General features: G+C 43.6%; 5 protein-coding genes and 2 long non-coding RNA genes across 14 annotated transcripts in view; 4 read left to right on the forward strand and 3 right to left on the reverse strand.

Annotated features, from left to right (window-relative positions):
• SDC1 (syndecan 1) overlaps nucleotides 1-10,013 on the reverse strand; it is a 22,348-nt gene extending 12,335 nt beyond the window's left edge. Inside the window, exon 1 of the mRNA XM_031610803.2 lies at nucleotides 9,689-10,013. Within this exon, the coding sequence (XP_031466663.2) occupies nucleotides 9,689-9,745 (57 nt within the window). The 5' untranslated portion in view covers nucleotides 9,746-10,013. The remainder of the gene's footprint in view (nucleotides 1-9,688) is intronic.
• An 8,463-nt stretch (nucleotides 10,014-18,476) lies between these two features.
• On the forward strand, nucleotides 18,477-22,341 carry LOC116240556 (uncharacterized). Its single transcript, XR_004169328.2, has 3 exons — nucleotides 18,477-18,547; nucleotides 18,636-18,787; nucleotides 22,254-22,341. It is a non-coding gene; the product is annotated as an uncharacterized LOC116240556 (long non-coding RNA).
• PUM2 (pumilio RNA binding family member 2) lies at nucleotides 18,838-83,828 on the reverse strand. 7 transcript variants are annotated; one of them, XM_090136421.1, is made up of 22 exons: nucleotides 83,654-83,828; nucleotides 79,733-79,871; nucleotides 65,561-65,629; nucleotides 60,071-60,176; nucleotides 59,590-59,777; nucleotides 58,808-58,980; nucleotides 55,124-55,394; nucleotides 54,739-54,832; nucleotides 53,027-53,152; nucleotides 51,795-51,934; nucleotides 50,393-50,531; nucleotides 45,384-45,527; nucleotides 44,187-44,468; nucleotides 39,358-39,594; nucleotides 32,791-33,058; nucleotides 32,102-32,231; nucleotides 30,092-30,226; nucleotides 29,728-29,865; nucleotides 27,993-28,118; nucleotides 26,895-27,016; nucleotides 24,140-24,332; nucleotides 18,839-22,379 (listed from the first exon to the last, which is right to left on the reverse strand). In XM_090136421.1, the coding sequence occupies exons 3-22, from the start codon at nucleotides 65,609-65,611 to the stop codon at nucleotides 22,248-22,250; spliced, it is 3,195 nt and encodes a 1,064-aa protein (XP_089992547.1). In that variant the 5' UTR covers nucleotides 65,612-65,629; nucleotides 79,733-79,871; nucleotides 83,654-83,828; the 3' UTR covers nucleotides 18,839-22,247. The 7 variants fall into 7 exon arrangements, with proteins under 7 accessions (XP_031466834.2, XP_089992547.1, XP_031466837.2 ...); XM_031610974.2 differs by lacking the exon at nucleotides 79,733-79,871 and having other exon boundaries at nucleotides 18,838-22,379; nucleotides 53,027-53,149; XM_031610977.2 differs by lacking the exon at nucleotides 79,733-79,871 and having other exon boundaries at nucleotides 30,098-30,226; nucleotides 53,027-53,149.
• Nucleotides 83,829-96,955: 13,127 nt separating this feature from the next.
• Nucleotides 96,956-107,731, forward strand: LOC116240659 (b(0,+)-type amino acid transporter 1-like). Its single transcript, XM_031611102.2, has 6 exons — nucleotides 96,956-97,983; nucleotides 99,392-99,525; nucleotides 102,206-102,335; nucleotides 103,944-104,068; nucleotides 104,478-104,565; nucleotides 105,453-107,731. Exons 1-6 carry the CDS (start codon nucleotides 97,090-97,092, stop codon nucleotides 105,684-105,686), a joined length of 1,605 nt encoding a protein of 534 aa, XP_031466962.2. The 5' UTR covers nucleotides 96,956-97,089; the 3' UTR covers nucleotides 105,687-107,731.
• Nucleotides 107,732-114,820: 7,089 nt separating this feature from the next.
• On the reverse strand, nucleotides 114,821-120,102 carry LOC116240533 (ras-like GTP-binding protein rhoA). 2 transcript variants are annotated; one of them, XR_016464546.1, is made up of 3 exons: nucleotides 119,987-120,102; nucleotides 118,495-119,408; nucleotides 114,821-117,984 (listed from the first exon to the last, which is right to left on the reverse strand). XR_016464546.1 is itself a non-coding variant. In XM_031610946.2 (2 exons), exon 2 carries the CDS (start codon nucleotides 119,404-119,406, stop codon nucleotides 118,813-118,815), a length of 594 nt encoding a protein of 197 aa, XP_031466806.1. In that variant the 5' UTR covers nucleotides 119,407-119,408; nucleotides 119,987-120,102; the 3' UTR covers nucleotides 114,821-118,812. The 2 variants fall into 2 exon arrangements, 1 of the variants encoding a protein (XP_031466806.1); XM_031610946.2 differs by having other exon boundaries at nucleotides 114,821-119,408.
• Nucleotides 120,103-125,116: 5,014 nt separating this feature from the next.
• On the forward strand, nucleotides 125,117-127,468 carry RHOB (ras homolog family member B). Its single transcript, XM_031611000.2, has one exon. It carries the CDS (start codon nucleotides 125,408-125,410, stop codon nucleotides 125,996-125,998), a length of 591 nt encoding a protein of 196 aa, XP_031466860.1. The 5' UTR covers nucleotides 125,117-125,407; the 3' UTR covers nucleotides 125,999-127,468.
• A 1,746-nt stretch (nucleotides 127,469-129,214) lies between these two features.
• On the forward strand, nucleotides 129,215-133,657 carry LOC149919222 (uncharacterized). Its single transcript, XR_016464547.1, has 3 exons — nucleotides 129,215-129,441; nucleotides 129,782-129,940; nucleotides 132,178-133,657. It is a non-coding gene; the product is annotated as an uncharacterized LOC149919222 (long non-coding RNA).
• The last annotated feature ends 10,174 nt before the right edge of the window (nucleotides 133,658-143,831 follow it).

Here is a 143,831-nt window from a genome sequence, read left to right on the forward strand (position 1 = left end):
ACCCTCTCACACATACATAATGTTGACCTTAGGTCTCCAACAGCAGACCCAGCAAAACCAGTCCCTGTGCCCATCCATGTGCTCTCCTATATTGTCATAAACAGTCTGGCTTGCAGCTGGGCACAAATTCCTCTCCTTGCACCATCTCCAGCTGTCCCACTTCCTGTGGGACAGACCATCACTGAAGTTAAAGTCCCAGCAAAGCAAAGCAAATCAATTTGTTACAGCTCTTACCTCAAACCCAGTTTTAAACTACATCTTGGTGCACTAGGCAAACTATTGCCAGTGGGTCAAGAGAGGTGATTCTTCCTCTCTACTCACTCAGCATTAGTAAGGGTGCATCTGCAGTGTTAGTCCAATTTTGGGCTCCCCTGTACAAGATAGACATGGGCATACTGGAGAGAATCCAATATAAGGACAAGATAATCAAAGGACAGGAGCACTTCTCCTGCAATCAGTCTTTTGCCCCAGGAAGTTCCAGCTCAGAAACTGCAGACATATCTGTAGGAAAGCATGACGTACTCTACAGCTTCTCAAAGTAGGCTGGTGGCACACTGCCTCTCAGCAGCACCAGGAAAATATGCGTGTGCCCCTGGTCTCTGGGAAGCCTCTTTCCTGGGGACAGATGCCACACAGCTTGGCTGGTGGAACTGCTACCCATCTCAAATGAGCTCCATATTGTTTTGCATCACCATAAGCAAGGCTAAAACTGCACCAGTGCCCTGACCTGAACAGATGCATTCCCGTAAGTCAGAGGTGACACCAAAACCATGCTGCATGGTATTCTGAGAGGGAATAATGACCTGTTCTCCTTATGAACAGAAGTCAACATACAGTTAGGGATAACAAATCCTGCAGGCAGAAGGTATGAGGCAAGAATGAATGCAACAGCCTTCAGTATCTAGGCATATGGCCAGGAGAGGACCTGGGTTCTTATCTTAATCCTAGGAGTTTCTCTCTTCTCCTCTAGCTATTATCTAGAGTGAAATATACCAAGGAGCCAGGAGACAAAGCTGTATGATCTTGAAGGATCACAAAAGCATTTTCACTGTATTAGTAATACACATAGAGGTTTGTAATTTGAACAGAACACTTGCAGTACTAAGCTTGTTCAGTGAAATCCAAGATTCAGATAAAAATTCCTGGACATCACACTGAGAATTTACTGACATTATATCTTGGATCCCCCACTTCTCTCCAACTACACACCCCCTCTGCAGAGCTCACTGATCAGAGAACTCAGGAGTCCTTCAAAAAGAGCCACCCAGCCCAGACATCCCAATCTCTGCCTCACATGTGCACACCAGATGGCAAGGTGGGTCACTCACAACCCTCACGCTGTTGTTCACCAGTCCATTGCAGAAGGCGCTGACCATTTGCAAGGGAGGTGCAAAAGCAAACCAGGCTTGGGCAGCAAAGTGAGTCAGCATTCAGCAAACTGCCTTCTGATTTGGTCACACTCACTACAGTTAAGCTCTAGCTAGTTCTATAGAACTCTGTTCTGCACAGCAAGGCTCATGCCAGCCAACTGCAAGCTTGCATTTGCTTCTACGCCCCACCATTTCCAGCTTCAAGAAAACCAGCATGGATGCGAAGAAATTGCATCTTCCATTACATTCGAGAGTCATGCCACGAGGTCTGTTTTATCCACAGCATCTCACAGCATTGACTAAGCATAGCCTGTTGATAATGTAGATGCATTATCAACCAAACAGCTGCAGTTGCATTAGCATGACTAAGCCACGCACAAAAGGACTGAACATCACCAGTACAGCAGTCACACCTCAGGTTGAGAAAACCTCCCTTCTCCCATCCCAAAAGTCCTCTTAAAGAGGCACTTTCAGCTCCACCCCTTCCCTCCACATAGCCTCAGTAGTTCCCGAGTGCTTCTGTGGCAAAGGAAAACAGAGCTGCCATATTTCAGGTATTACCAACCTCCTTGGAATCAACAAGCTAGACCACAAGCTTGGGCACAAGCTGGACCACATTTCAGCAAATCATTCTGATGTAGAACACTAGTCAAACTGGACAAATTTTCTATGAGAAACACGCATTCTCACAACCACTGGAGCATACAGAAAGATGTGCCCACATAAACAGTGCTGAGATTGTGCTCCCAGCACCAGGGCTCTTGCATTCAGGTTTACAGATGCGTTGGCAATCCTGCTTGTTAAGACCAAGGTCTGACAGCAGTCACTACTGCCCCATTTACAGTTAAATTATGCAACACCTAAATGAGATTATGGAAGCTGGCTGGTGTATTTCCAAACTGAATCATGAGGGTGTTCGAGTATCATTTCAAAGTTGAAGCTTTGAGTGAAATCCTCCCTTCAGAAATAGTTACAGAAAACCTGCTGCTGCAGTTGTGCACCAATCGCCTACACTTTCACTCACTACAGAAAGGCACATTAGGCATTTCTTGAGTAAACACCATGTAGATTAACATTAAACAAACTGATCCAGAGTAGCTCATTCAAACTGCTCAGCATTGTACATATGGAATGGACTACTACAAAGGAGAGTGGGCAATGCAAGAAAAGTGCTTCAGTATCAAGTTAGTCTGAGCACAACAGCCCCTAGGTCAGACAAGCTTCTGACAAGCAATAACTTCAGAACAGTTAGATGCTCAGAAACAGGCCTGATCTACTATTAGATACAGAGGTTGGTGGCCCTGCCTCTGGAGTTTGGTGATCCTTGAGGTCCCTTCCAACCCAAGCCATTCTATGATTCTATCAAGACACCATTCAAACAGCAGTAACTTAAAGATGCTTCATAGAGGAACACAGTTCTGGGTCTACTCAATGACTACGAACTCTAGTCAGCACAACAGACCTCTGAAGAAAGCAGAGCATAGAAGACTCCAGTACAGTCTTACAGGCTGAGTACTACCAGCACTTCACTACCACACTGAATGCTTTACCATTCCAGGTTCATATTATTCACCTTATGGGTATCAGGACCAATTGCATGGAATTTCTCCAGCACCTTTTGCTGCTTATCCTGATACACCCTAGAAGGGTCAGTATTCAATGAGAGAGTCATCATATCCTACTAAGGGCTTTTACTTTCTTTTACTGTATACTGCAGTTTTCACAATTTCCTAATATTCCAGGCCTGTTGCCAGAGACCCACTGGCTACATGCATACTCCTAAATTAAACAACATAAGTGAACATCCCCAGGCACTGGAATGCAATCAAATTATTAGGTGGATCTCAGGCACAGTTTCAAGCCTTGCCAACTGGTGTGCCCCCAAATGATGCATGGGAACACTCCCCAGCAGGCAACCTGGATGCAGAAGGGAACATGGGGGGTTGCTATGGGAGGTGAAAAAATAAATAAGGTTTGCTCTGTGATCTGGAACTTAAGTTGGCTACAGGATGGAGTAGTTTCTGGCCCATTTAACTTACAGAACCAGTGTAATATGGAATCACTTCCCCCTGCCCTTCTCCCCTCCACCTCCCTTCAGCTGCATGCTGGGGCAGGAGGGGGTAGTACTGAGCATTCAGTACTTTCTGGCTATGATAGTTCTGACTTCATATTACTCATAATCACATCTCCCAGCTTCTGTACTAAGAAGCTCCCCACCGCTTCCCAGCTACAGAAGCAGGCTGAGGAACTTTTTACAAGTTATTTAAAGATGCTTCAGAGCAGAACTGATGCCACTGGAGGATTAAGCTTGCAGCTTTCCTGTTTGGGGCCATGAGTCAGTTGATTTAAGTGCCCGATAGCAGAGCACTCCTTTGCCACTGCCCAGACATGCCAGAGTCAGCCTCCTTTGTTAGTGAGGTGCTTTGTTCACTGATGGGAAAGTAGTCACAATCTAGATGATTCCTCCATTAGGACTGAAAGAGATTTAGAAGTCAACGCTGTCTAGCTGCAGGCTGTTAGGCAAGTTTCGATGCAAGCTTCACTACCACTCTTCCACTGCATGCAGGTGCTACTTGCAACCTGGCAGAGCCAGCAGGGTGGGTAAATCTCATTCGGACATCAAATCTGCCAGGCGAGAGGCTCTACTACAGTTTCATTAGCACAGAGTACAGCTGAGCACTGGAAAAATACCACGTTACAGTGTGGTATTAATTCAAGCAAACTCTGTGGTTCCTTTGGTTTGAACTTTTACTCCTCTTACCCCTCAACCACATGACCAAAGACAGCCCAGGCTCTGTCACTAAAGAAAGTACCTATTAGCTCAGTACCTATTAGGTCAGTGGGATAATAGGGCTTCTCTTCTGCTTGTTTTGTTAGACACAGGATGCCCTGAGCTCCTATAGGAGTGCAGAGCACAAGCACACAAGCCTCCCACATCACCTATCCTGGGGTCAGGGCTACAGCCTCCACATCCTGCTGTCAGCTGGTCAACAAAATGACCAAGACAGAGTAACCTGTATGTGTATGTACACTTCTTCCCTGTTAGTCTCAGAAGTGTACCAAAAGGCATCATTTCCTGTTTTGGGACAGGAAAGAGCCAGGTAATGTCTTCCTACAACACTGGAGCTTCTAGCTCTGACCCCAGGAGAGCACACAAAGGCTCTCACCAACACAGCCACAGCAGTACTGCCAGGACACAGAGCTTCACAACAGCTCTCATCTGGAACCAGTTACACTAATCACTGTTTGCTCTCCAGATGGCAGCCTGACTCCACTTTCCTCTGCCCACCTCTGGCTTCAATATGCAGTTTGCTCCTCTAGTAACCCCTACATGCAAATGGCTGGAGCTGCTGACCATGTACCACCACCACCATTAGAAACTAATTAGTAAAGCTTTTCTGTGTTCCACGTGGGACAGTCAATGTCTGCAGTGCTGCCCAGGAAGCGTTTGTTGATGGCTCCTTACAACTGGAGCAGAGTTCAAGTTTCCTTACAATTAAGAGGCAATCAGCTCCAGATCACGTGGCATAGGCAGACAAAGGAGCAACCCACTGTAGCACGGCATGCGTGAGCTCAGCTGATGGAGCCAGGGCACCCAGAGAAGCTGTTGCATGAACCAGCTGTACCCTGCAGAAGGCTGCTTTGGTGACACTGTGCCTGGCATTGCCTGCAGCCAAGCATCAAGATATCAGCCCTTGCTCCACCAGAGGTGGAGGGTACTGCCATTGCAGCAAAGTTATAGGGAGCATGAGAGGAGTACAGAGTCTCCATGAAAAGCGAGACAGCCTGAGTATTTTCAGCTGGTTGGCAGGTAAGTCCCCATCCTTTATCACTGCCTTCAATTTAGTTGTGATTCATTCTGCAAAAGTGGTCCTTAAAGGCTTTCAGGTATCAGAAGAACCCCAAACACTAAGAGACAAAATGAATGGAGATAAAAGTGAATCACACGGCAAAAATAAAGTCAATGGAGAACAGAGTTCTGCCAGAGAACATGGCAGCAAGATGCATGAGTCAAAACCCAAGAAGGTTTCAAACTAGAAGCTTGCAGGAACGCCATAGCTTACAACATCTCTGTGACTCAGTTGTAACTGCAGCTCCAGTGACTCAAGAGGAAATTCTATTACCAGCTCCATCCAAAGCCCACTAACCCTCTTGGTTCCCATCCAGTAAAGCAGGCCTCACTGGTGAGACTGGTCTCAGCAGTGACACACAAACATTACAGCTGAGCATGGCAAGGAGCCTGAGCTAACAGACTCTGTTGGACCCAGGCCGGTTCCACGAAACCTAGAACATCAGCTGCAGCCAGGCACTGCTTGAGAAACTGTGGAGTTGGGAAACCACCGCATTAGCAGATGTTGCTCCACAAGAGTTGCTTGTAGGAGGTCCAAATGTTATTTTGCCTTGAGGTAAGGCTTCACAGCACAGTAACTTTTCCACCAGCATCTCCAAAGCAGAAAGTGCACTATCTCAGCTTTCAGCCAGGCCAGATAAAGCTCATTGCTGCAGTACAACAGGAGCCCAGTAGAGCAGTAGTTCAAATGGAGCGTGCTGGTTGGCTCTAACTTAGGGACCCGTTAAGAATACTGACCTTCAGTGCTCCAAAAGGACAAGATCATGTGGTTGTCCATTTCAGAGCATCTTCTCAGCACAGAGAAGTGAATCTGTAAGACTCAGCAGAAGTCCTCGTGCCTCTGGTCACAATTCCCTCTTTGCACCTTCATGCTTATGCTCATGTTTCTCCCATCAGAACAGAGATCCAGGGCCCCAACTCCAGCCTCGCAGAGCAAGGCCAGGGCATTGTTTGGGGGCACTGACCCAGTTGCACCAGAACAGAAGTGAGCTGAAAGCTGATGTTTCCCACCGCTTTGTTGGTTCTCTTGGCACAGTCACAGCACCTGTCTGGCCTGTTTGTTTACACAGAGGGCCACCAGGAAAGTTTCACCAAGCAGAGCAGCACTTTCAGCTTATCACTCTCAGATACAAACATAAAGGCGTCTATGCTCCCTTATGGTCAAAATGAGATCTAGTCAACAGAACCCAGACAAGCCACTCACCCTGAAGCAGACACATAGGCTGGTCAAATAAGCACTCTCTGGCTCACCAATTACAACACTGCGATTATAATAAGAGCTTTGGCACCTTGCACACACAGACTCACATTTAGCTGCCTGAGCACCAAGTGAACACTGTCCTAAGGGCTTGTGCCACCTGAGGTACCCCAGCTGTCAGCAGGCACGACAGGGTCTGGTTGTGCTGGAGTCTTGTATTAATAGCTGAAGAGATATCTAAGATGACATCTCAGAGGAAATTTAATTAGAAGTCAGAAGGACATCTTTCACTGAAAGGGTGGCTGACACAGGCTGCTCAGAGAGGGTGTGGATGCCCCACCTCTGGAGACATTCAGGGCTGGGTTGGATGAGGCCTGGGCGGCCTGATCTGGTGCCCAATTTAAGTGGTTGGCAACAATGTGCCCACAGCAGGGGGTTGGAACCCAATGGTCTGTGAGGTCCCTTTTGACCCAAACTGTTCTGTGATTCCATGAAAATATGGAAGCTGCAGTGTCTTCACTGGCATCACCTCCTCAGGACAGGGGTCATCGCTCTCCCAAGAGGATTCCTCCTCTATCCACTCCTACAGCCAGCCCTGCTGAAGTCCCAGCTCCCTAGCTGTGAGATGGCACACACAGTTGTGGAACATCTATCTCAGAGGCATTACTATGGTCCTTAGACACACAAGAGCCACATCAAACAAGATTCTATTATATAGGCCACCTGGAGACATCTGCACACTAGCAATGCAAAATACATACTTAAAATGGACCAATTTTGCTGCTAAAACAGCAGCCTACACTTCAGGTTAGTGCACTCAATTTTAGAAGGCTTACAAGTTTCCTGCACTTGCTGCAACACGTCTCAGGTTGTTAAAGAGGATTGTTTGGTTTCCAGAAGTTTCAGAGTGCTGCCATTACAAATGTTAGCTTTTCCAGCCACTTAAAGCTGAGAGCAGCGTAGAACAAAAGGCAACCAACTTGCACTGGAGCCCCCTACTCCATACCAACCATAGCTTACAGCTCTCTGCTTTGTCAGTGTTGAATTGCTGTTTACTGGGAGGGAGCTACCAGCAAGCAAGCATTCACATGGAGAAGCACTGTTTACAGCACTCGATAAATTATGTGACGCTGCTCTGTGTGTATTCCTGCAGAAGAAAGTGTTTCCTTCTCATCTGCTGCCTACATGTTTAATAAGCAAGCTGGGCTACCTCATTTCTTCTAATTAGCTTATGTTCAGATAGGAATGACATCACCCTTGGAAAAAAAGTTCTGCCTGCTCTGCTAAGCTTGCGTTAACCAACAGCGAACATCTACACCTGCTGGAACAATCCAAATTCTGCCTTCCTCAAGGCACAGGCTGGGTTATCCACTGTCCTGCAGCAGGTCATGCATCCCAGCTTGGCTGGATTCCCAACAAGACGATATCCTAGAGGAGTTTCCCACTGAGAGAATAAACAGGCAAATCCATTAGGATGTGTCAACCTTCTTATTTCAAGAAAAGCAGTGCTCCTATCATTCCAAAGAGGGAACTGAATGTCATGTAGGATGTTAGAACAAGGCAGTATCATGTCGAGGACACACTAGGAACCCCCTTACTATTCCTGCATATAAGAGCAGCCAGAAAGAAAACTGCTGTTGTGTGGCTCCTTTCTTGTCCAGGCTGCTTAGCAAAGCCCCACAGCAATAGCCAAGGCCAAGTAATGTGCAAGAGCCAGGCACACCCATAGCAATGCCACCCGGCAGAGGACCATCCCAGGTCACTCTGCTTCCCATGCCCAAAGTTGAGTCCTTCTGCCACTATGACTCCAGACTGGTGGGAAAGGCAGCTTCCTCACTGACATTTCAATGTGGGAAATCAGCCACGTGATCCCCAGGAGGGAAGCTGTGGTGCTGAGTCACTGCTGAGCACCCAAGGACTTTTACTCCGTGTTCATGCCGGACGCCCCTCAACCTGAAGCATCATCCAGCATCTCCCACGCATTGGAAAACTCTGTATGAGTGTTCATCTCATGCCTTTCCTATGTCTAATAAGAAACATTTATCATAGGGTAATTTTACCCAAATCCACTCCAGAGGCCACAAGTAAACTGCAGGTTTTCCACTTTATTTCTTAAGAAGCTCACTCAGAAGCGGTGAGTGAGCCCCTCTCCCATGACACAGGGCTGCTTACACTCACATGCCTGTCATTTTTAGCCACCTCACAGCCTAACCACTCACCACCACGAGGGCCAGATGTCCCGGCCTACAGGCAGCATTCAGGCGGGGCGGCACAGCAGAGCTGCAGGTATTGGGCTCAGCTCAGGTCCTGCTGTTCCGCCACGCCTCACCCAACCACTGCTGGAGAGCATCTGCAGACCACTTCCAAATTACACTACTGAGTTGGAAGAGACAATTAAAGGTCAGCTAGCCCAACTCCCTGCAGTGAGCAGGGACACCCACAGCTCCAGCAGTACTCAGAGCCCTGTCCAGCCTGACTTTGAGTGTCCCCAGGGACGGGACATCTGCCACTTCTGTGCAACCTATGCCAGCGCTCCCCTGCCCTTCCTCGTAAAAGGTTTTTCCTTGCATTCAGCCTCTTTCCGTTTGAAACCATCTCCCCTCGTCCTTTCTCTCGTCCTTTCCCTTCCTAACCCCCCCGAGGGGCAGAAAATTCCACAAGCGATGCCCCCACACGGAGCCCGGGAGCCGCAACAAGTGCCACGCTGCCGGGGAAAGGCAGAGCCCGGCAGAGCCATCCCCTGTTCGTGGATGACATCTGGCGGCCGCAGCCGCACGGAAGCCCGGCTGCCGGGGCTGACACGCTGCCCTCAGCCCTATGGAGGCTCCGGGCCGCTCCCCAGGAGAACTCCCGGAGCTGGGAGGAGCTCTCCGACAGAGAAAGAGGGGCCGACGAGGCGGCCGGGACGGCGCACACCTCGGGGAAGCGCCGAGCCGAGCTCCGGTTGCTCCATTCGAGGAACAGAAGCCCCGGGCGCACCCTGCCCCGCTCACAAAGGACCGCACGCGGGGGCCGCGCTCCGGCTCTCCCCGCTTCCAGAGACGCGGCGCGCTCGCCGCCTCGCACCGGGGCGGGGCCGCCAGCAGGTCGCGAGCGGCAGCAGCGGGTCTGGTTTGAATTAAGACTCCCGGAGCACAAAAGGCCACGGGAGCCGCTCCCCCCGCGCTCACCCCGTCGACGCGAGGAGCCGAAGCCGCGGGGATCCGAACCCGCGCCTCCCGGATCCCCGCCGCCCACGTGCGCCGCTCCTCCCGCCCGCCCGCCGCTCACCGGGACGGCAGCGTGGAAGCAGAGCGCTGCCAGCAGCACGGTCACCGCGCGCAGCATCGTCCTCCTCCTCGGCGGGCCTCGGGAGCGCGCAGCCTGCCCTCGTCTCGCCGCTCCTGTCCCGCTCCTCGGAGCGCGCTTTTAAGCGACCGCCGCCTTTCCCCGCGGAGTTCTCAACACATGAACTTCTTTTTTCGATCGCTCTTCTCCTCCTCTTCGCGCGCTGCCAAACCGGCCTCCCAGCAGCGCTCTGCGGCCGCTACGAGTTGAACTCTGTCTTTTAATGAACCCACGGCAACAACCTTCACCTTACGGCCACCCCCTCCGGCCCCGCCCCGCCCCGCCCCGCTCCCCTCGGCCCGGCCCCGCCGCCCGCCCCCGCTTCCTGCCGCCCCGTACCTGCGCGCCGCCCCGCTCCCCCCGCCCGGAGCCCCGCTCCGCTCTGCCTGCATTCCCGCGTTTCCTCTGCGGCGGCGTTGCTCCCGCCGAGCTTCCTTCCTCCTCGCTAAAAATAATGGGAACTTTATAGCACTCCCTTCCCTTTCCACGGTGGGAACAGCCCGCTCCGACCGGCGGGGGTTGCTCCCCAAAAGAAAGGGTGCCAGGGACGGGCCTTCTAATGGGGTGAAACGGGGTTAAGCCACGCTGCCTTGGATCTCTGTTTCCAGAGCTGCCCCTTCCTGCATCACTTTCCCCCTTTGAGCTAAAAGCAACCCCGGTGCGATGGATGGGCACCGCGTGCCCTCATGATGGGTGAGGGACGGCGGGCGCAGGGCCGTGGTGCCCTGTGTTGGGGGGCACCCAAAGAAGAGCTGTAGTCGGCATCTGCCATGGAGAGGCTTCAGGAGCGTGATGGCGCCCTCCGCCACGCTGAGGATCCCTTCCCACAAGGCTCAGGAGACCTAATGAGATATTCAGTGTGGCTAAAACTCATGACTTTATCACGTGTCTTTAATTAGCTTGCTTTCTCTCTTCAATTACTTATGCAGCCTTCCTCCAAACAGCTCCCGCCACTGCGGGGCCACCCTCCCACCCTGCTGCCTCACACCCAGCGCCATCTTGGCCGTGCGGCTGCCTGGGCGCCGTGTTCTTGGCACTGCGGCCGCTGTGAGGAAAATGGCGCCCATGCGGCCCCGTGGCCAAGACGGCTCCGAGTGGGAGGAGTGGGGGGGCGAGGCAGAATGGAGGAAGGAGGTGAAATAAAAGCTGTGGGGGCATGCAGGTATCACAGGGTAACCCATGCTCCAGGCAGGGCACTGAGGTGTCTGAGAAGATGTGAGGTGCGCTTCATGTGCAAGCAGGGAATTCCAAGCAAGGAGACATCCCAGCTGCCATGGTGATTGACAGTCAGCACACAGGGCCTCATCAGCCTTCCTGGCTAATTGCAGCTTGGCAAAGGCTGGTTTGGCTGTGCTGGAAGCGCATGGCCATGAGGGCTGCCTCCAGGAGATGCATGGATGTGCTGGTGGGGCCCAGCAACATATGGATTTCATGCGACTGTGTGTGTTCAGAAAGACGGCAGATCAAATGTTCCTGTGGTATTGCTTGCTGGATTTGCTAGAAAACATTTAAAGCTTGCTCGGGATGTTCTGGTCAGGATCTGTGAATGGGGAAGGGGGAAGAACAATGCCGTGTTTGGGAGCCAAGTGTTTGCTGTGACATTCCCGTGCCCTCTGCTTGATCATTGAAGCATGCTAAGTATTGTGGTTTCAGTCAAAAGAGCTCCATGCTGAAAAGCCAGATGAGACTTGTATGGAAAGGCGCTTCTTGGCAGCTCCGCGCTCGGGGGATGATGCGAGCTGGTTGCCTCTGCCCAGTACAGTGGGGCGGTGGGGATTTCCCAGCATTGGATCAAGGGCTTCCAGCAGTGCAGCCCAATTGAACTCACCCTCCCTGGGGACGAGGGGTTGGTTTGAACTGTGTCCTGCCATGGAAAGAGGGAGACGTGTCCAGCCCGCTGCTTCCGCCACCACCTCAGGCATGGGGCGAGCAGGAGTGGCGTCTGTTGCTGTTGGGCAGCCGCCACCATTCTTTGCAGCGCTCTGCATCGTCCCTTTTGCCCCATGGATGTGTCACACAGCAAGCAGAGCTGCCTGCCTGGCTTTCCAGGTGCCAGACCCTCCCACAATGGCATGTGAGGCTGTGGCTGCTGTCACCCTATGTCCTCTGCTCCCTCACATGTGCCCACCAGCAGCTGTGGGGCCTGTGGAGCAGATGACTGCCTTCTCCTCGGCTGAAGTCTGCTGCTGTGTCTGTTTAGATGGGTTATGAATGGAGTGTGACTGTATGGATTGGGGTTAGGGGAAGCTGAGTTCCACACCAAGGGCTGTGTCGTACCTATGGCTTCAAGCTGGTAAACTCACACATCATGTCTCAGTGACTTCTGCCATAGACAAACTTGTGTGAGGATGTCACAGCCTGACAACTTGGGATGAAGAGGGAGAATACATTCCCTCACACACAGTGGGAGGTTAGAATGTATGCAAAGAGTGGGGTTGTCTTCAGTGCACAGGCAGCTGCCTCTCCCCTGGGGTTGTGGAGCTGACAGCTCACCACTAATGGGTGCTGTCTGGTTGGCCTCCCTGCTGCTGATTGACAGTTTCTCTGTTGCTGCTTTTGTACCAGAGAAAAAACTTTTCATTTTTTTCCAGCACTGGGTAGTTCAGTTAACCTCTTTATGCGTTCCACTTCTCTCAGCTATAATGTATAGATGAAACCTTGAATGAAAGCCGTGAATCCATTGGTCACTGGTCAGAAGGTAGACACACGGCACTTAGGGTATGCTAAATGCATCCAGACGGAGTCTTTGTTGGAATGGGGTGGAAGATGGGTCTGAAACAAGTGGTGATGGCTGGTAAGGGCTTGGTGCACTCTCACTGCAGTTCCCTTCTGTGTCTGTCCATTCCTGTGGATGATGCCTTAGAACAGTGAGCTGGCAATGAGACATCAGGAGCCTGAAGTCTGGGGATGGAAGAAGAAGGATTTATGTCCTGAAAGCACCAGGGGGAGATTAGGGCAATGTGGCTGGTAGTCCTGCAGGGACCAGGAGGATCTGAGTTTTACTCCTTCTACCCTGCTGCTTCTCTGCTCCTTCCTATTTAAGTCCATCTGGCCAGCGCTGCTGTTACCCATGGCTCACATCATCTTTCTAGCTCCCTGCAATAACAAAAGAGCAATCCACCCATTCCTTAAATCAATTTGGAATGCAAGAACAAGTCTGCAGAGGAAGCAGCCTGGACTTTCAACCTTGTGTTACCAAAACTTGTCCCTGATGTGCAGCATTTTCATCCAGCTGCCATGCTAACTGCTTTCTGGGAGCCTAGGCACTGTGGTTCCACTTCCCAAGCCTGTTGCTTGTTCTTCAGGATGGTGGTACCAGCTGTGCTTACCTCTGTTCTGCCTCCTCTGATGTCTTGGTGAGTTTTGCGTGGCTGTCAACATAGAAATAACTGATTCTGACCCTTTTAAATGCCAGTGGTAGTTTGCAGCCAGATCATGTGAAGCCACCCAGCGCGCTTGCACGGTGGTATCTGATTGTGCTTGTTCTGTCCGGCCTTCTTTGCAGTGAGTCAGACAGCTGTGAGCAGCTCCATTCGCCTCCCACCTTTCACTGCCAGGAAGTGAGAGCAAAGCCGTGTACCCCGAGGCAGGCAGCACGGAGCTGCCCTGGGCTTCTTTCTCCCCCATATAACGCTCTAACGGAAGAAAAGGGATGGTATTGCTTATTTGGACAAGAAGCCTTCTTGCAAAAACTCTTTTATTATTACTTTTTTTTTTTTTTTTTCCAGCTTCAACAATGCAATGTTGAGTTGTCCAAGTGTCAGTGTAGCTGCCTTATAGAAATCAGCTGAGTCCACTTGGCTGCCTCTCCCAAAAATGCGGAAGCTTCTTTACTTCTCCTCCATCCCCTTTCCTTGTGTCCTGCTAACTACAACTTGTAGGTGGACACTGAAAACGATGTATCAGCGTGTCTGTGCCACCAGCCAAACACTTCTCTTCCAAACTGAGCTTCCTTTGGCAAAATCCCAGCTGGCGACTGCATGCTACTATTGTGATAGTTTTCATAAACAGCTGTAACAAAACCAGCTGTCCTTCTTTGATGCTGTGTGTGAGGGTCTGAATCCTGCATGTTCGTTAGAGTCTCAGGATGGCATTTTGGGGGCAGGTGCATGACAGTCTCCAGAGGGGTTCCCCATTGGCTCCATGGGGTTTGGCTGAAGTTAGGTGGCTGCTGCCCACAGACAAGCTCTCCCTTGATGAGGCCCTTTAGGGACACGGTTCAGTGGGCATGGTGGGGATGGGCTGACGGCTGGACAATATGATCTTAGATGTCTTTTCCAACCTAAATGATTCTATGATGTGCTGTTCTATTGGCTGGTGCTTTCACTGTTAGCTATCGTGGCATACCAGTATCAGGGCTCGTGGCCTACACAGGCATTTCTCAGAGCACCCACCTGAATAACCACTTTTTAAAACTTACTATTCATTGCCCAGGGAGCCTCCTTAGTCTCTCCTGCATTTCTGTGACTCACTCACCTCTGTGGTTAACTCAGGGCAACTCATTTGCAATGACTAACACTGGCCTGCCATGTGTGATCCCCTCAGCCTCTGTGACCCCAAATAATTTGAACCCATAATGGGGTTTGCCCTGGCAAGAGAGCATAAGAAAAATGTGGTGGAGCTGTTGGAGTGGGTCCAGAGGAGGGCCATGAAGATGATCAGAGGGCTGGAGCACCTCCTCTGTGAAGAAAGGCTGGGGGAGATGGGCTTGTTCAGCTTGGAGAAGGCTCTGGGGAGACCTCATTGCTGCCTTCCAGGTCTTAAAGGGAGCTAATAAACAGGAGGAAGAGTGACTTTGTACACAGTCTTATAGCGAAAGGAAAAGGGGGAATGGCTTTAAACTAAAAGAGAGGAAATCTAGATTAGATTAGATGTTTAGGGGAAACTTTTAACTCAGAGGGTGGTGAGGAACCGGCACAGCTGCCCAGTGGAGCTGTGGTTGTTCCATTCCTGGAGGGGTTCAAGGCCTGGTTGGATGGGGCCCTGGGCAGCCTGAGCTGGCAGCCCGTGGCAGGGGTTGGAACGGGATGGGCTTTGAGGTCCATTCCAAGCCAACCATTCTGTGATTCTATGAAAATGAGCACAGAGAGGAGGCCGTCACCTTTCACAGCCCCTGCCATCCTGCAGAGGAGAGGCTGTGATTCTTAATACCTTTTTAGAGCCTTGATGACTGCTGTGAGAATACAAAAAATAGTAATGGCTGTAATCCTACAGCTGCTTCTGGCAGCATCACAGAGTGCCATTATCTGCCTGAGAGAGGTGCGGGTTTCAGGTATAATGAGGTACTTAATCTCTTATCAAAGGACTCCTGTATTTCGTCTGTGTATTCCTTTTTACTGTCTTGGTTTGTCACAGAGGCTCCTGGGTGCATAAGACTCGCATAAAATTTTAGTGCAGGTTCTCCCCATGAGATGTTTCTGACCATACCAATTGTACCACGTGCTGTGGAAGGAAGCTATCAGCATTCGCATAAACCAGTGCTGTTCTGCTTCTTAAAAAGTTCCAGATTAAGGACAAAGACTTTTAATCAAAATGCAGAAGTACTCAGTCCTTAGAAACACGTTTATGATGGACTCTCACGCTGTCACTAGCAGACAGGCTTGGGTCAGGTGTTTCTGCTGTACAGGGAATGTGAGTAAGCACACAGAGCTGCGGGAGTTCTGCCAAAGCAGGTTTAGCACTCCTCTGGATGCAAAAGAGATGTGGTCCTGGAAGGAGCAGATGCTGTTGCAGAGCAGTTACCAAGAGAAGGATTAGGCTGCAGTGTGGTAACTGCCTGCTAGACAACATGTGCAGCACTGGGAAAAATACTGATCTTTGTTTTTTTCTTTTTCAGTAAGCTGGTGTGATCTGGACCCCAGCCTTGCTGAGGATTTCTGAGGAATGCTGCTCCTGGGCCAGCATTAGTGTTTTTAATTTACGCCAGCTATCGGTCGTGACTGTGCCGTGAATTTTGTGTGATGTAACGTACAGGTTTTCTTCCTGATTAGCTAAAAGGATGCATCTTGCTTTAATTATCATCCTTCATTTAGCATTTTGAGGCCACTCGCACATTTCCGCAGATACCGGCTGTCCCGGGGCTGTGTGCAGTCACTCCTCTGCCACATCCCTGCAGGCAGTACCAGTGCCTCAGCCCTCACTGTCATAGCGTTGATTCACCCATCAGTTCCCCACCCATCCTGTCTCTTCCTCCATCCTGGACCTTCTCACGCATTCAAGAGGCAACGCCTTTGCCCAGCTTCTGTTGTAACCTCACCTGGGAGTGGGCTTGGGATTGTGGTACCCCAGCCCTGGCTGGCATCGTGCTCCTGTGCCACAAGAATGAGCTGTTGGCAAAGCCCATGCAGGGACAGAGCTCTGCTCAGGTTGTCCATCAGCATGTGCTCCTGGTGATTGACCACCACTGTGAGAACAGCTGCCCAGGTGGCAGGCAGGGCATACAGCCAGCTGGAGGAGAGTGGGGAGAAGGGGAGTACAAAGGGCGTGGGAAGGACTGGATGAAAGGCGAGAGAGGTTCAGGCTGGATATCAGGAAAAGGTTCTGCACCAGAGGCTGGTGGGCATGGAACAGGCTGCCCAGGGCAGTGCACACAGCCTTGAGGTGTGTGGAGCTAGGAGCTGGACTTGATGATCTTTATGAGTCCATTCCAGCCCAGGATGTTCTATGATTCTCTGAAAGGAGGGGAACAAAGGCTGTAATTCTGCCTGGGCAGTGGGGTGGGGTTCTGCAACAGTGTCCTACTTATTTATCTGTGGATTTTTGTCTTTGCTTTAAGCTTTGCATGGCACGTCTGTGTGCTGCCTGCCCAATTCTGAGCAGTGCTGACTTTGTCATGAACACAGATATTTTAATTGCATTTCTTCCTCTTTCTGTATGTTTGAATTATTTTTAGGTGCTTGTGATGTTAGCTATACTGCCCAGGGAGGCCTGGAGTGAAGGTTTTACTGTGCCTTTTTATTACTTTTTAAAGATACCAATGGGTTCCCACAGTGCTCCTTCTCTCCTTCTCCCCTCTGCTCAGTATTTATAATCAAGAGCCATTATGATTGTTTATTAGATGGTGGTTACAGCAGTTTTGAGTATGCATATGGGGATGCTTATGTTTTGTCTCTCCACTTCTCATCCCATCCTGTTTTGCAGAATAAAGCTGTTTTGATGCCCTCCCCTACCTTTCTGTTCTCTCCCTCCTCTTTTTAACCACTGATCTATGAAAAATTGCTTATTGATTTCAGGTGCCTTCCAGCTGACGAGAACCTGTATGAAGGTTCCCAGTGCCATCTCAGTCTCTCTGGAGCAGATGTTGGAGGATTGGCTGAGTGCTGCTCGCTGGGGATGCCTGCATGCCCCCAGATGCCTCAGGGTGCCTCAGATGGCACCAGACAGACGAGCAGGCAACAGGGCCTGTTCCCAGTGCATCAGTCTGCATGGAAGTGTCCCCACGTAAACAGAAATGACTTAACTGGGATGGTATCTCCCCGAGAGCTTTGCTGATAGTGCTGCTGTGTGATCCTTGTTCCTGTCTAAGGGGACAGCAAGAGCTGCGCAGCACCCAAGAAACATGCAGTGAGTGACCTTTAATGCCTCCACCAGATCTCCGGGCTTTCGGTTGCCCGAGTGTCCAAGGATGTTGGGTAGGGCTGGATAAGAGTCCCTTTCCCAGCAGGATCCAAGCTTGTGGTGCTCCCAAAGTGGGATGAATAATCAAACCCCACATTATCATGAGACACATGACATTTCACGGAAATAGGAGATGTCATGTGAAACCTGGAGTACTTAAGATAGTCGCTTTTCAAACAAAAAAGGCTTTTTAAGAGTTGAATGAGATCAGTGTGTAGCCTGGATCTGACAAGGGGAAACTCTGCTCCTTTCATCCTGACTCTCCACGTGGAAGTGGGAAATTGGTTCTGTGGTTGGCACCGAGTTTGTCCTCAGCTCTTCAGCTCAGTTCAGCCCTCTGTAACCCTTGCTTAACAAGTGACTGCTCTGAATGCTCTATCAGCCTCTGGAAGCCAGCTTGTATGCAAAGGGCTACAACAGCCACATCAAAACTGAGCTCTACAGAGAAAACAGTGAATCCTTGCCCAGAACTTCTCCTGGCACCAGCAAACGCTCTCCTGGATGCTCTCTTGGACTGATCCTGTGCAAGGAAACACTGAGTACACTTTCTGATTGTGTACTGCAGCTCTGACAGAAGAAATAAGGGATAAGGATTATTTGTGTGAACCTGCTCTGTAATCAGCAGCCAAGCAGCAAGTCCTCAACAGCCTCCACACCTGAGCACTGCTGTGCCAGGGAAGGAGAATGGTCTCTTCTTGTCCCCCTTGGGCTTGGCTGGGACAAGCATGGCAACCAAGCTGAGAAAGGGCTGTGGTGCTGCCAGGAAATCTGAACACTCTGGGCAGGTCTGGAGCTGAAATGAAGCTGGTTAGGGCCTCCAGAACTACTAACACTGGTGAAAGTGTGTACATTTTATATTTACATTGGTTATTCCTCACAAACTGAAGATCTTTAGGGACCGGTCTCCTTCCAACATTTCAGCTGCAACATAAAAAGCCTCAAGGAGCATTTCCAGTATGGCAATGATGGGAGCATGCCGCTCCCAAGATCTGTTTTACATGATCTGAGTCTGGGAGAATCAAGGTGTAGACAAGGATCTCAGGAGCAGAACCTGCCCACTCCCACCTGCGTGCTCGGGAATCATGCTCTGTCTTGTGCTGCTTGTGATGCAACAAATGGCTCAAGCTGTGCTACAAGCTCAGCCCAAATTCAGGAGCAGAAAGTGAACCTGCCCAACTCCTTGCGGTTAGGACATACTCCTGTGAAGTGAGAAAGGTGGGTTTGAAACCCTGAGGCTGATAAAAGGAAACTAATTCAGTCATCGTATTTGCAGGGTGAATTCCCTAACTGCAGAACTAGCATGCAAAGGAGCAAGCTGCATCCAAAGGGCTGGAGGAAGAAACGCTCCTGCACCATAGATCAGCCCGATCAGCACACTGCCATGCAACAAGTCACAAGGAAAACTGCCTGTTCTTTAGAGTGGAGGTAAGAGAGACTATGTGCCTCTTAACTGCCATCAGCATTTCAAGGACATCTAGGCATTCCGGCCTCAGAAGCTTCAAGGATTCGTGTACTCCACTGAAATAGTAGATCTAGCAGTCTACGATGGAAGTAGTATTATGGATGCTCTGTCCTTACGGGACCACTTCAGAGGACTGGTTTAATAGCAACAAGCAAATCTACTCTGCTGCAGATAAACCCCTTCAGTCCCTACCTTAAGCCACGATTGGTCCTTTGAAAAAAATCCTGGGCAGTAACTAAAGATTGTGGATCCAATAATGACAGAGCAGCCAACAATTGTAGCCTTCCCAAATGCTCAAGAACTCACCATGCTTTCACTGGCGTATGAAATACCATGAAGCTCTAGCCTTATCCATCCCTCGGTAAACACTTTTTGTAGGATGATATGAAGGCTTTGCAGCTCAAAACTGACCTCTGGAAATGTAATGATCTCATACCGGATTCTCAAATAATTGGCTGACTCTCATCGATCGCAGAAACAGAATGGAGTGCCTCTGCAAAGTTTCCAAGCAGAGAAGCCACATAACTGAGAACAAAAAGATTGGCTGGTTTCCTAGAGGAAAAACACAAGACCAGATGTATTTCACACAGTGTTATTAACACATTTTCATTTTGATTTTTACAGTATATACACGTGAACATTACATTATTTAATATGAGCCGCCTGGAGTCAAACCTAATCAAACTGGTCCATAAACAGTCTATATCAAATAGCGGTATTTTAGCAAAAAAAGAAGTCTAGTGGTTCTACCCAAAGCCTAAAATAACTGAAAGGAAACCCAGTGATTTTCACGTTCCTGGATATAGTTTGTGCAAAATGGTAATTTAGGAGAGCAAGTGGAAGATTATTTTCAAGGTACTAAAGCTCTAAGGATGATAGTTACAGGACTGATTAAATTCAACTATGGCATGAGTGCTACAGGGACAAAGTACTCAGACATCACCAGTTTCTGCCTGGACATTCCCAAAAGCCTGATTTAATGTCTCACATGTCAGAGACAATGTCAGATAATAACAGACAGTTTGTACACAGGATAAAAATACTCACTGAGGAGAATTAATGCGTTCAAGTAAGTTGCTCAAGTGCCTTTGTGTGACTATGGATAAGCTCTGGCTCCAACGGCAGGGCCTGTAGCTCTTGAAAGGAATGCTGTGAACTGCCATTCAAAAACTACTTAGCAATTAAAGATGAGGTTATGAACAATAAGTCGGCCCCCTACATCACTTGATGCAGGCATTAAGTGACAGATGCGGAAACTAACGGTAGGCCAGAGCACACTTTCCCGTTTGCCTATTCATGATTTAAACACTACCACTAAAAAAAAAAAAAAGTAGCAACTCAGATGTATGCTTTAAAAAGACTCACGTAAACCTGATACCAAGAGTAATACAACAGAATTCCCTACACGAGTTTATACCACCTCCACTTTCTTTCCTCAAGATCAGAGCCCTACAGCTGCAGCCTTTTATTTATCAATGTTCAGAACTGCTTTCCATCCATCCTGGTGATCACAACTTCTGCTCATGCCCTCCGAATGAATATTTTACACAAAATACTTACTTCAACAACATACAAAGCACTTTCTTTATCTTTCAGAAACTGAATATACAAAGCAAGCTTTTTTTTTTTTTTTTCCAAAATATTTCCATAGGCAAAGGATTAAAAAGGATTTTAATTATACACATATGGTCACAACTCTGCCTTAAAAAGATCATTGGGAAATGTACATAAGGCCGCTTGTAAATGTACATCATCTCATGTTACTGTTACAATGTCGTATGTCCAGAGAAAAAAATTGACAGTATCATACATATTTGCTTTACGCTGGGAGAAGGCTATTCAAAAATACAGTACTCTTCTGTACAAAAAAATCATGCCACATTTATTAAGATGGAAGAAGCATTGGTTTCTGCAATAACCAAAGTTTTCAGTCCACTTCTTTCTCACTACGCTTATTATCCCAACTTAAAATTTGAACAGATTGATTTCCCAAAGTGTCCATATGAACAGAACCAACAGCTATGTTGTAAACAAAACATAATGTTTCTCACAATAGTTAAAAAAAAAAGCCGGTTCATATTTCTGAAACCATATAAAGATAGAATTTAAAAAAATCACTCTTAATTTGCTGAAATAAATTTACATTATACAACACTATATGCCAGGGGAAGAAAGGGGGACGGGGATATGAATATACACTAAAATGCAAATTTTTGTCCCAAAAAAGGGTAAAACAAATTACATTTACAGCATGAAGGTTTACAAATGTACATCTGTACAACCAAGGTAAGCGTCACTACTAAATTAGCAAGGCTTGTAATAAACATCAAAACGAGATTTGTTTTCAAACTGTAAACTTACACCTATTAACTACACGTATACAATGCATATATTTATAGGAAGCAAAAAAGCTATCTGGATATTTAATCAATCATGCTTAAATGTTGAGCTATCGAGTTTACTTTTCAGTGGCCCCTCTTCTCTTCATCAATACCTATTTTTTTTTTTTTTTGCATCTACAGTGAGAAAGCAAAACAAATGCTCAACGCTTTCAAATCCTTACAATTCTATATGCGAAATAAAAAAATACAAATCTCTACTCTTCCTGCGTTGTAAAACTGACTGTGAAGTTAATACAGGGTTCACTCCTCTTCCAACAGCGTACTCTGCTGAGTGGATGTACCACCACCATTCGATTCCTCTACCTTGTACAACAATTAAATATATAAGTATATACAGCACTGTTGTTTTTAATACATCGCTAGAGAAAACCTAAGGGCACTAATTAAAAAAAAAATAACTGTCCACAGCAAGAGGTGAAAATTGTCCTTTCAGGTTCCCGTTGTTTTGTTATTCTCTGCTTTCATTTGCTGTGTCCTGTTTGTTATTTGATAGTACTTTGTGAACCACCAAAATACAACTTAACTTTTCGACATGTTAAATAATGTTTATGCAGCTGATCAATTTTAATCTGGTATAAAAGACTTCACACGAAAGGGAAAAATAAGGATCAATTCTATATACAACTCTATAAATCTGTTGTGCTATGATGTTGGGTAGACCTACCAGATTGCAAGCCAGTGTATTAAAAGAATACTGTACTTTTTCCCTTTAAAAACTATTTCAGTGACTTTACAAGGTAAAAATTTACAAAATATGTGACAGCTATTTTGATACAATTACATCATATACAGGCATTCTGTGCTTTGCCAGCCATCCAATCTGATAGGTCTCCTGATTAGGGCTGGAGATTTTTTTTTTTATTTTTTTATAATTCACTCCCCAAAAATATACAAAAGAATAAAAATTTTACAAATGGATGAACAAAGTCAATAAATAGATTTAAAAAAATCAGAACATTTATAGTTAAGTTGTATGTTTTGATCATTCACAATAAAATTCTTCCATTTCCTTTTTTGCCTTTTACAGCATCCCATTTGGTGGTCCACCAATTGGCCCCAGATCAGCACTGTTCTTCAGGTAATACTTTTCCAGCTTGGCCAGAATGTGTTTGCCGTAGGTATATTTGCGCAGAGTTGTGATGTGGGGTCGAATCTGTAGGAAGAAACTCGTTATTTTTTTCCTCACAAACTGTAAGTGGAGTCACTACACTTGTGAACTATTAATTAATAAAAGCAAACAAGAAGAAGCCTATAGTTTCACATTTATGGAAACTTCCGGAAAGATGTAAAATGGGTGATGTTGAATCACCAAGCAACCGATGTACCTCTCATATTATAAGTATTCAGTTGATGACTCCACTTTTGTTTTCAGATTTCAGATCACCGATTTCTTCAACATCAACAGATGACTGAAGAAGCCAACAAAACATTATACTATGTGATATAAACATAACAGGCAATACTAACAGTGCTATTCTCACACGCCACCCAATCTAGTGGCAGGTGAGGCTGGGCTGTCCAACAATCACAGAATGGCCTGGGTTGAAAAGGACCACAATGATCATCTAGTTTCAAACCCCTGCTATGTGCAGGGTCACCAACCACCAGACCAGGCTGCCCAGAGCCACATCCAGCCTGGCCCTGAATGCCTCCAGGGATGGGGCATCCACAGCCTCCTTGGGCAACCTGTTCCAGTGTGTCACCACTCTCTGTGTGAAAAACTTCCTCCTAAGATCTAACCTAAACCTCCCCTCTCAGTTTAAAACCATTCTCCCTTGTCCTGTCACAATTCACCCTCATAAACAGCCGTTCCCCTCCTGTTTATACACTCCGTTCAAGTACTGGAAGGCCACAATGAGGTCTCCCCAGAGCCTTCTCTTCTCCAAGCTGAACAATCCCAGTTCCCTCAACCTTTCCTCAGAGGAGAGGTCTCCAGCCCTCTGATCATCTTAGTGTCCTCCTCTGGACCCGCTCCAAGAGCTCCACATCCTTCCTGTACTGGGGGCCCCAGGCCTGGACACAGTACAGCAGATGGGGCCTCACAAGAGCTGAGTAGAGGTGGACAATCACCTCCCTCTCCCTGCTGGCCACCTCTCTTTTAATGCAGCCCAGAACACAGTTGGCCTTCCGGGCTGCAAGTGCACACTGCTGGTGTGTCCAGCTTCTCGTCTACCAGGATTCCCAAGTCCTTTTCCACAGGGCTGCCCTCCAGGAGTTCTTCTAAGCAGCTGGGGACAGAGCAGTGCAGGAAACCAGCACAGTGGAGAACCACCCCCAAAAATGAGCTTTCCCATGGGAGCAGCCTGCTGAGCTTGCAGGTGGAAAAGGGTGGAAGCTTGTTTCGTGGGAGTGCCCTGTCAGCAATGGGGAAGCAGATCTCCTGCAGGAATATATCCTGTGTTAAACAGCCTAAGGCTAATGAGACATTTTTGTTCGTCTCTGGACATTCCTAACTAGAAAAGGTGCCCAAATGTTAGGAATTACGAGGATTGTCTTTGGATTTTTTTTTGCCAGGGACGAAGAGAGGTGGGATAGGATGACAACTGCAAAGCTCTTTGTTACCAGCAACAAGAGAGACCTGTATTTCTTCTGTTATGCCAATACAAGTGACAAATACTATTGATTTTTTTCAGTTTGAAATTATTTTCACAGAAAAGCTAACATAAAGAGAGGATACGAAATTCATCTTTGAAGACTATTCTACAGGTTTACATTTTAAGCTTGCAGAAAAGTTCTCAGAAACCTAAGTATGTTATGCTCCATCAAGTACCCCTGAATTTAATGTCTATGCATTAAATTCTAGGTTACAGATTTCAGTTTTAACTCTAAAAGGAAAAGAATTTTAACAGATAAAGTAGTATAATTGTGAAAAAAATTTCTGAACTTTCTGAACAGAACTATACTACAATGTACCTTGTGCATTATTATCTTCCGCTGGGCAGGTTCAGCCATATCGATCATCTTCTGAACAACATAGTTGGCATACTGGTCCTTCATCATGTTGTATAAGGCACTGTGAGGACCATCATTCTGGCAGCAGACCTCATCGATAAGTAAAGCTCTTTCAGCACGAGAAGCATGAGTTACACATTTTTCTACCACGTTGCTGAAAAACAAGACAAGTGGATTCTGTTACTTGATATGTAACATCCTTCTAAGTAGCAATTTTAAGTTTATCTGAACACTTAAGTGCCTTAATACCACTGAAGAGTTCATTTTAAATACATGACATGACGTTCCAACTTCTAAATCTTTACTTTCTCATAGCTGAGGATGGTAAAGGATTATATCCAAAAGTCATCTTCTGATACTTAGAGAAATGATTGTATGAGGACTGCTCTGAAAGTAATGCCTCTTATTTTGTTACGTTGGCCATGACTTCAGAGGCAGATGTTAGGGGAGCAAAAGATGCTGAACCTTCCCACCAACATCCCGTTACGTTTTGTTGCCGTGTGACAAATGGCAGCAGAGGGGCAGTGTGACAAAATGGCACACAAAATGTGACACGGAAGTATGGATGAAGCAAAGGTGTGTTGCTGAATTCCTCCATGTGGAAAAAATGGTGGCCACTGATATTCACCCATACTTGCTGAACATTTCTGGAGACCAAAGAATGGATTTGAGCACACTGAGACGATGGCTGGTGTGTTTCAACAGTGGTGACAGCAACACACAAGACAAGCCATGTTCCAAACAGCCATGCACAGGTTTAAGAAAATAAGAGCATCTCAATCAGCTTATCCATGAGAATCAGTGGATTACAAACAGGGAACTGTATATGGAGCCGATTATCAGCTTCAATGTGTTGGAAATCATGGTGGCAATGTTGGGACATGACAAAGCCTGAACCAGGTAGGCCTCATGACTGCACACAAAGGAACAGAAAGAATACTGCATGCAAGTCTGTCAAAACTTCAAACTGAACTAAAATGAGGCTATAGGTGACAGTTTCCTGGATCACAACATTACCGGTGATGAGATGTGGTGTGACAAGAGCAGTCTGTGGAGTGGCGACACATGAATTCCCCACTGAAGAAAAACTTCAAGATGCACCCTCAGTGAGCAGTGACGGGTACTGTCTTTTGGGACAGGAAAGGGGTGATCCTTCTGCATATTGTGGAACCTAGACAGACCATTGACTCTAACCACTACATCACAACACTGACTAAGCTGAAAGCTTGAGCTTCCAGAGCGAGGCCAGAGAAGACAACCTTTCTATGGCTACATGATAACACCAGGTTCCACGCCAGTCTGGAGATCATGGAGCACACTGCCAATCTTGGGTGGACTGCCCTATCTCACCATATAGTCTGGATTTGGCTCCTTCTCACTTCCATATGTTTGGGCCAGTGAAAGACAACACTGCTCGGGCAACGTTTTCCTAGCAATAATGCCATCGTAGCAGCTGTCAAACAGTGGGTCATCACCACTTGTGCAGATTTTTATGAGCACAGCATACAGGCTCTTGTTCATCACTGGTGAAAATGCATAGCTAATGGTGGTGGATATATTGAAAAATGCACCTTGTAGCTGAGAATATTCTCTTTTAAACAGTGTTATTATGCTCTTTGTATTGGTTGCAGCTTACACGGAAATAAATAGGAAGCATTACTTTCAGAGTGACCTACGCAGATACACTGGACTTTAAGTTGTACTCTAGTATATCTGCTTTTATCTATGGATCCTTTTAGGATGTAACAGAGAAAAGCAGATATGAAGCATTCTATTTTTTGAATAAAGAATCTCTTCATGATCATGCCTAGATCAGAGAAGCTTTCAAATATTTACTTATGTAGATGAAGTCCATGACTTCCAGATATCTCAAAAGCTGAAAACACCATCAATGACTGTAAGTCAGCAACAGTGATTCTTGTCCTAGGTTTGTACTTTAGAAGTTAAGCAAGTTCACAGAGAAGAACATGAATAGTTCAATGCAAGCAAAAAAAAAAAAAAAAAAAAAAAATCCAGATAAAGCTGCTACTTTGCATACAAGTGATTCTTAAAACAAATGCCCCCCCAAAAAAACACTGCATTTCTACTTAATGTTGATGACAAAGTTCATCTCACTGTGTTATCCAGGATCCAGTGTATTTTCCTTAGCAAAAGCATTGATGTTCTGATAAAAAACATTTAAGGATTATTCTTAGGCTCGAATTTTAGAGTAGCTCATAGTCTTTTGAGTCTTCCTAGCACATTAAATTCTTGTCAGGCTTAAGCAGCACTTTTACAGCTAGCCTTTTTATGCTTGGAAATTGCCTGACTGGATTGATAAAACAGTGAGGAATTCCCAACTCATCAGCAACAGATTATCACGCAGTTTCCAGGACAACTTTTTCAGCTGGCTCTGGTCATCCTCATATGCCTCTCCTTGGAGTCTGGGAGTCTCTTTCCTGTGCTTACACAGGGTGGACGAAAGACACTCCAAAAACCCACAAAATCTCATTTATTTTAGTTCAGAACAGCATTTCCTCTTTCCTTTCCCCAAAATCTGGTATTTTGCAGAGGATAAAGCACCACTACTATCCACCTCCATATAAACACAAAATATGAGAAAACACATTACACATGGGGTAAAATATCATATCCTTCTTGAAATACAATAAAAAAAATCCAACACTACAACTTTAAAAGTTTAGTGAACCTTTAATATAAGAAAGCTGTGCAATACCTGGCAAATTTGTGCTGACTCAGAGCTAGAACTTTTCCTCTTATTTCTGAAACTATTTTACTCTTGTCTTCAGGACGACCATGCTCCAGTACGTGTTGAATAACATAATTTCCATATTGATCCTGAAAATAAGATGACTTCAATTTTCTTTTGTGTTCACACCAAGACATGCACATAGATTTTTGTTTATTTGTGTAAACTTGCTATTTGCACAGATATATGGAAAAATGCAACATCGTGGAAACAACGGGATGCAAAATATACTGCATCAAGAATTACTCTATGGATTACTAAATGTACATAGAAAACAGAAATAATCTGTAGAAATGGCATTTTGCTAGAGTATCTTATATCCTCCTAAAGAAACAAGACTTCAAAATTAATACCATCATTCTCTATCAGCTCTCAGATCTCCCTGAACTTTCGTTCCGCAAGAGAATTACAGTTTAACAGAGATTTCATATACAAAAAACTACTGAGAAGTAAACTAGGCTGTGAATACAAAGCAAATGCCAGTTGCTGTCTTTTCTCATGTAAGAATTCCTACTGAACAACATAAGTCCCGTCCAGTATTTGCAAATGATTCAATTTTAAATCCATTTATTTTGTTTGCTCGAGACCAAGACAGGAACTCATGTTGTATGAGGTCTTTGGCCTGGCCTTCTTTCAGAAAAGATGCCCTATTTGAGTTCGAATATGCAGAATATGTATTTTTTACAACATATTTCTGTTTAGATGTTATCAGAAGTTATCTGAAGGATAGCAGAGTGAATCAAGATAAACTACAAATAGGTGAACTTTGCAATTAAAAAAAAAAAAACAACCACAAACACAATAAACTAAATCTGTGCATTTACAACGTATACTTGAAGCTACAGCCAAAAGTGTAAGAAAAAGGCTTTTTATATCTTCTTTGCCTCCCAACTTCCAAATTCATTTTCATTAAAACTATGGAAGGAAAAAAAGACAAAAATCATTATCTACAACACTAAAAAGAGGCAAATTCATTTAAGCTATTTCATATACTATGACACAAGAATTAATTATGATAATACAAATAAGCTCTACAAGGCACTAGAGGAAGGAATACACACTAACCTGCACTAGTTGTTCTGTGTGCTGATGTAGTTCTTCTAAGATTGGCAAAGTCTGCTCAGCAGTGCAGTGTTCCAGAATACGCTGAATAACCCGACAGCCATATGGATGAGTTGAAAGCACAAATACCTTAAAATAGAATTGCAAACTGAAGTCAAACCCAGCTGAAGTTTACAGATGCACTAACAATACCATGTTCAAAATGGAACTGAATTTGCCAACTACTCTTATTAAAAATAGGAAAGCTTTCACTGCTAATATCACAATTCCACCTCCTTTTTTTTGTGTCAAGTGCAAATCATACAACTACCAAAGAACACAAGTTTTCAATACAATGTTCCTGGCCTACTTAGGTGCAAAGAAAATCTTGAAGCTGATTAAGCACTGTTCGCCTCTCTAGTGTTCCTTTTATCTTTTCCATTTTAAAGTTGTCCTTTCTACAGAGAGAAGTGCAATCACTGCAGCTAATTTTCATGATTTTCATATTCCCCGTTACGTATATAACATTCACAAATTAAGCATTATAAACATGTACTCACAATCCTACTTACTGTTTTTTCCTTACTTCTCTCAAAGTCAGGTTTGTGTTTCCAAGATTAATTCAAAATATTTAAGGTTCTTTATTGGTCAGAACTGAACAAGAAGAACCTTGTCTGATTAGACAAAGATTCAGATAATATGGGTGAGTGATAAAGGTATGTACTGTTATGTGATATGACCAAAGTGCAGTATTTTTCATTTGTCACTTGAGATTAGCTACTTTATATATGTATATATATGTATTTTAATATACTTGGTTTTTATGGACAGATGCCCAAAAAAGGAAGCAGGCACATTTTAGTCACTGGGACTCTATTTATATTTTAGAAACTGCATCTCATCTACTCCGTATGTATTTTTTGATACAGAAAGACCCAACCCTACACACCTTAATATGCTACCTACCACTATGCACAACAGTGTTTCTGGTAGTGTAGTGGGAGAGAATTTTATCGTAGACTTTGTTAAGAAACACATATGGCCAGCCATTAAAGTAGAATTTACTAACAGCCACATCAGTACTATTTTTACAATTCCTTGAGACTACAGAAGTACACGTTTGTCACAGAGTATTAAAATCTTCTTTAGCTGCAACAAGCTCTTTAGCCTGTGGCACAATACCAATCTTTTATGAATATAATTTTGTTGGAAACAACAAACAAAACAACCTTGGTTAACAAATACCTTCTTCCTCCCCTTCACTTAACACTATCCAAATACATAGGGAAAAGATTAATATTTTTTCAAAGGATTTTCCTTAATGTTAGATATTGATTGGCAAACTCTGGAAGACAGAGTTACAAGGTAAGTAAAAGAAGAAAAAAATTGAAAGGAAATTTTAATGAAAAGTGTATGCTAGAGATCAGATACACCAAAAATAGACACTAAAAGTCAGAAAGGAAATTTAAAGTGGCACATCACAAAACCCCAACAGCCTGGCCATAAGCCAAATACTTCTACTGGCTTTTACAGAACATCCAACGCGGTTTTCTAGAGCTTCTCATCCAACATTCATCTTTTTAAAGCACCTTAACTATCTGTTAACAGCTTTTCCATTTTACCATCTCTTCTTTTACTCCAGCTTAATATTAGCTGACTGTAAGTGAGCCAAACGCTATCTTGTATATGCGAACAGCGCCAAAAGCAAATTGCAAATCAAAGCAACCCTCCAGAAAAGGAAATGAACTGTTAACACTACCTGTCCTTTGAATGCATCGATGATGAACTGGAGCGACTGGGGCTGAACACACTCAATACACTTTTGCACAACGTGATTCCCATTTTGATCTTTCACACATTTCAGAACATGACCATCCAGCTCTTTCACCATTTCATTCTGGAAAAAAAGATTAGCTTTGTCTTCACAGTGTTTTTTTTTTTTTTCTCAAAGGAATATCTACTTTTCCTATTTACCAGTGATCTACTTACGTATCTCATCACTTTAACTATTTTTGGTCTCTAGATCTTTTTATAACAAAGGGAATGATCAACAACTTAAGCAAGTAAAAAGGAAGATGAAACTAAACTGAAACAAAATTAAAAAAAATATTGTTCTAACTTACAATTACCTGCTGGTCAGGTGAAATAGACTCAAGTGCTTTCTGAATAACACGACAACCATACATCTGTAGGGCTAATGGCAGAACATGACCACGTATGCGTGTTGCCAGGGCTAACTTCTGATCCAGGCTTCCAAACTAGAAAAAAACAAATATGCTGTTAAAAAAAAGAAAGCACGAAGCATGCTGGAATTCACATGACAGAGTAAGAATGTTCATGATGCGTTAAGCATCATGCCTTGGATGGTTTTTCCCTTTATTTTTGATTGGTATATTTACCAGAAGCTTTTTCATTATTATTATTTTCCCTTAAATTCAACATTTTGTAGTATTCTATATTCCAATACAATGCGTGCTTTCAAATGCATGACTTTAATGGCAGCAAAAAAAATTAATTAGTTTGTACTTGACTAACTGTAGGAATACAGATTAACATTTAGAATGAAATACCCCATTTGAGACAAATGTTATCAGCCAAATTAATAACATCAGATTACTGTAACATAGTAATTCGAATCACGTTTTCTCTAGGATCTCAGATTTGTACGGTCAATTTACATTACAGTAAGCTTTAACAGGAGAAGAGAACAACAAAAAAAAGCAGCAGTTGTCCCTACAGCAGCTTCACGCTAACTTCAGGTGCCTTGAGGGACCTAACATGAGAATTTTGGAAAACTAAGAAATAAGATGGGTTTTGCTTTGGGTTTTACGCACTGGCTGTATCAGAGAATAATTCAACCAACATTTTTCAGCAGTACCTAGCTCCTGCCCATCTTATTCCCTCCACAGTGCCTCTACAACCTTCTAAGCTGCTCCATGTTTAAGAGAGAAGCCACCAATCCGGCTTCAGAATAATGTAAATGTTGGAAATGTTGTTTCCAGCCTGGCCAGTTCCCACATCCCTCTGGCCAAGTCACACAAACCGCTGTGCTGCCACAGGGCAAAAGGCCACACAGCAGTAATGGGCTGGGCTGCATCTCTGACTTTCATGCAGCACTGCTGAGATTTGTTAAACCCCACACTTGTAGTCACCTGAAGCCGTGAAAAAAGCTCAAACAACATCTACTTCCTACTTAAATGATCATAACCTGACATCAGGGAGAAAAAAACAGTAACTGGTAACACATGAGCAATATCAAGGACCTGCACATTGGATGTCAGCCACACTTTTGAGAAGTTATTCTGATTTAGTAAAAAGAACATCAAGACAAAAGAATAAGCACACTGTTTTGTAGATTAGTCATTACAAATTAATTCCTATCTACAGCAAGCACCTTATTTCTTATTTTTTTTTTATTAGACATCTCCCAGCTTCACCAAGTATTTGATATGGTCCTTGATGTAACGCATACTATGCTGTGTACCATTCCTACATGTATTTCTTGTTTTATGAGCAGGCACTACCTTTTCTCCAAAGCCTGAATTTTGCAGCCCTTTGATAGCTTTTTTCTCCCCCGTAGTTTTCAGTTAAAAAAAAACCAAACAAACAAACAACCAAACCTGTTTTAAATTCTAGTTGAACTAATATCAGATGTATTTTGTGATGTCTTCCTCAAAATCTTTCTCAATGTGAGTTCCTTCATATATAGCACTGGACAAAGTTCAACACATCTTTTTCTTTGGGTACAAGCGCATTTTCCAGACCTGCTCTATGCCAAGATCAAGTATCCTTTAATACCAGTACAAATATCCTTCAAATCTTTGTGTTCCCCACCATCTGCTTAAAGCCTCTGTAAATTAAGCTGAAAGACTTGCAAAGTTCAAGTGTGCAGCCTACACTGTTTGTTAACATACGCATCACCAGGGTGAAGAATAAAACATGTCTATAATTTTCAGCTCCGTTATGAATAAAGCAGGGGGAACAGAATAGAAAACACATGTGACTCTCGGGTTCTATATCGAGGGTTCGGTAGAAATCTGCTATAAAGTTAAGAAAAAAAAAAAATTAAATTTAATCAGACTTTACAGTTTTTCATTCATGTTTTTGTTCATATACTCAAGTGTTATTCTTACCTCAAAGAACTTCTGTATTACATAGTTTCCAAACACATCAGTCATCAATTGATATGCTGCTTGCAAGATCTCGTTAAACACCATCTGGCGCTCAGCTGGAGTAGCTCGCTCCAGCTTTTGCTGTATAAATCTAAGTGCAAAAAAATGTGCATTATGCTTTACATGAACAACAGGAAAACCTCTCAAAACACTGCTTCAATGAGACACCTCAATGCTATGAAGCAAGTATAAAACATTATAAAACTTATTAAAACGAAAGCTGTGCCTCTGCATATGAAAGAATGCATTTTAGTATAATGATCCTTAAAAACTTTCATTTGCAAAGTATTAAAAGATGAAAAGAATAACTAAGTACCTGACGATGTATTGCTGAAAAAATATTTTTTACATTCCAGACGCAGATATTTTGTTTTCTTAATCAACACCTTTTTGATACTTATATACTAGAGTTTACAAGTTGAGTTATAAGGCTACTTCTAACCTGAATACTTCTATGAGCAGCTACATTTACACTACCTTTATAATGAAATTCCCTAGAAAAGAAAAAGGTCAGCGTAAGAGCATGCATTCCAATTAATGGTACACTTTGTATTAAGATGACTCCCAGCTCACTCAAACCTTTCATGTTAATATGACAATATCAAAGCAGTAAAACATTCTTAATTGATTAACTTTACTTCGGTAATTACCTAGAACCATGCTGATCTTGAGAAAATTCAACAATATGTCCAATAAGGTCTCTTAGTTGGAGATTTGGGAAACGATTATTTCGGAAATCTTCCAGCAATCGACTCCGTCCAGAAGGCATAATGTCAGACCTACTGTAACGAAGGCGTGAAGGAGGGAAGAGCTGACTGGTGGAGCTAAAAAGACTGGAGGTACTTGCTGCACTGCGATACTTTGCTTCTGCTCCAGGTGCTGCAGAAATATAGCGACCACTACCATTTGTGAGTCCTCCTACAAGGAAGCGGTTTTGTCAGTAAAAGCCACAAGGAAAATAAACAACAGCAAAACATCAAATGTACTAGAACTACAGATACCCTGGAGCCAAAGGAAACAACAGTGCTGTCTTGTTACTTATATTTACCTCATTTTGAATTGAGGAGTTGGATAGCTTTATCTTCCAAGAAATAAAGCCATTCTCCTCCTCATTTTTATGTGAGGGGCACCAGGAAAAGACATCTCATTAGAAAAGACATCTCATTAGAACATAATGAAGCAGGTCATGTGACCACCCACTCAGGCCTACAGACATATTAGAACTGGGTGGGCCTTAGCTTAGTGGGCAAATTTCCACTTCACGAGCAACAGTGATTCATACTCTTGTTAGTAGCAGTAGCCAATTGTGTCAAAACAGACCATGAAATCTGAACTACCCTTCAGTCCCTACTGAGGTACCTTTCTGTCAGTTTATAGAGTGAAAGGGCATTTTGGGAAGGCACATGTGATGCCTCTTGTCATGCTGTACCTGTTCTGCAGGAAATTTGATGACTTCAGCATCCCAGGCTTTCAATCTGGTACCTCTCTGTAAGCACTAAATACATCAAATTTCAAAGCAGGTAAATAAGAATGCTCTACTTAGTTCTATAATAACCAAAGATACATTACACTCAAGTTCTTTTTAAAACATCAACTCCTTGCCTTGTTGTGAAAACATGCACCCCTCATTACGCCTTCACTTTCCTTACTAAGCTTTGCTTAGGTCCCATTCCTTCACTTGCTGTCCCACCATCAGCTGCCATCTCACAGCCTTGTGAATTTCTTCTCACATTCTGCTCTCCCATCAGTAAATTAGCCAGAATGCCAATCTCCATTCTAAAGCAAGCAGCAATCATCATCATAACCACAAAACAACTCATCTTTTGCAACTACACTATGATTTTTCAAAGAAATACTGCTACTATAACACATGCAGAGTATAATACCCCAACTCTACTACTGCAAAAAAACCACCAAACTAGAATTATAGAGTATGAATTGGAAAAAAAAAAAACTGTTCCACAACAAATTTTCTAGAAAGTGCAGTATCTGAAAATCCTTTCAAACTCAACAGAAGTATGTGAACTTGAATTTCAAACAAACTTTGTATGTGCCTTCTGAATGGTGCTCTCATACAAAATGGATTAAAAAAACCCTATCAGCTGACAGTGTCCTAGCCAAAGCCTTCTGTTGGCTCCAAGTATGCATAAGGCCTGGCTACAGCAAGGTTATAGTGCACTGCTAACAGATTAATGATTAAAGTATCTTTTCTGAAAGGTCAGATCAGAATACCAGAATGCAGTACGTTACAGTGCTGCAGGTAATACCAAGCATCACTTTATTGCCTTGTATGGGATTATGCCCCAGAATGTAAGTATTACTTACATTTTCATACTTCAGTGGTAAGAATCAATAAATAACCAGTAAATGATTCATGTCCCACACCAGCTGTTGTTTTTGTTTTGTTTTGTTTTTTTTAATAAAACAATTAAAGCCTCTTATTTCCTTATAGCCAGAAAAATCAGTTGTAATTATCATATTTAGTTTCTGATAATCGCTATTTCCAGAAGAGATGACAATGACATCCTAACAGACAAAAAAGAAAAAGAAACCCAACATTCTGCAGGTGAAGCAGGATGCAGACTGATGCTCTACAGTGGTTTTTCTAGGAATGGCCTTCTAAACAACAGGGAAATTATGCTGCTGATCTAGACTATAACGTATGTAAGAAATCTATCTTCTCTGGACATGCTGTGCAGTAACAGTACTTAATGCCAGGAGAGGGCAGCAAAGCCCATTTCACAGGAAGTCATAATAGGATGTTGTGATTTACCTATCGCTTCACTCATCACATGAACTACTCTGTGCCAGAAACTAGGAGGGCAGTTTCAACTGTAAGATCACAAACTGCGTAGGTTCTAATTAGCAGAAGCAATCAAACTGCACATGTACATCAGGAATTGTTTGATCATTTTATATATATATATTAAAATTAAAACAGAAGTTATCAAACTCACTACACTTTTAACAAATGCTGTGTGCGCAGTAAAACCGCACGCATGCAGTACATTCCACATTCAAGACTATCAAGTCTTTTCTTGATCTAATTTGGGTAACTGCCCCTTTTTAAGGGTTAAGAAGACTATGCTGCAATTGAGAGACTCCTGTCTACTTTGAGACACTATCTGAAATAATCATAAGGCAGATCATAATACGGTATGGATAAAAACACATTCACCATTCCTAGATGTATGTCACACTCCATAAACAAACAAGCTTAAGCTTGTAGAACTCCGGATGCTAATGTAAAAACTGTGATCTAATAGCTAATTAGTTTTTCTCGTGTCATCTTTTATTACTGCAGAAGCGTTAAAGCTCAGTGACAACTTTGCAGCTTTGAAAAATAGAAAAACCCACAAATCACAACCCCACTGTCCCAGGTACTTATTATATGCAAATACGCTCTCGTATACAACAGACTAGTTTCTTTAATGTTAATCCTGGTTACAATGTCAGTCCAAAACCAGCAAAGCCATAGTGTGAACACTGAGGACAACCGGCCTCCTCCTTCCTGAAACATTTACTGGGAAAGGCTTGGAAATGAGAAACTGAAATCTGAGTTCCCGTTACCCAACCCCTCCTGGTTAACCTACCACATTCTTGTGCTCTTCAAGAACTCCTAATGCTGTTTTACGGGCTCTAATTCCATACCAGAAAGGTAACACAGGTTAATTCTTACCAGCTACTTGGGAAAAAAAAAGTCATACCCTACTGGGTAAAGACCTGAGCTTCCCTGCAAATGCTGACATTTTAATGGACTGCTATCAGGAATCAGCATATCCACATGATCACAAAACACTGGGGAACAAAGCATGTAGTTTGTTCTTCACATACTCACTTAGCTATCACTTCTGATCTTGTAATAGGAAGACCCTGATACAATGATATTAAGTTGTTCTACAGTTTAATTGAACCTAAATCCCAGTGGCTGGTCCATTGGGAAGAAGAGGCACAGAGGCATAAAAGACACATAAGCTGTCTAAAAAAGAGCCTTACTAAGGTTTTAAGGAGACAAATCATGTCCAATTACTAACTGCTCAGCTTAGGTAACATATTTAATATAAAAGACAACATGAAAAATATGAAAAACTGTATCTACGCAGGCTTCTTTTATAGCATTAGTCTGTTAGTACTTACTACCAAAGCATTCTTCAACCATTTCTAACCAAGATGTACAACAGATTTATTGCACAGAAACTGCGGTTTAAACCCAGTCAGTGTTATTTGCTAGTAAAATATACTGAAGTGCATAAATATTTTCAACCAGACTTCTACAAAACATTTTTATAGCCATAAAATGAATCAGCTTCATCTCATCCTCAGCTAAAACACGTGAACATTTCCTTCTCATACTGGAAATAAACAGAACCACATACACATACGCAAGTGTACCTACAGTCGCATAGGTGCTTCATGAAGCAATGCCAGTGCTTGCTGTGCCTGGTTTGCCCTAGTCCTACAGAGTAGGTACAAAGCAGAGGCAATGAGAGGCTCCCATTCTGCTATGCCAAGGGCCTCAGCTCTCTCTCAGAGCGACCAGCTCTCAAAAACACTGACCTGAACAACAGCATGAACTGAAAATAACTGTCTCCCAAAGTCCTGATTTTAAAAATCCTGCCCTTAAGATGTGGCAATGTACCATCCAACAAAGCAAGCACTACCAATCTAAGGGAATTTTTAGACCACTTCCATTCATATCTTTGCCCCTGGGAGTGAAAGGGTAGTTCAAATTCATGACCTTGCTGCTCCAACCGATTACAGTAAGGCAGCAGTTACAAACAACTGATATATCCCTTCAGTTAAAGGGAAACTGACACTAGACCAAGGTAATTAGTGCATTTCTAATTTAGGATGTTGGATAAGAGTTGAGGAAAAGAGATAAAAACAGCAAAATATCACAAGTTTCTTGTAAAAGGGAAGCCTTTTTATTAAGCTACAAATTGCAGCAGTGTCTGACAAAGGGGTTATAAAACCATGCACCCTTCCCCAGTATTGTGCTCTAGTGTTTTGGTGGCTGAAACAGGAGCAACTGAGTTTGATGCCCATCTTAAAACAGGAGTTAAACTTAGCTGAACCTGTTCATATAAGCAGGCAGGACAAGTTTTGAAGGTGGAGGGAGAGCTGCGTTTGACAGGCATTATCAGGATACCAATGGAAACTGCATGCAGACGTGAACTTACAACGTTGTTCTCTGAAAAGTGACTGCGTGATAATCGCACCCTTCTCAAAATACACTCCCTGTTTGATTGCAGGTTTTGCTTCTTATTGGGTGAAATAGCTTTGCCTTTTTTTTTTTTTTTCCCCTCCCATGTGAGAACAAAACAAAAAATCTTCCCAGAGTGGCTGATGAACACAGCAGAATGAGCTGAGCAGGACAGGCAGCAGCAGAAGTGCTGACCTTTTTGCAGTGGTTCCCCTTGGGTGCAAGTGCACAACTAAGTAACACAAAGGGGAGAGTCCAGAAAATGCTAAAGAAAAAAAAAATCACTGCATTTTCGGTGAAAGTAAAAATCCAAGAGAGTCTCAATTTCAACATTTCAGATGGATTCATTAAGGCAGCAAAAGGTGCACCCATTAATGAAGTCCACTTAGTGTGGAAAAGGCAGCAAGCACAGCAGCCAAAAATGCTGCGTCAATTTTCAGAGTACAACTGTACGTTGTGGCCTTTAAACACCGATCTTGTAGACGATTTTATCAAACTGTTATACTTAGCTCACACTGCCAAACAGTCTGATATGGATTCAAATCAGTATTTATCAACAATTTCTGCTGACAGAGGCAATCTTCTGTACCGACTGCAGCTCACTTAGCATTTATCAAATGTAAAGCAACACAACATTAAACATTTTGAATTTTAGATAATGCCTTCCAAATTTTGTTCTGAGTATAGTTTTCAGTAATATGAAAACTATTATGAGAGTACTTTGAAAAGAAAGAAAGAGAAAGATTTCCATGATAACCCCATTGTCAGATGTTCAGAACTTTCTCAAAAGCCTCCATTTGGGCTGAAACTTTCCATGCTTGGTCTCAGCCCAAAGGTGCACTTTGTAGACCTGGAAAAGGAAAAAAGGTAAGTAAAAAAAAATAAAACGTGCTGAAACATCCCCTTGCCCAGTTTTACTTCGGGTATTCAGCACATAACCATGAAGGGAATACTGAACTGCAAAAGTAATATATTTAAATTACTTTCAACATCGTTACAGAAATCACACATTTCTCACTTGAAGTGTATTTTTGGAGGTGGGCACTTTAATTATTTTTCCTGTTTTATTTGCAGTAAACTGAAGTACAGGGGTTCAGTTGCCTGCTACATGAACACAAGTGCACACTGGAGTGCACTTCAACGGAGCAACAGGCAACTCAGCTCATCATTACATCCACTACAATTTTAGCATCCCAATTAAATGACCACATCTGCAGTGAAAAAAGGTAAAGTTTCATTAAGTTACCTCAGGGTAGAGGCATTCTCTTCTAAAAATACTGTAGGCTGTGGTGGAGTTACTTTAGATTTTAATTTTCTTATTTATTTTTAAGAGGTTGAGCTCCCACGTCATCTGACCGGCTGACAAATTTCTAAGATTACTGTGACCATACCTTGAAAATATCTCTGATAACCAAAGAGCCACCTCTGACAAAGCCTTTGCTATTTCTCTCATGAAAGCATTTTCTTTTCTTCCACCAGCTGGTGGGAAGCACTCATCTTCCTGGCACAGCGCGTGGGCCATAAAGCTCACCCATTCCAAATTACCTTTTAACACATAGCACATTGAGAACTTTTCCACACTGCCATGGTAAGGGGCAGCAGTGAAAGTCACTTCACCATTCAACAAAAAAAACTCATCTTAAAATGTTCTCGAAGCGGTAATACACTGAAGTACAAATAAAAATACTGCACCTTTGCGCATCATATTGCAGGAAGCAACAATACAAAAAGGAGCTGTAAGTCTTACTGGGCTCTATCAGGCTTATGGAAGGGAATAAAAATCAGCTGTTGGCCCAACAGTGCACAAAAGCTGAGTGCCCTCCACTGTCAGACCAATGACCATTTGACTGCACTCTTCAACCCTCAGGAATGGGCCCTCTTCGATACAAAACTGTTTTAACAGCAAAGGTAACGTGACATCTCTTATGCAACACATATTTTACACATAGAAATACATACACACATACAAACAAAACGTGTTTTGTTTTTTCGTTTTTGTTTTTGTTTTTTTTACCTAAATGCAAACTGGATGAGGATCCATGTGATGAAAGTGATGGCGGTGGCGTAAGTGAATGTCCTGGAGTTTGGCTTGGCAGAGGCATGCCTATTGGACTTGGAGAGGAGGAAAATCCCAGACTATTGTAAAATGGCTGCCCTATGGGTGCTAGGCTGCTACTAGATCTTTTGTACAAGTCAGAGCTAGTAGATAGAGAATCTCTCCTTGTGGCACTACTACTTGCAGAACTGCCAACTGAAGAAGAAATAAAAAGACCCTAATTACACAGTGTCAACTGAATAAAACCTAATCCCCAACTACAGCTGGGCAATAACAGATGCGATCACAATAATTACAGCAATCATTATGACAAAGACAATTACTGTGATAACCACACATGCTTTTAAGAAAATCTAAGTGGGTATAAACACACCACATTTCATTCTAGACTTCTCACGGTAATGTTGTAGTACTCCATTTTAATACCTTGGGCTTCAGGCATTATGGGATTACAGAGCAATTGCATACAGTGAGCCGTTCTAAAGATATTTCCACTGAACTCTTCAAGCATTTTTTTCCATCAGAAATTAACAGACAGCAATTCTTGAGTACAGGCAAAAGGCTAAAAGCAACTAACTTCCTTACTTATAAGGGTTCAGAAAATAATTTATGTTGCTGTTTGGTTGTTTCTGAACCTCCTCGTTTGTGATCCCCTCACCTGTAGGAAAAAATGGCTACTAAAAATTCCCTGAGAGAATAATGATTCTTAAAAGAAGGGTTTTATAAAGATCCTATAAAGACAGAGCAGGCTAAGAAGAAGAGAAGCAGAGCAGAGATAGGAAAACTAAGGTGAGAAACTCAAAACATAACTACTGCTAACACTACTTCTGAAAAACAAATGAGACTAGAAGCTGTGGCTAACAGAGCATTAATGAAGGACTGGTTATCCTGCACAGCATCATTCAGCAAGGCAATGAACAGTCTAGGACAAATTAGGAGAACAACAGAAAGTTTTTAGAAATGTTAAAGTCAATCTGTTGCATATCTGTGTAATAGTTAACTACAATGCCTATTTTAAACACTGGAACATTATTACATCAATGAACTGAGATTATGGCTATCTGGGTAACATAAGCTGAATCAGAAAGATTGTTTTATGCTTCAACTTAAAGAAATGCCAAAATTTATACTTCCATAATCTTTACCCATATCAGGGTACCCTCATACTAAGCCAACAGCGTGGTCCAACATAAAGGCCTCCTGACACCTTCCACTTGGAGGCACTGCGATTTCTTTTAACATCAGCAACTTTGCTAATGTTTTCCTTGGCAGCTTCAGCTTGGATCAAATTATTCAAAGAAGTTCTGCCCAAACAACACAGCCATTTTAGGAAACTGGGAAAGATGCTTCACCTTTATGAAAATAAACCAGTCTCGTATTATTTGAGAAATTAATGCTTTCATGTACTCAGATAACATGCTAGCAATAGGAGACCTTTACTTGCGTGCTCTCTTTGAACTAAAAATCTTACTGAAATCACATTTCACAGAAAACCAGCAGAGATCTGGTACAGATTCACAGCTGAAAACTCTCCTGCCCATTCATGGCATGTCTGAAATGGTCAATAATGGTTTTGCTGCAATTGTACTTCTAGGCTTTTGTACCATGCCAAAAATGGACTCCAACTGTTGTCCATGATTCCACCTTGTTCTCAGAAGACTCATCAGGCAGTGTGGAAAGCAAGTTATCTACTTCAAATGCAGAGACAAGAAACCAAACAGCAGAAATAGACCAGGCAAAAAAAAAAAGAAACCAGGAGGAGAAAAAGGTCAGACAAAGGAGCCAACAGGGAGACTGCAAGAAAACTAGCAAGCAATTTCAAAAGTAGTAGAATCGAGGATGAAAAAGAAAGCAGATCTGATGAAAAGTTAGGCTACAGAAGGTGTATGTGACTGTAGGTCAAAGAGACTGGAACAGTAAGCTGGTAATGGGAACATCACACAGTACAAGCAGAAACACACATACTGAGGAGGGGAGGGGAGATAAATATTGCCTGAAAACTAGTAAGGCAGACATATTGGAGGAGAAGCAAGGAAGAAAAGATACTGGACTAACTAGGCAAGGAGATTAAGACATCAGAAGAGCAAATTAAGGTAACAGCTGAAAGAAATCTTAAGATTTGCGACTAGGCCTCCAGGTTCTGCCTCAGTTGATGAACCATGTGAGCATTAATCCAGTACTACAGAATGGATTGTTGTTTTTCCAACTGGCTATGGGGAAAAAAGCTAAACTTTAGTGTTTCTTATTCAGCTAGAATACTGCAGCTTAACAAGTTACCATGAACCAGTTGAACTGCATCTTGACACACACACAAAGCTCAAAGAAACAAGACAAATTGAATTAACTCCACGCCCTCCTTACCACTAAGCTAATGCAGTCCCATCTGCTACGAGCCAAAGGTAGACAGACATCTGGAAGCTGCCCTAGTTGATCCGATTCTCAGTTGCCTGTTAAGCTGCAGTACCTTATGTACCTGAATCTTTAAAGTGGAGCATGAATAACTTTATAAAAAACAGAGGATGGCAACATGCGTACAGCCATTTACATACGCTTGCCTCTTTCCATTTTCTACTTTGTTCATCAGTCAGCCAGCTAGGACATCTCCCCTTTACCTTTTTTTTTTTTCCCCTTGCAAGGCTATTTTTTTTCCCCCCTGCAGCAACTGCAAACACATAAGGTGCAGAAGGACAAGATCCGTACTGCCACCTGTCAGTCTACATGGACATCCTCTAACTGACATTCAACTCCTACAACAACACTTAACAGAGTTACAGGTAAGCCAAGGCTTTGGCAAATCAAAACTGAAGTTTGTTCTTCATTTGCCTCAACATGCATTAAGATTTTTACTCAATCTGTGCAGTTCAATTCATACATACATTACAGCTCAGAAGCCTTTGTTGTTGTTATAAGAAAAACTTATTGGCTGTTAAGGCAAATACAGCTTATACTTAGTAGGAAGGCACTTTCAATATACTTTTACTGCATTAATACTACTAAAAGTAGATAGGGTTTGGATAGCACCTTTCATCAGCAATTCTCAACTACAAAAGCACGAGCTTCCTGCTTCTCTGTGGAAACTACCATGTGGAAATCACCTCAAACACTGCTGCAAGATTCCAATATGTGTCATCTATGCTGAAGGCTTTGGACAAAGCTCTAGAACTGAACTTTGCCACCAGATAACGGCATAATCTCTTGTGCCAGCAATAAATAACTCTTATATTTCTTCTTAGATAGATATGCAACTAAAATCAGTATTGTATGGAGGTCTTAGTGATAATGCTGGATAAAGACTTCCATGGCTTAAAAGTATACTACCCAGAGACCTGAAATGGGTGCACTGCATTACCGATGCAGATATTTTTATGACCACACCTATCAATGAAATAAAAGTTTATCTAGAGCAAAATACAGCTGCTGAGAACTCACTGAAACCTACCAGTAGCTCAGGAAATAATTTGTAGTACAAAACACAGCACTTGGTGCCATTATTCTGGCAATAAAATTTACCTGCTGTGATACTATGGAAAATTATTAACCCTACACAGCTGAGTAGCTGAGTGGCTTTTGTTTTTAATTGAAGATGGCACTATTTGAATTCAAGATCAGAGAGGACCATAAGAACTTCATTCTAGATTTTGTATCATTAGCTTTGTTAAAACAAGTAAATGTTTGGATAATTTTGTGAGAAACAATACTGAGAAAATCTCAGTGCTGGAATGCAGCCATGTGATGTCACCATGCACCTCCACTTTGGTACCAAATGAAAGGTATCACATTTTAGCACTGAAGGGTGTGGTTTTCTTTCTGTTTTTCCATACACTAAGCTATCTTTGTAATAGCAGTCACTACTTCTACACTTCAACATATTTTAATTTCCTGTGGGACATTTTGCCTTGAAAAATACTGTTCAAGTACTATTGTTTTTTCCTCCCAATTTCTACCTATCTGCAAGATGTGCAGGATTAAAAGTAGGGTTCACTTATTTCGAAGTAATAAGAGCAGTAAGCAATTCAGTTCTGTAACTTAGAATGTAACATGAATAGCCACAGGAAATGCTTAGAAAAGACTATTTCATTCCTCTTACTAAAACTGACTCTAAAATATAGGAAAACCTACCTTGCATATTTAAAAACTGGGAGAATAAATTGCTGCCATAGAGTATACAAAATTATGACTTTTTAAAAATTATTTCTTTTGATAACACAAATGGGTTGATAATATTGAGGGAGATATGCTGCAAGAATGTAAGGCTCCAAACTCTGCTTAAATGTATCTAAGATTAAATCTACTGAAATTAACAAGATAACAAGGCTCTCCATGATCACAGCCTAAACCTACAAGTACTGCAATACTACATCAAATTTAGAATATCACAAGCAGTTTATTAAATAAATAAAAGGGAAATTTTCCTAACATGAGAAGTATAACAAAAGAATGCAATTCTTAAAAGCAACCAGTACTTTAAACACAAAATGAATGCTTCATTTGCAAATAAAGAACAAAAATAACCTACTGGATGAACAAGGTTCTGGGGCAAAGCTCAATGCTCAGCAGAAAAAAATTGTTTTAGAGATATCTACAACTAGAAGGTATTTTTCAAAAATTATTCTTGTATAGCAAATTTAAGCCCCTTTTTCTTCCCCTAAAATTTGCTTTAAATTTCCATACCCTTTTTTCAGCATTGTTTTTGGAAATGTACGTGTATATCACGTATCTGGATACAAATACACTTTTTGCCCTTAACACACACGTCTCACAATTTCCTCACTATATTACCAACCTACCTGATGAGCCAAATCCACCAAGTGCAGAGCCGATAGCTGCTCCTAAGGAGCTGCTACTTCCAAAGCCAAGAGATGTACTTCCTGGTTGGCCAGGACCATGTGAAAAAAGGGAACTGTTTGGGGAGTTATTGGTCAAAGAGTTACTGCCATAAAATGAATTGGATTGTAGGCTACTATTTGTTTGCTGTTGCTGTTGTTGTGGCTGGGCACCAAGTGGCCGAAATAGACCGTTCGTGGCTCCCGTGAGATTGTTTGCTGTTCCTCCAGCTGAAGCAGCTGCAGCTGTAAAACACACGTTTTCAATCATAATTACTCTCTCAAACATTTCTGACTGCAAATGGACTATTCAGGTCTAAGTCTTATTTTTAAGAATCCCTCTTAAACAAACAAATTCACATATTAAAAAAGAAAATCTATGATATCATACAGTCTTAATTACCCAAGGAAATAGAAAAAGTAAGACAGCATATGTCAGAAGCTAATCAAGGCTGCAGGATAGGTAATGTAATGGAGGGAATTTTCAGTGTAAACCTATAAACATCACTGTTTACTGAACTGCACTTTGATATTCAAATTCACAGTAGCAGAGTTACAGCTAGCATTCAAAGACATCTAATGTCAGAGCAAGAAGCTTACAGATCAACTTAAAATCTAATCTTCTGAATAACTTAATTCATCTTGTGTTAATATTTTGGATTTTAATTTAATAAATACAATAAATACAGTTGTTTTAATAAAGTGAGGCCAGGCTCTGCCCCAATAAAAAGAAAGCTGGAGACTTTCCATGTAACTAATTCTCCTCTTCTGCTTATCCATTCTGTACATTTTTCCTTGCTATACTTCTCATTAAAAAAACAAAACAGAAAACTAGCAACTTTCATAAGAAAAGCATAGCAAGACCCTAGAGTATTTCATCATCTTCTGCCAGGCCGAAGCAATGAAATGATGCTTCCTAGAGGACACCATTCTGAGGAGTGATGAGAAGTGCATGTTGTATGCATGGGCAGAGGAAAGGAGAAAATGATAAAACAGCAGACGTGACAATAAGAAACAGCACATGGTATATCCTTCACAACTGGAAATCCTCACAGGGTGTGTATGAACCACATCAACAATATGAAATACTAGTCAACTAACACTGCTGCTAAGGTTCCATACAAACAAGAAAGAAATCTGCATGGAAGGTCAAATACTTACCTGCTTGTGCTGCTGCAGAACTGATTATAACAGGAGTTGAGGCCACCAATCTGACTGGTGCTCCAAGGCCAGTTCTTGCTCCAGGGCCTACTACTAAGGCACCAGTCTGATCATAATAGGCAGTGGGAGCTAGTACTTGATAGCCTACACAATGCAGAATACAAGAATTAGCAGTATGCACAGTCTTGAATAGTCAACTTTGAAATATCTTGTCAACAAACCGTAAGGGGAAAAACAGCATTTTTGCCATAGTCTCTCAGAACATCAATCAAACATCAAAAGAACAAAAACTATTAATATTGGAAAAGAGTGACAAAAATCTTTTAAAATCTTAGAAACATTCTGTATCATTTAAAAAAAATCTAGAACAGTCACTCGATTTAGCAATTTCAAGTTGAATGTTTGTCTTCAAGGTTAATAAGTCAAGTTTCCAAATCCTACAATTGAAAAGGTACAGGAGCACTGCAAGTTGCCATGATCAGAACACTACTGAATCAGCTTCTTCGAGCAATTTAAAACATTCCAATATTGTACTCCTGTAAAGGTGTTGAAATCTATACAATTGAAGTGCTGAGCTAAATGCAAATTTGGCCATTCCTTACATTATCTGTCCCCATTTAAAAGTTTATCTACAAAAACACATTAGTGAAGGTGTGTTCTATGTGCAGGAATACTTCTAAACAGAACCAAAATGATCTAGTCTAGGTCAGTGTAATAGAACACAAACTGTAATCCAAGTATAACTGCACTCCGTTGAGTCGCAACCCGTAAAGAAAAAGGAAGAATTTGAAAAGAGAAAAACAAAAGCAATGGGAACAACAGTATACAAGACATGAATGAAGGAAAAGATAATAAAAAGTGAAAAAAAGCCAAAATTTTGCACACTGGTTGAAATCAGTATGCATGTTCAGAACTAGGCCTAGCAGAGGGCATCTTTCCTCACATTCTATCTGAAGCAACCTTCATCACCGGGCTCCTAAGTCATATTCTGTTCTCCTGAGTTTGTATTCAAAACAAGGTATTAAAAACAAGATGTAAAATCTTTGCTGATTAGGTGGCCTGCTTCAAAAACAGAGCTCAAAACAACAGCTGCCAGCAGCACAGTGGCTGTGCAGGAAACAAAATCTTCAAATCTGAAGACACAAAGAAATCTCAGGTATTAACCAAAGAGAGGAGCTATGAAAATCCAGAACTTCAGGTTTGATCTCACGTTCAAGATGAATGCACAGTACTGGTTATGAAAGGTTGTCATTACTAGCATTCTGAACATGTCTGTTCTCACTGTTCACCACCTACTTTGAATTTCAGGAGCATCTGCAATCTCTTCCCTCACCAGCAATACAGGAAAACAGACTTTCTGCACAGTATGTCCAGAAGTTCAGTTAGTTAAAAATGACCAAAGCAAGGTCTTACAATGAAATGGGGTAGGAAATCTTAACTCTAGGTGCCACTGACTGCTTTTGCCTAGAAAACTGAGTTGCACAGCTCTACTGTCTTCACCACTGAAGCTATTAATTTTCCAAGCTAGGGAAAATATGAGACAGACAGCTACCTGGTTTAGTATATTTCAGCAGAGAACTCAAAAAAGAGTGTTGGAATATCATGTGATATCAGGAAAAATATCACACATACCACAGCATACATCAGTAATATTTAATTACCTACTCCGCTTACACTTTTACTCATAGCATGTTCAATCTGTATGATCATGTTGGTCCTGCTTTCGGTTATCACTGTAGCACAGAAAATCACATTTTCAGAACTCAGAATTTGCTCAGCCCACCTACCCTCTCCAGGTATTCAAACCCCCGGATAATGCTATATAAAAAAGGACTGAGCACGTATTTACACCCTTCTGCTCATCTAAAACTGATACATAGCATTTCATACGACTTCAGGCCTAGATAACGTAAACGAGCCTATCTTCCAATGTGAAATGCTTGGGGTGAGAGGAAGATAAAAAAAAACAATTCAGAAAATTTACACTGTATTACAGTAATTATGTGTACTGGGATTGATGCTAACAAAATACATTAGTTTTAGTTTTTCTGAATAGGATGACTGCTGAATTAAATAACAAAAGCACCTTACATTATGCCCTCTGCATTACAAAATGCTTGACGCTTGCCATTATCTTATACCAGTCACAGACGTTTCAAATCAATATGCTGGGTCACCAGTATCTAGACAGTCCAACACAGAAGACCCAAGCTATGTGTGAGAACTGATGGGTGCTTCCCTACTCCTCATCTCTGAAGTGAACACAGTCCAGCACAGAATAGTAGACCTTTCATACTCAAGCTCCTAGAACAAATGTAGACACCGTTGGTTAAATAGCGGAGACTCTGCTAATGGCATCTGGAACCTCAAAGACAGGCTATAAATCATTCACTTTGTCATCACAAATATGATTTCAGAGATGTAATCTCATTTAAATAACTGAAGAACAGAAGCTCTCAAAACAAAACTTTAGACTTCTGCTTTCCCCTCTCTCTTCACACAATATTCCACAAACTCTGCACCTTACTCCAAACAGGTAAGCAAGCACAGATACAGGCATTATTTCCCAGCTTTCTTGCTTATCACAGGCATGATGGTGATTTGCTAGGTCTTGTGCCCCCTAATCCCCTTTCTCCTCATGTTTCATTTTGTATTACCTCTCTGTCAAATCATCTCCTCACATCTTTTATCTCAGAACTCAACTGCTCTATCTACATTTATTGTGTCAAGATCAGTGCGGAATACTAAAACGAACTGGATTACCAGTGTTCTGTTTTACTGAAATGATTTCCAAAGGTCTCCAAAATCACACTTCAAAAACTTTCTGCATTCGTTTCACACAAACTCTAAATGCTTTTAAAGAATGAGAGAACAAGAGGAAATCTGCTCTCCTGGCTCTTGCAACCAGTTCTGTGTAGCTCCTATCCATCCAGTAATTTCTTCAGTGTCTGCCACTGGAAAGCTCCTGCTCCCTTCCCTCACTGATGACTCAGGTTTAAGCCAAATGTATGTCAGAGTTTTGTCACTTCTCTCTACTCAAGTTAACAGATATGACACTTCCTATTGCCAACTCTGCCCCTTTTAACACTACCATCCTGATACTTCTCTCCCTACTCTGGAGCATAACTTGCAAGTCATCGTTGAGTCCTCCCTTTTTGTATAGAAAATTTACAGCTTCTTCCTTCTGAATGTACCCAACATCCAGCTGTTCTCCTCTGCACACACAGTTGAAAATTCATTCAGCTCTTTATCTTCTTTCCTTAAATCTTGCAGCCTTCACTCTCCCAAGTTCACCTGCTGTGCTGCTAAAGGTTACTTCGTGCTGTCCCGACACAGATTTCTCTTTGCGCTCTTCCTCTCACAAATCAAATTCAGAACCTATTTTCCTATCAGTAAAGGATTTAGATATGCTATAACCTTTATCATTTTTTGCCAACCTCCTAGCTCTCCGTATACCTGCCACAATTAAATTTGACTTCTATTTAATACCACCTGGAGCTACAAGAAAGTACTACCCACTGCAATGGCACACTTCAAATGCTGGGTAATAGAATATGCAATGCCAATAAACAGAAACTGATGGCTTCAACGTTCTATGCATATAGTTCAGACAACTTAATATACATGTTCACCTGCATGCTACATCCATCCATGTCAACAGCTACAGCTGTGTGGACGCAATATAACTGAAGTTACACTTGACCTAGCCTATTCAGGCAATAACACCTTCAGAGTGATTCACCTGGCCAGCTGCTAGGCATCTATTTTAAGGGTAAACTGCAACCTCTGTACAGCAAATGCTTGAGCTACATCCTCACAGAGCACAACAGCTCTTTATACAGCCGAGGTTCCAGGGAGATTCCCAAGCCTGGATGTCTTAAGCTCAGTGCAACCCTCCCCCGTTTTTATTTGTAGAGACAAATGGGTACTAATCATATGATGAAATTTGGGTGTACCCTCTGACTCTGACTTGTGTATTCATTTAATGAAAACTGTCCAGTTTTTAAGAATTCCTTGCAATGAGTAATGTGTTGTAATAGAATTGAAGAATTTGAAATGGAATTGCATGGGCCACTCCACAATCCTCAAGCTCCACGTGCAAAGCAGGAACTACTAAATAGCTATAAATAAACAAACAAACAAAAATCAAACGACAAAATGCACACACAAAAACTGCAGTTAAGCCTCTGAGGCTTTTGTAAAGATACCTACAGCATCTCTGGTAAGCTGAACTGTTTGCAGGCCTTCCCAGAGGCTTTTGTGAGGTGCAAAGATGCTACCAAGGGACAGAACCTGTACAAGTCAAATGCATTTGCAGCTATCATCAACTTCACTTGATTTAACTATGTAAAATCTTAATTTTGGCATTCAAGAAGGGCCAAATTATTTTTGCTCAGGTTAACAATATATTATAATTATATATAATTATCCAGCATTTAAAATGATGAACTTCAACCTGGCACATTTATTATATGGTACTGAGACACGTAATACTACTCTGATGTCAGAAGCCATGCCCACTAAAAAAAAAAAAAAAAATCAGAGCCCCTCAGCTTTGGTGTTATTTCACCTTATGATCTTCACATTATGATCTTCAGACATAATTAATCAGTAATTTCCTTCTAAATTTCCTAATTTTGGATTCTGACTTTTAAATTTTAAATATTATCACATTCATAGGTTAAAAAAAAAAAAAATCAATTATTACTTCATGGTGCATCAGACTATTTAGACAATTCATGACCTTGTAACACAGTGAGCACTGCTTCATTCCATGTGAAATTATCCTGTAAACTACCTGTGATACCCGTCGTGCATACACTTACGAGCAAAGAAAACGGCAGAGGAATTCCTTGTGTTTGAAGAATCTGTGCAAATACATAAACAATGCATAGCCACATACAACTCAATTCTAAGCATCTTACCAAAAGCATGGCAGGATTTTGATAGTTAATCTGGTATCTAACACCACCAGTATTTTAACTTTCAGGTATATTCTCTCAACATACCTGGCATGCCTGTAGCAAGACCCTGACCAAAAGCCAAAGCTGGATTTGCTGCTGCAGCTGCTGCAAGTGACTCTGCCTGCTGCCCTTGCTGACCCTGACTGGGAGTAAGCGGGCGCTGAGTTGCTCCAGTACGCAGAACCTGAAAAAGACCAGTGTGATATCCTTACTTCAGAGGTAAGAAAGCAAGTCCATTATATGCTGCAAAAGGCTCAGAACAGTTTCTTTGCATATCTGATGCTATTTTCTATTTGAATACTCCACCTTATCAGTTTCAAGAACATTTAAATATAAATAATAAAAAGCATAAACTAATCTGCTGATGGTCATGACAACGCACGTGCCCTGCTCTGATCTCACTTATGTTGTGTCAATGGTATCAATGGATAAAGGAAAGAAGAAAATCTGGAAGGCTGATAACGTTTATGATTCAGATTATCTAGTAACTGAACGCTTGTCCTTCCCTTACAAATAACTTATTATTTGTTTACACTACTGATAATCAGTCAAACTGAGAAGCAATCTAAGTTCTTGCAACTACTTTGTTCCCCTTGGCTTAAGTAGCTCTTTCCAGGTCCAAAATAAGAGAAAACTATTTACAATATATCCCACACAATATGTTATGTGTAACTTATTCCAAGTGGATATTAATTTTACAGAGAAGGCAGAAGCCCACTGGAGAGACAATACACATTAAACTATAACCACAATCAGCAGAAAGACAGCTCCACCTGGGTAGTACAACAGTGATAACTTCTTCATGGTAACTCAAAGTCACTTACATATCAAATTCCTAATAACAGTACTGAAGTTAACTCCACTGCTAATAATAATGTTCATTCCAGTATCTATCAAGCATAACATCATAATAACATCCAGGGTTTTCATTTGTGGGGAGAAACGCCATGTGTTTGTACAAGTGCCTCACAAAGGCTTCAAAACTGCATCTAGACTAACAGTAGAAAAGTAATAAATATATTTAAAACTCATTTAAAGAAAATTGCAATAAATTCTTGCAGCAACTGCTTAGCCATGATTACCAAGGCAAAAATAACATGACATAGTGATGCTGTAACAAAAATAACCACTCCATCTCTTTTCCTGCAGTCATGTCAGTTTGCTACATTAGTTTTAAATTTTGTTTTAAAATGTGAGCAACTACACACACAATTACCTAGACAGGTAAAATCATAACAGTGCAGCAAACAGGACTACAATAATCAGCAATGTAAGGAAATTGAGAAATTCTGAGGAACCAAGCACTAAGTTAATCAGTGATATATTAATACTGATACAGCAGAACAACACTTGAGTTAAGTAACGTCTTCTGGAATCTGATCTCTATAGACTGAAAATGCTTCAAGAAAGGATTTAAAGGCATGTCTCCTCTACACGAAGAACGTACCGGCTGCTGTCCCTGCTGTGCCTGGGAAGCTGCTTGTTGATTTGCTGTGGTATTTGCTGCTGCAGCTTGCTGCTGAAACAAATTGGCTGGATACACCCCCCATGGAACACCATAATACTGAGGTGGAACCACAGCAGGACCTAAAACCAGAACACTTGATTATTCCATCTAATGTAGCCAGTTAAAATAATTGTTTACACTGTTTGCAGCATCCCTCATTGATCTGTCTTCTAAATGCCAAAACAGAAATCGGTATTTGAAAATTCAGATGATAGTCAAAATGATACATTAACATACGGGTTAAAGGATTCATATGAAGCCATACCTTCTTTATGAAAAAATAACACTGTGAGATTCAAGTGATAAAATGAAAAACGTATGGTGATCAAAGCTCAATCAAAGCATGCTCAAAATTAATTTCCATGGTTGGAAGGAGGACATCACAGAAAGAGCCAAATTCATCCTCCAGCAGCAACTTACTAAGACTTGCTGCCTCTGCCTCCCTGCCAACTGAACACAACACTCTTCAGAGTGCTTGATCCTGTACTTACCTTTTAACCTACTGATAAGTAGAACTCACAGAAGGATAATTTTATATCACTGTGTTGCACACAATCAAAATAAATACAATACACTCTTTGTACTGCCTTCCCTGTGAAAACATTAACTGGAGATCTAGTATTTTTCAAACAGCTTGGTGCTCAAACGCGAACCAAGCTAGGACTTGAATACTCTGCTGTGTTTCTCAGCAGCATCAACTTTAAAAGAGATTTTCCTGGTCTTAGGGCTCATGTGTAGTCTGGGACTTGTTAGCACACTGGAGCCCCGTCTCATGCTCACTGGGAAGGAGAAAATGTGGAATTAGAAAGCTAATGCACCGAGTAAAAACATGCAAGGAAACGCTAGCTGTCTCATCTTCTGAAAATAAGACTCTACTAATGTCACTAATAATCTTATTAACAGTAAGCTTTTTCAGAACAGAGAAACCTAATTGCTGCATGCAGAAGTCCAGGGGAAATAAATGTTCCGAATGCACATATAACAAGAACTGAATTCCTTTTACAGAGTGAAAAGCATCAAATCTATAAATGTCAATTTCTCTACAATTTTCCTAGAAATACATCTACAAAGAATATATAGGATGGATCTCAGGTTTTTTTTTGTTTGTTTTTGTTTCTTCCAATTTCATTCAGTGAAATTATCAAGATAAACACAAGAAAGTGTTCAGTTACCTGCTAGGGTGGCTGCTGCAGCTAATCCAGCTGCAGTGTACGGGTCAGTACCTGGAGGAGCAGCACTGATAATGTATGGGTTTGGCACAAAAGCAGCTGGAGCCAAGCCTGCTGAGAATACACCTGCTACAGTAATAAACAGAGTTTAATTATAGCTAACAGACTTAGAAAGCATTATTGTACTCACATCAGACAAACCACAAAGCATACCCATTAAAATCAGTACTACTTATAGTTTGGAACTTTCTAAGAGCAGATACAGTATTATAAAAATCAATGCTTCTGTTTCTTGTCAGTCCTTTCTCACTGTACAAAGCTGAGCAGCTTTGTGCTGCTGACCTACAGACTCTGAAGAAATTGATCTCATTTATACCTACCCACCCTTACATAGAAGCGTTCCAAACAGGAAGCTTGCTGCTAAATTTCTGCTAAATGTGTACCAGAAGATGCTGCATTTCAAAGAAGAAGAATACAGCAGACTGCTCAGTCAGCACTTTTATACAAAGGAGCTTCTTTGCAGTTTAGAAGTGAAAATAAGGCACGAGACAGGACTTGTGGCCTCACACAAACATCTCCAGCTGACATGTTCACCTCCAAGACTGCATTAAGTTAGCTGGATAATGCTGAAAAGCGTCTAAATAGCAGCTTTTCAGCATTATCCAGCTAACTTAATGCAGTGTTGCAGGTGAACATGTCTTGCAGCTGCTATATCCAGACAGGCTGCCAATCCCTGTCTGGATCTGCCTGACACGATGACATCTAGGTGAATGAGCTGATGAGGGAAACTTTATCACTGTACCACAAGAGAACACAGACTTCACTCTGAGATACAGCTTCCCTTCCTTTTTGCTCTTTTGCACAAGAACCCTTTATCCCCTCACAGCTAGTGCACAAAGGCATACACCTCTGTCAATCTCGTGGTGAAGCAGGAAGGGCAGAAGCTTTTACACCTGTCCTACCACTGTGTCACATCTGGATGAGCTCCCATCCTGCAGGAATTGCACCCATGGAGGTGCCAACTCCTCTCTCCCCAAAGCACATCTTTGCAACAGTGGCTGTGAAACTGATACTGTGGCAACTGACACACAGACTTCTGGTGAGGTGCCAGCAGGCCTCATGCAAGAAGTTGATGCACTGACTACATTCACTGAGTTATTTTAAAAAGACAGCCAAACTTCTTCCTACAGAGTAACTCTAAAAGCAAAGAAGTTTTTATACGCCATTAGCAAGAAAGAATTCATCAACCTGAACTAAAAGTTTTACTTCAAAATTCTACTATAGAATGTTGTTTTTTTTTTTACTAGAGTATGAAAACCATTAAACAGCACAACAGAAGTGCAAATTTTTGCAATTTTTAGTAATTAAATTCAGTGTTTCTACCACTATTTTCAGGAGAAAAGCCTTTTCTGTCTCTTTTTTTTAACATTCCATCCCATCAAAACTTAATTATGCTGCGTAAGCAAAAGCAACTTATTTCTTTGCTTGCAACAATTCTAAGCAAATAAGAACACAACACGGAACCAATCACAAAATAGCATTTTCTAAAAGCTGACAGTCATTCTGAGCCATTTTCAGGGAAACCACCAAAATGAGCCAACTATCAATATCTATTTAAATTAGAATCTATTTAAATTAGGTGAAACAAAGCAGTATAGGAGAGCAACACACAGCTGTTTGCCACGAGTGCCTGCTGCACTTCACACAAAGCTCACCTATGTGAGGCTGCTGAGCCGCAGCCAGGGCGTACTGCTGCTGCTGGGCTGCTGTTAACTGCTGCACAGTCAGAGCATTAGTCCTCTGGAAAAGCTATTAGGAAAACAAAACAGAAAAGAAAAAAAAGCAGCATTTTCAAGAGTCAGGACTACAATTTACTAGGATTTACTTTACCAAAAGGGATTTTTGAGCCAAGCTTCTACCCCATGAAATAACTTAACTGGAAAATTACATGCCAATATTCTTCCCAGATTAATTGTACATTTATCTGCCTCTGACTATGTCATGGATATTTAATGAAACAGAATACATATGTTTAAATGACTACCAAAGAGAACAGCACTTAAAGGACCAATGTGGCATGTTTTGAAATCCTATACTAACCTGCTGCTGAGAATTGTAGTCAAAAAGTCCTACAGTAGCTCCCGAAGAGTCCATCTGTACCTGATTGCCAGGATAATCAAATTGTAGAGAATCAAGACCAACTTGTTCCATGGCATCTAGATTCTGATTTTCTGGGTTGGAAAATTCTTCTACCAAGGGCTTGTGGGCTGCAGGATTGGGAAGTGGACCCAATCCTTCTGTGGTGCTGGGATTGGGGCCCAAGCGTTCAGCTACTTCTGTTGGGGAGGCTTGTCGACTTCCAGGGGTACGACTGTTCAGAAGAAATTCAAGACAGGTTCTTACAGTCTTAAATAACACTATGCACTGATAGAGTACAGTATTTCTATTTTAAAGGGATCTCTGAGTTCAGAGATGTCACAAAGAAGTTACAAAGGAGAGTAGAGGGATTTTTAGCAGCATGCACTGATGGTTCAAGATAAAGGACACATTCATTTCAAAGCATATATTTTTTTTATTTTTAAACTTTAGTATATACAGCTCTCTAAAATCATTGTAAAATAAACAAACTAATCACTGAACCTATTTATGGTGAAATGACATATACTGTAATAATCTGTAACTTTTGGGATGGCTTTGTTATTGCATTTTGGGAGGGACAGAATCACTAAAAAACAATTCAAAAAGAAATAATTAGAAAAAGAAACAAAAGGACACAGCTGTGTATTCATGGCAAAGGAGAGAAAGCAACAATAAAACTTCAACAGGAAAAGACACAAACAATATAGCAAGTATCTTTCACATCTCAAAAGCAAACAATGCATTTTTCACCTCTACATAAAGCAGACTCGGAACTCCCTCACATTTAGCATTTGACCAAAACATTTAATTTCCCTACACAAGTCATATAACAGACTACACCAATGACTGATTATGGAAAAAAAGTGTTCCTCATATAATCCCATCAATTCCATCTTAAGTTCCTTAAGAATAAACACAGCCCGCTGTCTGTAAGAAAATCTTTAGGATGGAGTAAAATGGGAGTGTTTGATTTCTTTTGGTAATACATCAGAGATATGCACCTGGAAACTGTTTACTATGCCAAAACCTTGGGGTTTGTCTTTCCATACGTAAAGAGCTGGTGGTGGCTGAGATTTCGACAGCTACACTTGCACTGTAAGTTTATACATCTTAAAATGCCATTAGCTGGATGGAAATCTAGCGAATAGCAACTGACCAGTCACTATCATTCTCACATCTCCACAGGCTGTACTGACTACATCTCCACTGACTACAGGTGAATCTCTCACCTGTAACACCTGAAATGAGATGTCAACTGATTGATGCTCTGAAAAGATTCCCACTCCTGTATTTGCACTGGATAATGCTCTCAGACACACATTTGGTGCTGGTGGAGACAGGAGTTGGACTTGATGGTCCTGGTCGGTGTCTTCCAGCTCAGGATATTCCTATGATTCTATGACTCTACCCTAATTTGGACTTGCATCCTATGTTGTGTGTCATGCTATACTATTTAGACTAGCTTTTTTTTTTTTCTGACAAAAATCTAAAATCAAATACTGTGAGTGAATTCTGTTAGGGAATTTGTAATCCCTTAACAGCATTAGTTGTCTTGGCAGAGCACTATAATTACATGCATTTATGGTTTTTCAAGAAAAACACAAATTTCAGTTAAGATCACTTTACTTGTGAAGATGGGGTTCACAACCACAAAAATCAATCTTGTAGAATTAACCTCTACCTACTCCAAGATTACGCTGACAGAAGACTAATTCTAGCACAGAGGTACAACCTCTGTAGTACCTGCTCTCCTTCAGGGCTCCAAAGCTTCCCTTCTTACTCACCAAGGCAAAAAAAACCTGCTAGAATTTGTGTGTTTGCCAGTATCAACCCTCCAGACTGCAGAGCTAGAAATCACTCAGTACGTTCAGTCAGCAATATTTTATGATCTTTTTCTTAGGACAAAATCCTTCAGGTGAAACACAGTTACACTGGGCATTTTTTGAATGTAAGGAACAATTACAACAATCATCTATCTATAAGGTACTGCATATCTACGTATCCTAGATTGCGACTATATTTAGTTCAATGAATAAAACCAAGTTTGAAGCTGTTTAACATTCCTTATTCTTCCCAAGTGACGTACAGTATCAAAAAAGCAAAGAACAAAAGAAAGAGAAGCAGTTATTTCAGTACATATTTTAGTTTAAAAAAATGTCCTACGTACAATAAAAATACAAGGAGGAGCACAGGACAAAGTTTTGTTTTACTACTTATGTTTACTTAGTAAAAGATGCTCCTTACATCAGTACTGTTCTGTTGCTATAGTTAAAGTTGTGTCAATACTTCAATTATAAACCTCTGTTTGGAGAGCCTTATACCATCGCTTCATATGGGCCATTTCAATTAGATGGCCTTATTTTTTGAGACGTTTTCTGGCTTTGGATGCTTCTTTGCTCTAATTTTTAATAATTTCCTACTTTAAATAATACAGAAGGTACTTCTGTACTGGGCAGTCTGGTCTAGGGGTCGGCGACCCTGCCCACAGCTGGGGGGCTGACACTAGGTGATCTCTGAGATCCTTTTCAATCCAGGCCATTCTATGAGTTTATAAATAACAGCAAACTGTTATTTCAAAACTGAAATAGATCCTGGAGAAGCAGGACAAAAAAAATTATTCTACATTTGCTACTTGTAATATAGAAAGTAACTTCATTTATTTCACATATTGCAGAATGCACCCGAAAGGAGGTAATTAGTTTGAGCTCTCTAATATGTGTGGTATTATACTATTCTCAGTAACAGATCCTGAAAAAATAGGTCTGAAGAATCCTTCCTTAGCCTTAGGTAATTACATTTTTAAGGGGTAGAAAATACTTAAATATGAGATTCTAACATGCATTTTAATATACTTGCTTAATTATAAACTAATAAAAGCACAACTATTAGGTCACGTTCATCACATTAATATGAATTTATGAGCAGCACTCTAGTTTTCTAATCCTGCTAATTCTTCTCTATGACAGTTATAAATGCACTAGTCACCTAAAAACAAAGATTAGTCCTTTAAAAACATCCAATTCAAAATGCATTTCAGCATTATTAAAAAAGCAGGCTGGCTGTGCTATCATAAAGGAATGTATCGTTCAAAAACCTTGAGTTTGTTCCATTTTTTTTCCCTAGGAAAAGAATTAAACGGTACCACCACTCTATACAGTGAATTATGACACTTAGCTCTGTGAACTCTCATCCAAGTACATAATTCCCACAAAAACTTGCGGAGAAGTAACTGTGTTAGGCTGAGGTGTTGACCAGCGAAATCACAAGGTACGTTATAATTCCGTAGGATTATCTCTCTACAACAATCAGATCCAAAAGTTGGAAGTATCAAAAGGAAGCAGAGAGAGAAAAGGATTGACTTCGTAATCAAAAGGGTGAAAGCTTTCATCCTGCTTTAATTCACCACAATGTGAAGGTACTCATTTGCTTTGAAGAAATACTTTATTAAAATGAATTTGTCTCATGAGAAGTGACACACACACTAATGACATCCTAAGAAACACGTGGCACAGTGGGAAAGGGAGGACGTGAGGCAGCAAGAATCAATCTGCAGCTGGATAATGTTTGAAGCTGACACACAAACCAGAACTGTAATAATGCCTAAAGAGACATGTTCGCCTTCTCGAGAAACAGTTAAAAGCTTACTTAAAATCTTTGCAATCGGCATCCATTCCATTTGGCAAACCTCTGCCATTTATTTTAGTAACATCCTCATCATCTCCTTGTTTAAGATCTCTGTTTTTGTCCTCCTCAAATGGAGAAGCCTTGCCTTTCTGATCTCCTTTCTCAGGTCCATCTGTTTCAGCATCTCTAGTGCCCTGAGGAAAAAGAATCTGTTTGATTCTGAATATTGAACAGAACACAATAGGTGACCTAATTCTACACTACAGCGCACGTAAACAATACAAACAGTTTGTTTTCAATAGAATTGCATTTGGTGGGTAACTTGGTCACCAAGTTTTGACCAAATGCAATTAAAAACTGCCAATATGTGAAAAGGAATGCCAGGATTTATAATGGAAGAGCTAACTCAACCTTAACTATAGCGGTGCTGTTGAAGCAATAACACTTTTTACACAGTTAAAACATCCGGTACATAAAACCCCCTTACTGAAACACAGAACAGGAAAATCTAGGAAAAAAAGTACAATATGCATTTTAAATTATTTGTGACCTTTTCCCTCCTCTCTTTAAAGGCATTAGGAAAGTACTGTTTTTAATGCAGCTGTTTAGTCAAGTTTCCCAAACTACTTCCCTCTGACCTCCTTAGCCCCCTCCAACCAAGGAAGACAAGCAGATAGCAACTATACACACTTCCTAAAGAGAAGAAGAAAAAAAACTGGACAAATCACATAAAAAATATAACCATGTAAATCACTAAGACCATAGCACGTAACTACATAAACTTAACACGCTGTATTACTTACAAAAGCTCCTTTCCTAAACCGGGAATCCAATTTATCAGCTGGAGAGGAACTTAACACATATTCTACCATGCTCACTCCAAGGCCACCACTTTCTGATCGTGGAGACAATACAGCATTTACTTCACTGTTTCCATGAAAACCCTGTCCAGGCTTTCTCTGTACCATAATAGGCTGGGACATAGAATGGTCTGTTAAAACAAACAAAAATATCACAATTGTACTTTTTGAACACAACTTGCAATATTTGTGCATTTCAGTACAGATGAGATATAAAACAAGCTGGAAAATAAATAAATTCAAAATCCTACTTTCCAAAAGTGTTATGAGCATACAACTACCAGGGCTGTATACATTTTTACAGTTAAAATGAAAGTAAAACCAAATTCATTACACAGATATCTAACACTTAGAATACTGCTTTACTTTAAAATAACACGTACCAAGCAATCAATGTTTCAGTATGTATCTATTTATCACTTACGAGGAGTTCCCCATGCAGTCTCTCTCCACTCATCACCAAGGAATATCCCTTTTTGTCCATCTTTTGCTGAATCATCAGGTTCCCAAAACTTTTTGGCAGGTAAAAGCTGTGTAAGAAAAGAAAATTATCTTTTTAACAAAATGATTACAAATAGGCAAAAATTAACAATACAACTAAGATGATGGGCAATTTGTTTTAGAGATACCAAAGTCAGCTTTACATGAGGAAGCACACATAGTTGGAATAATTAAAACACCTGAATGTAATGCTGATGATGCATTAAAAATTTGCTGCAATGACTGCAACAAGGCAGATCCTGAAGTTACAAGAAAGAGATATAGAATACATAACCAGTTATGATTAAAAGCTGAACAGATAATCCTCTCAGAAACTTGGAACTTTGCACTGCCTGCTTATTTTGGCTGAGAAGCTGGGCCTTTAACCAGCACCATTGTGAGAAACAGAAAGAAAGGAGTTATGTTCCAGATTTCAACAAGCAACTGACCTGCACTGTGACAAGTTCAGACTCCCTTAGATCTCCTGATTATAAACTGGTGACCATCAAATTTGAAGTTTCAATTTATATAGCTTCATTGAAATGAAATTTCAACTTCAACTTCATTAAATTCAAATTTCAACTTCATTAAATGAAGTTTCATTTAATATAGCTGTATGATTCTATTCGTTACTATTTCCAAAGCAAAGTTTCAGGTCAAATCAGTACCAGAATAATTTCTTGTACTGCCTTCAAGACCAGAATACAGTGCAAAACTACAGAAGCACCACACAAGAATCTCTCCTGTTATTTAACTGACAGATAAAAATCATTCAACATCACAGCTGCTTAATATGAGCTTTGATGAAGCTACTAACAAGATTAATTTATTTTTTTTTTTAGGTTTTTATTAATGTAGCTTTGAGAGAGTTTGTGAAAACTGCTTAAGGAGGAAGGTAAGACTGCCATGAGCAGGCCACAAACATTAATAAAACCAACAAAGGTTTTGAGCTCCTCTCAAACAATGTAAGGATTGCTGACTGATGTCTCCTATGTTTACAAGAATGATCACCAGAAAAATGTTTATCTAAACTAGGTACTGAAATCCCTGTGCTCCTTACATAAAGAATTCAGAACACTGAAGAACTGGTGGGTGGAAGAAGACTAACAGTCAATACTTCACAAAACCACCTATGGAAGAGTTCTATGCTTGCAGTACTGCAGCAATGACCTGCTCTGACATAGGTGCTCTTTTTCTCAGTACTTGGGAGAACCACCAGCAGCTGTCAAACAAACATGCTCTGGAAGCACCAGAATACTGAGTTTACCACAAATTTAAGAACTGGGTGAAGTCTGCCATCAGAGGATTTAGAAGATTCATGGAATCTTAAAACTACAGTTCAACTAAAAAGCAAAAGATGATATATTACAGATAAACCAAGAAAATCTATTAATATTTCTCAGCTAGCTCTGCATAGTACCAATTCTGCAGTACTACTACTTTTTCACTTTGTAGTACAGAGGTAGACAAAAAGCATTTTCTGTTATCTGTGGAGCCTTTTATAGGGAAACAAAACCACGCTTCATATTAAGCACAGTCCATCAGAAGTTCAAAGGTACTTCCAGCTGAGGTGAGATGAGAAACACAAAAGCGAAGGTCAGAACAAAAATACTTTGGGTGTCATGAAATTAGCACGTAGCTTCCAGTAGGCTTACCCTGAATTAGAGTTTTTATTTTTTTGTTTTGTTGTTGTTTAATTCCACTATCAGAGAGATGTTTGGATGAAGCCATGGAAAGCAATAAGCAGATGTAAGTAGAACACACCGCAATTCTGATTTCAAAATTCATTTTCAGAGTTTCTATCACAGGAAGAAATTGTTCACTGATAAAAAGACACAATAGTGACCACTGGCAAAAGGTTGTGTACTTGCTTTTCTATTGTATTTTATGTATGTGTTTTTCTCTGTTCTAAACTGAACACTTTCAACTTCCAAATATATGCATTCAACTTCTTATTGTCTTATGTTTTCTTGTTGACAGTAAAGCTTCCAAATAAACATAATGCATCACCTATACCTCAGGAGGCTACAGTTAAAGCTGAACAGATTCATGGAGATATTTTTGATTAAATTTTACACAACCAAGAAGTCCCTCAGCTATCTAGAGAAACTGACATTCTTAAAGATTATAATCCGTGCCTTCCCGTGCAGGAGTGACCTGGATTTTTAGGCTTTTGTTTGTTTGTTTAAAGAGAGAGAGTGTTGATGGGTTGACATACTATGTCCATTCAAAGGGATTTTTTAGCTCTTGGATTTCCATATAAAGAAGCAGCTGCAGCAGTTGTCAATTATCTCATTGTAGGACTCAAAAAATGTTTTTCAAAAACAAGTACTGTGTTCTTCTACAGATAAGAGAAAAACCAACAGTAACTACAACATCTTGCTCTCTCATAACATGCCTTGTGCTCAATACTTCCTACATTTAATCTAGTAACCTGCAGTTCAGAAGACACTTTACAAAAATGAATCCATTTCGAATTCAAAAGAAAGAGTGCCGTATTTCTTACTAAGCTCTTCCAACAGTACGCTCCAGTGTCTTCTTCAGTATGAGCCCTGCTCCCTTTTATGTCTCTGCTGGATGAACAAAGCTCTTTTCTATGCACAGATAATAACCAATTATATTAAAGGTAACTCTTAACCAGCGCTAATAAGTAACTACACAGTCTCAATTGCTGGGTCTTAACAACTTCTTTTTTTCCCCAAGATCAGAAGTAATTACTACGTAGCTTACTATAAATTCTCCAAATGAAGTTTTGAGACCAGAAATGGATACACTGTCCCTAAAACAAAATCTATATGCACTTTGATCCCCACTTCCACCACTTCCTGAAGGGAGGCTGTGATGAGGAGGGGTTTGGCCTCTCATCCCAGGCAACAAACAGGACCCCGGGGAATGGCCAGAAGTTGTACCAGAGGAGGTTTAGGTTAGACATAAGGAACAACTTTTTCTCTCAGAGAGTGGTCAGGCACTGGAATGGCTGCCCAGGGAGGTGGTAGAGTCGCCGTCCCTGGCAGTGTTCAAGAGGTGTCTGGATGAGGAGCTGTGAGATATGGTTTAGTGCTTGTGGCAGCAATGGCAATGGGAGGATGGTTGGACTAGATGATCTTGTAGGTCCTTTCCAACCTTGTGATTCCATGATTCTAAGAACAGATGTTACCAAGTAAAATTATTTTACATTCCAAATAAAATCAATTTTTCATATGGCTGTATGAGGTCAAACAAAGGGTCCTGGAGCCCTGAAAGCCAGCCCTGAAATAGGAAACAGCAGATGCCTGAAGAAGAGAAACAGCAACACGTGTCAATATGTCTTCAGAATATCACCCTGACCTTGAGAGTCATGACTGCTGTTGAAAGCTGGAGCCAGAAGCAGCATCTGCATTTAACCATCTAAGAGCCACAACTGCAGGTGATCTTTTCAAAAAGATGATTGCACAACAGCAGATCTCCTGCTAACAGAGCTCTGGTTTGCTTCTTTACGGAATAAATTAGCAGAGAATTACAAGATGGAAAGAGATCAAGGATCACTCTGTGGAACAACACATCTGGCTCATGTTCTGCAGTCCCAGTCCTGTTACTGACTCACAGCAGGCTCAGTTCAGACAAAGACCTTAACAAAAAGACTTCCAGTATGTATTCTACCCAAAATACTTGCATCAGGATTCATTTGCAGTCTTCATTTCAGCAATGACATGAGAAGTAAGACCTAACAGCCTCTTGACGTCAAGAAATGTTGAATCCCACTGGGGGAAAAACTGAACCAAGAAGGGTAAAAGAATTACACGGACAAGAAATTAATTTCAGTTCAGAAAAAAAAAAAATGAACAGAGAAGAAAAATTCAGGAACAAGGCTATTTCCCAACAGCTACAAGCACATTATTTGAAACGATCCCTTCAAACCTTCTGAAGTAGGCAGATGGAAGCACTTAAGAATGCACAACTACCAATTCTGTTTACATGGGTATTTGTGTGAGGGTATTTTCTCAAGTATTTTGGAAGGCTATTAATATATCCAAAAAGAAGGTCAAAACAGTCTGCATTAGGTTCCATGCAGCACAGCACTGCTGTGGAACACTAAGTAACACAAAAATTACAATGTCAACTCAGCTATTTGAACATGCACTAAATTGAGATACTTGAAAGACAAGGGGAAATGGTTTTAAGTTGAAGGAGGGAAGATTTAGGTTGGATGTCAGGAGGAAGTTCTTTACAGAGAGAGTGGTGAGGTGCTGGAACAGGCTGCCCAAAGAGGTTGCAGATGCCCTGTTCCTGGAGGTGTTCAAAGCCAGATTGGATGGGCCCCTGGGCAGCCTGGTCTGGTATTAAATGTGGAGGTTGGTGGCCCTGCATGTGGCAGGGGGGTTGGAGCTTCATGATCCTTGAGGTCTCTTCCAACCTGGGCCATTCTATGATTATATGAAAGATATTACTGAAAGCTGTAACAGGCTCATAATTTCAGGGTCACAATACAGTGTCCATTCCTGATACAAGATTACTGCAACAGAACTCCTTTTTTCTTCCAAAAAATATTAAAGTTATTTAAATAAAAGTCTTCACAGTTCTGCAGAATTTGTTAAATGTTTCATTTAAGTAAAAAAGATCAAACATGCATAGCAACTTGTCAGCCAACAAGTGTTGAGCAACCAGAACACAACATTTGTTTTCTGTCAGCGAGTTACAGTTTTCTTTGAGCATGTAATTATCTTTTAAAAATTAAGAAGAAATATTATCAGCGGTTCCATTATCAAAAAACTTCATTAACATCCAACAAAACAAATGGATCATTATTTGAAATTTTTGTTTAATGTGAATTTATTCCATTATTATGTCCTGCCAAGGCAAGTAACGGATGTTGATTACTTTTAAAACAGTTCAGATCTTTCAAAGACAGTTCCCAAAGTCACCGTCTATGATGTCCAGATCTTCAGAAATACACTGACAATGGGATTGAATCAAAAAACTCCTCCTCATCGAGATTATTATACAATAGCCCTTCTACTCCTGGTTAAATGTTATTTTAAGGAGTAATTACCAATAAAGGCATCATAAATTACCACATTTCTGTTAAGTCGTGCCAATATCTTTCCTGGAGCCAAAACCCTTAGCAGTTCTTAGCATCCTTGGCTTGTTAGAGGTGGCAGCTGTTTCACTCGTTTAGACAGTGATAATGAAAATATGCCTCATTTCATAGAATTGCACAAGATTTTAAAGAAATTACATGGTTGCTTCCCCTAGAGTATCAGTCATCTGACAAGACTACAGTAACACCACAGTCACCGAGATTCCATGTTCTCACAAGACATTCAGATCCTCAGTGGCCTGAAAAATCAATTTGCTTTTACAAGCAACTTTTCAGTCAGCTTGGTATCATTTACAACTCTTAAATTGCATCAAAATTTTCACAGCTCCAACTGGATTTTCAGTCCTCAGTAATTACCTCTCCCATTCCCCGAGATTCTAGGGCAAGAGCTTGAAACTCATGATTCATCTCATCCACAGATCGAACCTGCAGGAGGAAAAAGAAAACAGTGATCTGCTACACAGTCCAATATATTTCCCAAAAGATTGTAATACTCCATATTTTTAACAATTGAGCTAATAAAGAAAATTGGTAATGAATCTAGGTTGAACATGACTTTGGGGAATGGACACATTTGTTAATTACCAAGTTAGTGAACCATTCTAATATAGTAATGTGCAAGAAATCCCATGGAAAAAATTAGAAGTGATCAACTTTGTATATCCAGATAGAGGCCACTCATCATGGAAGCAATGACCAATGTTCTGGTGACGGTAAATACAAAAAAAGTGATATGCAAGAACTGAACATACACTTGTTCACACAGTGTTACTGAGTACATGTAGCAGCAAGCCAAGAAAAGCTCACTGGATAAGTCACAAAAGCTACCCATAGCAGTACTGGGCTGCTATCACAATTAGCTACTGACTGCAACATCACCATTTCTCTCACCTTCTGCCAGAAAACATTTGTTTGAATACAGAAGTTATGTCATAAAAGCAAGAGCTGCTGCAAAAAACATCCTCCTTTTCCATGGCATGCATAATTAAGATGGGTACAAAGCCAATTCAAAACAGTTTCAATGAGAGTAAATTTAGTTTCACAGCAAATTATGAAAAAAAATCAGCCTCGTGACCTTTTTTCCAAGATGCTGCTGTTTAAGTCAATCAAGGTTGATTTTATTCATTTAAACACCGCAATCAGATTGTTGTGTATCTTTAATAAAGCTGAACACATTTTTTGTGCGAATTAAAAATCAGGTTGAAATCTATGTGAGACACACTCTTACTTCATTAGCTCTGTGGGGTAATCCAATTTTTGTGCAAGAGCACGGGAAAATTACCTGCAGAAGAAAGTTTCAGAAAGAAAAACTGGAATTTGAAATGTTGAAGTACTTCTGAATTAGTGCATTCCAGTTTCTGAAAGGAGAATTACTGTACGGATGGCTGACAGATTTGAGTACCTCACCACAACCAACTCCCCCGAACAATGTCAGGCACTTCAGTTCCAATTGCAATTCAGGAGTACATTTGGGATTTGTCCAAGTTGTCTTTTTTGTTTTACAGGACCCAATAACAAACACTTTTCCAACACACAACAAACTTCAAAAATGTGCACGCACACTCCCAAATCTCTACAAAAAGACAACCCATGAAGCAGGGAAATGGCACAGCTAACTCTTCTCCTCCCAACTTTTAAGTCAACTTCAAGAAATTGGAAGTCTTCTGAAACTATAAATAAACTTCAGTACGCTGAACTTTCATTTTGCTCACTCTCTCCTTTCTTACAAGCATGAAATTTAAGTCAGTGTTATCTACTGCTACCAGCAGCAAAAAACATAATAGTCCTACAGCTGCAGCAAAGAGGGTCTCCATTTCATTTCCCATCAAACAGTGCAGCCCACAAAATACTTTCCTGGATCAAGAATACAGGTTTCACAGATGAGCTTACAGCCTGAAGAAAATACAGGCAGCACTAATAGCTACAGAAGTCCTGCTTTCCCCGGCCTTACCCTGATCCCTACAACAGAAGCAAACACCTGCAGTGCCAACAACCCAGCATGATGCTCCACTACACAGGCAGTCCTGTCCCCCACCATCACTCTGAAGATTACTCTCTCTCCATCTGCCAGCTACCTGCTTTTGGAATCAGCTGCTAAATGCAATCTTAGTTTTCTGAAGCTGAAAGAATATGAGCGCTTTCTACTATGGTTCCATTTTCAAGGCCAGGCTGGATGGAGCTTCAAGCAACCTGGTCTAGCAGGAGGTGTCCAAGCCTACAGCAGAGGGCTGGAACTACATGATCTTAAAGGTCCCTTCCAATCCAAACCCTTCTATGATTCTGTGATATTTCCAATAACGCACAAACGCACGCGTTGGGAGGAATATCAGCTCTCACATGCTGCTGTTATAAGGCCACGTGCCAACATTGTTAAAGGAGGAAAAGTTCAGGGATACTCCTCAACAGCTCCTTTTCCCCTGCCACAGAAACTCGATACAACATACCAGCACACACTAGTCCATTATTCATCACAGTATATGCATGAGGTTCTGACAGAGACCAAAAATAGTAGTGTTGTTTTTTTGGAATACTGACTTAATACTCCCTTTATCTTCCACTCTCTACGTGCAACATATTTTACATCTAAACATCTATACAAAAGCTTTTCTTTACTCTGTATCAGGACTCCCAGAGCAGGTATCTCATTTTGCACTGTTCCTCTGCTGCCTCGCACTGCATCCACCAGACAGCCCTCAGTCCTGAAAGCCACAAGCTTCAAGCAGTAAGCCGAGCTGATGCTAGAGGTAAAAAGGTCAAGAGAGCTCCTGCTTAAAGTAATTGCCACTTCTGGAATCCAGGCATCTGAATCTCCATGTAGGGACAGGTACCTGCTCCAACAGCCCAGACTCTTGCTGCCAGTAAGCACCTCTGCATTTTTCAAGCTAATGCAAGCAAAGATTACCTCTCCCTTCCCATGCAAACACCCAAATCATGATGACAAAGGGATGGCCGTGCTCTGCAGCTGCAGGTACAGCACCAGGCCAGGGGCACAGCACACACATCTGCTGACTGACTGACAAAGCTGGCACTGGAAAAAACAGAAGCTGCTGGCTGCTCTGCAAATGCTTCAGGCTCTGTGTTCTCCTCAATAAGTTCAATGCAAAACACCCTTCCAGCAGCTTCCTACAGGTGGTGGCTCTTCTGCAGCTTTTATCATCTCACGTCTAAAATACATCCTTACGGTGGCCTTCACATGACTAGCAAATTAAACGAGTTTAAGAACACAGCAATGGCTGTACTTTGAAACACAGCGTGCTGCAGTTCTGCCAGCCCCCCAGTTGGGTTCAACACAGCCCAGTCTTCTTGGGCAGACACTTGACTACATACACAAAAAGTTCATTTCACGTTTCATAGGGGTAATAGGCTTGAGATTAATACAGAAAAATATATGACTAGAAATGAAAACTTTAGTCAAATCTAGTAGACATTTATAACGATGAATAAGGGACAAGTATGCAAGGAGCCTAAACTGCAAATCTAATGGCCTTTATTATCACATATTGCAGTTCAGAGCTGTATGTAGTTTTCTACACCAGAATATTCTGCCAAATTTCCTAGTTTCCTTATTCAGAGACAAGCCAATCATGTGTCCAGATAACAAAAGCTTTGCAGCAGCCAACTACACAACCTATGCAGTAAATAAGGGAACACTGCATATAAGTTAATTACAAACTGCATTTTAAGAACACGTGGTGTTTGTCTGCTTAAGGCAGCCTTTGGCTGGACACATCTTCCTTTGAGACACCAAAGACCCAGAAGCTCCCTTACTACCAAGAAACCCAATAAAAGTTCACAATTCTATGCTATGAATATCTACTTGAAAATCAGTAACATTTTTTGAGCAACATCCATGTCAGTATTGAACTGCAGTACTAATTAAGTGCTCCAAAATGAATTACAGGACAGCTGAAAGAAGCAGTCCAAGTAAACAACACATGCTAAAGACACTTACTTAAATCAACCAATTTTGAAGTTTTAATGTGATCCCACAGTTCAAATCTAAAAAGAACACTATTTTCCCCCAGTACATTCTTAAAAATTTTCACTGCATTAGCATCCTTAAAAACAAATTTTTGCAGGCAAATTCATTATTTAATCTATTTCAGGTTTCTGAACTAATACTCTAAGTTTTATTCTACATGATCATTAACATTCTCAGATGCTCTGTCAAAAACAAATTTGTCAGCCACCACTGGCTCACAGTGCTCCCCAGAGTGCAAGTTTCAGATGAGAGCAGCAGAGTGAAAAAAATAGAAGGCTACAAAGCTGCAGTTCTGTCTCATGTAGTAAAGTGACCAGTGCTGTTCAACATCTTTACCAGTGACCTAAGCAATGGGATCAAAGACACGCTCAGCAACTTCACCGAGGATCCAAGTGCAGTGGTCCAGCTGATACAATAGAAAAAAAATACACCATTCAGAGGGACCTGGACAGGCTTGAAAAGCGAGTGAACATAATGAGGTCTGACAGGGCCAAGTGCAAGGTGTTGCACCTGAATTGGAACAATCCCAAGTATATGTATAGACTGGGAGAAAAACTCACTGAGAGAAATCCTGCAGAGAACTTGTGTTTTCTGGACAACTCAAATCTTGATGCAAGCCAGCAGTGTGTGCCTGCATCCCATAATGCCAACTGTAACCTGGGCTGCACCAACGGAGGAGGCAGCAGGAGGGAGAGGGATGGGATTGTCCCACTGACCCTCTCTCTGCTCTGCTTTTGTGAAGCTCCATCAGAAGTACTGTGTCCATGCCTGGGACCCCCAGTACAGTAAGGATGCAGAGTTGTTGGAGTGGGTCCAGGAGAGCCACAAGGATGAACATACAGCTGGAGCATCGTTCTTAAGAAAAGTTGAAAGAGCTGGGCTTTTTCAGTTTGGACAATGTTCCGGGGAGACCTCACTGAGACCTTGTACCGGACGGAAGCTTACCAACTGGAGGGAGAGCAATTCTTTACATGGTCTAATAGTGATAAGACAAAGAACAATGTCCACAAAAGAGCAGAGATTGAGATGAAATACTAGGAAGAATCTTTTTTTCAGAGGTTGGTGAGATGGTGGCACAGCTGCCCAGAGAAGCTGTGGGTGCCCCATCCCTGGAGGCCCATCCCTGGAGGTGCTCAAGGCCAGGTTGGGAGGGCCTCAGGCAGCCTGAGCTGGTGAGGGCAATCATCCCACAGGAGGGGTTGGAACTGGGTGATCTTAAAGGTACTTTCCAACCCAAGCAATTCTGTGGAACTGCAAAGAAGAAATATTCAACAAAAGCACTTTCCAATCTGCTAAAGGCAAGTCACAAGAGAGTATGGTGACCATAACATATGTCACATGTATACGCAGTTATTCACTTGCCTGGGGGTCCTTCTAGTCAATAGGAGTATCTATAACCTGGAAACGTGCATACTGAAAAAGGAACTTCCTAGACTCTTACAAACAGGAAATAAAAATATATGTATGTACTCAAGGCCTGTTCCAAAAGAAACAAGTTTTATTATGTGGGCCCATGACAGCAGAGGCAGATGACGCTGGTATGGCAGCAGAGATTTAACCTTCCCACCAATATCCCACAACGTTTGTTGCCCTGTGACAGATGGCAGCAGAGGGGCAATCTGACAGAATCGGGACAGAAGCAAAGGTGTGTCACTGAATTCTTCCAAGGCTCTTGTTCAGGGCTGGTGAAAATGTCCAGCTAATGGTGGTGACTGTGTTGAGAAAGTGTCTCATAGCTGAGAATGTGCTCTATCAAATCATGTTACTGTGCTCTTTGTAGCCATTGTTGTTTTCATGGAAGTAAACAGGAGGCATTATTTTCAGAGCACCCCACGTATCTATGCCAGATGTAATCTCAGAAGGCACTGACAAAGTTTGCAATTACACATCTGTTTCCCTGCCCCTCTACCAACAGAGTACACAAACACAGTCTAACAGGACACCACCTCCCAGCAAAAGAGGCAGAGGAAAATGAAACATCTCTGCACCCACTTCAGTCCCACCTGGTGGTTGCAGAGGCCAGCACCATCCAGAAACCTTGGGTTCTCTTCCTGGCTACAAAGTGAAACACACTCCAGGAAACACAAAAAAGCACTCAGTCCTCACAAACAACTCTTCTGCCATTGAGAAACTGCTCTCTTCCTTGCACAGACTTTTATATCCATCTTTCCATCCAGTAAGTACTGCTCAGAGAGTGGCACAACTGCCTGGTACAAGCTTTCCTAAACTACTCTCAGATGTTCTAAAGCCCAGAACTCTAATGCCCGCAGTCAAAAGCAGGCAGAACTGCCAGCCTAACCAAATTAACAACGTGTCATGACTTATAACTATTTACTGCTTGTTCCATTTGAAGTGATATATTCCAATGTATGCAAGCACATACAATAAATGACCAAATCTGAACTGCACCTCTGTCTAACCCTGCTTATTATTTAATTGGTGTTGATTGCTTAATACATGCATGTTACAAGTTTAAGTTTTTTCATTTTTAATATCAGCACTTTTCTTGGTAGCATCAGCTTTCTGTAACACAGCAGCAAGTGCTACAAGTGATGCAACGGCAACTGCAGGGAACTCAGGAGATGTTTCCAATCATCAGTATTTAATTCTAAAAAGCTCTGTAGTGAAAATTAACACCATGCAGCTACCTCCCTCAGGAAGTGTGATATTACATTGCTGCATTTCGTTATTTTATAGTTTGCTTTTAAAAAGATTAAAAAGTGAACTATATGCTACAGAAAACCTAATATTTGCCTTTTCTGAAAATGAGACAGAAAAAGTGATCTATATAAGAACTAGAGACAATTTACACAATATAGCGTTATATTTCATTAATTGTTACTACTTCCTTCTAACAAAGAGACAATAACCTTTATTAAATATGTTAACAGTTGATAATCAAAGAATCACAGAATGGCCAGGGTTGGAAGGGACCTCAAGGATTATGAAGCTCCAACCTCCCTGCCACATACATGGCCACCAACCTCCCCATTTAATACCAGACCAGGCTGCCCAGGGCCCATCCAACCTGGCCTTGAACACCTCCGGGGATGGGGCATCCACAGCCTGTTCCAGCACCTCATCACTCTCATAGTAAAGAACTTCCCCCTGAGATCCAACACCTGCATTGCATGGGCATCAAGCTCTCAGTACTTCGTTGTGTGGTGTGGGCTGTGCTGGATGCAGATGCTAGGCTAGATGCTAAAAGCCCTCCGGGTGGCTTGGTTCCAGAAGTAGCTCAGATCTCTCCTCCCATCAGGACACTGCTGAGTATGGACGTGGCTCCATTGCTCTTTGAAGTACTGTAGAAGCTAGAGGCATCAGGAGGTCTGGAAAGCAGTTTGGAGCTTGTATGCATGGTGGGGTTTCATGGTGGGAAGGAAGGGCAGGAGGGACACTTCCATCCTATGCCGGCAGAAACATTCTGCCACTGGGCTGATGGTTGAACTCGATCAGATTTCCAACCTGAATGATTCCATGATTCTTTTTTTAAGCTAAGTTTAGAGGCTCCTTCTCAAGCTCATTTCTCACAAATTTTCCCGATTGAGAAAATTTCATATTTTTGTATTGATTTGGAGGCTTGGATGGAGAGGTATTAAAAACATGGAAATCATACACCGAGTATTAGACTGTCTAATCCTACAGCCATCCACACCACATGGGAATGTCCTGACTTTAACAGTGAGGTTTATAAAGGTTTATAGCTTCTTCACTGAGGAAGGCAGTGCTGTTCCATAGTTTCCCCTTGAGAAGAAGACCAGGAGAGGGGCTGGTGAGTTATATGCACTTCAGTGAGAGCAGCTGGAGAAGCTCTCTGAAAGGCTGTCTGTCCTTATCATTTTAGTACAACTTCTATTTAAGAAGAACAAAAAGAAATAGATAAAAACATTCAAGATTTTTCGAAGTAACTTAATCTTTCCACAGAATTTGATGGTGAAACGTGGTTCAAGATGCCAAAACAACAGTACTTTCTGACTGCATGGTTTTGACAAGTTGCGAATAAATAGGACTCAGCTGGCAGAGATTTGTCCTTGGATGTACAAACATCTACACGACAGCTCGGAGCCCTCAGACATATCCCTTACCTAGGCATTTTTCCTTCTAGCTGGTCTCCTGATCTATTAATCTTGTGTCTGTGTGCTTTGTGGCTGAGGACCTGGCTGTGACTTTGGTTCCCTTGCAGCCACCTCTGCCTTTTTGGGGCTGCTGAGCAAGTTGTGTATCCAGAGCATGCCTCAGTTTCTTCACTGGGTGGTCAAAGGTAATGTTTTGAGATCCTGTTTCTTAAAAAGGAGGTGAGACTGCAATGTCGGCCAACAGGCTCTCCTTCTGCCCATGTTCTCTTCTGATGGGAGTTACTAACCCATACTTAGGAGTATGGCTTAGTGGCAATACTGGTGGTAGGTGGATGGTTGGACTAGGTGATCTTAGAGGTCTTTTCCAACCCTAATGATTCTATGATTCTAAATCTTCCCTCCCCCAGCTTAAAACCATTTCCCCTTGTCCTGCCATTATCTACCCTTGTCAAGAGTTGGCTCCCCTCTTGTTCGTAGGCTCCCTTTAGTTACTGGAAGGCTGCAATGAGGTCTATATAATGAGGTCAATAATAAATCAGAACAAATAAGACAAGATGTACACACTCAGAATGAAGTAAAACTTTCCATAAGTTAGCCTTCTGCACTGCAACCAAGACATCCATTAGCTGATGTGTTAACACAGCTAACAGAAAAATGAAAATAACTCAGACACAAGGGAATGAGGAACAGGAAAAAAAGCTGAAAAATAACAACCAAAGGGGAAAAGAAAAAAAAACCAAACCACGCTAAGTTTGGTCATTTCTCCATCATGCCAACACCAATAGAATCCAACCTTCTGTATCAGGTTTACAAAGCAAGGGTGGTGTGCTCCTGCTGGTGAGTGATCTCATAGCTCTTATCCCAACCACGAGCCTATCTCATCACATTTTCTCCCCCTGTTCATTTGAGGAGGAGGATCAAGAGAGCAGAGTGATTGAAAAGAGTTCCAGTGGTGTGAAACCCCCGCATGTTCTCCAGGAGGATGCTGAAGCTTGAGATGAAGAAAGGGATCTGCCCAGTTCTCAGGTGGTGACTTGAATCACACAAGAGCACAAAGAGAAGGTTATACAGGAAACACAAAAACATGTTTGTTCCAATGCATTTCAAGAGTTACTATAAGCAAGAGCACGTTTTCTACTTTATCTGTCTGCAGCAGAGAAAGGCACAGTTAAAGACATTGCTGTTATCAATCTCTTCAGCTGTTTTCTAAGGACCTTGTTTTTGGACAACACGCCCACTGAAACTAGCAATAGTTTTCTACAGTCACAAGGTATTTGCAGGATACACTGTATTAGAAGGGACCCTCAGTGATCATTGAGCCTAACTCCTGGCTCCACTCAGGACCACCCAAAATTCAAACCCTGCGTCTGAGTGCATTGTCCCAATGCTTGCTGAAGGCCAGATACTCTGCCCTGGGGAGCCTTCCAGCACCCAAACACTCCTCCCTCCTTTACCCAACATCCAAACAGAGGCTCCCCTGATGCAGCTCTATGCCATTCCCTGGGTCCCTGCCCTTGTAGTTGAGGTGCCTATTCCACACACAACATGCTCAAAACTGCTCAAAATACAAGTCAGATATCTGCAAATTCAGCACTCTTGTTTTCCTCTCCCTGGCTAAGGTAATCTGTGACGAATTCTGAATGTCTTTCTGTTCAATTTTGTGTCATAAAATACACCATTTTAGCTATTTTCAAGGAAAGTGATAGGAACAACAGTTAGTTACCTCTTTCCTACTGAGAAAGTTTCAAGGCTGCTGCCAGAACTGTGGCAATCACAAGGCACTAATCTGCTGAGGTCTCCAGCGCAAGACACAGGACATTCAGTCTCTTTTTCTTCTTTTTTTAGTGCACAAGAAGTCAACACCTTAAAACTCGCCCCCAAGAACCTCAGATTTGCTGCAAACTACACAGCAATAACACAGTGGAAAGTTCTGCAAGTAACTTATTAAACTAGCTTTAACAAGAGTAGACGTTTTCCAATCAAACGGCCTCACTGCAGCTAAGCAAAAGGAAAAATGCTTTCAGTCTAACATTTCTCTCCCTAATTAGTACGGTTTGGAGAGTTTTAGTAGTTGGCAAATCTGAGCAGCCACTTAAAACATGTGTCTGACATTCATTTACTTGGCCTCTAATTATGTGGATCTAAACATTAGTGTAGTGTATATCTACCGAATATAAACACTGAAAAATGCAGGAAGACAGCACTTGTAATGAAGTTATCACAGAATCTGTTAACTGCAGAAACAGAAATCAATGATCTCCAGAGCAGCTTCGTAGAGTGATGGACACTTTACGGGGAGAAAGCAGCATCGATGAGCTAACACCCAGCTTGGGCTTCAAACATGATGGTATTTAAGTGCTTTGCAGTTGTTCAGCACTCGAAAAACTCTTCAATAACTGTTCATGAAAGCCTTTTGAAAAAGTTTAGATGCATATTGAAAAATTTAAACTTTATTTTTAAATAAAAGTTGCAAAGTTAGGAAATGCAAAAAATACGGTTTGCAAGATCACTTAGATTTCTAGGGATGGCTTTAAGTGGATTCTATAAATGTACCAACAAATGATTCAGGAAATGTGACTCCCACTCTAAGGGCAGGAAATGGATTATGTTGTTCCCAACTGGAACGATGAGACGATGTTCATTGTTCCAAGGGATGTCTACATGACCGTAAAGTCTCATACGGGAAAATTATTTCCCAATTTCCATTGCACAAAAGTATCTTATTTGAACAACAAAAACAATTTTATTGTTTAAAATCAAGGCAAAGTTTTTGCTAGCAATTGTCTGTTTTATACCAGAGGCAACAATGCTAAACATCTGCATATTTTATTAATTTAATAACATCCATGCACTTATTTTGTGGCTGCATGAATTCTAACAGATTCCCATGCGAGTCACACTGAATACTTGCACAAACTAATCTACTGATTTCCTCCTCCTCTGTACCACACCAATGTTAAAAAGCTCCTGAACTCCTAAACTCTCTGCACCCCTCTCCGCAAAGGACTGCGTGACAGCAGCTACTCACAGAACTGCTCTCTAAGTCCATACATTGCACCAGAAATGAGTTGCAGCAACCAAAGCCTAAGTCATTAAGTGAAGACAATTTATGTCCTGTTGTGCACAGCACCACTTTCCTCAAGAAGTGTCAAACAGGCTGTGACAGTCCCAGCATTTCTCAGAGACAAAGAACTTCCAGCAGACCAAGCTGCAGGATTTTTAGGGTTCTCACCATCAGTTCTCACCTTCTTCCTCCCTTTTACTGGGGGAAGAGAGAGCAGTATTCAAATTCATAGCTCTATGCAACTAAGTTTAGGAACTGTTTATAAACCTTTCCTATGAGGAATGGTAGTAGATCACAGAATTACAGAATGGCCTGGGTTGAAAAGGACCACAATGCTCATCTAGTTTCAACCCCCTGCTATGTGCAGGATCGCCAACCACCAGACCAGGCTTCCCAGAGCCACATCCAGCCCGATCTTCAATGCCTGCAGGGATGGAGCATCCACAATGTCCTTGGGCAAGACAGGGCAGAGAAGGAAGACAGAACACTGTGGACAATGTCTTCCTGATGTTTCTCTTCACTTCAGCATGTAGCAAGAACATTTGCAAGTGTTCTGACATCCAAGAAAGCATACCCTGAACTTCACAAAACCCACATCGCCATCATAAATCCAAACACTACTGACTGCTGATCACTAAACCTACGCACCCTGGGCAATCCTTCACACTGAAGCAAGGTGAACTAATGACGAACAGATAACTGTTCTATCTGCAGCCCCGTGGGATGTTAATGAAAGGATGATGCCACAGCAGCTAGTGGTCTTCCCAGATGCAGTGCAATCAAAGAGCCTGCAGTGCTTTTGGGTTCTTGAGGGAGAGAAAAATAAGTCAAAAGCCTGAGTGAGTCAGTGTGAAGTCCAAATCAGCATTCATTAAGCCTCAGTACTGCCACAGAATTCCCACATAACCCACTCTCTCCTTCCCTGTTTGGTCCTTGTGAGCAGCCCCTAACACACCCATCGATGCTCATTTCTCCATTATCTTACTAAGGATTCTGACAAAAATTCTTCAGCATCAGCAAACATTAAATACCCTATACCAGACAAAGTTGCTCTGCCTTATGCTTACCAAGATGCTCAGCTCGTCCACAGACATTTCAGATAGCTTTCAAGAGACCCAAGTAACATTTCCCTAGTCTTCACAGGAATTACTGTCTTGGAACTCATCAAGTATATTTATTAACTTATTATTCTGACTCACTTAGAAAGGATTTCTCAACTGCCACCAACTAACAGGATGATTATTCAAAATCCACCAGTAATTGCAACCAAGCCGACATTCCTCTCAAAAACAAACTGCACACAACCATAGAGACTCACTTCCATGTACCCCTCAGTCAGTCAGAACTCACCCATCTTTTGTTACAGAAGGGAAAACAGAGCTCTTCCACACTCTGCATTTCCCTTAGCCTCCTCCTGAAGTCCTCAGGCTTATGCCAGTTTCTTGCCACAAAACCAGCAGGGTTTCATACAAGCTAATCCCCAAAAGCGAGAAGTTGTCATTCGCTGAAAATAAGGATGGCTTCAGCTATTTTTACATGAAAAATCCCTGCTGTATTTGCAAACTTACACTTTTTATTTTACTTTCTATACAGATTAAGCTCCTAATGGAATTCAAAGGAATGGTTCACTCTTCCTATTTATATCTGAAATACATTTTTAAGTCATTTTGGTAGTCTCACATTATGTGAGTTCATTGCAACATGCTAAAAAATAACACCAAATACACAGTTTGAAGATATGCTTAAGATTATGTATTCTGAACAACATTTCAGCATCTTCATTTTTACTTCTTAAAGAACTTCTGTTCATCTCTTTGTTCTTTACCAAAAGAGTGGCGTGGTGCTGGGAAAGGCTGCCCAGAGAGGCTGTGGATGCCCCGTGCCTGGAGGTGTTCAAGGCCAGGTTGGATGGGACCCTGGGCAGCCTGGTCTGCCATTAAATGTGGAGGTTGGTGGGGGAACTGGAGCTTTGTGATCCTTGAGGTCCCTTCCAGCCCAAGCCATTCTATGATCTACTATAATTATTTCTATTAATGTTCTTTGCCATCTGTCTAAATGGATAAAAAAATTGCACGCATTCATCTATAGAGGTGTTGTCTATGCAATACTTAGTGAGACAACAGCGAGTGGTTCAGCTCCTAACAGAATCTGCATAAATCACAGTGTGACAAAACATTCAGTTGGTACTTTTGACTCTGCTGAAACATTACAAAAAGATAGAGTGGTTCCCTTGCATTCCCTACCCAAGTTACTAGAAAACACACATTCCATTCACGGTATTATCTCCTGGAGAAATGCAGCCATGTTTTGAGGGACCCAGGCAGTAATTAAACAAGGACTCTGCTTACAATGTTCCTCTGCCTCCCTCTGGGGATGGGAAGCAGGTAGAAGAGAGAAGTGTGAAAATCCGTGCAGTTGCCTGTGAGGGAAGGGATGGCAAGAGAAAAACGCACCAACATTTCTGCACATTCAAGTGGATGAGTAGAATACTGCAGCAATTTGTATTTACAGAACTGCCCTAGTTTCAGTATTAATGTAATAGAGAATATGATACAGCAGAAAGCTGGACGTGGGCAAGAACGGAAGGAAAAACTGGAATAGTAGAAGCAGAAAAGTCAAAAGTAGTTCAAGATTGAGGAAAAAAAACAGATTAAAGAAAAACAAAACAACAAAACAGACAACAGATATCCCTGCGTTTAAGAGGAGACAGTTTTGTTTATTTATGTTTGCTCCTGTATTTACTACATTCTTGCAACACCCCCCAAGCTCCCCACAGCATCACAGGAGTCATGGAGAATAAAGCCATTCCCAGCTGAGATTCAAGACAAATGAGGAAGTTGTACCAATGGAACACTTGGAGATCAAAGCTTAACATTGGATTTTCTCCCCCACATTAATGTTTCCAACAGAAGTTCTAATCTACAACAAAATCTCTATTCTATTTTACTTTAATCTTTTTTTTTTTTTTTTTTTTTTTTAGGCTGCAAGTGTAACAAGCAAAACTGGGTGCAGAGCCCATAGCATTTCTCATAAATCTGGTAACAAGCGAATCCCTGCTCAAAGCAGAACTACTGCTTTGCATAAACTCAAACCCAACTGTACGACAGACTTCTGATGGAAACCAGGCACACACAGAACTATGAAATGCTTATACACGTTACAGGTCCAAACGGAGCACTGGGAGGTTACTGCACGCAGTTTGATTTCTAACTGCTTCAAGCAAAGGAACATTTTTTGACTTTGGATTACTGCAGGCTTTGAAAAAAGTAGCTCAGCTCACACGTATCCTTCTTACAGCTATGGAGTCAACACAAAATTTGAGTGGTTCCATGAAAAACAAACACACCAACTACCCAACCATCTACAAGAACACTGTGTCCCGTTGGGTCTGTGGAAGCAATACCCACCTGCAGTGTGATCCTGAGCAGTGGGGATGGTGTCAGCAATGCTCCCACCTGCACCAGGCCCTGCTTTTTTTCTTTACACTGCTACTCAGCACAATCTGTGAAGCCACTGTCATACCCTCTGATCTTCTACATTTGTAGACTGTGAAATGAAACAGCCCAGAAAACACATTATCTGAAGTGCATCTCATTCTTGCATGTCAGCTTCAGTTTTTCTTACAAACTTGGTATGCTACAAAAGATCCTAACGAAGGAATGGACATAAAACTTCTGCAGCCTGCGCTGATGCATTTTTGGGTTTTCATGAAACAAAGATTTCAGGCTCAGATTAAAATAAACTTTGCCAAGTTATTTTCAAAGCATTTAACTCTTGGCTCGACACAAGTAGAGATGACAACCAGAAAAATCTCTCTGCAATATTCAAAACTTCTGCAGGTAAAAACCACTTTTCCCTGGATATTTGATGATCTCCACACATGTCTACTGTAACCAATGTGTTATCAATCTTTTAGTATGTCTTGAGGAACTAGATAACTGCAAACATAAAATCCCAAATCTCCTCTGCAGTTTTAACTATGTACTTTCTGTGCTAACAAGCTGCATGACTTCCATTTTCAAGGCTAAGAAACCTCTCACGTTTTGTGAACAGGAGTGTCACTTCCAAACAATAGGAACTGACTTACGTGGAAAGCTGCTGAATCAGAACAAGGACACCTAGATGAGAAGATGCAGACAAAAGAAAGTACAGCCCTCTAATCCCTCCACACCTACTTTTCCACTGCTGTATGGCCAACCATTAAGGGAATATATGTGTGTGTGCAAGTGCAGACACATGCTAGGAGGATGCATGCTAATAAAGTGGAATAAAAGTGTAACATAAGAACTACTTTCACTGCTGTGGTACATATGCATGCACTTTATTGACAAAACAAAGCTCTTGAAATCACTTCTGCAACTTCTTTACACCACACAACAAGCTCAGTCCAGCATCCACAGAACTAGCTTAAGTAATGCATATCATAGAGGACATGAACAGCAAGACACTTGAAAAAAAGTTCCTCAAAATAATGTGGATGAAAACTAAGAGCGAAGTCCAAGAAGGCAGCCTGACATTGCCTTCATTTCCATTGGGACTTACATGCAGAGAGCTCTGCAGCAGAAAGACAACTGAGGTCTATCACCTGTAACTGACAGCTCTGCCAGTGCAAGAGGAAACCTACCTTAAAACTATATGGTAGCTTCAAAGAAAAAGTACAAAATTGGATTACTTGCAGCAATGTACACACAAATACACACTGGAAAAACAGCACAGCCTGTACAGGACAGATCCATGCATTAATACTCCAAAGTTTGGGACTTAAACGCAGAACTAGATGCAGAAATCTAAAGTTTGGGTTACTACAGAGATACTTGTTCTCATTTTGGAGATTGTCACTGTAACACCTTCAGACACATTTCCTCTGTAAGTGTACAACTGCTCTTAAACCGGCACATTTAGGAAAAGAATTTGTTCACCACTAATGAAATTAAATCTTTGCACATACATCCAGAGGTAACACCTGGCCCTCATCTGTAAGGCAAACATTTCCCAAAGCAACTCAGAAAGCACCTGCCTGCTAATCTGAAAGGCACAGCATGTACTCTGAGTGGGATTTAAACTAAACCTGGCTATCGTGCTTTGGTATCCAAGCCATTACTGTAAAGAAACTGAATGCAACATGTTTGAAATTACACTGCAGACGGTAGAACTGAATACATTTTCATCTTCTGATGCCATTTAAAATTCCTTCCTACCAAAGGAAGGTGAAGTGCATTTGACTTCACGGTTAGAAGCACCACAAACGACTGCACAGCTGTATTTGTTCTTATGGGAGGAGAAAAGGAACCTTACATGAAAAGACTTCTTGTTCAGAGCGACAGTCTTGTCACTGGCTGTGTGACAGCGCTGCAACTGTGTGCAGTAATCACAACTGCTATGTTATGGGTGGGGAAATTCACATCAGGCATTTCCAACTACATTTACCAAAGAGAAGAGAAAGCAGCAGCTTGATAAAGTTTTCACATACCTATACATATGATACATGCAATGAGAAGTATTTATAAAGCACGACTACTCGACAGCTTTAAGAAGAGAACCCAGTGTATTAATGCTCATTTCATAGGAGGGCTCAACACAAGAGAATTTAGTGATCTCTTCACTGCAATGGGCAGGGCAGTGTTTTGTCCTTCCACGATCAAGTAAGGCGTGAAGACATACAGGCAGGTATTTAAACCATCTCCTGGGTGATCTGCCTCTAAGAACTTGGTCTAATCATGCTGGAGATTTAGAAACCACTGTACAAAGAATGGAAATCATCAAGGAGAAAGCATTTACAAAACTCTCCATTGCAGATGTTTCTGTGTGCAGTCATATACCATTTCAGCAAGCAAACAAAGTCTATCTAAAAGCAAAGTAGAAAATGCTTTCACAAATCCCATCCAGCCCCCCGTCCTCAACAAGGGGATGTCCTGCTCAATGCTCACTCCAAACACCTGCCCTAAGGAACTCCCCCGAGAGCAAACTATGAGGCAAACACACATGCAGCTTTCCATGTGCACCACAATCCTACATAACATTTAATACACGCTGCCACAGTAAGACAGAACTTCTCACTGCAACATAGGCAAGCCCAACTCTTTCAGTCAGCCTCGTGTGGTGGCAACCACGACATCAGATATGGTTACAGTGACCTCAGCTCTGTGTCAACACCCCAAATGCTGGAGAAAAACATTAAGTAGCACAACGATACTACAGAAATTAATTAACACAGCTATTTCCAATTAATGCTGGAAGAAAAACCAACAGCTCTATTCAAATCCTACGTACTTCCCTAGGTGCAACATCCACATATGAAACTGTAGAACGCGCACTATTGAGCGGTTCCTCACATGCATCTGCCTTCTAACCACTCTGCTGGGCCAAATTCCAGATTCTGAACTCTCTGCACACTTGGGAGAGCTGTCAGCTGATTCAGCGCCGTTCCTCCACACACAACCCGAAGCACACCGCCGAATTCCCATCTCCCTTTTGCTCCACGCCTCCTTCTCCCACCAACACAACGCACCCGCGCTCGCACGGCCACGAACTGAGCCGCGGGTCACAGGGAGGTAGAAAATAATTCTGTTTCTCGGCACAGCCGCTTGTGTCGGCAACGCTTTGGCCCCAGGGATGGCCGACCGTACTGAAACACCACGTTTTATCACCGAAAACGGGGTAAACACACGCGAAACGCGTCGGTATCCCGCACAACCGAAGCGCGGAGCCGGGAGGCAACAAAGAAAAGAGAAACTAAAAGAGATCTCCGGGCGCTTTGTTCGCGCGCCGCACATAAACCACAGCGATAAGGCGGACAGGAAAAGTTTCGCCCGTTCCGCAACGGCTCACACGGCGCTCCGGGAACGGCGGACAAAGCCCTGCCGGCACCGTCCGTCAGAACGCGGCGCCGCGGGGGGCGGGCAGGAGCGCAGCGAGGCGCAGCGCAACGCCGCGCAGCCCCGCACGACGGCGGCCGCTCGCCCCGGCTTCTGGTCTGCAAGCACGACCGCAGCCCGAGCCCTCGGAAGGGAAGCGGCGGCGGCCGCCCGGTCCCGCCCTCCGTACAGCCGCGCTCATCACAAAGCCCCGCGCCGCCGGCGCTCCCTCGCCCCGAACAAAGCCCCCGCCCCGCTCCGCCCCGCCGCCGCCGCCCGCTCCCACCTCGGCGCCGCGAGCACACAAAGGCGGCCGGCCCGCCGCGCAGGCCCCGCGCCGCCCCGCCACAACATGGCCCCCTCCCGCCCTCGCTCCCCTCCCTCGCCGCAGACAAAAGGGGGCTGGAAGGAAGAAGGGGGGCGGCCCGCCCCGCCCGCCCGCGGCCTACCCCCCGCGGCCCCGCCGCTACTCACGGGCTGGCTGGCGGCGCCGCTCGCCGCGACGGAGCCGGAGCCGGAGCCGGAGCCGGAGCGGGCCCTGGGACACCGCCGCCCGCCCGCCGCCCCCCGCTCCTCTCGGCGCCTCTCCTTCCGGCCTCCCCTCCCCCCCCCTCGGCCGCGAGGGGCTCACAACAACATGGCGGGAGGGCGCGCGCGGAGGGAGAGGGAAAGCGAGAGCGCGGCAAAGCTCCCCCCGCCGCCACCGCCGCCGCTCGCCCCTGCCGCCGCCACAGCGCATGCGCGCCCCGCGCCGGGAGGAGGCGGGGAGGCGGCCCCCGGCCCCTTCCGCCGCGCACCGCGCATGCGCCGCCCGCCGGCGTCCGTCCTCCCCTCGGAGCGGCCCTTGCCGCCGGGCCGCGCGTCTCTGCTCTGCCCTCGGGCTGTGCGGCCGCCGCTGCTCTCGGGACGTTTTCGACGTTATCGGCTTCCCAGAGGGAAGGCCGCGGAGCGGGGAAGGGCGCGTTGTTCATACAGTCAACAGTAAACGCGTGGCCGGAGTAACTGCTTGGCTGATGTGCCTGCGCGTGATGGCTGTGGGAGGATTTAGTTCTTTCCTTCCCCGAGAGCGTGAAATACGCGACCTCAGAGGCAGCTGTTGATAAATGCATCATTACATTGCAGTCAGTGAGCACTGCTGGAACCACAGAATGGCAGGGGTTGGAAGGAACCTCTGGGGTTTGTGGACTCCATCCCCCTGCTACTGCAGGTTCCTTACAGCAGCTCACTGCGGGGTTTGTCGGCCACGCTGAGTTCCAGCTCCAATTATTCGCAGCAGCTTTTCCTTCCTAGGACACAGAGCCCAGGCTGTCAGTGTCACTTCAAAACACAGATTCCACGAGGAAATACGCTGTCTGCCTCCTCGGCAGGTCCGCTAAGCCTGGCTGGCTGCAGGGCACTCGGGAAGCCATCCCTAGATCACACCTTTGGGTGGGACCCCATTATCGGTCCCAGCAGGCTGCACAGCACTGCTGCCCCAGCTCCTCCTGCACGCAGCAGGCCTGCCTGCCGCCCCAGGGCTCATGTGGTGCCTGACTGGACAACAGCACTTAAGCGGGGAGCAGAGACTTGCCCTGCTGGGGAGCAGAGGTCTGCCCGCCAACTGTCTCCTTAGAGGCATCCTGAAGGACAAACTAGCTGCTGGGGACATAAAAGATCCCATTTCCTGATAAATGTGTTCCTAAGAAATGAAAATGATTTCTTCAGCTTAACGCTAAGCAGCCAGACGCCTGCCTAATCCCTGTGATCCCATGTCCTGTCCCACTGCCACCTTTGTCTGCAGGCCTGCAGAGCCAGTTCCTCTGCTCACTGGAGAAGAGAAGACCTCCGAGTCACAGCCTGTGCTGCAAGCAGGGGCTGTTCTTGCTGTCCCAGGCAGCAGCAACAGCTGGTCTGTATTATACCAACTCAGACCCTTCTGGAGGCTCAGTCTCTCCTGGGTAATTCTGACCAGCAGCAAAGCATGTGCATGAAGCATTCAGTGTTCAGGAGGAATTCAACATGTGTATGATAAACTTGGAGGACTTCTGCATGTCTGCTCCTCAGTACTGGAAAACCCTGTTTAAGTGTCATTTGATCTGAGAAATATGATTGCTTTGTTATTTTCTTAATAATTTTTCTAGAGAGTAAATTCCATAACCACACACATCACAGTTTAATAATATCACTGAAGTTCTGGCTCATGTTAAAAAAGTTCAAGAATAGTCTTTCTCTTTTCCTCTGAGTGTAAAATTTAAAATTACTTAATGCTTGACATACTTAAACTTAGTGCTGCTCCATTACAAAATGCTTTTCTTACCTATTTCTTTTTTGTTAAGGAGATATTAACAGCTAACTGGGCTCTGCTCACACTCCAGGTGTTTCTGATAAACTCCACCAATAGTCTGGCTATGTTTTTTTGTTGTTTGTTTTGGGTTTTTTTTTGTTTTTTTTTCCCGTGTTTGAGCATCCTCAATGCCATCCAAATGTATGGCCCACAGTTTAGAAAAGTAGCCAAGGATATGGAAAATCAGGGTGCTGCTGCGTTTCTCCAGAGTCTTGCTGTGCAACCTTGGACAAGTTCCCTAATCAAGGAGCTGCAGTCCTAACTATCCCACTCAGCTGGTGTTTAATCCTACTGGTGCCTACACTTTCCAAAACCACAACATTAGGACCCAAAGCTCTCCATGTGAACAAAATTTCTCTTGGTGTGCCAGGAGGTGCACATCCTCCAGCGTCTCTGACGTACCTTGCTGTTAGACCTAGCATGGCAGCAAATAATTAACCTGACTTAATTAAATCAGAGGCATTTCTCCATGGAAATTAAACAAACTGATGCGGTAGACCTTCTCAAAGCATCTCTAGAAAAGGTGCAGGTCCTATGAAAAGTTGTGCTCTTTTAAACAAATGTGAACCCCCTTACATCTCAAAGACTGGGGGCCACCTACATTTGATTTCTTCACTCGAGACCTGCAGGTCTGATTTTCTTACAGAGTCATGAAAATCAGCCACAGCTTTGTCTGTCCTCTGCTGCAGGGAAGAACTCAAGAACCTCTGTCTCAGACCTGCTTGCAGTCTGATCACCATCCTACTGCTCGTGAGGAGCAGTCATGAAAGGGTGAGCCACAGTTCACTACCTACCACCTTCAGGCTGCACAGCACTGCAGATCCAAATTGATTAGAGCTATCTGTCCACATTCCAGAGCAGGGCCCTGGAGTAGCAGGACATCCCCCGAGCACATCCCTTGTTACCTACATCTCCACAAGAAGTGCTGACTCAGATGAATGCTTTGTGCGTTCACAGGAGCAGGTCCTGTTCTGATGAAGTTATTAATTATCCCACACGCCGTATAGTACATCTGGCAGCTCATGCACAGTTCTGGATTTCACTTTGTCAACAGACATACCCTAAATTAATTTAAAAAAAACCTGAGATACCACCTGCACAAGATTCGTTGCTAAATGCATGGCTGTGGGAAGCCGTTGGTATTTCACGTTTTAGACCAGCAGTGGCAGTGATATTTAGGAGTGTGTACCAAGATAAGAGCTGCAGCCCAGTGCCCCAGCATCCCCTTCGGCCAGCCTCTCCCTTGGGCCTCACGTATTACTTACACAGTGTAGATTTTCACAGAGGGACTTTCCCACCCACACATCCTTTCTCCTCACCTTTGCTTTACAGACATAGACTTTCCATTCACCACACTCACTCAGAGTTGTTTTTGCCTACACAGCCTGTTCATTAATGCAGCTCTTGCTGCAGCATCTCCTTGCACTAATACTGCCTGAAGCTTCAGAGGCTACTCCTGCCTCAAACCTCCTGATACAGAGACATTTGACCCAATGTATGCAAGTGCCTGATTTTAATGTTGAAATGCACACCTTTGAGCTATTTTCTGTGAATGTAACGGGAAGAACTCTTCTGAGTTACTTTAGCATCCTTCACATTTTCCATTTAACAGCACAAAAACTGGCACAAAAAGGCTTTCCTTTAGTGTGATTCCTGTAAACCATTTGACAGCAGCCATGCTATCAGTTTTCTGAAAGCCCATTCTGCTATGCTGCTCAGAATGGTTCCATGTGTTTCCCTTGCTGGTGCAACTGTAAGTTTCTTCAGGGAAGACCATCTTGGATTACTTATTTTACTTTATTTTTTGTACTAGCTATCAACTGGCATGGCACAGTAGGCCAGTACAAATGAGAATGCTTCGTGTTAGAACCAACAGAAGTGCTCAGCTGAATTATGACAATTTTTGCTGCTAGTCACAGTTTTGGACTTTGACGTTGCTATCCTGTTGTTTCAAAATGTAGGGAGGCTGACTTGCCGTTGAATTAGATGGTTAGGTACGGTTGGACTAGATGACCTTAGAGGTCTTTTCTAACCTTGGTGATTCTATGGTTCTGTGATTCTATGGCCGTTGCGTCTGAAAAGATTTCCAGCCTTCCAAAAAGCTTTTCTTCCAGAGGTTTAAAGGAAATGCACAAAAGGGGGTGTCAGTGAATTGAACCCTGCAGCATGTCTTCATGAACTTGTTACGAGAAAGAAGTATATCTCGTGGAAGTGCTTTGCCAAGTCTGTGCTAACACTGCCCAGAAGTCAGCTGAACGCTCGTTTCACCAGTAAGACAGCTTTTGTCCTTGAGTCATTCACCTCCTCCTAATTGGCTGGGGTATAAACAAGGCTCATAAACATACCTCAGAGTTGCAACAACCAGAGACAGCCATTGTAACAGGAGTGACTAATGACATCACTACATGTACATAAATGGGAATAGCTGTGGAGTGGCAAAGTCAGAGATAATGCCAGCTGTTTTTTAGTTCCACATTCATCTCATCCTCAGCAGAGTGGCTGTCGGCCCTTATCTTAAGAAAAAAGCTTTCTTGTCTCAACAGAAGTATGTTTTTCTTTCCTTTGGAGAAATAAGTTCCAGAAATTCTACATGCTAAGTGAAGATTGTGGCTCTTAAAACCAAGGATTGCCTATTGTATTCAGTACAAAGAATTAAACCATAGAGATAAACATTACATTGATTCTCACTCATTTCATATATTACACTGTAATGAGTAAACACTCTTATTTCTAATAGAAGATAAGAAGTTCAAAGAACTATCCCGAGCAATGAAGTAATCACATGAGCACTTGAAAAAAAAAGGCAGTAATAGTAATTTGTTTTGTGCAAGTAGATGAAGAAGATAGTTCATTCAGCCATGTCCAAACAAAGGATGGGGGCAAGAACGTATTTTTTTTTCTCCTAAGCAAAACCATTATAGGAATCCTCAGAGCACGTCTGGAAATTGTAATTAGGTTGCATAAAGTTTCACCAGTTTAAATGATCTGGAATCTGCATCCTAACAAATTAGGAGCCATAGTACCAAGCATAAACTAAAGCAGATATCTGCAGCAGAACTTTGTGCTTCTATCACTTCTCTCTTCTCAGGTTCATCAGTGCCCCTGCACCTATTGCTGACTGCAATACCAATACCTGCAGCAGATTCTTCTGATAAGGACCAAAAGAAGCATCTCTGCACTAAGTGGAACTTACTTAAGGTAACATCTGGGGAATTCTGTTCTCATTTCTGCTCTTGTGTTGTGATTTCTAGACTATAGATTCTTCTTCTTACAGTGTAAAGAGGACTGACCACATGCAACTCAGTGTGTCTTTATGACTGAACACATTATTTGAATATCAAAATGCAGCACAGGTGTATCATCTCAGAGCTGAGGAAGGCCACCCTTCTGGTTTGCTGTTTTGCTGTGAAGACATACCCACTGGCACATCAAGAAAACAAAATATATTCTATGTCAAACATGCCTTCAGAGCAACAAGGCACAGCACAGTGAGCATTCAATGCCAGAAAGAGACTCAAGAAGGACAATACTTGCTTGCTTCCTGAGCATGAACAAAATGGTTGAGTGCTGTAACACTGAAAAGTAGGTGTCAAAGCTATGCATGTATTGCATCAAGTGTTGCATAAATAGTGGCAGCGTGCTCATGCATATGTGGGCTTATCTTTAACTGCATCTGCAGGTTTTACAGACTTTTAAAGTACCTCTCCTGTTTCAAGTGTGTTCCTCTTCCTAGGCAGTTACTTAAACACAGAGCAAAACAAAACAAAACAAAAGCCACTGAGATTAAATAATGTATTTTCTGACATTGCAAAATGCTGTTTTGGAATCAGCTCTTCCCCTCTTGCAGTACAGGACCCCTGCCTTCATCTAATCTCCTATCTGGGCCCAACAGCTGCTGCTGCATCCACACCCCCAGCACAGGGCTGGGAGCCCAAAGGGTAAGCCTGTATTTGTAGCAGAAGGAAAAGGCAGAGTGAGAAGAGCAGCTCTTTGTTTTTCTGTGAATGTGGGGAGAAGCCACCCAGCTATGCCTTTGCTGTTCTGTAACACTGGGGGCAAAGAGCTTTGTAAGTGGGAAGCAGAGATTAGCTGTTCAAAGTAGTGTCATTAGTTCCCTTTCCCCTGGCACAGGAAAAATAGGTACCAGCCCACACACCCCAGAGCCTGAGGCTTGCTGTGCCTATTGGCTTCAGCTGGCTCCAGACAGGAATCCAGTTCAGCTGGAAAACTTCTTCCTTCCCTCCCAATATATCCTATTTATGGACTGCAAAACAGGAAGTTTGTACGCACCAATAAAAGCCACTCATTTTGGCTACGCGGTAAAAACTGGGAGACAGCATCTATAGATCTATCAAATATCATCTAAGAGAGCAGTATTACTTCAGAGGTATTCTTGGACATCATCGTTATGTCATGAATATGTCAGCTGACTGTATCACCAACAAGGGCAATCAGGAAGCTGTAATCTGGGACCAGAACGAATCCTGCAAGCCTTTAAGCACAGTCCTTTTCTTCATACAATCTCAAATTAAAATACCAAATGGAATTATAAGTTGGTAGGATTTTTTTCCTCTCTCCCACACATGCTTCCCCTGTAAGGCCCAAGAAAAGATGTGTAATTCATTTCATCCTTTTATTCCTATCTATTTATAACTTCAACCGAAGCTACAGATGGGAGCAATTACACTATCAACGCATCACTGTCTTCCCAAGATCTTTAGTTTTTCTATTGGTAAAGCTGTACAAGATGAAACATTAACTGCAAAATATATTTGTTACAATTTCATAAAGCATCAGTCAGAGATACATAGCACAGCATCATCACCTTTTTCAAGGCAAACGTGTGGGTTTTTTTTCTTTTTTTTTCTCTTGACATTTGGCAGAGTGAAAGTGAGGTTATAATTAAATAGGCTGTTAAAATTAAACCCTTATCTTGGCTCTTGGAGAAGGTAGGCAGTAACAGACATGGAGACAGGATGAGCCCCCACTTGATCCTGCTTAAGCTTATCCTAGGAAGTCTCCTCCTCGGTGCCCAGGTACAGGCTGAGCCCCTGGCACACCCATGCCCACCCCACTCATGAAATGTTCTGGGCACGTGGGGACAAAGTCTGCCCTTGTGCCATGCTTGGCTCTGTGGACACCCCACTCAGTGCTGGGGAAGTGCAGTATGGACCTGCCCCACATGTTGATGGCAGAAAGTGTGATGTAGGAAGAAGCCTACCCAGCCCCACCCTGCTCTTACAGCATGACCAAAAGAAAGTAAACAGGCAGGGAGGCAGCTCACAGCATTTCCATGAGCTGCTGCAAGCCATGTTACCCTCCTTTTCTTCCTGGCTGTGTTTCTCTGAGTGTCTTTCCAGATGGGCAAGCAGCTCTTCAGCCACTTGGGCTACTGGGAGGATGATGCCTCCCCTGGCTGCAGCTGACCAGAAGGAGCAGGCACAAAGTGCAGGGGTTGCACTGAGTGCAGGAATGGTCTTTATATGGGTGTAAAGCACAGGGCTGTAATTCATTTAACAGGCTGCACTTCAACCAGTCCTCTGGTCTGTTTTCTAACAGCCAGTATAACTCTTGTGATACAGGGTTTGTTTTGGGAAAGTCTATAAGACTTTGAGTTATATACACATAGTTACTGTGTTGTCTTTGAAGCTAAGAGAAGCTGGCATGATTTGGACCAGCAACATTATGATATTTTTAATAAGAATTGTAGAGATGACACTGTTTTATTACAGAGTGGTACCTAACACAGTGAATATAAAGTTATAGATTAAACTACAAGCGAGTGTTGTAAAAGTTTGTTTTAGAAATAACAAGCCATTTAGTATTAGGGAAAGTGCAATCTATTCATAACTGTAGAAATGCATTTTTGCCCATAAAGGTGGTGGAGTCACTGTCCCTGGAGGTGTTCTGGAAATGTAGATACAGCACAGTGGGCAGTATTGCTGGTAGGTGGATGGCTGGACTAGATGATCTTAGAGGTCTATGGAAAAGACCATCCCTAAGGATTCTGTAATTCTGAAATTTGAGTGGTTAAAGAGAATTTTGGAGTTAAATCTTGGTTAATAGAAAGTTTTTGACGAAAATGTTTGATTGTATTCTGGTATTTAAAATGACAGCAATCATTTGATTCTTCAAAACAGACGTCATGTAGGAGAAGTTAATCTTCAGTTAAAGCTAATAAATAATAAAAAAAAAAAGAATTTCAAAATTTAAAAGGAATTCTTCAGAGTACAAAGAGATGCAAAGAGATTATAAAGGCAAATGTAAAGGTGTTCTAAGGTGTGAAAAAGAAAACAGGACAGGTTTGGAATTCTTGGTGTATATATGTGTGTATAGGCAGATAAAATCAGGAAATGTGGATGTGAACAGGTGAAAGAAAATACAGCAACGGTACAGTATTGGTACAGTAACTCTCTGCAGTGCCAAAGTGGGGAATCTTGGAGCCAGCATCAGTCTAAAGCTGTTGTTTTTTTTTCTTTTTGTTTTGTTGAAGTTAGTGTTCCCCCAGGGTGGGGAATGAACACTTACACACGTACTCTCCTGTTGCTGTCTGTGCATCTCTTGGGATCTTCTGTGGTTGTATTGCTTTCCAGTGTATGCAACATCTATTGGCAAAAACATATTCTTTATTTGCCTGTTTAACTTCAGAATGCTGCTCTAATCATATTAGAAGCAGAATTCTCCTTTCTAATTTTATTATAAACCTTCTTAATTAAATTATCTATTTTTATTTGATATTTATAAAATAAACTCTAAATAACAAGTCCTGACCTTTGCATGCAGCAGTGGGACCAGTACTGATGCAAGTGGTTATTATTTTCTTTTCATGTATGAGTCTTGTTTTGTGTTACTCCATTACTATTTTCTATATGAGTTCTTTTATTTAAGTGTCCTTCCATGCAACATGGAGGGGTTGGACTGTTACTGCCCAATGTACAGCTCCATAGGGCAGCACAGAACATACAGTGCAACACTAACAGCTTCCTCCTGAACACAGTAAGACAACGAAACAAAATGTTCAGTATCTGATTGGCAGAACGTGCGACACTTCATCATGCAAAACAAAAGCCAGTCTTTCAGTTCAGCAGTTGCAGAACCAGAATGTGCTGAGGTCTTACCAAGCGACAGCGGCAGCCTGGAGCTCACATTCGGCCCCTGGGTGAGTGCAGGTCAGCTCTGGTAGCTGGAAGCCAGCAGTGGTGCTGGCTGGGCTCCTGGAAGGCGAGTGCCTGGAGCCCAGCACTGTAGGGCACCCCTTGGCCAGGCAAACACCTCTGAGTGAGTCAACTTTTCCTTCAATTTTCACATAGCGCACATGTGACATGTTTTCTCTCTGCCCCATTTTTTCTTATGGGCTCAAAACCTATTTCAGAGCTCCAGTTTCCTAGGTTTTGTTGCCTCCCTCCTTTCAACAGATATCTCTGCTTATATCACAAGTACAGGTGGTGCTGAGGCACTGGCACAGGTTGCCCAGAGACGTGGCTGATGCCCTGCTCTGGAGAAGTTTAAGGTCAGGCTGGAGGGGGCTCTGAGCACATGATGGAGCTGTAGGTGCCCCTGTTCAATTGCAGGGGAATTGGACTAGAGGGTATTTAAGGATCCCTTCTAAATCAAATGATTCTTTGATTCTGTACCAAGATCTGCCTGCAGACACAGCTCAAAGCCTACATTTTGGAGAAGAGGGCATGCTTGGATTTATGGCTTCCCACATTCTCAAGTAGAGAAGGCGATGAAACCCACATCTGAAGTTCTGGATGAGTTCTCTATCCTGGATGAGTTCTCTGTTAGCTCATCTCAAACAACTTGATATTTTTTTGTTTGTTTTCTAAAAATAGCAAATCTTGATCTTCGTACATTTTTGTAGGTATAAAGAAATGCCTGCCTCAGAAGAAAGCTGCAGGCTTTGGCCATTGACCTCAGATTGTAGGTTGTTTTTACTTCCTGTTCTGAGACTTGTAACTCTTTCCAAAGTACAGTATAGAGAGAAGATGAACTTATAACTGTGTTCCAGATGCAGCTCCTGGGGCCTAAAATTAAACACTGCAAAATATTTGTGCACATTTTTTTCTACTTCTTATTTATTGACATTGGCTTTTACATTAAATTATTTTTCTGTAGTCCTTGTAGCTATTGCTGGGACAAAAACAGCCCTACTGACATAAAGGACAATTTTTATTCATGAGTTCAACATGCTTTCAATTTATGTTACATTAATACTTAAGAACTAATACTTGCCTGCATATTTCCTTTTTAATCAGCAATGCAAGATATCAAACCCTGAAGTAAGCAAGCCAGAATTCACTGGACAAAGCTGCTTTATTGCTGAGAGACCAGTAGATGGCAACCAGCCACTGCAATGTCAAAGGTACATGACTAGTGAGAGTTGCTTCGGTAGCAGACCTATATATGGCAGCTTGAATAACAAAGTTTTGCTATTCCCCGGAAGGGGAAAGCAGTACTTTATTTTTACTCCTGCTCATACACATTTTTTTGAAGTGGAGCAGTGAGATACGTTTTTACATATCCAATCTTGACAAATGCTTTGATAATGGTGCCAATCCACTTGACTGAAGTATCTGTGGCTGCCTACTCCCCACTGCTGATGCCGGTCAAAAAAAATGAAGTCAATGGAAAAAAAAATCCAGAGAAGTCAGACCATCTTAGCTTCAACAGGAGTAGCCTCAGGTTCTTATCTTATTAATTAGAGTCATTATTACCTTGGGTAGGAGATAGAACTGAGTGACAATGATCAGAGGAATAGAAATAGACTCCCTTTAGGAACTGACTGAGGCTTTGATCTACCCATTAATTAATCCTTGCTATCTGAGTGGTCTTACAGAAATTTTTTAGACATAATCAAGTTTGAACAAATTCTGATTCTACAGTATTAAATTAGAAGTTCTTTATTTCCTAAAATCATTGGCTTGGGTTGGCAGGGACCTCAAAGATTATCTAGTTCTACTTCTAGGAGCCAGAACCATACAAGTTTGAAAAGATTCTCTCAGCTCCTCCACAGAGCCTTACATTTATACTTAAGAAAAGAAACTTCTTCATTACAATGGAATAGTTATTGAAATACTTCTGTGACCTGACCAGGATGCTCAACTACCTGCAGTCACAGTAAGTTTTCTTTTAGTATTGATTTAACTGTATTCTGTGAATACATTTTTAAATATGATTGGTGTACGTAATATATGTATGGTTGCACACAGAAGTAGTCTATGTAGTCTATAGTGCAGAATAAAACCCTCAGATCTTTAGACCTCTGAAGGATTCTAGTGTTGTCTAATTGTGAAACGATTATGCTACAGATAGTTAAACCAGTTAACAAGACAAGCACTGTCACTTAGTACCAGTAATCCAAAATATTCTGCATTACTGGGATGCCTGCTTTCTACTTTTCAAGCACTTTACAAACCATTAACTCAAAATGAATTAATTTGCACCCTTGCAAATTACAAAAAGCCTTGCAAAGTACAAGGAGCATGTGTTTATTCTTAGAACTCATGCCTTTACTAGGGAGACTTAAAAAAATTCCTTTGATACAGACAAAATAACCTTTCATTTTTGTGAAAGTTATGCTGTCATCAGCTGTGAATGTTTATAAATGACTTTGAGAATCAAGCTGGGATCTATTTCCTAGTGAATACTGAGTTGGTACAGCAGACCAGTGGGAAACACCTTATCTATGGTATGCCTGGAAATGCCTCAAACACTTGCAAGAAAAGACATCACCATGACAATAAGTGACCTGCTCAAAGATGTGGTGAGGGAGAAAGGACAGCCTTGCTCTGGCCCTAACTCCCTGCTCAGTGATAATGCAGGTTTAGCTGTGATGTGCTGCTTGAACCCATACATCTAGCGGGCGTAAAAGGTGCTCAGGAGCAGCTCAGGTGGGACTTCTGGATGAACACTTTCAGACCAAGGACCCTCACTGGATGAAGCTGTGCTGCAGCCCAACTGGTGATCTCTAGTTCTGCCCATCTCTCTCTCTCTCTCTTTATCCTGCTCTTAAAGTTGCTAAGTAACGCAAAGCTTATTTCGATTTCCTATAGAGTCACATAGGTTAGCAGAACAGCTTAGACGTGATTGTAAGAGTGCTGATACTCGTAATTGTATTACAGGAATTCTCATTAAAATTGATGACCGTGTTTGGACCTTGAACGTCATTTCACCTTAATCTAACCGAGGGGATTTGCAAATCTGGTCGTTGCTCTCTCTCTTAATGGCTGGGACATGACAGTTAGTGTCAGGAATGACTCCCAGCATACCCTACCAAAAGGAAAGGCTTTTCTAATGATCTCCTTTGTCTGTAATAAGATTTATACTTTTGAATGAGATCTCTTTTTTATCCATCTTTGAAGAAACTAAAACTTGATGTTAAAATCTGTTCTGCTTTATTTGCTTTAACATGAGAAATTGGACAACTTGTTTGCCTCCTTTTTCTTATAGGTGCTAAGAATTTTGCTAAGAGCTCAAGACTCATCCATAGAAAAGAAGATATCTAAGAAGATAATTTAAAATAATAAAAAACAAAATAGGGAAAGAGAAGAAATTCTTAGACAAACAATAACTATAATTGTTTATATTCATGCTTTTTTTTTTTTTTTTTTTTTTTTTTTTTTTTTTTTAGCTCAAATGGTTCAGGAGGACAGATTGTTTTAAAAAAATCAAGGTCTGCCGTATCTAGGAAGTGCTGAGGAAGGTCCCAACCCTGTTTTCTGGTATTCATCACAGCAGAAGGCTGACAGAGACCACCAGGGTAGGTAAGTCTCCTTCTTCACAGTTGCAGTCGGTAAAGTTTACTTTATGTCGAAAGAAATCTGTGCAGACATCCCCTTCTTCTCAGTGCTTCACACGTATCACAGATCACAAAATGCACCCTCATGCATTGTAACAATCTTCTGATTTCCTCCAGAGGCCTCCCCAAATCCTGAAATGTTGTTGGATCAATAGGAGGTAGAGGCATTGCCGAAAAAGTGTGCCTCTGCATTTCTCCTCAGTGTGCATTTCAGTGTATATGACAAGCAGAGACAACATCCTCTGAACACTGTGGCCTGCTATGAATCTGCATATCTCATACACATTGACAAAAAGGGCCCATAAGGATGTATTTGTTGCCTCTTAGTCCTGTGCTTCTTAAAATTTGAAAAAGCCAGAATTTCCCCCCACTGTTCCACAAGAAAGCAGAGCCTGGGCTGTTTTTAGCAGAAAGCTTCTGTGTCTTTGGTGAAGGAACTGGAAATATTCCTTGTTGAGCAGGGCTGGTTGACAGGCTGGTTTGATCACTTTATAGTGGGGAGTGAAAATATAATTCAGCACTAAAGCAGGTGCTTGATCTTTGACTTTAAGCCAAAGAATAAAGTACAGATTTGCATGGGGATTTTCCTTATCTTAAGTCTGCTTCAGATGCCATTAGAAGCGTAATTCAAAGATGTGACCAGAGGCAGAGTCTGGTAAGATGCTGCATGACTCAGGTAGTGCTAAACACAATCCATTGCCGCTATCGTAATGACAGTCAAAGATAATCAAACTTGGCAAGATCTGAACAATTATAAATTAGCAAGATAAGACAGGGAAAGGAAGAATGCAAAACAGGGGAAGAGTGTGTCCATTTCTTAACAGTGTGACTCTTATAATTATTAACTTAACCTTCAAGACCTTAGGTGGTTCTTATTCAAATGACTCAGTCTTATTCCGTATTGCCTCTGAAGAAACATCTCCTAACAGATCCACAATGAGGAGAAGGCAAACAACAGATTCGCCTCACTCATCCACAGATCCGAGTGAAGGAAGGGAGAAATTAAGGCTGAAACAAGAGGTCGGCCTGATTAGCGGAGTGTCATTAATTGCAGGCACCATGATAGGCTCGGGAATCTTTATGTCCCCTGAGTGGGTGCTGCATCACATGGGGAGCCCCGCCAGCAGCCTGCTCATGTGGGCAGCGTGTGGTCTGCTGGCCATGTTCGGAGCCCTGTCTTACGCTGAGCTTGGAACCGTGATCAAAGAGTCTGGAGGCGAATATATTTACATCTTGAGGATTTTTGGTTCCTTTCCTGCTTTTCTTTTCGCCTACACTTCTGTCATCCTGGTGAGACCAGCTGGATTGGCAGCTGTCTGTCTGAGCTTTGCTGAATACGCCGTCGCACCGTTCTACCCAGGATGCTCATCCCCGCAGGTTGCCATCAAATGTACAGCTGCTGCCTGCATCCTGGTCCTAACCATCATCAACTGCCTCAATGTGAGGCTGGCAATGTCTGTTATGAATGTTTTTACAGCTGCCAAACTCTTGGCTTTGCTGGTGATTGTGGTGGGCGGATTGGTGCTGCTTGCCAAGGGGCAGACTCAGAGCTTTCAGAACGCTTTTCAAGGCACAAATGCAGGTATTGGGACAATCGGAGTGGCATTTTATCAGGGGCTCTGGTCCTACGATGGCTGGAACAACCTTAACTACGTAACTGAGGAACTGAAGAACCCTGAGGTGAGTGAGCTGCGTTGTATTTGCCCAGCGGTTATGCATATTTGCTGCTGTGGTTAACTGAAGGTTAGGGCGTTAAGGAAAAACTGCTGTTTTGTTGTTGCTGTTGTTGTGGGGCAGGACACCTATGGATGTGTCTGGAAATGTGACAGGACAAACAAAAATGAGACTCAGAGGAAAAGAGCAGCCTACCCAGAAGAAAGCGCTACCAGACCTCAGTGGCTGGAGAAAGAGCTTCTAGGTAGTTGAGTGTCGAAGTTTCCTCAGAGTTCAGAGCATCTCACCCTAGATACCCAGATTTATGCAGAAAAGTGCTGCAGCCACTCTACTGCTAAAGGTTTCTCAATGCCACATATTCCTCGAAAGATCTAATATGTAACACGTGCTTCAGAAAACACCTGTCCCTCCTCATTGCATGGAGGGGAACTTCAGAGCAGGCCAAGCCTCACTGATAAGGAAATTTGAGCCTCTGAACAACTCTTGTCTTTAATCATCTACTTTCTAGGCATTGTTTGGTCCGTGCTGTAGGCACTGAAGTAGCTCACTTGCATCTCACATCAGCCCTCCCTGTGCCATACAGATCACAGATGGGACACCACAGCACTGTTAAGCTGTGTGAGCACAGCATGGATAGCTTGCACTTTCTGCCAGTGCAGTGTGCAAGATTTTACAGTTTAAATGGATATGCACAGTTGAATATTAATCTAAATGGAAGCAAAGATCCTAGAATCACGTGGCACTCTCTCCCACAGGACTGTGTGTACTGATTTTCAGACCTGGACAGGGTGGAGGTAACAACATAAGGAATTGCCATATCTTGTCCTACAGTAAGAGTGGGGAATACAAAAATGGATATCTCATGTTTTTTAAATATAAAATGGCAATAAGATGACTACTGAGTGCTCTTTTCAATTGCACGAAGCAGTGGTTGCCGATTTTGGTGCGCCTTAAAGTGGTCTGTGGGGCACAAAGGTAGTATTCTGTCATTAAGAAAAAAATAATTCCTTCTTGGAGCAGATTTCCCTTGTGCTGTTACATAGGAGGCAGCACACACTGGTATTTCACCCATTTCAATTGGATGGTCATGCAGAGTCACCAGGAGCCATACGCAGCAAATAAACCAATATGAAAATAATCAGCAAGTGTGCAACAGACTTCTTGGGCATCTGCGAAGCACAATTTTTTAATATGATTTGTTTTATTTTGAGGAACAGCTTTTGAAATGTACAGCCTAACAGTATGGGAGATTGTTGTAAAAACTTCCTTATGAATCTGGGTATAAGTCTTTTGTGAACGTATTCTAAGGAAAAGTATTGTGAGCAAATGTCTTTCAGATCAATGTGGGCAGTAGCAAAGACAAAACAAAAGCATAAACATGCTGCATCTAATACTCTTGTCATCCCTTTCCCAGGTGACCCTTCCCAGAGCTGTGATGATTGCTATTCCTCTGGTTACATGCCTGTATTTGCTGGTAAACATCAGCTACTTTGCGGCCATGGCTCCATCTGAGCTGCTGACTTCAGGAGCTGTGGCCGTCACTTGGGGGTGAGCTCTGCCTGTGGTAACACAGCCCGTGTGGTCTAGCAAAGCACAGGTTCCCTCCTGAATATTGGGAGATTTAGGTGCTGTTTTCACATAAGCCCAGTACAGATATATATCCAGACCTGGAGTGGAATTTGTCCCATGTTTTCTAGAGAAGTGGAGACGACAGTGTGCTGCCCCACAAATGCAGTGGCAGTGATTTAGGGGTGAGACAAAAGTGCGTTGGTTCAGTTTCCCCATCTGCTTACAAACTATTTGTAAACTATTTGTATATCTGCACCTTCCATCAGCCTGAGCTGTTCCACAGAATCAGTTTGGTGGTACTGAACGGGCTCTGTGCACAGCAAGGATTTTAGGATAGGAAGGAAAGGACCTTCGTGAGAAATATAGGCAGCAATGACTTTGAACCAGGTTCTCTTCCACCAGAGCACCCAACTTCAGCCTAAGTATTTCTAAAACACAGAATCCATGATCTCTCCAATGAGTTATCTGGCAGAAACCATGACACATTATATCCAGAGATTATGTTGCTGCTCATTCTCTCCCTAAAAAGTCAGCAGCTTCTTTGCTGCTGTGTGCATTTCACAACATCTTCAGTTTGAAGATCTAAATGAGCTCTTGCTAGATATGCTCTCTAATAGCATTTCATGTAATTACAAACAAAGGCTTTTAAGGGTCTGATGCTTTGTTTGAAGAGGTTACAAAGCCTCACTAAACTGCAGCCTCATGAACTTTCTCTGCACTTCCTTTCTTACCACTCCCAATTAAGAACTAATTTGTTGTGCTCCCTCCTTTTTGACATATCTCCTTTTCCTTCCTGACTCACCTTTTCACCCCAGAAGCACAACTAAGAAGAAGCACTGAACTAGCAACCAGGATGCTCAGCAGCACCCTGAAGCCCTGAGGACAGGTGGATGGCCATGGGCTGAGAAGGGTGTGCTCCCTGTGGTTGGTGACAGGAGGTGCAGCCATTCTGGCCATTAAGGAGGGAAATGAGAGGCATAAGGAAGCCAGAGGAGGACACACCACACTTAAGTGCATTTATTCCTCTATAAGCATCATGGAATCCTTAGAGTTGGAAGGAACCTTTAAAGGCCATCTAGTCCAACTCCACTGCAATTAACATTCACAGCTAGAACAGGTTGCTCAGAGGCTGGTCCAGTCTGACCCTGAACATCTCCAGGGATGGGGCATCAACCACAATTCTGGGCAACCCGTTCCAGTGCCTCATCACCCTCACTGTGAAAGATTTTTCCCTTATATACAACATAAATCTACCTTCTTTAAGCTTGAAATCATTTTCCCTAGTCCTATGACCACAGACCCTGCTAAAGAGTCTGTCCCGTTCTTCCTTGTAGCTGCCCTTTAGATAATGAAAGACTGCTATCAGGTGACCTCAGAGACTTCTCCAGGTTGAACAGCCCTAACTCTCTTAGCCTGTTCTCATAGGAGAGATGTTCCATCCCTCGGATCACTGTGGCCCTCCTCTGGATGAGCTCCAACAGGTCTATGTCTTTTCTGAACTGAGGACTCCACATCTGGATGCAGTACTCCAGGAGAGGTCTCACCAGTGCAGAATAGAGGGGCAGGATCTGTTGGCCAGGCTTCTTTTGATGCAGCCCAGGATACAGTTGGCTTTCTGTGCTGTGAGGGCACATTGCTGGTTCATGTCCAGCTTCCTATTCACCAGTACCCCCAGGTCTTTTTCAGCAGGGCTGCTCTCAATCCTTTCATCCCCCAGTTTGTATTGGTAGGGGAGGTTGCCTCGACCCAGGTGCAAAACTTTGCAGATGGATTTGTTGAATCTCCTGAGCTCACTTTTGGGGTGAAAAGATGAATCAGTAAGGAAAAGAAGAGGTGTCAAAAAGGAAGGAGCTCACAAATTAGGTGTTAATTGGGAGTGGGGAGAAAGGAAGTGCAGAGAAAGTTCATGAGGCTGCAGTTTAGTGAGGCTTTGTAACCTCTTCAAACAAAGAAGATTGCTAGGGAGAAACACTACTGGCTTGAGGCAATGGAGTCTTGCAATCGATTGTAAGAGGTACTGAGATTCCATCATTTAGAGAAAAGGAAATGTTCAGTTCTGACTGTGGCAAATAGCTTACTAACCCAAATCCTGAAGGCCCATAATCCGGATAGTAAACTTCTAAACTATGTTTGTAAACTATTAACTATAAACTTGTAAACTGTGAAGTTACTGTGGCACGGGAGCAACTGCCATAATTTTGGGAAGCCCAGCTGTTGATTTGTGAACATTTGGGATAAGTGATACTGAAAAGGAGTAAGTATGGCTTAATGCCACACAATTCTAATGATGATAACAGTCTTTCTGCATTTTCCATTCTAATACTGTTGGCTGTAAATGCAGTATCTGCTGCAATCATGCAACAGCATGAATACACATAAAACAGTGAGTTTTGTATATTTTGACAGCTTTGTCCACCGTTGTGGTGTGGACAGATTTAGGTGAAATACACCAGGAAGAAAAGCTTGCTTGTTCTGGACAAGACAAAGTTCCTAGCAACTAAATATTATGGGAGTGGGGAGAAAGCTTTCAATCAGTAGAAAAGCTTGGAAAGAAACGTTCAATGGGAATAATGGAGTGAAGAGACCTGTTGGGTTCTAGGATGAATATTTGGTACACTCGCGAGCTGGATGTCATGCTATGAATTCTTTCCCACCTCAGGAACAAAGTCCTGGCTAACTGGGCATGGCTCATCTCCCTGTCAGTGGCACTGTCTACGTTTGGTTCATCCAATGGCACGTTCTTTAGTGGAGGCCGCGTGTGCTACATCGCTGCAAGGGAAGGTCATATGGTAAGGAATCAAAAAGGAGGTCTGGTTTGCTTTGAGCAACTTTATATTCTTCATAGCAATTGAAAGGTGACATTGATGTTCGAGACTTCCCTGGGTTAGTTTTTAAATTAGTCTTAATTAGGTGGGGCTGAATCCATTGGCCTACCAGTGGCCAGGCTGCCACAGCCTTATGGCCCAGGTCCAGCTGAAAGTGAGGTTGAGCGTATGTTCCCAGTAGGTGCACACATACCAAACACATGTATACAGCATATAAGGTGAACATACACACGTCTGGATACTTCTGCTCCATCTGGAAGTTGGCTCCACTTTCAGTGCTCGAGCTGCACTGCATTCAACCTCCTCTGCTTTGAGATGTGTTGTGTTCCTCATGGAGCTATCTGCTGCTTTGCTTCTCCCTCCCCACACCATCCAGATTTCTACTCAAGGGCAAAGGACACCACTCTGCATCAGCTCCGCTCCTTTGGCACTGGAGGGAATATTTTACATATATAAATGACCAGGTTGGTGAAGGTGACTGAATTGGTGTCTTCCCTTAGTGGTGACACTCTCTGAAATTGTTCAGTCTGGAGAAGAGGAAGGCTCAGGGGAGACCTTATGGCTCTCCATAACTCCCTGAAAGGAGGCTGTGGTGAGGTGGGGGTCAGTCTTTCCTCCCTGGTAACAGCTATAGGACAAGATGGAATCTCTCCTGGCCTCAAATTGTGCCAGGAGAGATTCAGGTTGGGTATTAGGAAACATTTATTTTCAGAAGGAGTGGTGATGCGTTGGCACAGGCTGCCTAGGGGAGTTGGGGAGTCTCTGTCCCTGGAGGTGTTCAAGAAACACATAGATGGGTTTAGGGACGTGGTTTTGTGGGTCATACTAGTGCTGGGTGGGCAGTTGGACTGGATGATCTTAGTTTTTTCCAACCTTAAGTATTCTATGATTCTATGACAGCATCTGTTGCATTGTGGCAAGCTCTGTGCTGAGCAGTTCACAATCTGAATTTCACCATATCAGAATTAAGAGCTGACCTCTTGCTCAGTCTTTTTCTCAAACTGAGCCCTAGCAGAACAACTTGCATGATAGTAAAAATAAAATAAGAATAAAAAATGAAAAAAATCAACAAACTTTCTATTAAACATTCCCAATGAACTGAGAAGTAAAGAAGCCTATCATTCTCTCCATGTTCTGGAACCAATCTTCCTTTGCATCAGTTGCAAGTTGGAAATAGTCATCTGGTTTTCCAGTTGGACCAGGAAAGTCTCAGAGCAATGTGACAGAGAGCAGGAGACTGGGACCGTGACACGGCCAGGCTGGTTTCCTGGTGACAGTCAGGAAAGCTCTGATTTGACTCAGTCTTCATCTGTCACATTGGTAGCTTGAAGACCTCATCTTGTCTGCCTAAATCCAGCAAATCTGTTGCGAAATCAGAGAGACTCAAAATGTTCTTGCTGGGACAGTTCGTGTTTACATTCCTCACAGCTGAACAGCTTTTATATCATGGTGCTTATTTGATGAGTAGGAGTGGATGTGGCTGCAGGCAGAACTGCCCCCAGCAGCTGCGGGGATGAGCAATAATCCCCATGTCCACAACATGACAACACAATGTTCTGCTTTGGCTTGCAGCCTGACATCTTGTCCATGGCCCACGTGCGATGCCTCACGCCTTCTCCTGCGCTGCTGTTCACATCTGCAATGTCTTTAATAATGATAATCTCAGGAAACTTCACCAGCATTGTGACCTATTTCAGGTAAGCGTGGCCTTTCTCTTTGCATCCCCTGCAGTGCTGGGTGTTGACGTTCTGTGAAAGTATTTTCTTTTAATACTTTTTTGAACATGACTTATTGCTTCCTGACCGATGCTGAGGAGGGAGGAGGAGAGAAGAAAGGACTTAAAAACCAGGATCTCTGCAACGCATGAACGCTTCTGAATGAATAGTTGACTGGATGTGATTCATCCTCATATTGAAATGAATCTGTCATATTCAGATCATTCTGAGGTTTTCATTATTTGTGCTGGAAAAGAAACGAATGCAAGAACTACTAAATTTATATCACTATTATCCTTTTTAATTGAAGATATGTATCCTTGGGACATGCAAAGTGGGACTGACGTTGTTGGCTGATCTCACCCCAGATTTAATGTTTTTTTTTTTCCAGTTTTATAGCATGGCTTTTCTATGGTATGACTATTTCTGGTCTCCTGTATTTAAAAATCAAGAAACCAGACCTGCCAAGATCTTACAAGGTGAAGTAATAACATAGAACTCCCTAGCCCTTTTCTTTGACCATCCAAACAAATAAGGTAGCATTCTGAGGAATGAGAAAGCACTAGGGTTTGTTGCTTACAGATTTTGTGTGATTTTCCTTTTTGAATTGCATGTTCTGTCCCATAATGTGCACTGGCACAGGCTGCCCGGGGAAGCAATGGAGTCCCCATCCCTGGAGATATTCAAGAAAAGGGTCGATGTGGTACTGAGGGACATGGTTAGTGGGCTTTGGTGGTGGTGGGCTAATGGTTGGACTAGATGGCCCAGGTATGAGAGCCTTCCCTAAGAGAAAAAAGCTGGCCATAATGGCCCAAGTCTTCTGTCATGGCCAGGGGAGAGATTTGCTCCCCACTAATTAGCTCAGTGGAAAGAAATCAGGAGTTATCTGCTTTTTCTCATGATGCCATGAGTGAGCTGAGGCTTCCTCTTGGATTTCATGGCGTTCCTCCAGGCAGCAGATGATTCTATAATTCTATTTAATAGTCTTTGAGGTTCCTTGTCCACCTATCTGTGAACAAGTGAAGAAACCTTTTGGTCAAGGGTGCTAAGACTCAATTTGTGCACATCAATGTGGGTTTTGTCTATAGCTCAGGTTTTGGATGCAAAGTAGTCTGGAGAGCAAGGGCAGATCTGGCACTGAAACAGCTGTCTGCATCTTCAGGTCTGGGAGGGCAGGGAAGACCAGGGGTTATGGCATGTGGTGTAGCTCCTGAAGGGCTGTTCAGCCTTAGAGAAAGAGTGATCTGGGAAACAGGAAGCCTGGATTAACTGTGATTTCTGGATAATACATCATGCTGCGACAGGAGTTCATCTAAAAAGCTTTCTGCACAAGATTCAGGGCTGTCTTTACGTTCTGCTTTCACAGGTCCCAATTGTCATCCCCATAATTGTGCTGATGGCAGCCGTGTACCTGGTGTTAGCTCCAATCATCGATCAACCCCAGATTGAGATTCTCTACATAGTCCTGTTCGTTTGTAGCGGTGTTGTCCTTTACTTCCCCCTGGTTCGCTTCAAGTGCCACCCCAGCTTCTTACAGAGGGTCACTTTGCATCTCCAGCTGTTCCTGGAAGTTGCTCCGACCTCTAGCGATGTGAACTGAGTTAACATCCTCCTGGTGTATGGCTGCTGTCCTTCCTCACCTACTGCAACACTTTGGTTTTCAAGGTTCAAAAAATAGTCTCCTGTAAGGGAGAATGAATAGAATTAAAGTGTCACCAAAAAGTTTCAGCTGGGAGGGACTGGGCCCATGACTTCTCACAATTTCTTAAAATTTGGGGCATTTATTTTTCTCATTTTCAGCTTTGGCTCAGCAGATTTCCTACAGATCCCAAAGAAATGCATGTTTTTCAGCTGTCCATCCTGAGCAGATCTAAATTTTAACTCTCGTATTTCAAGCCATAAGGCAATAGAAGACTGACAGTGAAGTATTAATCCCACAGTAGGCTGTGACCTTAAGCCATTCTTGGCAATGCCCTTTATTATTTCCACCTAGCTCTACCCATTGTGATCACGGTGCTTCTCCAGTAAATAAAACATGGGCACACATGCTCACAGCAAAACAACCCTGTCTGCTCAGGTATCCTCTCTGGGAGCGTGGCTTTCCCTTGTTCCTGCCCATCTTTTCTCTCATGTACGCAGTCACAACAGTCCTTTCTCTGTCTCAGAATATACTTGCACCACATTTCAGCCTAAATTACCCTATATGTGCCATAGAAAGACCTCTGACATGAGATGGGGATTGCTCAAAAACACTATTAGTTCCCTCTATTAGTTGAGGAAACTAATAGGCTAAAAAGGTCCAAGTGTTTGTCCCTAAAATGTCTTGTTGTCTCTCAAAATACCGAATATTATTGAGGTCACCTTTCAGTCAGTGTTTGTTCTGTAGACCTGTACTTAACACTCCATTCCTGGAAGAGGGTCACTTGATCCTCCAGCTATCTCAGAGCCGTGTATCTGATTGCAATCTCACTCTGCTATGCCACTCCTCCTCCCGAGTGGTGACACAGCAGCACAGAGATGAAGGAATAGTCTTTTTGTCCAAGCATAGGCATAATGATAACTGGCAGTTATCATCTTTTTCTAAATCATTTCTGTTTCTTAGGTTTTTTTTTTATGGAACCTACTGCATGGGGCTATGCTTTCTTGAGAATCTACAGTCCATATCCAAAAAAGTAGGAATTTTAAGGCTTAGTTAAAGGTTAGATATATACAAATATATGGGTTTGGCCAGTTATCATTGCATACTTCAGTAAAATTAGGGTTGTCTTGTCTGCATGGAGTTCTTGTGGGAGAGGAGTGATTGCCGCTGGTGTATATTGTAGATGCGTAGTATCCTGCAGGTGATGAACAGATCAAAGGATGGATTGGGTGGCTTCCTCAAAGTCACTTAGGAAATGTGAATGTTTCTCCCAAGGTCCAATCAAACATCATTTTGCCCATCCTTTCTCTATGCAAATACTGAAGAACAGATTCAGCACTTTGGATAGGCAGCCTTTATATATTACTGGCTTGTGTATGGATGTAGGGAAGCTGAGAAGCTGCAGGTATCATATTTTGCACCAACTTCATTTTCTGTAGATATTACTGTAATAAGATTTTATTTATGTTGCCTAGCGTTTACAAGCACGGGTGCTTATAGTGCCAAAACAAGATGCTGAAAGCTCACAGAACAGCAAGATGATTACAATAAAATGGACATTGAAATGAAGTGAGTTGATGTGGATGATTCTGTTTTTCACCCCAGAAAAATAATTCCATAGAATTCTTACTGCACAAACAACCAACATCAGGCTCATCTCTCCTTGGATGGGAGGTTTCAATACATGTGTGGGTGGTTATGCATACGTACACTCATTTTTCAAAATGTTTCCTTATTTATTTCAATCCCAGCATATGCAAATCAGAATTTCTTTTTCCTTCATTGGATATTTACAATAGAAGTGTCAGAAAGAGGCAGCACATCCCTACTGTTCAGCAGTACAGCCTGAGACAAACGAGATGTCAGGCAGAGCCCTGTGGCTTCCTTTGTGTGTGTGCTGTGAGATCAGGCTGTGATTAGTCTGCCTATTGGGATGAGTCAGTTTAGCAGCTTAGAGGGAGCTCAATCTCACACTTTGTTGAATAGTTAGTTGAATATCATCAGGGTCTTCGTGTAAGTGACTCATTCCATATGAGGGAATGATTTTTACTAAAAATGGATCGAGACCCAGGGCTGTAAAATAAATGGGTGGTCTTAGGTTTATGAGCTAGCAGTGAGACCAAAGGTAATGCAACAGCCCCTCTGTTCTGAGGATTGAGCACCATGTCAAATTTGTCTTTCAAGAGCAAAACTATGGCTCAAGCGTGTGACAGATAAATGACCATCTTTTTCTTCTAAAGGTTGGTCATTAATTCCTACTGTTTAATTTCATGGGCTGTGCTCTGGTCTTTGTACTGTGAGATGACAATCAGTGAGTGAGCAGAGAAATGGGAAAACAAGTAGATGGAAAGAGCATTCCTGTGTGCACAAGTCTTGGCGTGTATGTCTGACTTACCTGTGTATAAACAGACATGAACAGCACCTAAGCACCAAAGACGCATGCCCAGAAGCTCAGAAATGACGGAGTGAAGATTGCTTCAGGCATCACTTTCCTTTCTGTTTTTGCATTCTGGCCTGTCTTTTAGAGCATAACCCATTGAGTGGTCACACCCAAGTCGCAATCAGTGTTCCTCAGGGGTCAGTAAAGAGATTGGCACTACTTAACTTCTTTGATGGTGACACAGACAGTGAGAATGGAGTGCACTCTCAGCAAATTTGTAGATAAGACCAAGCGGAGTGGTGCAGTCAGTATGCTGGAGGGATAAAGGGATGCCGTTCACAGTGATCCTGGCAGGCCTGAAAGATGGGCCTGTACAAACCTCATGAAGGTCAACAGGGCCGAATGCAAAGTCCCAAGCACAAATACAGGCTGGGTGATGAGAGGACTGAGAGCTTTCCTGAGGAGAAGGACCTGTGGGCTCGGGAGGATGAAAAGCTGGACAGGAGCCAGCAGGGTGCTCTTGCCACCTGGAAGGCCAATGGTATCCTGGGCTGCATCAACAGAGAGGAGGCAGCAGGGAGAGGGATGGGATTGTCCCACTCTGCCCTCACAAGGCCCCATCTGGACTACTGTGTCCAGGCTGTGGAACTGTTGGAGAGGGCCCAGAGAATGGCCACGAGGATGAACAGAGTGCTGGAGCATCTGTCCTAGGAGAACAGGCTGGGCTTGTCTCCCAGGCAGGCTCCTCCAACTTCCCATCGAGATGTCTCTCCTTTGCCCCAGCCTTCCTCCTCCTGCCCCCTGCCTGCTCCCCCTTCCTCATTCATCTTACTTTGCACAGAACCACCTTTCCTAAGCTTTGCAATGCAAAAGGCTCTGAGGCTCGGGGCGTTGGTCTGGCAGCTGGGAGCCGTACAGATGTATTTGTAGAAGGAAGGCAATCCAGCAGATGGCAGTGGCAGACGTCTGATGGAGTCCCGGGCAGCATCCACCTCACTCACTGCCTGTGGCAGGCAGCAGAGCAGGACTGGCAGCAGAGCCGTACTGCAGGAAGGTCCAGGAAGGCTACAAGCACGGTGAACAGTAGCACCTGGTAATGGTGCTGGTCCTTTGCTACTACTCTGAGCAGTAAATGCTCCAAAGTTACAATGCATTGTATATATATGATGTATATGAAGTTTTCTAGCCCTGGGATCCAGGCTGTCTGCTGGGATACTGAGCATCCTGTCTGCGGTGGGATTCATGCTCTGCAGGACAACATGCTGGCATTTTGTAGACTGCTTTAGCTTAGGCCTGGGGTTTTTCCTGGTGTTTGATGAATATCAAAAGGACGAGAAGAGGGAAATGAGAACAGAGCAGAGAGGTGAACCTGGGTCTGATAGCCCAAGACATAGAAGAGCCAGAAGCCCATCAGAGCAGGGACAGTCCTGCAGCCTACACAGCCCTCAGCTGGGGGGCTCCCAGTAGAAGGAGAAAAAGAGTTTAATGAGAACCAAAGTGGAAAGGTTGGATGGGGAAGTTCAGGGGGAAGTTTTGGATGTCAGAGAGAAATTCTTTACAGAGAGAGTGGTGAGGTACTGGAACAGGCTGCCTAGAGAGGCTGTGGATTCTCTGTTCCTGGAGATGTTCAAGATGATGTTGGATGGGGTATGGGCAACCTGAGCTAGTGCCAGATCTGGAGGTGGGTGGCCCTGCCTGTGGCAGGGGGGCTGAAAGTTGAACTTGGGGTCCCTTCCAACCCAAGCCATTCTATGATTCTATGATACTATGATTCTATGAAAAGGTGGAAGACACATCCCTGGCTGGGTGCGGGGGAACAGCCACAGTCACAAAACAAGGAACCCTATGGTTATCTGCCACACTGTAAGCACACAGCTTTAACCTGAGCAGGCAGCGGGGAGCAAATGGGATCCAGCTGTGACTTCCAGCATGAGACCTTGCCTCAAGAAAGAATTTTTCCACATCCTCCTCCAGATTTTGCTGCTGGCCTTTCCCTGACTCCCACCAGCATCAGTATCCTATGGGGACGTGACCAAACCACTGCCTGCTGCCCTCCTGCAGCCCCTAACCCACATCTCCCTTTTAAAACACCAAAGCTCTGATGCATTTACCTAGAATGATGCTTCAGCCTACAGAAAGCAGAGGAAAGGGATGAGGAAGGAACCTGTTTTCCTTATAGCCTCTCTGCTTTATGCCAGAAATTATGATGAAATGTTTATTGATTGCAATGAAATACCGCTGCACTGAGAGCCGAAGCAGCAGTCTGCGTGGCTCAGCATTTTAAATCCTTCACCTCAATCTTTTCTTCCAGACAGCACAGCTAGAGGAGCCCAAGGGGCTCTTATAACTTGGACCCATCCCTGGGAGCTGCACCAGAAGCCCTCTGCTGTTGCAGGCTCATCAAGGCACTCCTGACAGCTGCATCCTGCTTTTCCAGACACCCCCCAGCAAGAGCACGGGGTGGGTTGCACGTAACCTAATATCAGCACTGCGTCATCTTCTATGTTTATTCAGAGAAATCAGATTTTCATACATTAGTGCAATAGGAAAATCCAGCTTGGGAATTCGTTTGGGGAAAAGAAATGTGCCTGGGACTCCAAGGTTGAGGAATTTAAATCAAAACCTCTTTCAATAAATGCAACCCATTAAGAGTCTCTCGATTATCTATTTGAATATTTCATATTAAAATGCTACTTAGAAAGTATAAATAAAATTTTCTTTACTTCTGCAAATTAAATTTATCCTCAGCTGAAGTCCATTGAGAGCCACCCCATGGGTGAATTTACCCTACATCTCATTTCTGCTCTGGGGTGTTTTCACAGCAATCTGAGTCATCCAACACTCCCAAGCTGAATTAATTCCTGCTGCTTTCCGAACCTCGCAGATGATATCCCACAAACAAAGCCACGTCTGTGATTCAGAAAAGTGCTGATTAATATTGAGCAGGAACAAGCTGGCCACTGCTGTTTGCTCCCGGCTGTCACCAGCTGGCTCTCTGGGCTTTCTGAAGACCCCCAAGTAGGTCTGGGCACAGACCCATCGGATGAGACACAGAAGCCACAAGCAATGGCAGGAGGGCCCCTTCCCCAGCACCAGGAGCCAGCTCCAGCCCAGCAGGCCATGCTGGCCAGCACCAGCTGCTCCTCAGTGCATCTCCAGGTCTTCAGCCTCAGCTATGCTCTCTGCCAACCCAGCCGTGCTCCCTGGGTTTGGCTTCAGGCTCCCAGCCCACCCTTGCCCTGTGGGGAAGGTCCTCTCTGCTTTTTACCCTCCTGCAGACAGTGCTGTGGCTCTCCTGTTGTGCCTTGGCACATGGGCAGATGGTGCCTTCAGGATGATTAATACTCCCAACCCAGTTTGCCAAGAGCCTATTGATTTTCCAGAAGGGTAACAAATTTTCTCCTTATGTACCAGCACTAAGCCTGACATAATTTGCTGTATAGCAGGAGGGAAATCAGCTTTCAGCATGATTTAGGGAGGGTTGTGTTGTATCCAGATACATACCAATATGATCTTTCTCAAGTGCTGTTACATACTGCCTTAATAATTAATTAGAAATAAATAACATTTATGTACGGCGATAATTTGTAGCTTAGTTAGCAGGGCAGGCTGAATGCCAGGATCAGGTCCTGCTCTGGGTAGAAGGCTCCTGGTGAGCCACAGTGAGCAGGGAGTGACTCTGAGCTCTTCTGCTGCCCAGAGGTCCTTGCAATCACGTGTATGGGCACACAGAGAAGCACCCATGGTGCTGGCACTGCTGATAGATTCGCTGATAGATTTGGGAATATCTCCCATCAGAAGAATTTACTGGACGTGATTGCTTGCTTTTTGTCTTAAAGCATTCGGGCTGTGGACAGCCAACAGTACAAGACCAAGAGCTTGCCACCATCAGGAGCTCCTCCTCCTCTTCTCAGGAGGTTCAGCCCTCATATTATGAGCTATGCAAACACCTAACAAAAAGAGTTTGTAATCTCATCTCTTGATCCATCAAATCACAGAATCACAGATTCATACAATATTATGATCTGGAAGGGATGCATAAGGGTCATAGAATGGCTTAGGTTGGAGGGGACCTTAAAGATCATCAAGCTCCAGCCCCTGCCATGGGCTGGCTGCCACCCACCAGCTCAGGCTGCCCAGGGCCCACCCAACTTGGCTTTGAGCACCTCCAGGGATGGGGCATCCACACCTCCCCTGGGCATCCTCTAACACTGCCTCATCACTCTCTGAGTAAAATGTTTCTTCCTAACATCTAACCTAAATCTCCCCTATTTTAGTTTAAAGTCATTCCCCCTTGTCCTGTCACTATCAGACTATCAGGTCCTCCTTCTGTTTGCAAACTCCCAGAAAGATCATAAAATCCAACTCCTGCCTTCGCACAGAACCACCCAAAATTCAAATCATACCTGAGAGCATTGTCCAAACACCCCATGAACTCTGACAGGCTCAGGTGTCCCAGCATCCCCTCACAGGAGAGCTGCTCATTCCCTTGATCATCTTGATGGTTCTCCATTGGACTGTCTCCATATGCCCATGTGCAGTGGGGCGCAGGAGTGAACATCATACTCCACAATATTCTCTTTCTTACCAGAATATTCATTTTAATATCTGTCTACTTATAAAGCCAAGTCTATCTAGTGATGGCAATCAAGGTGTCTGGGTTGTAGAAGAGAAAAATAACGAGTATGGTTTGGAGATGCTGAATGCCACTCATTGCTGAGCCCTCTGCTTGGGCCTCGGCTGGGTGCTCATGAACCTTGTGAAAGCTGGAGCACTGGTGTGACATGGCAGGGGCTGATCAGTTTTTGTGGGACTTAAGCTCAGTTGTGTGGGAAGAAGCCAGAGTGCTCTTTCCTGTGGAACTGGGGTGAAAAAAAAGGTCTGAGCATCCTCTCTCATGTTTCAGAGCACCATCAAATGCTGGCAATTTAGTACTAATATACCGTGTTAACAGCAGGTCACTGGAAATGTACCTGGACCCATCATCATTTTTAATAGCTGAGGAGTGCTTCTGTGCAACATTATTTTAAATTTACCCTCCTGAAGAAAACTGGTAGTCAGAGAGCCTTCCGAAAGATGCATTTTTATTAGCTCGCTCTTCTCCATATGGCTGCTGATAAATGTTTATGTAGACTCTTCCTGCCAAAGGCTTTAAAAACAGCCACATTTCATTTCCTTCCAGGGGTAAGTGGTGGCAAGCACTAGTCAGTGATGGACTGGGCAGTGGCAGGCAAACCCTGCAGTGTCTTCCCATGGTGGTGAGGGAGCATCGCTCAGCCCACAAGCACAGAGGCAGGGCATGGGGAAGAACCTGAGAGAGATGGGGCTGCTCAGCCTGGAGCAGAAAAGGCTCTGGGAAGACCTGATAGTGGTCTTTCAGTAAGAAAAGGGAGGCTGTAAGAAAGAAGAGAACAGACTCTTCAGCAGGGTCTGTTGTGATAGGGCAAGGAGAAATGGTTTCAAATGAAAGGAGGGCAGATTTAGACAGGATATAAAGAAGAAGTTTTTTACAGTAAGGGTGGTGAAGCATTGGCACAGGTTGCCCAGAGAGGTGGTGGATGCTCCATCCCTGCAGATACTCAGGGTCAGGGTGGACCCAGGGCTCTGAGCACTGCTGGAGCTGTAGGTGTCCCTGCTCATTGCAGGGAGTTGAACTAGATGGCCTTTAAGGGTTCCTTCCAGATCATATGATTTTATGATTCTATGGTCTATATAAATATATATGTGTGTTGATGATGCATGTCTGTGAGCATGGGAGAACACACTCAGCCTCACTGACAGCTGGACCTGGGACAGAGAGTTGCAGCAGCCTCACCTCTGTTGGGCTGCTGGATTCAGCAGGCTGTAACAACAGACTCTCTTGGGTAGCAGCTGGGTTTGAGCCAAGGGTGGACGATCTCTGCAAAGACCCCGGATGACTGAGAGAAAGGATTTGAAGAAAGAAGATTGTTCTTCATAATGCCTTCAGGCTTGCAAACTTTCTTTCGAATTTGGATGATGATTGGCAGCTAAATCCCCCTTAGCGCTGAGGCACATCCGCCTTGTGACAGCCTGGCTCAGACACACCTGAGCTAACAGAGTTGCTCCCAATTGCACTGAACTACTCAGAAACCAGTCAGTGGTGATTCACGGATCGGATGTGCCTCTACCAGTCTGTGTCCCAACAGGCACAGCCCGAGGGGTGTGCAGACAGTCACCCCAAATGGGGTCTCACTGACACAGGAGGCAGCTGGCAGACAGCATCTGTTTGGGAACTGAGCACAGAGTTCAAGCTCTGCTCTGCAGAAGAGTAATGTCTTGAATGCCTCTTGGCCAACAAGTCCTGCCTCCACCCCTCCCCACTGTGAAATACCAGATCAATCAGATACAGCATAAAGGGCAGCGAGAGGCTGAAAACAGTGGGACTGAAAAAGGCCACTGGTGTGAACCCTTGGTGTGAGACTGCAGTGTCAGCTGACTGCCACATCAGCAGAGCAAAAGGAGTTTTAGTGAGGCACGTGCCCACGGGCAGCAATGAAGCTGAACAAGGAGGATTTAAGGCCTTAATGTTTCTTACAATTTAGTTTTGGCAAATAAAGTTCCAGTCCTTCTGCCTTTTTATGTGCTCCTCTAAGCTGCTTTGAGGGAATACCACAATCCAGCGCCTTATTTCCATCAAAACACAATAACAAAGTACAGGCTCTTGTCTCAGTCTGTCATTCTGGGAGTGATTGAGTAGAAACACTCTAAGCTGATGAATTATTTAAAATAGACGCTGTACGTCTCAGGCAATGAATTCAATTAAATGGCAAAACATTATTATGAAGAAGACTGAGACAAAAGCCGAAGAGAATCTGTTTTCATAAAATATAGCACGCTTCCCAGTTCATTGTAATTTTGAGTAAATAGACGAATTAGCAGGTAGACTGATAGATGGGCTACTAGAAAGGCCCAATATTTACACAGGAAATTAATATTAAATAGAGAATGGTCTTGCTAAGGAAGACGTATTGCCCTCCTTCCAGTCCATTCCAGAAACAAGCAATGAGCAGCCTACCAACAGGAGATAACATACAGGCTTCTTGTTATTTCAAACAGCTTCTTTCCAAGGCCCTGCACTGTGCATGTGTGTTTTCAATATGTCACTCTGCAGGTGAAAAAAAACTATCTTTGCACTGAAAATGGAAAATTGCTCTCACATATTGCCTTATTAGTGCTGTGTGGTCATTTTACTTCGTTTCGTGCCTTCCTTCTTTTTCCTTCTTCCTTCTTTCTTTTGAAAGACATCATTTATTTGTGCAATTGTTTCACTGACATCGCAAATAAGCTCCCATTTAATTGCAATGCATAGCATCCTACTCACATATTACAGTTTAAACGTACCCTGCTGTTTTAATTGGACGTACGTCTTAACCTGTTGTGGGGAAGAAAGTATTTATCTTTGAAATAGCCCTGTTGAATGATATATGGACATTCAGTTAATTTCATAGAATCGTTAAATGGCTTGGGTTGGAAGGGACCTTAAAGATCATCCAGTTCCAACTCCCTGCTAAAGGCAAGATTGCCAGCCACCAGCTCAGGCTGCCCAGGGCCCACCCAACCTGGCCTTGAACACCTCCAGGGATGGGGCACCCACAGCTCCTCTGGGCAGCAGTGGCAGTGCCTCATCACCCTCTGAGTAAAGAATTTCTTCCTAATATCTAACCTAAATCTCCCCACTTTTAGTTAAAGTATTCCCCTTTGTCCTATCACTATTTGGCAGTTTAAAAAGTCATTCCCTCCTGTTATAAGCTCCCTTTAGGTATTGGAAGGCTGCCATGAAGTCTCCCCAAAGGCTTTTCTTCTTTGAGCTGAACAAACCCATCTCCCTCACTCCCTCAACTTTTCTTCATAGCAGAGGTACTGCAGCCCTCTGATCATCTTCATGGCCCTCCTCTGGACCTGCTCCAACAGCTCTGTGTCTTCCTTGTGCTGGGGGCCCCAGGCCTGGACACAGCACTCAGATGGGGCTTCACAAGAGCAGAGCAGAGGGAAACGGTCCTGTCTGTCTCCCTATTGGCTGCCCCTCTTTTGTTGCAGCCCAGGATACCGTTGGCCTTCTGGGCTGCAGAAGCACACTGCTGGTTTGTGTCCAGCTTTTCATCCACCAGAACCCCCACGTCCTTCTCCTCAGCAGTGCTCTCAATGAGTTCTTCTCTCAGTCTGTACCCATACCTGGGATTGCTCCGACCGAAGTGCAGCACCTTGCACTTGGCCTTGTTGAACCTCATTATGTTCACACAGGCCCACTTTTCAAATCTGTCCAGGTCCCTCTGGATGCCTCCCTTCCTTCTGTTTTATCAGCTGCACCACTCTGCTTGGTGTCTTCATCAAATATAATGAGGATACTCTTGATCCCACTGCCTAGGTCACTGATAAAGGTGCTGAAGGGCACCACCCAAAGATGGACCCCAGAGGGACACCACTTGTGACTCACTTCCCCTTGGACACAGAGCCATTGACCAGCTACTCTTTTCTTGAGCAAAGCACTCTTCTCAAGAAAAAACTTGTTTTCTTGGATTGAAAACAGATTCTCATCAACATGCTGACCCGTATCCTACTAAGAACAGGCAGTGTAACTTGAGATTCACCAAAGTGGTTGTGCTTTCCAAACAGTGGGAGCAGACAGTGCTTACCATCTTTGCAAAGCGGTCTTTCTCCAGATTAACACCCTACATCAGAAGCACGAGACCTGTGTTCTTCAGCCTACCTGCAGTCTAATCCTCCTCACCCACACATACACATATAAAATGGAAATAACAATTTAAACCTATCTACATAAATACAGCTCTTTGAAATGCATTAATGTATGTCGTTACCTGAATCTGTAGAGCACTTATGCACAGAACACACATCCAAGGAGGAAAGGGGAAAATGGTTTTAAATTTGTGTACAATATCAAGTTGCATAGAGGGGATTATTACAGAGTGGAAGAAATTGAGGTGAAAAATTGTCTCCAGAGGGAAAAGGGTGAAGAAAATGAATAAAGAAAAACAGGAACTCCATGTAGTAGATGGTTCACACTTACTTTAGGCAACAATTTAAGTTTCTCAGTTTGGAAAATGGAAGTAACACTTTTTTTATCACCAAGAAATGGATTCGTAATTCAAGTTGAATAGAGCTCAGAGATTCTTTGGAAATGTAAAGCATCATCCTTAAAACATTTGTTACTCAAATCTACTACTAAAAAGTAGCAGCAACCCACTCAATAATACCTGGCCAACTCTGGTATTTCTATACATGTTACTATCAATAGACAGATGTTGGTGGGAAGTATGGGCAAGAAAAATATGAAGTGTGTATTTTACTAGGTCTGTAATCTGGGAAAACTAGTTTGCTAAGGGTATAGCTGCAGGTTGCATAATCAGTGAAACATTTTGTGTTTAGTCTTGTTTTCCCCTGGGAAACTTTAGACAAGCTGCTGAGTGATGAAACCACCACTAGGTAAGTCAGCAAAAGAAAGTATTGCACTTCCACATTCTCCTGGTTCACAACAGTTACGCTCAATTAGCCCTGTCCCTTTATCAGGAGTTTACCTTTGAACTTTTTTATGTTCATTTCCTGTTATAGCATCTGTCTCCAAATCCCATAGTTACATTATCTTTTATCTCCCAGACTTGCACCTTTAATGTCAGTCTGTAAATCAGTTCCTTGGGCTGGCAGCAAACAGTGCTTCGGAGAAGGGAAGAGCATGGAGATGCACTCAAAGTCTTTCCATCTTGCCTCATCTTTGTGCTTCCCTGAGATTCTCTGCTTAGGTTGACAGCATGTTTTAGTCTCTTTCCAAATTGTCAATGACTTGCAAAGCAGAGAGTGTAGATGTCAGCATTCCTTTTACTTCATGTTTTCAGCCTGCAAGTGCTAAGGAAAGGTAGGAAGATTTAAGACACGCTCAAACCATGGAGACTTCTAAAGAATTTTAGACACTGAAGTCAGGTCTCTTTGCCTCTCTCATTTTAAGGTAAGAATTCCGTTAAGAAAAGGATCTTAACTCAGACCCAGGCTGCTTTATCCCAGTTCCTTGGGTAAACTGTTTTACCTGTGCCTGAAGAAGTACATAGCACTGCCTTCATTGCACTCTATACTATATATTGCATCCCTAGTGCATTTATGGAACCAAGCCAGGTCAGATCTGTGAATGAATCCTGCGAAAAGTTAGACCTGTTCTGCCAGTCAGAAAGCCATTCCTATTAGAACAGCAGACTACTGGATACATGTGTATGTGAGTGTCTGTGTAGTGACTCTATTCCCTAAGGGCATTCTTCAAAGAAGCGTATGGAAGGGAGTGCACACTAGTAAACCTTCTCAGCACAGCTGCTTGCCACCAAAGGAAGTCATGATTACCAGGAAGTAATGATTAGATTCACTGACCTCCATGCACTCATGATTGTCCCAGTCTGTATATATCTCCCTTGACCAAGACAACTCTGTGAAGAACTGTAGCTTGTTCATTTCCATTTTTTAAGACTGGTGCTCAGCTCAAGCCTGGAATTGTATTCTTCAGCCTGCTTTGGAGAAGGAAACAAATCCAACTTTTCAAGTGAGAGACTTTGCAGACTTTCCATCCACATAAATGTTTTTTCCATCTTGTACCATAAAAGCCCTTACAGCACCCATACAACATCATCGAAGACATCTACTCACTCTTCCACATAATGAAAACTAAAAACAAAATAGTATTTGTGCCTCTTACAAAATTTGGCAGGACCTTTGGCGCTTCTTTCTCCTCTTTTTCTCATTTAATGCACATTGGCTAATTATCTCCAGGGCGGTATCAACACCTTCTTTTGTCTTGGCAGAACACTCCAGGTAAGCATATGCCCCAATCCTGGCAGCTAAAGCTTTTCCTTTTACAGTGTTAATCGGCTCATAGCCTTGAGCAGCTAATTTCTTTCTGATACCTTCATCATCCCTCAGTTCAATCTTGGTAGCCACCAAAATAATAGGAACCGTGGGGCAAAACAGTTTGATTTCTGGAACCCAAAAGTCAAGGACGTTTTGCTGCGAGTCAGGCCTGTCCACTGAGAAACATATTAAAATAATGTTGGTGTCCTCATAGAACACTGAGCGGAGATTTCGGTAACTGGCTTCATCTTTTTCTGACACGTCAAACAGAAATAGTTTCATCTCCTTCCCATCTTCCTCTATGTCAGTGGCATACGTGTCAAACAGGGTTGGCTCGTAGAATGTGGGGAGCTGATTGTGACACAGAGCGAAGAGGAGGCACGTCTTACCAGAGCAGTCATCTCCAACTACAGTAAGCTTTCTCCTAGCAGCAGCCATTCCTTCAAAACAAAGATGAAGTACAAAACGAGTTATTCTTCTTTTGTGGATGGTAGAAGAGCAGAGGAAATCCCATTAGTTTGGAATTCTTTCCCTCCTCTCCTTTTTTTCTTTCTATACTTCTGTCTTACCCTTGTTTCCTGATTTTTGTCCTTTTCATTTCTCTAGCATTAGAATCTTCTGAAACTGGGAGCACTTTGCTTTCAATTTTTATTATACATCCAAAAATGAATGTGTAAACCAAGTTGGGCATTACAAGATTCCTGCAGTGTCCTATATTTTTGTTTTATCATCTCAAGCATTATTTATGGTCAATATTCAGATCATAACAGATTTCATTTTCTACACTGAATTTTGTGAGTGAAATGGAGCATAGAACACTGTACTGAACATCTATCCAAATTGTCTACACTTTTCCTGCCATTGTCTGCTGGTGGGTTACTACCACTGGTGACAGCTATCCTGCATAAATCCATGCTGCTTTTGCTCATAGATTAGCTGTCATATGGGAGTTAAGAAAGTGTTTTCTCTCTTAATATATTCATGGACATTTTACATGAGATAGAAGTTTTAGACTTACAGGAAAGTTTTAGATTTCCAGCATCAATCTTCTCTGTCTTGATATTCCGTATGAGACTGGTTTCTTCAAATATTGTTGCTGCATCACCTTCGTTAGGTCATTGTTTCTGCCCTACACAGAACTTACCACCGCTCTTCAAATACTGTCACAGTGAACACTGTATTTAAAGGGATGGGTTGATGTTTCTTAATATGGCCAACCAATCAGCAAAGAGAACCCGATGACACTGTTTTTTAAAGAATCTTACTTTACTGGTAACAAAGTGGAAGTTACACAATTCACGAACACATCATAGCATGTTCGCTTTAGCAGTTTCCTCATTCTTGTTGCAAAAGACTCATCCTGAATGAGCATTTCAGTATTAAGTCTGCCAAACTGCTTTGAAGGTCTGGGGATGATGGTACTAGAGAGTAAAAGAGGAGATCTGTCAGCCAGACCCTCAGGACCCTCAGATTTTCAGATCTGCTGAGGCATGCCACAGTAATGAACTGCAGAATCAAAAAAGGGATGAGGTGGGATTTCTGGAGATGATCTGGTCCATCATTGTGCTCCACCAGGGTTGAGTTTTGAATACTGACAAGGAAGGAGAGACAGTCTCTCTGGGCAGCCATTTCCAGTGTTTTATCATCCTCAAAACAGCAAAATGAGATATATCATCTGGATTGTCTAAAGGGAAAGAACTGTTTAGTGTTATGGATATAATCTTGGACCCTAAAGAGGAAACTGAACTCCCTGATACCTTGTGAGCATTGGACAAGTCATTTCTCCTATATTCTCTCAGTTAGGTAGGCAAAGACTGCAAGGTGTTTGCATCCACTGAAAACTGAGAACAAAGGGAACCGGAGATGGATTCATTTGGTCTCTCTGCAGAGAGAACTGTTTGCAGAGGCATTACTGGTGATGCAGATATTTAACTACTGATGCACAGTTATATATCAGCACATTTATATCTTAGAGCAACAGACAAGTTCATCAACTGAGGGTGACTTTTTAATTATTATTATTTGAGAGAATGGAGACCAGAAGGCCATCAGTTTTCTATGGTGGTCTAATTTTACTCTGCCAGATAATATTTCCTGTGTTCCATTCAAGTAAAAATCTGATAATCTTGTCAGAGAAACTTGGCAAAATGGAAGTCATTTGATTCTGGCATCTTTACTTACATCCTAGAAGAGCAATGCCAGTGGGTCCTGCAGAGTTCTTTTGGATGATAAAGGCATTTCCTGTTTGGGATGATGTGTTTTCACTTGTGTTTCCCTTTTACCCTAAGCAAAAATACACAGGTCTTAACTTTCTCTTTTGTGCCTTGGCATTCCAGTTTCTAGGTAGATCAGCCTGGCCTCCTGACTGACTGCACTGATTACAGAGGAATCTGAGAGTTAAATCCAGGTTTTCAGCAGGGACATTAGAAAGCAATGAACTTGCTTTGACTTGCAACGAGTCAAATGCTAGACTGTGAACTGCTCACATTTAACAAGCTCTTACTTCCCTCCCTTCACTAAGAAGCTTTGCATGAGGACTGCAGGATGCTTGTTGCTAGTGTTACAGTACAAGTCAGTGTGCAGGACTCAGTATGCCATTACTGGCACATACAGCTCCCTCAGTGTGTTATGCCACAGCAGGCAATGTACTTACTTGCTTACTTATTGACAAAAAGGAGAAAGATCACCTTCCCCACAGAGCTTTCATGCTTTTGGTGCAGATTTATACATGAACATAAATTATCTGTGTTACAGACATGCCATTTAGAAAATCTGTTTAGCAGAAAGAACAGGGAGGAGGCATATAATCTGGAAACAATCTCCAGTAACTAACTGAAATTGTCTTCTCAACAATGAAAAAATGCCAATTGGTTTAGATCAAGTAAAAATCTAAAAGGCTGAGTTTTAATCTCAAAACCACTGCACAAGTAATAAAAGCAAAGATGTGGTGTCTTTTTTCTCTTGCTCATGCTTTCTTCATCAGTCATACAGATGTATGTGGTGCAGCAGAACTAATAAATTCTCTGCTTAGAGACTGTGCATTAGGGGATTACTGGAAGGGAAGTTTCAGTTTGCTTTAAGAAGTATAGCTGAGCATATCATGCAAATTTGATCAGGAAATGTAAAAATTACAACATAGAGTGGTTACACTTCTTGGAGCCTTCCAGACCACAGCTATGCTTGAATGCAAAATTGGTCCTGTAAAACAAAATCTTAGGTGAGAAGAAAGCCCAGAGCCTATTCTCATATTTTTCTTTCCAGGTTTTCCATCTCTGCTCTCTGTACATACTCAGAGAAAGAAGTCTAAGTACTTCAGCAGGTTATTATCCTCTGTGTTCAGTCCCAGGATTGCTGCAGTTCTGTTGCACTCACAGCACTGCAACACTGTTCAGATTCCCATTTTCCCTGGTCTAAGCAGGTGAAAGGGAAGGATTCCTATGTACAGTTCTGCTTCTGATCTCCACTGTTCTCAGAACTGATTCTTTTCAGGCTTTTATGTGAGCTGAAAAGAGGATTCTCCAGAGAAGAGAAGCATATATAACTGAAAAAAAAAAAAAAAAAAAAAAAAAAATTAAGGCCTCCTTGCTCCCACTTAGCTCAGTGCACGTACTACACAGCTTCCTGCAACTTCAGTGCAAAATCAATCTGGAGAAATTGATGATGAGGCTTTCTGACATTTATGGGCAGAATCCACTGCAGTGGAAAGGTAGCAAATTTACACTAATTATGAAGCCCAGGCCATTATTAAGGTATTAAGCATTTAAGTCTTAATTAGGGCCCATTGGCTTCAGTGTTGGAAGAGTTTACTAGTGAATGAAATAAGTTCCAGTAACTGAGTACTGGAACTGTGTCTGCAATTAGAAGAACCCCTGCTGTGGGTATGACTTGGGTTAATCAGACCTTTTCAGAACATTTCCTGAGCCCAGCTTTGAAGCTGAGATGAGCAGACTGTTTGGATAAGGCCACCCTGTCTTGAAGTCTACCAGAGTTAAGGGGTATGCATGAGGGCTGCTTCAGTTTGCTTTCTGCACACTAAGGCACACAGATAATTGCTAGCAGCACTCCCAGTGAACAACAGAGCCATGTGCTTTGATATGAATAAGCTACCTATTTCCCTACCTTTCATGGCACAGCACAGAGGAGATGATCAGCATAACTACCCATTCGGGTGGCTCTTTTTTTCTGTTTAATGAAGCGCTGTGCTGACGAAAAGACATCAGATATTCAGCCACGACTCCTCATGCAACCCAAAAGTCAAATCACAGATTCATCACAGAATCGTTTGAGTTGGAAGGCAGCATTAAAGGTCATCTAGTCCAATTTCCCTGCAGAGAACAGGAAATAAAAAGGAATAAAAATAAAACCGAATTCAAAAGCATCTTTAAGCAGCACCTCCCACGAGCTTCAAGGCACCCGCAGCTTCTCCTGCAGCCGCCTGGGAGGCAGGCCGGGCTCGGCAGCTCCTGAGCAGCGGGGACGGCGGGCATCCCTGGAGGCACAGCGGCCACCAGGGGGCACCAAACTCCGGCGAACCGAACCACCGCCGCTTCCGAAGAGAGTAACTGGAAGGCAGCAAAACGCACGAAGATTTGCATTATTCAGCAAATGAACTACGCTTGTCCGTTAAAAAGGTTGTACATGCTTGTGATATTATAGAGAAAATAGTTACATGCTGCTTGTGCTTCATCATAGAATCACAGAATCATAGAATTGCTCAGGTTGGAAAAGATGTTAAAGATCATTCAGTCCAACCACAACCTCACCATACCATCCTAACTCTAGCAACCCTCTGCTAAATCATGTCCCTGAGCACCACATCCAAACGGATTTTGGACACATTCAGGAATGGTGACTCAACCATCTCGCTGAGGAGCCTATTGCAGTGCTTAACAACCCTCTCTGTAAAGAAATTTTTCCTGATATCCAACCTAAACTTACCCTGGTGCAACTTGAAGCCATTTCCCCTCGTCCTGTCACCTGTCACTGGTGAGAAGAGACCAACCCTGCTCTGCTGTAAGCACCTTCCAGATATTGGAAGAGAGCAATTAGGTCTCCCCTCAGCCTCCTTCTCCCCAGACTAAGCAGCCCCCATTCCTTCAGTTGCTCCTCATGAAAAGGACATGCCAGCACGGGAAAGGAGACTTCAATGCAGATCACCTCTTTAGGGTTTGGGAAAAGTTTGCAACTGAGAGCAGTGATAATAAAAGTAAAGGGATGATGAAAATCAGAAATGGAGCCTGTTGACAGTCCAGAGGTATCTGAAAACACCGAGACTGTGACCACACTTTCAGTCTTTTTTCAAACATTGGTTTGAATTTATTAGGTTCACTTTGCATGAAAGGTGCTGTACAAAGATGAGGTACGCATCCATCCATCTGCAAATAGAGATGCCCTTCTGACAGGAGGAATGGGAATTACAAAAAATCTCAGAGGGGATGAATTACATTTCAGCGCTCAGGGTTAAGCGAACCATTTGCCCTATTAACACGTCCTCCATAACGCTCCACTGAAAGTCACAAGCTAAGCAATTTGATTTCCTCAACGGCATGTTTGGTCTTAAATACAATTCTCAACAGCAAACACAGCGTTCAAATCACTCATTTTTCTTCTTTCGCTGTCGAGCAAAAGGATTCGGACCCAGCCCTGAGCAGCAAGCTTTTCTTTTAAGTGCTGGGAGACAACACCCAGCCAACAGCGATGGCTGCAGGGCCGGCGGTACCAGCAATGCCAGGCGGTGCGAGCTGTGCGAGCCATCTGCTCGTGCTGAGCCACTCCGGAGCCCCTCAGGAGCAGGGCTGCCTTCGGGAACAGCGCGTCGGGGTCTGCCCTGCCGCAGAGCCCCCGTGGGAGCCCGGCACACAGCTCCCAGCCCTGCTCCCCAGCTCCTCAGTCCCACAGCCCTGCCGCAGCCCTGCCTCACAACCCGCACCCCCAGCGCACCCCCGGCCCGCCCTCAGCCGCCCCTCAGCTCGGGGCCCCTCGACCCCGCCGCGCGCCCCCTCCTTCCTCGCGCCCCGCCTCCCGCCCGCAGGGCTGGCCAATCGTGACGCTCTCCGCCGAGGATGACCTCACTCCCTGCGTTCCCATTGGCTGGCTATATTAGGAAAGTCGGAGAGCCTTTAAATAGCGGCGCCGGCGTTCTGCTTGCGGCAGTGGCGGCGCGGAGGAGTGCGGGGCGGTTCTCTTTCTTGCAGCCGGGCCGGCAGCTGCGGCGGTTCCCTCGCGAAGAGTTGGACTGAGCCGGGCGGGACCGACAGCCGAAGCGTGTCCCCGAGGGAGGGGACGGAGACGCGGTACCAGCTCGGGGAGCCTGCCTGCGCGGGCCCGGCTCGCCACGGTGCCCTGTGAGAAACGAGAAGAAGCGGGAGGCGGCGGCCGCGGGGAGGAGGGCCCTGCCATCGTCCTGCTGCACGGCAAGGCCAGCTTGGCGAGTCTGGCCATGGCCGCCATCCGCAAGAAGCTGGTGGTGGTGGGGGACGGCGCCTGTGGCAAGACCTGCCTCCTCATCGTCTTCAGCAAGGACGAGTTCCCTGAGGTTTACGTGCCTACCGTCTTCGAGAACTACGTGGCCGACATCGAGGTGGACGGCAAGCAGGTGGAGCTGGCCCTGTGGGACACGGCCGGCCAGGAGGACTACGACCGCCTGCGCCCTCTCTCTTACCCAGACACGGACGTGATCCTCATGTGCTTCTCAGTGGACAGCCCGGACTCGCTGGAGAACATCCCGGAGAAGTGGGTGCCCGAAGTCAAGCACTTCTGCCCCAACGTCCCCATCATCCTGGTGGCCAACAAGAAAGACCTGCGCAACGACGAGCACGTGCGTAACGAGCTGGCCCGCATGAAGCAGGAGCCGGTGCGCACTGAGGATGGCCGCGCCATGGCCATCCGCATCCAGGCCTACGACTACCTGGAGTGCTCGGCCAAGACCAAGGAGGGTGTCAGGGAGGTCTTTGAAACCGCCACCCGGGCGGCCTTGCAGAAGCGCTACGGCACTCAGAACGGCTGCATCAATTGCTGCAAGGTTCTATAGGGCGCGGCTGGAGCGCGGCGCTGGGCACGGCGCCTGATCACCTGTTGGCAGGCGGAGCGGAGCTGGGGCATGCATGCACACAGCATCTGCCTGTCCCCTCAGCTAGGGGTTGGCAGGGAATGGGGGTGGGGACTAAGGGAGGGGGCACGCTCCCTTAGCCGAAAAGGGTTGTGCTGGCTCAGCCGCGGGGACGGAGGGAGGGGGGGAGGGTTGCATGCCCTGAGTCTTGGGAATCGGGTAGGGAGAAGCATTCTCCCACCACTGGCCCCTTCAAGTTGATTGACTCTCAACAAGAAGCTGCTGAGACTGGACTGAGCAAACACTGCACCCAGCTCTTCGCCTGCACCCACCATCTGCGGCTCCCGGCTCCCAGGCAGCCTCCTCTCTTTTGCAGGAGGAGAGTGGTGGAGCTGAGATGCTCGAAGGGACTTCTGCCTCCTGTGTGCATGTGCCTCCCCCCAGGTGAGCTGGGGAACAGGCTGCCTCTTTTGGGCTGCTTGAAGCATCCTGGTGTCTCCTGCAGGTGTTCTGGCTTGAACCTGACCTGCCATCAAAGTTGGCCCTGAAGACCTGGACTGGGAGTGGAGGCTCATCCCAAGCAAAGCCTGTATATATCTTACTTTCCTGTCTTGTGCAAACTGGGGTAGTGCAGGGGTGCTTATTTAAAGTGAGATGGGGAGGGGGTGCCCAGCTGGGACTTCAGTGTGCAAAGGAGCACTTTGGCATGACTAATGCCTGCTGGTGACACGAGCCTTGAATTGTCTCCAGCTGCAGAAGCCACCGGGCTGGGAAGTAAAGCTGGGCTGCTCCATCCTCCTTGCTGAATGTCCTCTGGATGGGGCAGGGTGAGTGAGGGGGGTGGAGCGACATTGCCATATTATGATCTTGGTGCCTGCTCCTTCATTTCATGTTGTCTTCTGCAAATGCATTGATTTGGATTTATTTAAAAGTTTGTTTTGAAATGACTTTGCACAACTTGGATTTTTTTTAAATACTCAATGTGCTTGTATCTACATCCAACACTGCAGCATTGGAAACGTTCTTACTCAGTAACCTCATCTGGGCCTTGTTGTAAATTGTGACTTCAGCACGAGTAATTAAAATCACTGTATCTCTTTTGCCTTGGAAAAAGATGAAAACACTGTTCCTTACACATTGAGTACATCAGACTTTAATACTAAAGGGAAGATTAAAGAATTTAGGTTTATTTAAAACTTATTTTCACTGGGTAGCAGACCCAGGTGAAAATAATACTGCGTTTCTCTGGTTCAGAGAACAAATTTACCCGTTTGTTTGTTTCCTTCCTGTCCTTCCCTTAATGGTGGTACTGAGACTGTTTTTTTGTTTTTAAGAATTTGCCATGGCGAGAACTGAGATGTATATGATGTTTACATAAAAACTATGAACTGTGTATGCAGTTTTTTATGTAAAGTATTAAAAGATTCTATGCTGACTTAAGAGAAAGTGGTGTTGTGATTTCCAGGGCAGCCCTCAGTGGGGCTGGAGCAGTTTCAGGAAGGCACTCCAATGCTTATGAGCTAGGTGAGTTTGCCCTGTGCTGATACTGGTGTTTTCTCCACTGGTTGACAGTACCTTTTGGGCAGCTTTCAGGGCCATGGGTGTTTTGTTTCCCTTTTGGAAATCCTACAATCAGTTTTTTTGGTCCTAAAACATCTTTTGGTTAAAGAAGAGTTAAATCCCTCAATTTGTAGTGTTTCAAGGGCTACTGTCATAGTATCATGGTATCATACAGTATTCTGAGTTGGGGAGGACCTTTCAAAAGGGTCGTACAGAGCTCTGAAGCCAGGTCTTACACAGCCTAATGTTCCATGCAATGCCAGTAAGGGCTATTAAAATCAGCATGGGGAACCTTTGCCTTAAACCAGTTGCAACAGCTGCAAAGTCTGCAAGCTCATTAGACTGCAGTGATAAGACATCTTCAACATCCCCAAAGAGAAAACATTAATATTTGTATTTTAAACACTAGGAAATGACTTAGCATTGCATCTCTGTATGATTAGCTCTACCAGTGTTTTCCACTGAGGTGCTTACGAGGTAATTACATTCATTATTTCAAATTGGACTTCTGCCCAAGTTAAGGCTACACAGTCTTGCCTGGGGGGGAGAAAACTAAGAAAGCACATCTCAGCTGTAACTGAGCGTGAGCTCCCTGTGCTGCTTGTGGAGCTGTAAGAGAGGGGAGGTAGTCCTGTAGCAATCCACCCGTGGGGTCAGGGCTCGGGATCCATTAGCCATGCAAGGTGTGTCTCATCCCACCGGCCCTGACTCAGCCCTGCTGAGGTGACCAGGCCTCAGGGCTGGGCTGGACTTTGGTGTGAGCCAAAGCAGGGGCCCAAGCCTAGGACAGGCTGACTCGCACTTTGCATTCAGACAACAGACTGGTTTCACATGGACCCTAGCTTGTCTTCAGCCTGATCATCCACCCCATGTCCATATGCTCCCACAGCTTGTCTTCTGGAGGGCAGGACAAAGGCAGCAATTAGTGAAGGCACCAGAAGGAGCTCCACAGCCAACTCATCGCACGCTCCCTGTGTGCTCAGAGGCTCTCTCTGCCATGTCCACAGGCCCATGCGACATCCCAAGCTGAGGAAAGGTTGCACCCTCCTTCACCTTCTTCAGGCCAAGGTCAGCATCTGCAAAAGGGGTTTCTTCTGGCAGAAGCTCCCCTGGGGAATTTGCCCCGTGGCGATACCAGCACATCATTAGCAGCAAATCCTGGAAATGGTTCTACGACTGTACCATTCTTCCCTTGTTGGAAATACACCAACAGCAGCTGTAGTCCTTATGTCACGTGGAGACTTCAGTTAGAAAGCATTCTCAGTAGGGTGTGCCAAAACGTGACAAGTCATCTTTGGTGGAGGAAAGCAGTCAGTGAAAATCCCGAGTGGTTTTGGCAGAAGGGGTTGTAATGCCTTTTAATGCCCTGAACTGAAACACTCCCCATACAGCAGTGGGGTTGCATGAGTGTAAGTGGGAGCAGAATTTGAAGCCATACCTTCTTATGTAGCTTCTTGGTTTTGCAGCAGTAATGTAATGTAGCTCCACGTGCCTTACAGTGCGTGGAGTTGCTTTCAAGTCTGGTTTAGCAACTCAGCAAAGAGTGGACACAGATTCCCTGTAATAAGAGGGGAAAAAAAAGTACTTTGAAGACGATTTACTAATTGGTCACCAACTGTACTTCCCTCATGGGTTTTATTCCTCCAATGCAGAAAATAAACTAAAAACAAAAAGCCCAATTTTGTCTTTCAGATTATAGTGAGCTGCAGCATGAACGCAGCCAGTTCTTTCTTGGTTGTGCTGCTGGTTTTGTACCACCAGGGATAGAAACTGCACTAGCAGCCCACTGAGCTGAGCTGCTGGAAGGATGGAGGACAAGGCACGAGTGGGACTCGTTACAACTGGGCCGACCACTCCGCATCAGGGTGAGGAAGTTTCTGAGGATGTCTGCATCCACAGCATCACGAGCCCAGCTGCAGCTTGTGTAAAATCTCCGTTCCCATTAAAGGGGACAAAGAGGGTGGGATTTTACCATAAACGCTCTATTCCGTTGCTTTCAGGCCATTCATCCTCATCCGCATTCAAGGGCTAGAGGGAGGAATTTGGAAACAAAGTGGGTTTCCTGGTGGGCTCATTTGCACGATAATGTCCCTTTCCCTGGGAAGGGGAGGGCAGTGGAAGCCTGGGGACCCCGGGGGGCCCTGGATGAGCCTTTTCTCCTGTTCCCAAGCTTTTGTGCTGTGATTTTTTGTTTGTTTGTTTTAGGTTCTGTATCCAAGGAGCTTTGATCGTGTAGTTCTTGCTGCGTGGGGCTCTTCCTGCTGCACAATTTGGGGTGGCACAACCAGGTCCTGCTGCACAGCCTTCTCTGGGGCAGCCTGACCTGCCTGGTGGCAGCTGCTCTTCTCCTCGCATGGAAAGAAAGTGAGGTTCAGACCAGGACTTTTCGTGTTGTAAATGAACAGCTAAGAATAGAATCACTGAGACATAGAATTATTTGAGTTGGAAAGAACTCTTAAAGGCCATCTAATTCAACTCCCTGCAATGAGCGGGGACACCTACAGCTCCAGTAGTGCTCAGAGCCCTGTCCAGCCTGACCCTGAGTGACTGCAGGGATGGGGCATCCACCACTTCTCTGGGCAACCTGTGCCAATGCTTCACCACCCTTACTGTAAAAAACTTCCTCTTTATATCCTGTCTAAATCTGCCCTCCTTTCGTTTGAAACCATTTCTCCTTGCCCTATCACAACAGACCCTGCTGAAGAGTCTGTTCTCTTCTTTCTTACAGCCTCCCTTTTCTTACTGAAAGACCACTATCAGGTCTTCCCAGAGCCTTTTCTGCTCCAGGCTGAGCAGCCCCAGCTCTCAGCCTGTCCTAACAGGGGAAATGGAAGGGACCTCAAAGACCACGTAGTTCAGACTATGTGAAGGTATGGAGGAACATCACTGCTTGGTGTGCACATCTAACAGCATCAACAGTAGAAGCTGTGCAGCCACTCTGAAAGATGAACACACACGCATATCTATACTTAATCCCAAAAGGAAAATTGGCATGTTTGGGGTTTAAACCAGTCATGCCACATTGAACATGAGTGTGATGGCACTGAACGCTTCACACTGCCCCTGACTGCAGGTTTCCCTGGAAGCATTCCCAGGGATTAACTACAACGAGGTGCTGGCAAGACAAAGGCACGCATATACGAGTAAAAAGGTGAGAGGGGAAGCAAACTGTAGTAATTGCCTTGCAGCTAGGAATTTTGCAAGGGACTGCCTAATGCTGACAGCTTGCATGGCTCCCACACCCGGCAGCACCTCCTCTTGGGTGGGCTCAGCTCTTCACACTGCTGTGTTAAATTCAGAGTTAAATGCCTACATTTCAGACTTGTAGGGATTTGGTGCCTGGAGGCTTCTCAGCCTTTTCCAGCTGAGCCAGTGGGTCTAATGAAAAGCCATTCTTCCTCCACACATTCTTCGCTTGAGAATCTTCTTAGTCCTTCATCATGCCAGGGAAGCAGCCACTGGCAAGAGGATATTTTGAGTGCATGCTGTTTTTTATGAGCAGTTTTTAAATTAGGCGTTTCCAGGTGGCTGCCTTACAAACAACAAGAACTGCTCCGGAAGTAATGCCTCCTATTATGTTGGCCCACTACATCAGAGGTGGATATTGGTGATATGGCAGCAGAGGTCTAACCTTCCTACGAATATCCCATTAAATGTTGTTCTGTGTGACAGGTAGCAGCAGAGGGGCAGTCTGACAGAATGGCATCTGACATGGAAGTGTGGATGAAGCAAAGGTGTGTCACTGAATTCCTCCATGTGGAAAAAATGGCACCCACTGGCATTCATTGACACTTGCCGAATGTTTCTGCAGATCAAACAGTGGCTGTGAGCACAGTGAGGCGACTGGCAGTGAGTTTCAGCAAGGGCAACCACGCATCACCTCCGCTGGTACAGATTTTTATGAGCAGAGCATGCAGCCTCTTATTCATAGCTGGTGAAAATAGACAGTTAATGGTGGTGACTGTGTTGAAAAACAGTGTTTTGTAGCTGAGAATTTGCTCTATCAAATGGTGTTATTGTACTCTTTGTTTCCAATGTAGTTTCCATGTAAAAAGATAGATGGCATTACTTTTGGAGCAGCCATTGTAGGTGGTTAGGGTGATTGTATGGTGATATTTGTCAGGACAAAAGATAGGTCTGCAAAATCATACATACGTAACATAACTGTGCTAGTGGTTCATTGTTTCGTCCATAATACCTGCAGGCTTTACATTTTCCAGAATTTGTAACCTGCACAATCATTCTGCAGAACTTCCTGACATCTCCCCTAAAGCTCTTCAGCCTTTTTTTTTTTATATTTCAAACAGTTCACCTTCTTGCACTTAAAGTCTGACCTCCATCCTGTGGGTTGTGCCCACTTGTTACGTGCCAAGGTTAACAAAGCTTTCCCCCAGTACAGGAAAAGCATGTTGCTAAATCACTGGATGCGAATTTTTCAGGTCTGTACAAACTGAAAGGAGCTATCGGATCAAATCAGTTCTTAAGTGGGAGGCATTCAAATCCCACACCTTGTGCTGAGAAAGTGTGTTTGTCACTGACATTCACACATTTCTTGTGCACCTCCCAGTCATTCCTGTCTGACTGTTCTCCTTTTTTTTCAGGAAGAAGATAAGTGTTACTTGTCCTGGCAAGCACCCGTGTTCTTAACCTTTCCTAAATGTTCTTGGAGGAACTGTACGCCGTGGACACTCTGGTCTGTGAATCAGCCTTAATGGATGGAAAATTTCCAGCTGGACTTCTAGGGAGATGTTTCAGTCCCTGCTTTTTTCTTGAGCATCTCTAGAGGAGATCCATCATTGCTGTGGTGCAGTGTAAGCACAAGCAGACAAGCTCTTGGACTATTAATCTTGACTATTAATTCTGTCGAACCCACTCACCTGTGTTTAACAATGCTTTTGTCGTGAGGAACAATACGACTACAAATGTAATATGTTCCTCCCAACCAGGGGAGACAACCAGGACGATATGGGCAGCTGCACCCTAGGGCATGTGTGGGGAAGATGCAGCCAGGGGATACGGGGCCATGCTCAACACCTGAGCCCCACTCACTGCCTGTGCTTTCCTAATGCCTTCTGCCAGCAGCGAGGCAAAATCAGGGCAGGGAAGGGGAGAGGGAGCTGAGTCACTGCTGGTGCTCACACTGGGCCTGTTTTTGTGGCCTGAACAGCTGTTTTTATTTTCCATAGCTGTCAGTTCTGGAAGGCAGCTTTGTTTTTCTGTTCTAAACGAGGAGTTGAAAACAGCACCGAAAGTCTGTAAATGCCTATTAGTGATGAGGACTGATGGAGCTAGACTGTGCTGGTAAAACATTCATTCCTCCTACACTCAGCTTTGCTCTGAGATCAACAAATCACTCATGGGGAAGTGTGCTGCCCTCTGAGGTGTGTGCTTCTCTCCCTGCTCCAGCTGCAGGCAGCAGTGTAAGGATGGGATGGTTCCCGGTTGAACTAATGATGAAGTGTATGCAGAGGATTGCTTGCTTTTCAAGCTTAGTCTGTGGTTTAATCAGCTCTGGAAGCAAGTTGCATGACCTATTAATTTTTTTCAGAGAGAAACTTGCAGGATCTGTATCTTCTCCTCCTTCTTTGCAAGCTTTTCTGCCCCTCAGTTTTGGCACATGCGTGCTTCTGTGATGTTCTGGTGCCCTGCATTGCAGAAGTCTTCTGCAGCTTTCTCTCTGCCCTGTGCCAGGAGGGACAAGCCAGGCAACCCACCGAGGCTGAGACCTGCTACTCTGTGCATCTGGGTCCCTTGCCCACATTAGCAGCTTCAGTGCTTGGTTTGGAGAGCTGATGGCAAGATCTGACTGGTGGGGGCCAGGGGGGAGGATGCACAGCCCTGCAGCACTGTGACAGACTGATTTTCTTGCTTTGCCTTCAGGCCAGTTCCTCTCCTTTCTCTGAATCAGGAGAAGACCCCCATTAGTCTATCTTGGGCTTATGTACAAGAGCTACCAGAGGAAGAAAAGCAGTCCTTCTGAAGCCATCGGTGTGGAAGTGGAGGATGGTCAGCTGGGCACTGCTGGGTCTGCAGCCAAGCAGTGCAAGATGTGAGCTGTCCATTCATTCCACTTGAAACCAGTAGCCCACCTGCCAAGATTCCAGTCAGCCCTGGATAAAATGTGGCACCATTATTTGCATCTCTGCACTTCTCTTATCTGGCCACAGACAGTGCTGGCACTGGATTTGCCCTGCACTCATATAATTTCTGTGCAGCTGAGCAAACTCCTGGCTCTCCCTGTTCATGTTTTTCCCTTGTAGATAAGCAAATGAGGTTAAGGAGACCCCAGGTCTCCTTCCTCTCCTCCTGTTTCTTTGTAAATGTCTCACAAGGGATTTTTTTCTCCCTCCAAACGTTTCTTCTCTTTTCAATGAGAGAGTTAATGTTACTTACAGGACCCATAAAAAAGAGATAGAACCATGGAATCAGGCAAGCAGCTGGAAAGGAACTGGATTTGCATCCTTCTTTCTTCCCCTTACCACATATTGTTCTTCCTACTGCATTTCTTAGAATCACAGAATCATTTAGATTAGAATCACAGAATCACAGAATCATAGAATTGTAGGGGTTGGAAGGGACCTCTACAGATCTTCAAGTCCAACCCCCAATTAGATAGGGCTTTCAAGATAAAGTCAACCATCAAACTGACCTGAGTCCCATTGTGTAGAATCACAGAATCACCTAGGTTGGAAAGGAAACATTGGAAAGGTTTTTCCTTTCAGGGGGCAAGGAGGTCATGTAGAAATTGCTGAGATAGCTCAGAGTGTGAAGATGTCATCTCACTCACCATTTAGCTTGTTTCCCTCTCACATGGGTCCAGCTACTACATTTTCCTCTGCATCACTGTGTCTCCATTATAGGATTTATATTTCTATTGCAGTGCCACTTTTTGACTGCAGACTGAGGGCTACCACCAGCAGCAGCCAGGCTTGTTCTTACCTCCCTGCTCCATGATGCTGCATGGGACCCACAGGTCTCTCACGTCTCTCACTTTCCTTGTGTCACCCCTTGGCTTTTCCTTTTCCTAAAGGCAAAATTCAGTTGTGCCACCATGGTTGCAGCTCCTGAATAAGTTCCCATTTCTTCTTGGCAGGGCTGTGACAGCTCAATGACATTTTTAAAGGCACTGCAGAAAGCAGCCATGCTTACTGATGCTGGAAGAGGAGCAGTGCTGTGCTGTGAGAAATATCTGGACTCGGGAAACTTGCACAGAGATATTTATAGTGTGGCTCCTTCCTGGGAGGGAGCGAGGCTTATTTCTGAATGCCAGAGAGCAGAAATAGGTCAGCTCTGAAGGTGAAAAGGTATGGACTTCTATTTGGGGAACGCTGCATGCCTGGAGTTGCAAGAAGAGGGAAGGAACAGTGAGCAGAGCCAGTGCAGCCTCTTCTGCCACAACCTGTGGTTTCTTTGGGACTTTGTGGACACATTCTGCCCCTTTGCTCAGTGCTGTTACCCTACCTGAGTAGGAAAGGTGAATCTGGCCATTCGTTTAGGATTTCCACCCACTGTGTATATTGAACCAGATAGGTTCTGAGCCCTGAGTGCTCCTTGAGAGAAAGTAGGACACTCAATGCCAGGTGTTGATGCCAAGGGCTGACCTGCAGCTTGCTATGGGCAGGGATCTCAAAGCGTTGCACTTGAGTCAAGGCAATCCCAGGTATGAGTACAGAGTGAGAGAAAAACTCCTTGAGAGGAGCAGTGCGGGGCAAGACGTGGGGGTCCTGATGGATGAAAAGCTGTACATGAGCCAGCAGTACATGCTTGCAGCCCAGAAGGCCAACAGTATCCTGAGCTGCATCAACAGAGGGATGGCAGCAGGGAGAGGAACAGGACTGTTCCCCTCTACTCTGCCCTCAGGAGGCACCATCTGAAGTCCTGTGTCTGGGCCTTGGGCACCCAGCACAAGAAAATGCAGAGATGTTGGAGCAGGTCCTGAGGAGAGCAATGAAAATCATCAAAGGGCTGGAATACCTCTCCTGTGAAGATAGGCCGGGGGAGTTGGGCTTGTTTAGCTTGGAGGAGGCTCCAGAGAGACCTCATGTTGGCCTTCCAGTACTTGAAGGAGGGGGACTGACTTTCTCCATGATCTGATAGTGACAAGACAAGGGGGAGTGGCTTTAAACTAAAAGATGGGAAATTTAGGCTAGATGCTAAGAAGAAATTTTTTACTCAAAGGGTGTTGAGGCACTGGCACAGCTGCCCTGAGAAGCTGTGATTGCCCCACCTCTGGAGGGGCTCAAGGCCAAGTTGGATGGACCCTGGGCAGCCTGATCTGGTGGGTGGCAACCAGCCCACAACAGGAGGTTGGAGCTGGGTGGTCTTTAAGATCCCCTCCAACCTAAGCCATTCTATGATTCTATGATCTCAGGGTCTGCAGTGGGATGGCGTGCATCCCAGGGTTCTGAAGGAGCTGGCTGAGGTGGTTGCTGAGCCACTCTCCATCATATTTGAGAAGTCGTGGCTGTCTGGTGTGGTCCCGGATGACTGGAGGAAGGGTCACGTCACTGCCATTTACAAGAAAGGGAGCAAGGAGGACCCCGGGAACTACAGGCCGGTGAGTCTCACCTCTGTGCCTGGGAAGATCATGGAACAGATCATCCTGGATGACATGCTTGATCACATGAGGAAAGGGTGTGTGATCCGTGACAGCCAGCACGGCTTCACCAGAGGAAGGTCATGCTTGACCAATCTGGTGGCCTTTTATGATGGAGTGACGGCATCGGTGGACAAGGGAAATGTGACTGATGTCATTTACCTGGACTTGAGCAAGGCCTTTGACATGGTCCCCCACCACATCCTTATCTCCAAACTGGAGGGATGTGGATTTGATGGGTGGACCACTCGATGGATAAGAAACTGGTTGAAAGGCCGCAGACAGAGGGTGGTCATCAATGGCTCCATGTCCAGCTGGAGGCCGGTAACAAGCGACGTTCCCCAGGGGTCTGTCTTGGGACCGGTGCTCTTTAACATCTTTATCAATGACATCGATGACAGAATCGAGTGCACCCTCAGCAAGTTTGCTGACGACACCAAGCTGAGTGGTGCGGTCGACACGGTTGAAGGACGGGATGCCATTCAGAGGGACCTCGAGAGGCTAGAAAGGTGGGCCCGGGTGAACCTGATGAGGTTCAACACGGCAAAGTGCAGAGTTTTGCACTTGGGCCAGAGGAATCCCAGGCATCCCTACAGACTGGAAGGAGCGGTCCTTGAGAGCAGCCCTGTGGAGAAGGACCTGGGGGTCTTGATAGACGAAAAACTTAACATGAGCCAGCAGTGTGCCCTTGCGGCTTGGAAGGCAAATGGGATCCTGGGCTCCATCAAAAGAGGGGTGGCCAGCAGGGACAGAGAGGTGATTGTTCCCCTCTACTCTGCTTTTGTGAGGCCCCATCTGGAATACTGCCTCCAGGTCTGGAGCCCCCACTACAGAGAAGACAGGGAGCTGTTGGAGAGGGTCCAGAGGAGGGCCACGAAGATGATCAGGGGACTGGAGCACCTCCCCTATGAGGACAGGCTGAGGGAGCTGGGCTTGTTCAGCCTGGAGAAAAGAAGGCTGCGGGGTGACCTCATTGCAGCCTTTCAGTACCTAAAGGGAGCCTACAAAGAGGAGGGGAATCAACTCTTTGAAAGGGTGAGTGACAGCAGGACAAGGGGAAATGGTTTTAAGCTGAGGGAAGGGAGATTTAGGTTGGACGTCAGGGGGAAATTCTTTACGGAGAGAGTGGTGAGGTACTGGAACAGCTGCCCAGGGAGGTTGTGGATGCCCCGTCCCTGGAGGTGTTCAAGGCCAGATTGGATGGGGCCCTGGGCAGTCTGGTCTAGCATTAGGTGGGATGGTTGGTGGCCCTGCGTGTGGCAGGGGGGTTGGAGATTCATGATCCTTGAGGTCCCTTCCAACCCTGGCAATTCTGTGATTCTGTGATTTCACCCTGTATGTGCGATAGCTGATGGAATTACATATGGGATACTTGCTGTCTCTCCATTACTGTTATTATTGACTGGGACCAAAGTAGCCCTTTAAGCATGGGCTGCTACCCATTTTTTCCAATTTTGGATTTCAGTCAACACCAGCTTATAAATTCCTTCTTTAGAGGCTGAACCTGCTGAAAAGCTTTCCAAGCAGCTGACAGACGTGTTTTATAGAAGCAGCCCCTCTTTTCTCATGGGGAATTACAACCCTATAAGTCTTCATTTTCCTTGACATTCCAATTTGCAGCTTGGATGCCACAAGAAATGCCTCGGTTTTCAGTTTAGTGATGGAGCTAGTGATAGGGCAGGCGTAACAGAAAAATGAAGATCTGTAAAGTCCCAGTTAAGCTTTCTTTTGCTAATGTACATAGCCAGACAGACAGGAAGGAAAACCTCTCTTCAGCCGGGATGTATTTGTTGTCTAACCTGAGAGCCATGCAAACATGACTGTACTGTCTGGTTGCAGATATTGCAGTGACCCTTGTGCCTGAGCCAGACCAGCCGCCACTGCAGGCTGAGCACAGAAGGAAGGGAAGGAAGGTGCTGCCAGGCTGGTAGGCCTTGTGCCTGGTGGCCATGGCTGCAGGACCTGGAGCAGAAGTGATGTCTCCACTCAGTGACCCTCCAGTACAGCTCAGCCTCTGCAATGCTTTCCTGATTTTCTATTAGCTCCAGCTTTTGCCAACTGGAATGACTCCTTGCAGTCTCAGCAGGGACTTGTCATCACTCTGACGTGTCACCATGCCCCGTTAAACATGCTCTGCCATGTAGCAATGCTGCTCCAATATTTGGTTTATACTGTACTCGGTCAATATCTGGGAACAATGCATTGCAAATACAGGTGCTCTGTTAGGTTGTGTTGACCGCAGTAGAAGGGAAGAGAAAAATGAAGACAACCGTATCCATCCTCAGATAGGACTGATTTTTCTGCCTTGTTTTATGTTCTTTGCCCATAGGCTGCATGAGCTGTTTGCCAGTGAAAGAGCTCAGGGTGGCCAAGGGGCAGCTGGAGAGACCACAGCCTGAGTTTCATGCCAGAACACTTCTTTTTCTTCCATCTACAGGGCCTTCCTCAGGCCTGAGTGGCTTGGATGGGAGGGTCACTGTCACAGTACCATGGCTGCAGTGAAGTCAAGGCTGCCTTCGTGGTGTAAGGGATTCACCTGAACGTCATTTCAATCTCCCTTCCTCCTCAGACCATGGGAATTTTTGCAGGAAATGACATTTAAACTAAAAAGGATGGGATGGAAACAAACTCTGTGAAGCTCAAGAACTGCCCATATTTTCTCTCCATTTCTTTGTTACATTGAGTAAGAAGAATTTACCTTGATCTACAAACCCTCATATCTCCTCCAGCAGCCATGGCTGCTATAAAGCCAGCTGGAAGGCAAGAACATCTTACTGGGCTTCTGTATTATTTTCTTCCCAGCCACTGGCAGTGTTCAGCCTCATAAGAGCTGACTTTGTCATCAGAGGGGTGCCTGGGAGTTAACTGTGCTCTGCATGGATGTTGTGGAAGGAGATTTATCTTCCCCCTTTTGATCATGTAATGGGGAGAACCTGACGTGTAGAAACATCCTAGATCTTCCATCTCTTTAATCCCTTACTGAAGATTTTTGAGGGACTCCTTGCTCTTGGCAGTGGGGCATTCGGACTGTGTATAGAGGCAGCAATTTTCTCTTGGTGCTCACTTTGGTCTGTGTTTCAGGGCTGCTCACCCCCCCTTCAAACATGATACCCCCTGGAAGAAGTGCTTCTCCCAGCAGGCAAAGGGAGGGGTAATGCTACTCTGAGTGACAACCTCAGGGTTGGATGAGGGAAAGTGCTGTAATTCTGTACAGATCTCCCTCACCCTGCCATCTTCACCCCTGTCAAGCTTTTGAATGGTAAAGATATCTGCTACTCAGCTCCGACCGTCATTTCTCCAGACCATCCTTGCTTTTTGCTCTGCAGAAAATGGAAAAAGAATAGCCTTAGTAATTAAATGACAAATGAACCAAGAGTGAGAATTCATAAGACATATGTGGGACCCTGCGTTAAGGTCCCTTCCAACCAAAGCCATTCTATGATACTATGATTTTCCATGCTCATTACCTTCAGTCTGCCTCTGCCATTTCCTCCAAAATATGAGTTGAAGCAGTGAACTATTAAAACTGGTCTTCTCTCCACACTCACAGGCTGATAGAGGAAGACTGTATTGTGAAGTAGGCTGCTCCCACTTCCTGATTTATTTGTGTGTATGTAAGCCCTAAGTGTAGGTTACTTATCTGAGAGCTTCTCCAAGTGCTCATGTCTCAGGGATGGGCACTGCTGGGTGCCATAATGAAGGCACCTACCTTCTCAACACAAGTTTCAGTAGTGTCCTGCTTGATTTGGAGACTATGCTGCTGCTACCAAAGCAGTACCACCAGCATTCCAGTTGAGCTCTTGGGCATTTCTGAGTGGATATGCCAAAAGTGTCCAAAAGAGTCACCTGTGCTCTCGTTCCTGAGATTAGTTACTCAGCACAGAAAACCACATGAGCTCTCTGCCAACAGGAATTGCCAGTGTTACACACTGGCAAAATACATCCCTTAGTGGATCTGAAATCACACCAAAAATTTTGTGTTCAAACAAAATTGACTTCTCTGCTTCTGTGGGTCTGATGGCTGCAAATAGATTAAATTAGTCCTCCATTGTCATGGGAATGTATGAGAAGTGGCTGAGGGAACTGGAATTGTTTGTCTGAAGAAGAGGAAGCTCAGGAGAGGCCTTATTGTTCTCTATAACTCCCTGAAAGGAGGCTGTGGCGAGGTGGGACTCAGCCTCTTCTCCCAGGTAACATCAATAGGATGAGAGGGAATGGCCTCAAAGTGTGCCAGGGAAGGTTCAGGTTGGATATTAGGAAATATTTCTTCTCAGAAAGAGTGATAGGGCATGGCACAGGCTGCACAGGGAGGTGGGGGAGTCTCCATCCCTGGAGGTGTTCAAGAAACATGTAGATGTGGTACTTAGTGACATGGTTTAGTGGGCCATATTGGTGCTAGGTGGGCAGTTGGACTGGATGATCTTAGAGGTCTTTTCCAACCTTAATGATTCTACAATTCGATGAGACTTTAATTGTGGAAGATGGGCAGTGTTTGTTCCTGACATGGTCAAAGCTCTTTGCTTTCCTTGAGGAGCCCAGGGAAGCTCTGTGCCATAGGGCAGCCTCTCAGGAAGAATTTAGCATTACACATCTCTGTCTGCCTTAATTAAGCAAATTGCATAATGCTTCATCAGGCATGGAATAACTGGATTGTGATTTTGCACAAAATAAAAGCAAGTGAGTGATTTGAAAAAAGAAAGAAAGAAAGAAAGAAAGAAAGAAAGAAAGAAAGAAAGAAAGAAAGAAAGAAAGAAAGAAAGAAAGAAAGAAAGAAAGAAAGAAATTCTATAATTAAATCCAGGCTATGTCATATGTTATGGTTTGACACAGCAATCTGAACACGTGCTTCATTTCATTGTGCTTTTTTCAGTCTCTCCTACCTTTTTCTGTGTATTAGTCAGTAATGGGCAGATGCATAGATCCGTGTAGCAGGGGAGATGCACAGGGAAATGCCCATGAAGAAATGCCTGTGTGTTAGGAGGCTGAATAGCAGCACCATATGTGCCTCAGACAGGCTGAGAAAGGAGCATGGCCATACCTGAGGCACCAACCTGTCCGCTCCACATCAGGGATCTCTTTGACTTTCTTCCTCCTGTTTCACACAGTCATGCCTTTTTCCTGATGCTGGGTGCAATGAGGGGACAGGAAAACTGGTTAAGGAAAAAAAAAAAATCAACAACCCAACACAGGGGAGACTTTTCTGCTCTGTCCTTCCTACTGCATGTCTGTATCCCAACATCGCTGCTTAACCTTAAATGCTTCTGAAGCTTAGAAGTGGTCAGATAGCATTTGCATTTCTGTATCATTTACCTTTGTACTGCTGGCTAAAGCTGTGAGCAGAGCTGCCAACTTCTCAGAAGAGTGGTTTCACTCAGTGTGTCTTGCCAGGAACGCAGGCAGCAGTGCCAGGGACCTGCAAGAAAGCACAGCTGTGTGAGGCTGCCAGCCTTCATTTGCAAAGGTAGGGTTCAGGTTGATGTCCAGATCCCTCATGATTTTCCTAATCACGCTGCTAAATATTCTGATAATTATCCACCACTAGACATATCTTGCAGGCATAGGAAGCCAATGAGGTTAGCCTTACATAGTTCTTCTGTGAATAATCCTCTTTTTCATGTGTGTTTAGGACGTGCAAATTCTCAGCCTTCTTTGAAGGACCCTAAAACTCATTCAGACGCTAAACAACTTGAGTTCTGATTAATTGCTGTTGAAGTTGCCCCAAAGTCTCCTGCTTTGCACAGGAGCTCTTCCAAAGGCTAATTGTTTTCAGACCTTATTACTAACTCCTTCCAATAGTTACAAAGTCCCTAACATTACTTCTGTTCATGGAACTATCAGCTGTCAGCTTTTTGCTGAGTCTGCAGCATGCTCCTGGCTGCCAGCTGCTTACCAGAGAGCTCCTTCCCACCCTGTCACCAGGGTGGAGTTGGAGGGGGTGACCAGCTCCATCACCACCTTAGAACAAGTGTAGTGGTGAAAGTGTGTGTTTGTGCACAATGGGAAAATGCTTGAGCCCCTTCTGCAAAGGCTCTGGTTTTCTCTGAGTTCTCCAGGAAGAGGCAGGAAGAGGTCCCTCTCCAACTCTGGTAAGGCCCTGGCACAGCTGCCCAGAGAAGCTGTGTTTGCCCCATTCCTGGAGGCACTCAGGGTGGGTTGGGAAAGTCCTGGGCAACCTGAGCTGGTGGGGGCAACCAGCCCATGGCTGGGGTTGGAACTGGATGATCTTTGAGATCTCCTTCCAACCCAAGGCATTCTGTGATTCTATGATCTCTGCTGATTGTAATGCTCCAGGGCTGCACCCAGGGCCGCATATTACTTTAGGAAGGTGCTGGGGAAAATACGAACGCTCATTTCCATTTCAGCAGCCCTGCGAGGTGACTCACCCTGTCCAGGAGCTGTTCCCCAGAGCAGCAGTGGTAGCAAAGTGTCAGGAAGGGAAGTGAAACAAAAGCGAGGTGCAGGCCCATGAAGGTGTTCTTCTGCTGTGGGTGGATAATGACACAACTTCCACAGTCACAAGACAGAGCACCATAAAACCCAGGCTGCAGGATGAGAACTATTTAAAACCAAAAGGCCAGTGTTTTGGATTTATATGTGAAAGACCCAATTATCAGGACTCAAAAAGTCCTCTCAGTGCAGCTACTTGGGATGATTAAGTGCTGGGATGCTCAAAGCAAGGAAGAACATTCCCAGGTCATTCCAAATGAAGTGTTTAAGGACCTACTTCCTTATCCCTTCTCACATGCCCAAACCTTTCTTATGCCAACAGCTCATGGAAACCAAGGCTGCTGTGCTGGAAATGTTTACTTGGCAGGACCTGAGCACTTTGTTTGGTTCCAAAGCTTTGTTGTCTTCTACTGTGGCAGGGGAGCAGGCAGCACAGGACAGGGACAGCTGTTCCCCTGGGCTTTTAGCAGGACAGAGCAGCCAGCATTGTCTCTCCTACTTCCTGGCTGCCCTTGGCTGCCTGGCACTAGCTCTGGCTGCTGTGCTCAGTGCAGGCTCCAACGCAAATCAAGATGGGCACAACCCAAGTGGTGCAACTGCCTGTGAGCACAGTTCATCCTGACATGGGATTAAGCACTCCCAGTTTGTCTGAAATCTCCTTTTCATATCAAGAAGACCACACAAGTTTGCTAATAACCAACCCACCTTCCTCTTGTTACAAAGATGATTTCACTTTATCTTACCTCCACTTTACCTGAGGAATAACTGATTATTGCCCTTTCTTCAGAAAGGAAAGCTCCTATTATTTACCCTTTAAGCTTCCCCCTTGCTAGACAAAGCAAACCACAGTTGTTCAGCCTCTGCCTATAGGTCATACTTGGAAACTCTTTCACATGCTGGCTGCTGCGCATCTCTCCAGTCTGGGCTTCCCCAGAGCAGACCAGAACAGAGTAATTGCCTCCTGTCTCTCATAGAGCCTCATATTATTGATGTATATTTGTTTTCTGATCCACTATAACTCCAGGTCCTGTTCTGCTGCACTGCTGCTAGCCTTCTCATTCCTTGTTTGTGTTTGAGCCTTTGGCCCATCCTTTGGTAATTCAGTATTTTGCGTGTTTATTTATCAAGTTAAATCCTGCAAAGTTTGGTTCATTCCTCTTCTTCTTCTTTTCTTAGGCTTTTTGAGCTCTGAACCTATCTACCTTAATAATA

The sequence above is a fragment of the Phasianus colchicus genome, chromosome 2 (assembly GCF_987193195.1).
Source record: "Phasianus colchicus chromosome 2, bPhaCol1.hap1.1, whole genome shotgun sequence".
Classification (NCBI taxonomy): domain Eukaryota; kingdom Metazoa; phylum Chordata; class Aves; order Galliformes; family Phasianidae; genus Phasianus; species Phasianus colchicus.

What these genes read in the sequence shown, in the direction of transcription:
- LOC116240533 (XM_031610946.2), bottom strand. Translation starts at nt 119,406, where the DNA reads ATGGCTGCTGCTAGGAGAAAGCTTACTGTAGTTGGAGATGACTGCTCT.
- RHOB (XM_031611000.2), top strand. Translation starts at nt 125,408, where the DNA reads ATGGCCGCCATCCGCAAGAAGCTGGTGGTGGTGGGGGACGGCGCCTGT.
- LOC116240659 (XM_031611102.2), top strand. Translation starts at nt 97,090, where the DNA reads ATGCAAAACAGGGGAAGAGTGTGTCCATTTCTTAACAGTGTGACTCTT. An exon ending in GCTGTGGCCGTCACTTGGGG is followed by an intron (nt 99,526 to 102,205) that starts GTGAGCTCTGCC and finishes TTCCCACCTCAG; the next exon opens with GAACAAAGTCCTGGCTAACT. An exon ending in CTGCAAGGGAAGGTCATATG is followed by an intron (nt 102,336 to 103,943) that starts GTAAGGAATCAA and finishes TTTGGCTTGCAG; the next exon opens with CCTGACATCTTGTCCATGGC.
- PUM2 (XM_090136421.1), bottom strand. Translation starts at nt 65,611, where the DNA reads ATGAATCATGAGTTTCAAGCTCTTGCCCTAGAATCTCGGGGAATGGGA. An exon ending in GGTTTAGGAAAGGAGCTTTT is followed by an intron (nt 58,981 to 59,589) that starts GTAAGTAATACA and finishes CTTTTTCCTCAG; the next exon opens with GGCACTAGAGATGCTGAAAC. An exon ending in TCTTGCTACAGGCATGCCAG is followed by an intron (nt 45,528 to 50,392) that starts GTATGTTGAGAG and finishes TGCATTGTGTAG; the next exon opens with GCTATCAAGTACTAGCTCCC.